Genomic DNA, 111,818 nt, shown 5'->3' with positions numbered 1-111,818 from the left:
CGTCAGTTTTAACCCCCCTGAAACTTCGTTATTGATAAAGCAATAATCAATAATCTTAATTCTGAATGATCAAGAAGACAGCATACTCATAATTTTCAGCTTATTCAACCATGTTCAATTATGGTGTAGCCTCCCTCCAATATTTAAATGCCCTCTTTGTAGTAAGGCTCATTGATGACTATTGTTGGCTATGCGGGCCCAAGTCATCTCTGCTAATTGTCTAACATCATGATCCCATGTCAAGTCTTCTTCTATCTTCTTCTTCTATCAAGTCTTCTATCTCTTAATTCCTCGTGGGTGCCATGCTGTAATTTTTGTGATCCATCTCTTATCCGTCTTTTTCGCCAGGTATCCTGCCCATTGTCACTTGAGGGATTTGATTCATATCTATTATCTGGGTCTTTTGTCGTATCCACTCTTTTATTATTGCCATAGGATATATTGAGCCGAAAGCCTTCTCAAAGTCTATAGCTAGTGGAAGTTCGTATTATTTTGTTCGTCTGATAGTTTCTCTTATCAATCGTGCTGCAGTCGCTTCTAAAGCCTGCTTGTTCTCGTGGCTGCGCAGCATCTAGCGTGTTTTGTATTCTGTAGTTACAAGAAGACATATAAATTGTCAAAAGCTAGCTATATTGTCAAAATATATTAAGCCAGAAAAAAAAGGATGACTTGCAAAAACAAAAGAGATCCCCTCTTCTTCCACTAAAAAAAGTTGTGAGATCTTGAGTTGTGCATGTAAAACCAAGTCAGTTATTTTACTTAGTGTCTTTGGAAGCACCTAATCAACAACTTATAGTGACCAATCAATATTAGACATTTTTTGGCCGACCATACCAGCAGGTATGGTAGGCTATTAAGATCGACAAAAAAAACTGTTTTTAGTTTCACTCAAAATGACCTAAATACAAAATATTTTCATGGTGTCTGTCTGTCTGTCTGTCCGTCTGTAACACGATAACTCAAAAACCGCTAAACCGATTTTAATTAAATTTGGCACAAAAATACTGTGGCACCAGAGAATCTGGCCATTAGTTTTTATACTGGGGGTGGGGGGTTGGTAAGGGGGTATGGGAGGACGTTAAAAATTTTAAAAAATCGTAACTCAAAAATTACAGTAGCTAGCGAAACGCGGTTTTCAATTTAAGATTAGGAATAATATTTGCAACAAAATTTGTGATAACATCAAAATCAGTCAAAGTCGCAGTTTTTGAGATATTCCGTGTTTCCGTAGTCCGTTTTTGAGAAAATCCGTGTGGAGAACTCCAAACTCCCATCGGGCGCGACTCCGGGTGGCGGATAGAGGAAATAACCGCGGACCAAGATTGGAAAAATTCCTTTACTTTGAAACTAAAAGAACTGCCTACCAACTTTTTATTAACATATTTTAGTATGGGCGGCTATACGTGCCTCCCGTCGCCAATTTTTTCTAAGATAATTATGACTAGGCTCTCGCACATCACCATTATTATAAAGAAATAATCTACTATTTCGATTACTAAGTAAATATAAACAGTGCACTTAAAAATAAATAAAGGATTTTAATATTAGTAGATTATGTTGCCGTGCACCTTGACTTCGTAATATATAACACTATACATACTACTATATAATATCTCAATAATATTCCAAGTGTGTATAACTTATACTTGTGAGTTGTTTTTAAAAAGGTACACGACCTACAAAACTTTGATTTTTGTAGATCGCTTTAAATAAAAGACATTTTTTTCTCTGGATTTTATTATAAGCATCTTAAAGCACATACATAAACGTTTACAAAAAGAAACTCTAATATAATATAAAAACAAAACACTTCAAAAATAATATTATCAATATAAAATATATGCCCTGCACCCCGTACTTGAAGTAGACTCTTCACAATAAAAATTAAACATAGGGCTTCTTAAACAAAACATAATAAGTTTAATAGACATCTTTAACACTTAGTAAGGCCACTAATGTAACCTAGAGTAATACATGTTAATTCTAAGTTCAAAATAAATATATTTCTTGAGTATATTTTAGAACATTAACTTTTATCAATCAACGACCTGAGTCAGTTATTATAATGGACATAGAGGCTTAGTAAGAGGAAAGTACAACGAGAACGTATTTGATCTCCGAACCTACATCTCCCTGAAAAGATATAAAAAATATAACTCGCATTAATTTAAACATTAACATTAGTAACTCCCGAGAAATACACTAGAGGGAAAGCGTTTAACTTGGCGCATTCAGGAACGCTTAGTAGTGTTCAGCAGTTGAGATGTTTCCATAGAATTTGTTAGCTACAGCTAACAAAATCTATGGAATTGACAACATCTCAGCTGCTGAACATTACTAAACGTTCCTGAATGCGCCTGTTTCTCTCAAACACTTTGCCTCAAAGTGCAATTTCCGGAGACATTTGTAAAGGCGATATAGTAACATCTCTTTTTTATTGACTAGTGGCAGTTGATAATATGAAGCATATACATATATATCAATAGGACACTTATAAAAAACAGAATTTTTTATGAGTGAAAATTTTGAGACACTGAGTAGGTTTACGGCGTGCTGTTAGACAGAATTTTGTGAAGTTAATCGATAATGGCCAGGAGAACCCGCTTGTAGTCACCCGATGTGTCACCCTGCAAAGGGAAGGATAGATTAGTATACAAGATTTTCTACTAAAGGAATGTATAAGCAACTACTTAACTAAATTTAGAACCAAAAAAATATCTAGACATAAAGCCAAACCGTAATTAAATAAATGAAATCGTCATTAAATTATAATTCTAGTTTATGTTAAGAATTAATTGTGTCCCCTCTATATTTTACACAGACTAAAACTTAGTTCAAAAAAATTTATAAGTTTTACCTGTCCAAATAAAAATGTTACATTTTTTATTGTTTACTCTCTTCATAGTTTCTACTAGGTATTTAATCAAAGCTCAATCTTTGTTACGATTACTCAATTGAAAAAAAAGAGAGAAATTATCGTTCTATTGGCCTCAAAAATGTATTTATTAATGATTATATATTTTTTATTACTATTTAGTTCAATTTTTTAGGAAAAAAGGCGCCAAGTAACCTGATAAATGAAGATCAATGACATTTTATATGGCTAATAAATATATGGCAAGGTTAATATTATTAGGTCACACGGTTCACTACGCCTCTTTTAATATTTTAGTTGAATTTTGTTGAATTAATAATGTTTAATGTTTTTCTGACTGTTGTCTGGTTGTCTGTCTAAATATTTTTTTAAGTAAACTTAATCTATGTACTACATACAATGTACTATGAGTGCAATGAGTATAAGCCCGTCACCAATTTATATTTGTAATTTTTATATAGGTTTGTGTTTATATATATATAAACATATCAGACATATCAATTTAGAATTATTAATAGATCAGTAAAAACTCATAATCCATATACAGGGTATCCCAGAAATAAGTGCAAGTATTTTAAGGGGTGGTAGATCTCGATGAAAGAAACATATTTTCTCTTTATCGTTTTTCAAATAAGTCCAAAATAACAGAGTTACTTTGAAAATTTCCAAAAAAAAAATAATTTTTTGCTAAAATTTTGAGAACCACTGGATCCTTTCTGGATTTTCTTTCTTGTATATTTAATTTAATACCTATGTTGCCATATTATCAAGAAATTATGTTTTTTAACTAAAAACTAAAAAAATTTCCAAAAAATTGTTCAAAACATTTCGAATTTTCAAAATCTTTTTTCGCGAAAAAAACCTTATAGGCGTGTTTCTGGGGTTGAACTATACTACCAGTTAAAATACTTGCACTTATTTCTGGGACACCCTGTATAATTTTATTTTCCAAGTAAGTAGAATGCGTGAAATAGTTTATATACCGGTTGGTGCATTTCTATGATATATCGATCTTTGTCTAATGTGTATTTTCGTTTGCACTAAACGTCATGTTAATGCTTAAAAACAATCATATTATTAAAACGTATACCTTATGAGATCAACTGTAATATAGAAAGTTTAACCCTCGTTTATACAGGGTCCGGCAATAGTGCGTTGGGCATCTGTAGCTCCTAGAATAAAAAACTTGGGGCTTTTCTTTAAGTACAAATCTAAAGTATCTACGACGATGTATCTCAGGAAAATATTTAACTGCTATAGGGTAGCTAAAAAAAGTGTGAGTGTATAGGGATTTTTTTTTAAATGGAACACCCTGTATATTGTTGCATTTTTGGCTTTTTTCCGGATCACTTAACATCATATTTTTTTCGGATCACTATACATTCAGAGATATTAATAAATAAATAAAAAAAATATATTTTTAACCTTCCTCAAAAAAATTATTACAAATACAAGAACTGTCCTGAAATCATAACTATATTAGGTATTTATGGATATATATATTATGGATGGCCTATACTTACTTCGCTATAAGTATCGTAATCTTAAATCATACAGGGTGTTCAAAATTCTATGCTAAACTTTCTAAAATATAAAATAATTTTTCTTTGTTTTTTTTTAAACGGAACACCTTGTATATTATTTTTTTATTACATGGAGAATTATAAAATGAACATTTTTTTGTATTTAAAGTACTTCAAAATTTTTAATGGTTTCGCAGATACACGCAGTATTATTTAATATGGCTGTTTCAACGGTAAAATGCGTCAGAAGAATCATTGGGTGGCTTTGATAAAAATTTACTGTGGAAATTATATATGAAATATAAAACCGCGAATATCTGCGAAACCGTTAAAAATTTTAAAATACTCTAAATACAAAAAATGTTTATTTTTTAATTCTCCAACTATTGAAAAATCATAATACAGGGTGTTCCGCTTAAAAAAAACAAAGAAAAATTATCTTACATTTCAAAAAGTTTGGCGTAGAATGTACAACCTGTATTATTTACGACTACCGTATTTATAGCGAAGTTTTGATTTTAGGACAGGTCCGTGTATTTTTAACAATTGTTTTAAGAAAGGCTGAAAATATACATTTTTTATTTATTAACATCTCTGACACTATAGAAATATATTTACTCATATTTTAGGATTATGTAAAGTGATCTAAAATGAAGCCAAACATGCTATAATATAGAGAGTGTTCCATTTAAAAAAATCATCCCGATTCTCTCACACTTTTTTGAGCCACCCTATAGAAGTTAAAATATTTTATGTTTTCCTGAAATAGAATGCATTATATACTTTAGGTTTGCACTTAAACAAAATTCCCAAGTTTTTTAGTCTAGGAGCTATAGATGCCCGACGCACTATTGCCGGACCCTGTATATTTTTGTGCATAATCAAAGGATAGTATCAACAGATGGTATATGTTTAAAGATAGTTTCAATAAGATCTTAACTATAAAATACTAGCAATCTCGACCTAAAAATACTTTTATCCTACCGTGAAACAAAGCCTAAGTAGTTTAGAAGAGATTCTATATTTTTGCTGCTAAAATGAGTAATAAGATGTAGTAAATTTTATAGAGATTCTGCCATCTAAATAAATAAAATATATATTTATTATAAATTTAGAGATATTAAATATTATTATTGATTTAAAGACATACTTCTTACTAAGAAAAATTATTGAAATTTTAATTTTCCTAGGATAAATAACTTCTTTAAAAAATGCTAACATTATAAAACTTCCCTTTAAATGAAAAATATAAATACCCTGAGGTAAAAAGTCATAGTTTCTTTTACAAACATGTTTTTAATTAATCCGTCTAGAGTCTCTCAATTTATACTGTCACACTATCTAATCTATAATCCGTAGATCTTCAAATATCTCTCTGTATATGAATAATTACAATTTAAGAAGGAATTTCAAAGACGCAAAAATCATGTACAGGGTGGGTCAAATTCGACGCTTTTAAATGGAAACACCCTTTTCTATAGGAGATAGACGAAAACTAATATCGGTGTCTGGAGCTCAATTTTCATCAAAAACATGATGGTGAAAACCGCACATCAATATCTGTTACCGTTTCGGAATTACGGGGTGTTTTTCAAAAATGGGCATTTTTAACAAATCGCTGTAACTTTTTTGCTATGGAAAATTTTGTATTTCTATGAAAACATTTCCAAAGTGTCTTTTTAAGTAGAATTTAATGGTTTAAGTATAATTTTTTTGAAATTAATAATTTAACAGTTATCAACAGAAAAATTGATTTTTTATTTGGGACACCCTCTATATTTTTAATTAACTCAAAAGAATTTAAATTACCTTTCCAAAAATATAGCACACTTGATATTTTGTTATAATCCCCTTCGAAATACAGAATTTTTAAAAGTTCGCCACTTTTAACTAGTAGGCTTTGGACCCCTTAATTGCTGTCCTCCTTTCACGCAGTTGAGCAGCTCTGAACTGTTCAAGAACGCGATACTCTCACTCCATTCAATTGAGTCATAAAGTTCCAGAACTGCTCCGCGCCATATAGAGGCACTAGGCTATCGCGCACAGCTCCTTTCAGATCCGTTCTCGAGTAGCTCCAGGGCGTAAAGCCCGGAACTCGAAGTTCGCGAATGGAGGACAGCAATTGATGATATGCCCTTAATGGAACTGGAAAACATATTTCTCCAGCAAGATGACGCACCGCCTTAGAATGCTGAAGTTATCAGCAAATTTTTGCAGCCAATTTCAAGAATAATTGAATAGCTAACCAAGATACCAGCCGTTGGCCGTCAAGACCGCCTGACTTAGTGCCCATGGATCTAATCCTATGGATATATTTGCGGAAGAATAAAGGTTCCTTATTCTTCCGTATAATCTAGATAAGAATTAGAAATACTTAGCAGTTATAAGAGGGTATCTTTCACCCCCACTGACTTAATGAATTCCACGAGAAATGTTTAAAAACTGCCCCGTCTGTCCATAACAGATATCGGTCGATATGTCGAACACCTGTAGCAAAATCTCATGTCTTGATTTACTATTTATTTTCATTGTTATTAGATATAGTTTAAATGTGTTGATGTTGGTTAAATATGTTTTAAATTGTTATAAAACTCTGATATCTCTCATAGCAAATATTATTTTCGTTTTAATTGATGCTCACAGCTAGAATTTTTTTGCATTACAGCCGGTGCCGTTCAAAGCCTACTTATTTAAAACGGGCGAATTTTTATATACTCTATATCTCGAAGAGGAATGGAGCAAAATATCAAGTGTGTTATATTTTTGGAAAGGTAATTTTAAATTATTTTCAATTAATTAAAAATATACAGGATGTCCCATATAAAAAATCAAATTTTCTGTTGATAATTTTTAAATTATTAATTTTAAAAAAATTATACTTAAACCATTAAATTCTACGTAAAATAGAGCTTTGGAAATGTTTTCATAAAAATACAATATTTTCCATAGCAAAAAAGTTACAGCGATTTGTTAAAAATGCATATTTTTGAAAAACACCCCCGTAACTCCGTAACGGTAACAGATATCGATATGCGGTTTTCACCATCATGTTTTTGACGAAAAATGAGCTCCAGTCACCGATATTAGTTTTTGTCTATCTTCTATAGAAAAGGGTGTTTCCGTTTAAAAGCGTCGAATTTGACCCACCCTGTACATGGCCGGCAAGAGAGAGTCTTGGTTTGGTATTTACATATGGCAATATCACAGCCCGACTCTATTTAACATTAAGTAGAGTCGGGTTGTAGCAATATGTGAGAGAAAGAATTTTACTTCAGGAGCCTGTGAAAATATTTGCTCTTCTCATTTTGTTCAGCACATCTTATTGTACTGAAACTGAACACATTGACTCTACTCTTCGTACAGACGAAAATCGACACCCAAAACCGGTGGATTTGCACATGAATGATATATTTATCATGCACAAGAACACTTATAAAATCTACAAAGCCCAATACTAATAGGTACTTACAAATAAAAGATCCATATTGTAACAGTAAAGAAAACAATATGTAATATATATTCTAATTTTATTAATACTCGATTTAATGAGAAAGTAAGCAATATAAATATGATTATAATACAATATGAATCTATAAGGTGATCGAAAAATTTCATAACTAAGGTAATTTGAACTTTGCCTCTTAACAGTTCGATAAATGTACTAAAGTCTTTATAAATCTAAAATCGCTCAGTTATAAAACTTGTTGATTATACCTATAGGGTATAAATGAATAAGTACAAAAAACTCATAAAGTGATTTAGCTTTAGAAAAATTATAGCAAGTTTTTCGTATATTTTTTTTCGATTTGGCGTTTTCTTACAAAAATATTTGCTGATACAGGGTGAATCAAAGACACAATACATCTCAATCATAAAATTTCACAAACACGTTTAACAGATAAAACAAGTACTACCATAGATTATATTATTAAATAAACTGGAAATTCAAAATGTTGATAGATGCTTAATGTGTTTTTTTTTTCAAATTTACTGTGTAGATCTGAAAGAATTACTAATACTTTTTTTCTTTTTGACCTCACTATACAGGTTGTTAATTTTTTTATTACTCGCAGCAAAAACTTTATGGTTGAAATATGGCAACCTCGGCCCGCTCGTAGGAACCTAATTAAACGACGCGACTGGACGAGTCGGCAGAAAACCCTGTAAGTGCATGCATTCTCAATAGGCAGTGTTGCCATTCTGTTCCCCTATAAGTAACTGTTTAGTTAAATAGCAAAATAAAAACACTAAATCACCACAATACACCAAAACACTTTTACTTTTACATTGGACGCGCGTTTCGCTAACCATGTTAGCATCATCAGCAGATGATTATAAACTAAGTATATATTAGTTTATAATCATCTGCTGATGATGCTAACATGGTTAGCGAAACGCGCGTCCAGTGTAAAAGTAAAAGTGTTTTGGTGTATTGTGGTGATTTAGTGTTTTTATTTTGCTGTGTAACACCAAAGGTTCCAACCCTCAACTGTAACTGTTTAGTTAACAATCTGTATAGAAACTATTCTTTAGTGACATAGAAGTTTGTGAATTACCTACACCCCAATTTTTTAGTCCAAACCTTGATTTAAAAACTGTCCAAAATACATAATATGATTTATATTTCCTCTATATAATAACTTTGTAAACGCCAAATCGACAATTTTTTTATGAAAAACTCTTATTATTTTTTTAAGGTAATCACCTCTCTGTTTTCCACTATTCATATACACCCTGTATAAGTGAGTCGTATGCTATGACGAAATGTTATATACTACACCTGAAAGCATCCCAGCATGATAATCTTAAATATGTATGAATAAGAAAAATAGCAAATTCCCAGTGTCTCTCATTATTAAATACCTTTTTTAACTACTTAATTAGCATGCAACATAGATAATAGTTTAAAAGTTCGACATACCTGGATCCAGCTCTCCAAGGTCTTTCCATACTTGTCTAAGAAAGCCTGTTTGATGTCGGCCAAGTCAATTTCAGATCTGGAAACGATGATTCTGATCAAGGTCTTGTCGTTGGTGCCAAGACCAGCCATGGACTCGTGGAGACGTTCGGCGAAATAACCAACTTTACTTCTTACGCATTTAACTAAAACAAAAATTTTGTTTATAATTCTTAAACCACAAAGTAGATATATATTAAAAACGTAAATAGTAATGTTTCGTTTATTGTTATTTGATACAGGTTTTTGTAGTAAATAAAAATGTCAATACTATATTGTTAAAGAAGTCAGAAATCAGCTAAATCAGTTTATCAGTTAACCTTTTATATATAAGAACCACAGCTTATTTAGTACCAGCTGGCCATCTTCGCTTGTTTTTGAGTATTTTCGTGTCATCTATTGCGCCTATCCTCATAAACATCCGAGCACCAGTATCCATTGTTTATTTAGAGGAATTTTTAATTCAACTCAGAAGCCGGCTTTTTGCATAATACAAGATAAGAGAATATCTAGATAGGTACGCAGATTTCCATGCAAATGATTGTTAGTCGACATGGCTGTGTTAAATAATAGTAATATTCTTTTTATAAACTGACAATTGGCTTCTAAGAAATATGTTAAATAATTGGACTAGCAACTTTCGTTTCAGAGAGATTTTTAATTTTGAAATTTAAAATAAGTATTTTTTCGTCTCCCGCAGCGGATGAAAATTAGAGCCAATCAGATGCATTCTTACGAATCTGTTCATTTTCTCAACTCTGAATATACTCAAAATTAATCAAATAAGTACAAAGGCGGCCAGCTAATTTAAGGTAATCAAAACTAAGAAGGATAGGACAAATTTGTGTGTAGCGTCTTTAGTTTCATAATAAAGTAGCACAGTGATATAAAAACCGCATGTTAATATCCCAAATAATAAACGAGAAAACCCATAAAATACACGAAAACGGTATACCCTGTACATTCTTCGGCTTATTTTGCGAGTAGTGTAGTAGCCCTTTAATAATCTCCGATGTACGTCACCAAACCTGTGACCAAACTACACTCACCGGCACGAAAGAGGGGCACCTCAAATTTTTTTATGTATTTTAAAGTTTTATATATTGTGCGTTCTAGTGAACCAATTTTGATGATTTTTTAAGCAATTTGTAGCTAAATTATTTGAATTTTTAATGTCTCTTTCTAAATTAAAAATGAAAGTTCTGAAAAATGAAATTTATATTGTGGTAAAAATTTGGAACACCCTGTGGAGTACGTTAACAAAGAAAGGAAGAATCATTGTATTATCTAGGTATATCTTGTTTCGATAGTTTGGTTTTTGAGTCATCAAAATAGCTTTATTTTTTTTTTGGAGATATTCGCTTTTGAAAGAGACACTAACATTTTTTCGTATTTTTTACATTAAATCCATGCCTTTGCTTTTGGTCCTAGATTTCCTTTTTTTGGTCCTAGTCTTGGGTCGAGATTTCCGTATGTAAGAAGAGTACAATGCGTTTATAATGTACTGAACAAAGAGAGGACAGCAAACACGTTGCCAAACGTAGGAAATAAACCGAGAAACTGTGCACATCGCTAAGAGACGTGGAAGGGGATATAGCAGATTTGTCGCAGTTGACCGGTCGACCCAATCAATACTTCTGTCAGTACTTAAAGTTCTAGGGAAAGGTGTACGTCATGCTTTCAGCTTCACGATTTAATTACGTCTCGTCGTGATATTATGATATTATGATATTATCTATAGCTTGAATTTTTTTAAGTACAAGCTAGAAACACTTGCATTTTTAGTAAAAATAAGTGGAATTGAGTGGGTGTTCGATAGTGGTCGCGCTATTAGAATTCAAAAATCGATATCTCGAAATCTATTACAAATAATAGATTGTAGTTTTTTCAAGAACTTTGTTAATATTTCTGCTGTATTTTCTTTGTAGAAAGTATGTGAAAATCTTTATCATTAAAAAAATTACACGATTGCTGAAAATTGCTATGCTCTAAAAGTAAATGGATGGATTGTTTACAATTTTTGAATGGAAAAAACAACCTTATCGAATTTTTCTTATGTAAACATATTGTAAAATATCCGATCTTGAAAATAAAAAAAAGTTTCAATATCTAAAGTGGTTCTTGAGTTATGGCCTGTTATGTGTTAAAAAGGTGAGTTTTTAAATTATCGGTATTACTGACGTTTTCTCGTTATAAAAAAAATTACACCTTAACGATATCCTTATAATTCCATTTCAGATGCTCAGAAACATGTCTAATGATTTTATCTAGTTATCTCTTGAAAAAAAGTATTTTAAAAATAAGCGGTTTGCGATCGTGATTTTACTTTACTTGATAGGGAAAGGCGTATCGGCAACGCCGCAACAGCACACCGTCGCGCGTCGCGTCGGACGGACGCATTTCTCTCACTCCGACTTAATAAGATCCCTATGCGATTTACTTCCACACATGTAAATGCCGACCCAAAAGTAACAGTTGCCAGTACGGTATAATACTCGTAATATTCAGATTTCAGAATAACTGAACTGAAAATAATGGCTGTAAATTTAAAGAAGATACTTACTGATGCCGAGCAATCCCTTTTGGATGCTTCCAGAGAATTCCTTCTTGATGACTTGCTCGATATCTTTACCGCTCAACCTCTCGTATTCCGAAAAGGTGGCTCTCAATTGTTGGTAACTTCTGGTGATCAAAATGGAATTAAAGATGGATTCTTCTGTTCCCCATTTGCCTTCGCCGGCTTCGATGAGAGCTTCGGCATCGGCGAGAGCTTGTTGCTCATTTACACCTTGGTTCTCGTCACGGTTAGCCTAAAAGTGTATTAATATTTGTGTTATTTCTTTTTATAAAAGGCACAAAATAAATATAGTCTATCCAGCGAATATGATATTTGTAACCTGTCATTTTAAATTAAGAGTATTTTTTGTTTGTCTGGTTTTTTTTCTACAAGTTTTAGGAAAAACACATAAGTTATTCTACACTCACTGTCACGAAAAAAACGGGCACCTTAAAATTTTGATGTATCTTAAAGTTTAATATATTTTGTTCTAGTGGGCTAATTTTGATAATTTTTTAAGCGATTTGTAGCTAAATTATTTTACTTTTTAGTGTCTCTTTCTAAATTCAAAATGGAAGTTTCCATCTGTCAATTATACGAGGGAAAACAAAATGTTGATATTTTAGTGAAAGTTTAAAACACCCTGTGGAATATATCAACAAAGCAAGCACTTTAAAAATGATTTTATCGTCTAGGTACGTCTTTTCTCGATAGTTTGTTTTTTGATTCGTCTCAATAGCTTCATTTTTATTTGATATATTTGCTTTTTAATAAGACAGTAACGATTTACAGCAATTTTAGCATTTGCTTTTGGGTTATCACCACACTTACAAAATAGTTTTTATTGTTTTCGGAATGTCACTATCGTTGAAAAGTTATATTATGATTGTGTATTAACGTTTACTCTAGTAGAGATGGTTTTAAGTTCTGAAGTATCAGCTATTGCTGCTTTAATTGATCATTGTAGAGATCAACTTAAAACCATCTCTGCTAGAGTAACTTATACCTATATACAGGTTGTTAATTTGTTTATTACTCGCAGCAAGAGCTTTATGGTTGAAATATGGCAACCTCGACCCGCTCGTCGAGAGACGACGGTCGCGACGAACGGGACGAGTCGGCAGCTTAGCTTAGTACTCATTTGGAATGTAGGCAGTGTTGCCATTCTGTTCCCCAATAAGTAACCGTCCAGTAACAATCTGTATATAGCCTAGCAGGCAATAATAATATGATTTTTCAAATACAGTGACATTACATAAATCATAAACACTATTTTATTTTTGACTATGACCAAAAGCAAAGGCATAGTTTTGATTTAAAAAATACGAAAAAATATTAGTGTCTTCTTCAGAAGCAAATATATCCAAAAAAATAAAGCTAATGAGATGAACCAGAAAACAAACTACCGATAAAAGATACACCTAGATGATAAAATTATTTTTAAATTTTTTGCTACGTTAACGTACCTACTCCACAGAGTGTTTTAAATTTTCACCAAAATACTAATATTTTCTTTACCCTCGTATTATTAACAGATGTCTTTTTCATTTTTAATTTAAAAATAGATACTAAAAAGTCAAATAATTGGGCTATAAATTTCTTAAAAATACATCAAAATCGGTACACTACAATACAATATGTAAAACTATAAAATACATGAACATTTTAAGGTGCCCGTTTTTCGTGCCAATGAGTAATTTTTCTATAATAATAGTTTTTATCAGTCAGATAATTCTTGACACGAAAAAGGCTTAAACCGAAAGTATATTTTTTAGATATGTTTTTAAATATAGTAGCAAAATAAATAAGAGTTTTTGAAAACCCATAGCGCATTGTCATTTCTTTCTATTAAAATTTTTCATACGATTGTATAGTTAAATATTGTTAAAATTGAGATTGCAATAAATGCAATTGTAATAACAATTTAAAGTAACAACCTAAAATAAATTGCTTAGAATTGAACAATATTCACAATTTATACAGAGTGAGTCCTAAATAAGTGCACGTATTTTTAGGGGTGGTACATTTCGATCGAGAGCTATTAGATCTCGATAAAAGAAACATATTTTTTCTTTGCCGTTTTTCAAATAAGTCCAAAATAACCGAGTTATTTAACTTTGAAAATTAAAAAAAAGATTATTTTTCCTTAAATTTTGAGAACCAGTGGATATCTTTTCTGGGTTTTCTTTCTTGTAAATTTAATCTACTACACCTATGTTGGCATATTATCAATAATATATATATATTTTTTATGTAAATTGTATGTTTTTTAAACTAAAAACTAAAAAAAATTCCAAAATTATTTTAAAAAAATTCCAAATATTTTTTTTTGCGTGAGAAAAAACCTCATAGACGTGCTTATGGTTCGAAATATACTACCCCTAAAAATATTTGCACTTATTTAAGACTCACCCTGTCTAGTTACATTATTCTTCAAGATTTAAAAAAATAAATAATACAGTACAAATCAATAATCATTTTTAAATATGTAAACTGATACATATGTTAACATTTTCTGGTGATATTATGAGCGACATTTAAAGTTTAACCTGTTTTTATATCAATAATATATGATAATTTAAGTCATCTATGCTAAAGTCTATGCTTTATATAAGTAAATAATGTGAAAACTAGGTACCCAGGACACATTTCATTTTTATATTGGTAATTGATTGAGTAGGTACATTTAATCATACTAACCACCAAATTGACTAACTGTTGAGCTAATTAATGTGAATCATCTCGAATACAAGTATTCCATTGAGTCATACATTCCTGAACGTTAAAAGCCGTTATTATCAAAATTGTCTTTAATATTTTATTTTTGTCCATTTCTTATTGTTTCTATCTATATGTTGTTTCTTAACCTCAATGAAATTTTTATTACATTTTTTTACAATTCATAGGCTTTAAAATATTCATATAAATTAAAATGTACAATTTAAAAACTCGGATATACTCGTATATTAATTTATATTCAGAACACTCGTACTTTAGAAAGTGAAAGTACAACAAACAAATAATAGACACTATATAAATATTAATTATATTTTTACTTTTCTTAAATATTTTGTGTGGTAATAATGTTTAAACGTTTATAGGGCTTGGTACATTCTCCGCCGGTGCTGCCACCATCGGAGTATATCGTAAACAACTAGTATATACAAATACACAGGTTTAAATAGCGAGTATACGAAAAATGTATTATATAATTTTTCTAAACGTGTTAGGAAGTATAATTTGTGAAAATTCTAAAAATAAAAAAAGTATAAACTTTGATATCTTCAGAAGGTCTAACTTGTATTATAATTAATTATTCCAGCTAAAAATTTTTTTTAGATAAGTTCCACTACACTAGCGAGCATAATTTTTATCACCGGTTTTGCTAGTGGGTAATTGGGGCTATTTCGGCTAAAACGAAATTGTTTAAAGGCACATAATTATAATTTTAGAAGATGTTCATAAAACATTTAATCACTATATAGTTGACTAAAAAAAGTATACCATTAATATTGCAAATTATATTTTATTAATAAGCACTTTGTTTAGTCATTTGTTTCGTCGAACTGCTTGAATCCATTTTTGCTTTTGATGAAATCGGTGTGAGAAACTATGAAGGTATAAAATTTTGTTTCGGGAGCGTTTAATATCCGGGAAAGTTGACTTATTGAACGTTATTGCACCCAACATCGCCCTAATTACGCTCTCCTTTAGGCGTTACTATTTTTTCGCCAATTTTATTAACATTTGAAATTGTCACAAAACGACGCCTAGTTGGTTAGGTTAGAATTCTTTTTCACTTATTTTTAACTACCCGAAACAGCGTTACATCACACAGTTTCAATAACTGCACTATCAAAAAACTAAAATACTGAAATATTATGACAAAGCCACGATTTCAATATTATTTAATGCGATCAACAAGAACTGTAATCGGGACGGCGCGAAATACAAAACATGAAAAAAAACAAAAAAAAGAAAATTTTTGATTTCTGCCGTATACAGCGCTGCGGTGAGAATTTTTTGAAATCAACTGAAATGCACCAAACCTATAGAATGTTCAATATTTTCAATTTAAGAATACCTATGACTAGTATTTTATTTTTTGATATTTAAATAATTATAATTTTCTTCTACACTCAGCCAAAATCATATTACTCTTCTCAAGCTAAAATGCATTTTCTTACAAATAGACAACAAGATTTTCTTACCATACACACAAAATCATATATGATTTAACAGTATTTGTACTTGTTAAAGCTTCGTTCAAAACCTCGAAATTAATAAAATAAATTATTTGTTTCAATTAGCGTAGTACTGTGTTCCTCTAATTTCAATGTAAGCATTCAGAACGTCCAAAATTAGTGATAGTAATTTTCAATTAGTAGACAAAGTTAACCAACTTTTGCCACTAAGTTCCTTCAAAATTTGCGAGTTATGTCCTTTTGGACTCTGATTATCATCCGTTAGGAGAAATTGTGATTAGAAAAAAAAAGTTGATTGTTTTATAAGATAATTAGGCTTTCTATATGGTTACATCTGACTACTGCCAGCTGTTGTTAGGATATTCTATTAATTTTAATTGTATTTTGTAGATATTGTGAATGGTCGTAAATTTAAAAAAAAAGTATAAAGTATAATTGAAACCACTTATTTATTAACCACTTTCTGAGTGAGGTTTTAGTTATAATTTATATGACAAAATACAATAACAGAATTAAGAATAAGCTTACCTGAACTAAAGAAACTAGTAATCTCTTAAAATGTCCGGATGTGTCGTCTTTTAAATCTTTCTCCAGTGGTTTTCCATATACTAAAAATAAAGCAAATAACATTTTAGAACAATAGATACAAATAATTATTATAATCTTTATCAGATATATAATGAAGTAATGGCAAATAAGGATATTTACAGAAAAATAATAGTATTAGTAATAGTTGCAAATAAAAACGATACTAATCAATGATAATTGATTACAAAGTTGTTTACAATTTTTGAAGTAGTTTTACGCAGCAAAAGAAGTAGAAAAAAATTTGGTATGTAATATTGCGATTATAAACTTCTAAACATTGTAGTGATTAACCCCCCTCGCATACATTCCACATTCTATATTGAATTTTTACCCGGTAATATTGGACCATTCTGTATGTTCTTAATTTTTGGATCTTTCTCAGTATTTACATGTCATAAATAAATATGTACGTGTATTATATTTTATATAACAATATAAATATATATAGTTTACGATACTGTTAATACAACGAGTAAGCGATGATTCAACGGATAAAAATACATTTTATGATGTAGGTAGACTTTAATTAGTAGGTACATAATAAAAATGAAAAATATTATAAAAGTGATAACTGGTGCCTTGACTGACAAAATTAAACCTATATAAAATTACGGAGAATATATTTAAAAGCTACGAAACTACACCTAAAAACTATGAATGTTTATCTTTATTATGTCCCTATTGCGTGTAGGTAGACTTCTCTCTCATCAATAAATTAAACAAAATGTATCTATCAACCTTGACAATTCATCATAATCATAATATAAATATATGTAAATCTCGGACTAAAATATATTCTCTGCTGTTAAAGTATGTTTACAACATTGTACTACACATGAAAAAATGCTTTATTATGTATTAAAGCAAACGAATACATTTATTAAAAACGATAAATATTAAACATCTTAAAACAAAAGTCACCTAATACAAATTACAAATACAGTAAAAATAAAAACAAATAAATAAGAAATAAAACTAATAATTCAAAAAACACAATAAACTATAGATATCAGAACTTAAGTTATAATATAATATCAATTTTTATTTTAGTTTAGATGTTTATTATAATTAATCCTAGAAAAATATTGAAACTAATTAAATGAGCACAACATTGCAGACAATAATTATCTTTCATCACGTATGCCAATACCAATAAATAACATAAATAATTAAAGACTGGAATGTTAATATATGCATATACATAAATACAATATGGATAAACAATCTTCTAGAAATTTACATTACATTTTATAACTGTCGATAACTGGCCCGCTTGATCACATAATTTTATGAAGATCAAAAAACTCAAATATACACCAGAGGACAGGAGAGGAAAAATTGTCTTTTCCGCTGCGTATTAAAGACCTTTATAACAAAATATTTTCTCTAAGGAAAAGTTAAAATTACTATAGTTCTCAAAAATGTTGCTTAATTTTAAACACGCATCCCAAGCAACACCGTTCAAGAGTATATACGTTTAATAAACGTACTATCCGTATAAATATCGTATATTTTTTTAAAGGTATAAATAAAATACGTATTTCATATTACTTTTTTATATGCAACGTATAATATACGCATATTAAAGGGCTTTATTATCCGTTAATCTTAGTATATACGTTTATTATAGTGAATATTATTATACTGCTTTTTAACGTATATTCGAAACATATATTTTAAGTATATAATATTTCGATTTTGGCACCAAGTCAGTTATATTCGTAATTTTTGAAAAGTTCAGACACAAAGGGCATAATAAGTAATTATCAAACTGATTTTTTGCGATTTTTTGATAAATTTGAACTCCAATATAAAAATATTAAAAAGAACTGAATTTCAAAAACGTATATAACCAGTATCAATAAATTGTATAGAAATGGTATATAGACTACATATACCAAACGTTTATTCGACACTATAAAATCTGGTCACGTGACTAGATCTACCAACCATATCGTTAGACTTTTTGCAGCAGATGGAATCTAAATGGAATATGGCATACGTATATGAAACCTATACTCGACACTACAAAATCTTGTCACATGATCAAATCTACCCAATCACGTTGCGTCTTCTATGAAACATCTAGGTTCAGGGTATTCATAAGCGTGATCAAGGGTAAAGACGCCATTGTGTCCACACATTGTTTGTTTGATATCAATATAAGGTGCGTTATTTAATATAATACTTTTCCTAAAGACATAAATATGGTATATCCAGCTACTCCTTTTACACAATTTATAGTTCAATTGCAGAAGGAAGAGAAAGTACACTTAGGCTCTGTTACTTACGTATTACGCATTGTAGCGTTTTGAGGATTTTTTTTTCGTCATTTTTTTCCTTTGGAAACGTAATTGAGGGTAAGTTTTAAATTTATCAATAATTATAAGCTTTTATTTAACTTTACATGTACGTATTTATGTAAATTTTTATATGCATGAATATGTTCATGTTCAATGACAAGTTTTTGCAGTGCTGAGCATAGGTTTTGTAAACGTATACTGTATACCGTTTACATAACCCTGTTGCAAATTAAAAAAAAACAATTCGCGCAAACGCTTTTTTAAAAAACAGGCCTTTCTTAAACCAAAACTTTTTTTATTACTGTTAGTACATGGATTAAATAAAAACTTGTTGTTAGGAAGTTATTTATTACACCCTATCAGTAATTGTATAATATATCGTTTGTCCTTTCTCCATTTTTTAGAAGCTGTCAAACTTTCTTATTCTGTTAGACAACTGGATTGATTTAAACGATTTTGTATAATAATATACTTCTCGTATAACAGAGAAAAAATGTGAACGTATGTATATATTCTTTATATTTTATGTTTAGTTATATTTATACATTGTCAGTTTTCTTATTAAGAATTATGATATGTTTTGTTTATTTTTATTTCAGTAATGTACGGTATATGTCTCCAATTTTTAAGAAGTTATTAAAGAAGATTTCTAATTAAGTTTTTTATACTTATTCATTAAAAATCCTACCATTAATCATAAAAAATGTATTAGCAAATTAAATTTAGTAATTTAACCACCTATAGCATTATTGTTTTTATTAATAGGAAGAATTTTTGAAGCAGTAAAAACAAACTTTTTAATTTATTTTAGGTTACTGAAAGAGTGCAATATTATGTTATATAAAGGGGTTATAGGGTATAATTTATGATTTATGTCACCATTATGTAGCATTTCTTAAGTAACCTAAGGTTTGTTTATACTGGTTCAAAAACCCTTCATATTAATGAAAAACAATAATGCTAGGTGGTTATATTACTAAATTTCATTTCCTGGATGCGTATAAATGTGTACGTAAAAATAATATTTAATAAACGGTTCTGTTTCGCGTATAAATTTATAAAGAAAAATAACATTTAATACACCTATTTGGTCTACGTGTAATCCTAGTATATCATAAATTGCTAATATACGTTTACCATCTTGTATAATATTGGTATATGTATATACGATTATAAAAGGAATAGAGAAACCTGAAATATATACGCTGAAGTCGCGGACATTTTGCAGTTTATTATAGGTTTCACATTCTTTGTCGTATACCTAGATAAGACGGACGGTATTAGATCAGTTTAAACGTATAATATACCATTGTGTGTTGCTTGGGATGTCTCAAACTCAAAAATAATCTTACGTTTTAAGAGATTGCTATAAAATTGTCAAAATCAAACCAAAGCATCAGAGCATATCAATGTCATCAGGCCACGAAAGGTAAGTTCGTATTAAAAGAAATTGGGTATAGTCTGCCCAACAAGAAAATCTATGACGATGACAGTTGTGTCTTTTCTCAGTACACAATATAAACTCTACTTTTAGACGTAAAGAATCAAAAATATTAAATTTCTCATGATTAATTATTTAAAAATAACGGTACAGATTTTGTAGGCCAAGGAAACGCTAATGCCTCAAGTAAAAAGAACCAGATAGATATTAAAATTCCAAGCATACATAACTCAAACATATCAAGCCGCCTTATACAACTGATAGAGATCTTAAGCCATAATAAATAAACAAATACTTACTTTGTTCGTAGAATTGGGCAATAGTTCTAATACCATAGTTGGACAGAGTGCAGAGGATTTCGATGATTGCTTCTTCATCGGTACCCAATCCAGCGACAGCGTCGTGGAGTTCTTTGGCATAAAATTGGGGTAATGGGGTCATGAGGGCTACAATGACATCTTCGAATTTGCCACCGAGTTCGCTCTTAAGTTCGGAGATTAAGTCTTTTCCGTAAGATGTCTAAAAAATTGTAAAAATTACAATAACAAGCCCAGTAGTAATTAGTTACAATACATTAGGAAAACAACAAGTACAACCTTATTATTCGTCGTAATCAAGAGAAAATTACTGAAAATGTGTTAAAAAAAGTGATGATTACTCTATATCTTAACAAATCAGAAAAGAATGTAAGACAATGATAAATTCACTCAAAAATCCTGTTCTCCATATAAATTGCTATAAGTATAGATGGCTGTTTAAATTATTAAGTTATTTGTTGTTATTTAGACATTATTTAAAAGTTGTCGCAGTCTAATAAATACACTTAAAAATATTCTGATGCATTCGAATCCTTTTGTAAAGCCTAAACAAAAAAAACCGGTTTATTTACATTTCAATGAAATTATGTCATTTGCTTTAACGCAAAAAATATCACGTGCAGTGCTAGAAGGTAAAAAGAAATTAGAAAAAGAGTTTTAAGCACAAAAAGTTACAGGCACAATTATTGATTATACCAGTCCTACATTGCATTGGCATAGTGCATCAATTTATTCTCAAAATTTATTTTATAACGTAGAGCAGTAGTCTTGGTACTTTTTATGGGAACACCATTTATTAAAAAAGAAATTCTGAGATTTCAAAACAAAAAGTTGCAAATAATATCTATATCATTAAAGAGTTGCCCTAAAAGTCCAATAAATCAAGGTTAACACCACGGCTTAATTTGTCGACCCAGACTTTTTCCTAATTACTAACAAAAATGGTGATTATCATTTTTTACATAGAATTAGTTTTTTTTCGAGATATTACGCCTCGAAAATCCCTGATTTTCTCTCCAAGTCTTAACGCTCCGAAGATAGATTTCATAAGCATGATTGATAGGACAAATTGTTTAATAACTAGACTAAAATTTAATAATTCTTGATGATTCAAAGTTCATTTAAAAGGTAACAAATTTTGAGAGCTATCACATTTTAGAACATATTTACTTCTACCTTTACGTTTGAAGGAAATACTTCATTTTTATAAATACGGCCTAGTCATACACAATTTTATAAGTCCCTTCCACAGCCCCTAGCCTAGACCATCAAGGGTTGCTGATATTTCAGACCAAATGGGGAAGGTAGTCCATTATATCCGGGAAAATGGACAGGAACAATATACTTCTGAAAGAGTTGCACGATATTGCAAGTAATTTTGAACTTTTATCATTGATTTCCAACTCATTGATGTTTGTTACTTATGCAATTTTCTTTTGTTTACGACACTTCCCGGAAATTCCAAAAAGCGGAAAAAACCACTCACAAATAGTTGTTTTTTATTAAAATGTGCTTAAACAAATACTTCAAACTTTGAGTTGCTTAAAGAGCTTGCTTCTTTTTCTTTCAACTACAGATCTTTATCTTTTATCTTTATATCAATTTACAATTTTAATTCCTAGAAATCATTCAGTGTTTTGGGAAATTACAAATCGTTTCTATTTCCATAATATCTTTTTTATAAACTGCGGTCAACTGTATAGTGATACGAGTAAAGAATTAAAAAATATATAATGGAAGCCTTTTTATAGTGCTTCGATTGGTACTGAGGTTACGTGGAATACAATTTGAATACCTTTGAAATTAGCTCTAATTTTCAGAAAATTTCTGTGCAAAAATTTCAAAACCTGACTCAAATAGTTATATTTTTTGTGATTACTCTAGGCAACAATAAAATATAACTAGACAATAATAGGTGGGCGATAAAAGGAAACAAGCGCCATGCTTGTAGGCGAATAAGTTAATAAATGTTAAAGTGGGTGGTAGAGTGTTTACTAATCGCGTCTAGAACCTAGACTCTCTTGAGTCTCTTATGTATATTTAAGAATTAATAACAGAATAACCAATAAGATCTCAAGACCAGGTGGCTAAGAAGTAAAGAGTATTTATCAGAATATTTAGTGTTGAATAAACAAATAATATATGGAGCAATATTACTTAATGTTTCCAATTTATAATATATCAAATAATATGTTCTCTAACAATGTATAAATTATGTATTATTGCATTAATTAAAATGTATTAATATTTCGTTCAGATTCAATACAGGGTGAGTCTTAAATAAGTGCAAATATTTTCAAGGATGGTATATTTCGACCCCAGGAACACGTCTATTAGGTTTTTTTGCAAAAAAAAGATGTTGAAAATCGTGCATTTTCTTTTAAATTTCCCTGTATATTTTTCGAAAACATTTTGCAACTGCCTGTTGACCGTTAAAAATTTTTTTCACACGGTATTATAATTTCTTAATCTCTGATATTACCATAGTTACAGCTTTACTCTATGGTTACGACACTAAAAGGGATGCAATTACAGAAAAAAATCCGGTGGCTCTCAAAATTTTTTCAAAAAAAAATCATTTTTTTTTTACATTTTCAAACTTAAATAACTCGGTTATTTTGGACTTATCTCAAAAATGGCAATTTCTTTTATCGAGATCTACCAACCCTGAAAATATTTGCACTTATTTAAGTCTCACCCTGTATAACTACAAAACGTCCGAAAAAGAAAACGTCGCGTCGGTCGGCAGAATTGGCTGGGAAATGAAGATCGCTGTCATAATTTATGTAAAATTATATGGAAAATGTTGTTGATCGTACAGGCCAACTGGACGGTTTTTTCGATTATACGGGCTTTTACCAGTGACGTAAAAAAACTACCCTTACATTTCTGACAATAACATTTTGTTCCAATTAGAATTCTGAAAACATAATTATAATTTTATAACGGAATGCTGCATGGGATGATACATGTAGTAATTATCAATATTGTAAATTCAGTCGTTGCTTAGAATGCAAAACTTATTCATCACTTATGAAACATATTTCTTTATGTTTACCCATTACCCATTACGTACGGAATAGATTCTTATAAGAATGAATAGTGCTATTAGTAGTTAGCAACAGTCATAAAAATAATTTATTCAGAAATGCAAGTTCTAAAAATATGTTTCAAATAAAGATTACTTCCGACCTTGTTTATATTCCCTCAACATTGGTACAAATATTTTGCAAATTTAGTTTAAACGTGGTCTAAACAAAGACCTAAAAATACGGGTTTTAATTTTATTACAAGCAAATGAAATATATGTAACATAAAATGTCTTTATTCCTTATTAATTATAATCATATAGTCGTACTTATATTTTGTTTATTAATTTTATAAAATAAATTATGAATTATTATTTAAATCCTATAAATATTGTTACTAAGATAGTACTGATCTTTTTGGTCCCATAACAGCAATTTCACACTTACGTTGATAATTTACACTATCATTAAGATATATGATGTTTTCTAGTTTATATTACCCAATGTAAACGAATAAATGCAAAAAAATCTGGATGATTCCATTCTTTCCCATAACAGCAATTTCACACTTACATTGATCATTTACACTATCATTAAGATATATGATGTTTTCTAGTTTATATTACCCAATGTAAACGAATAAATGCAAAAAAATCTGGATGATTCCATTCTTAAAAATAAGGAATATAATATTTTTTATTTTTTTATCACCCAACTGATGTTAGAACAAAAAAAATCTAGCTTAAAAGTTCATACTAAATATACTTTTTTTAGCCTGTCTACATTTTAAACTGCACTTGATCTAGTACCTATATGACGTTACACTTTTTGTATGTAGAACATGATTGGGCAAATTGAGATTGAGATGTATATTGCGATTTTGGTTCATCCTGTTCATGTATAAGCAAATGTTATGCAGGAAGACTCCAAATCGAAAAATTTTATATAAAAAACCTTTATATGTCAAAAATCACTTATTCGCAATAACACCATGTATATTTAAAATTATCTTCTATGAAGAAAAAAATAATTAATTTTTTCTATCTACAGCACTTCTTCAGCAGAATCACTGCTGTATGTTATTATGTTATTACTCTTTTTTGAAAATTTAAAAGAAAGTCTTTCAAAAATTTTCATAAAAATATGTAGAACAGCCCCAAAGCGCGAATTAAACAGGATTCAAAGTATTGTAAAAAATAACAATTATTGATAAAATAAAAATTGGAACTTAACCTTCGCAAAGAATAAGGGTCAAGTTTCATTTAGCCGAAATCTGTAAAAAAAGAAATTGTCATTTAGGTACCTCAGGGAGTATATTACTGAAAAAAATTTGCCGCGGATATGCCTCACCATTTTTTGAATGCGGTTTAAAAGTAACGAAATGACATACATGAATAAATAATGTTATTTCGTATTTTAGACGTCTTTGTAACTACTAATACGAAAATGAAATTCCGCGGAAATGCGCTGTTGCCATTGTTTGAATACGGTTTAGAAGTAACGAAATGAGATATATAAAAAATTAATATTATTTTATATTGTAAACTTATTTTTAAGCACCTTTTCAAAAATGAATATCCGCGGAAATGTGTTGTTTCACCACTATGCAGTGATCTTCTTCCCGACCTTTGACACATATCAATGAATAATATCTATTCTTATCAACTTAATATCGCTATGGTCAATAAAAGCGAAAATTAAAAAAAAATTGTCATTAAAGCATAAAAACGACAACTAAACCAAACCAAACCCTAGTAAAGCAACCAAACCAAACCAAACCAACAAAACCCACTACAATCAAACCAACAAAGACCAAACCGAAAGTATGTAAAAAAGTTGAGAATACTATGGAAAACTTCGAAATATTGAAGGTTTTCCATTACACCGCCCTTATGATAAATTTCCGCGGAAATAGTTATATAGAAAAATTATAGCAAATTATAAATCAAACAAAAATATGTAGTTTTTATCTTCCTATCAAATTTCGGCACTTCTAAACGCGGAAAAATCGATGAAAATTATTGTGATAAAAATATATTTTCGAATAAAAATTAGTTCACATCGTTATATTAAATGTTTTTACGTCATTCTATAATAAATAAAAAACTATTAAAGACACCGTAAAGTTTTAAATTTTAGTTAATAATAGAAAATTAAAAATTCGAGTTTTCTCAAAAACAATGAATTTCCGCGGCAAAAATTAAATTATGTACTGCTAGTTTTCTTGTATAGAATCATCCTATAAACCGATATTCTATGTAACTGATTTCGGCTAAACGAAAACTTGAACCAAAAATAATAATGCAATAATGATTCAGCAACCAAAAATCTATACTTTGCCCTATTACTGAACTGTCTTGCTTATTAAACAAATAACAAATTAATAGCAATGCAGACAGGATATTATAAAATGCATTGGACGTGCCTATTATGTATTAGTTTTGTAATATGGTGAAAGAAGATTGCATACCTTAAAAGTTTCAGCGATTTCTAAACGCTGCACAATACCCCTTCTGGCCAAGACATCGATGATGGCTTTCTCATCGGCGCCAAAGCCTTTCATGGCTTTTTTTAAGGTGGCGGCATCGGCAACAGGGTCGAAGGGATCTGCTGGGTAGACAGTTGGGGTACACTAAAAGAAAAAAAACAATAAATTGAAAATCAAATAATATAGTTTGCGTATCTACATTGTTATACAAATCCCTTAAATTTAGGAATGTATTAAGAGTAGAATTTCTGGATCGGTCTAATAAAGAAACATAAATAGATATAGATAAGTAATCGCTAGAACATTAGCGAACTCTAGATATATTTAATATTTGTTTTAAAAATCTAATGAGTTTTTTTATATGTAACCATCACGCTTTGTCTGTGATTCCGTCACTCAAATCATATTTAAGCATGAGCTATCATATCTACATATATAAAATGCTAATGTTTATCTGTGTCGTCGAAAGTTGCTTTTTTTACTAAAAGATACCTAATTGGCTGTTCTAAAAACTGTCGTCGCTGGATTTTTTGTTTTTCAGAATTTTAAAAAAAGAAAAAGTATTTTTTTTTTCCTGATGTCCTGGCAGATGCGCCAGGCTTCAACTAGTTTGAAATAAACTAATAAAGTTGCATAAAAACATAGACGAACGTAGAAACATAGATGAAGGCGTCTATTATATCCCATGATAAGGATGCATGTAAACTCACTCTTTACAGGACCCTTAGCACATTTACAGATGCAAACACAGCAAAAAAAATTATAATAACATGACCAGTTAAGAGTTTTTTCATCTTTTGTAGTCTGATGACAGTGATGACTAATAAATTTGCGTTTAAATAGCTAGTAAAACATCGTTTATTTAATTTTAAACTTATGGCATTTTGCAAATTAAAAATATAAATAAAGAGAATTCTATAGGTTCTTTATTTTCTTAGCAACGTTGGTAACGATATTTTCAGAGGTAGACGTAAAAATGTATTAAAAAAGAAGTTATTTATTTGCAGTTGATAACTTCATGGTATTCATCTTTGTATCTAATAATTAGAATAGTTTTATAATCATTTTTAATGACCTTAACAATTCAGTCAAGTTGATTTTTGTCTTTTTTTGTAGTAAATCCAAACATTTAGTAAAATAAAATGTGTATATTTTGCTTTGTCAACATTAGCCTTTTGTATTTTGACTAATAAATCCAATCGAAATAAGCGAAAAAATGACAAAAATGATAAATAGATACCTAAATATAATCAACCACTACCACTACTGTTGGAAAATGTTCTGAAATATTGTTTCCTTTCCTGTAGCATCTTGAGATCCAAGAAATAAGAATGCAGTTAATTTAATTTTTATGTTGACAGATTTTTTTTCGGAATGGTTCCACTACATTTTTTAAGTCTTTTAAAAAGTTTCAGAAGAAAGTGCTAAACATAATAATTAAACTTGGTTCATGAAGACTTTTAAGAATACTTATATTGAAAGGGAAAAGAAATGCTAACATCCTCTAAAATCGAAAAAAAAGCATGATGTTTATTTCAAGGAATTCCAACTAAATCATTTCCCGATATAACTTATTTATAACTTCGTTGGAATGGAGCCAGATTGTCAAAACATCTCCATTTATTGCCGAAAAATTAATTCATTTCATCATTTTTATATTTTAAAGTTATATTATAAAACATTCCGATATAAATACAGTTTTAAATAAAACCGTAGGAGGATTTTTAATAGAGATAAAACGGACTTTAACACACACAGTTCTTTAGTAATGGCTAAAAATAACTACCTCCATAGCCTGACCAATAATGAATGAGAAAACCAACGTGACCGATATTTATCCCAGAACAGAATTAATTATAAAATACGTAATAGTTCAATAAAAGAACTCACCGTCATAATGAACGAATTAATGGGTTTTGGAGAGTCATTGGCGTGTACTACAGGGACGGGGCGGTTATTGTTTGAGGTGGTATAATATAAAACTAGAGAGCAATAGAATCAAAAAACTAGGAGGAATAGGACTATTAACACTTATTCATAATTCCTTTACAATTACACATTCATTTTGATGCGCTCATGGCTTTTGGCCTGGTAAACGTGTTTGTATAAGGATCAATTTATATTGTAATTGTGGTTCACCCTGTACAATAACGTAGCATTGCAAGGAAACTCGATTTTTGACCTACAGAATTTTTTCGCACTTATTTACTTACACATAGTAATAAGCAATTGTTTATTGTAAGTACAGGTACCGAAATGTTGCAAAAATTAAATCCATGTCTCATTAATCTGAGCTATTAAAGCCATTAGAGCACCTTGTCGAGAAAGGTCACATATTTAATCTATTTTTAAACAACTGTTTAGAGACAAGAAGCATTTTCTTGTTGTTTTAGTTGTTTACGGTTTTAAAATAGTCGATGCCGAAATCTCTGAACAATTCCATGACTAACAGACAACCAACGTTCGAAGGTCACAAAATGATTCAAGACCGAAGAGATCACGTTCTTCTTTCATAATCGTACACAGGATTTAAATAATTCCGAAATAGAATGCAATTAATGTACTAATGTTGTTTTAGCGTCTAGCCTCGACCTTGAGAAAGCCTGAAAATAAGCTCAAGGAACCCAGCTCTAAAAACAATTACGATAGACATAATATTACAAGAATATAGTACCACAACATTGTATATTTACTGGTCTAGACCAAAATATGTATGTATATTAGATATGTGTGCTATTTCGGAAAAATGAATTTATTTATTTTAAAAACACCTGTAGATTTTTCTCTGTTGAAAATATCATTTAACAAACATTAAGCCGTATATATTATGTGTATTAAATAGCCCATATTCTAAATATAACTATGATGCATTAAAAATTATCATGATTAACGAATTAGTCAGACAGCCCTAAATGATATATTAAGGGTAACATCACAGCCTATTCATAACCAGCCTGCCGACTTACGATTATTTCTATGAAAATTTGAACACCTAGATATTCGCTTATACCGTATGATCGAAAAAAAAACGGCGTCCAGTTGGCTGGGAAATGACAATCGATGACATTTCCCATATAAAATGACAGCGATCTTCATTTCATAGCCTCGCTGACGCCGTTTTTTTTCGATCATACGGTATTATGTTATGAACCAAGCCAAGTTCTGTAAAACTCTGGACCAATTTAAGGTTAAGTAAATCCTCTACTTAAGAAGCAGATAGAGGCACAGGCTCTAAAGAACCTAATCCTAAAACAAGAATAAAGTCCGGATTACAACAGTTCTCTTGAGAAGAGATATGGCCTGTCAAGTGTTACTTGAACAAGCTCAACCTGTGTCAAGGAAGTCTTTGCAGCAAACTCCGCAATAAAGATCCTGAATTAGGGCACATAATATGTCACTGCGAGGCTCTAGATAGCAAGCGACTATTTGGAAGAGCCAGGCTAGAACCGGAAGAATTATGCTCCCATCCTTTGAAGGACTTGCACATGGGCTCTAGAATAGAAGATTGGGTGCAGGTATGCAGGTGCAGAAAGGGGACAAACATAATAGGCCTTCCAGGTCTTAAAGTTTCTGGCATTGAGAAAAAAAACGCGTTCTGAACAGCTCTAACACGCAAACACTGAAAAAAGCAAAGATAACTAACTGCCACTGAATAAGTTGTGATACTGTGTAAACAGTAACAAGAGTATTAATCTATAAAATTGTGGAGAAATAGAGTTTCCATTTCCCTACAGTATATTAGGTACATAAAAAGAGCGATAAAAGAATCTAATACTTTTCATAATAAATTATGCTTTATTCGAATGCTATAAAATTGATCAAAAATAATAACTATTGCAGGCATAATGATTACTACCATTTATAAAAGTGAGTATCTATATCTGAAAAAGATGATTATATTTTGGAGTTATTTTTCTTATGTTTTATTGTCCATTTGGTCTTTTTATGTGTGATTTTTTTTGAATTTTGTTGTATAAAATGTATAGAAATATTTCCTTCCATCCTGAGCAGTACGTCTGGTAAAGGCATTTGCTATAAAATATTATTTTACAATAAATTCCTTCAGGGCTCAACCCTGATCTAATATATAGGTTTGGTGCCACAATGTCTCGCCTCCATATCGAACGTCTTAAACATTCCCTGCCTGCCCAACCTACTTGACTATGTCGAATCGATAACAAGATATCCCTGTTTCGTTTATTATTTTTTATTACCATAGAAACGTTTGTAAATATATTTTTTCTGTCTAAAAATTGAATTTATGGTGCTAACAGTTAAGTAACTAAAAAGGGTGTAATTATTAGTATTTTAATAATTAATTAATAAATCACAAAATTTGAGTATTTAATATAATTGATCAAATTTATATCTGTTGCATTTTTTCTTCAGATATAGGCTGATTTATTAATATCTAATGAAATTTCATCAAGAAACACAATGTAGAGGCATTTTCTTATGTATCATAATGTAATAATCCGCAGTTTAGTATAATATTATTACAATAATTTGTCTTTTTAATTATTTTTTTATTTGATCTCTGAACAAAAATATACTATAATTATTTGTTCTGTATTTATATGCAAAAGCCACTATGAGCAATGATGCATCTAGGGTTTGACTCTCTGGAAGAGGTAGTGCAATATTTCGATAAAGTTCCAACCTAACCTAACCAGGTTTAAATAAATTTTTGCTGAAAAGTATTAATTGTGAGAGTGGAAAAAGAACTTGGATTGGTCTGGATTTTGTATCTTGATGACGATTATTAATTTCTTTTGGGACATTTTTATTTTATACTACATTTTATCTGACTTATAAATGTCTTCCTGGAAGGGGTAATTAAAAAACTTTACCCCTCCCGTATCCTCTGAGTTCAATTAAACTAAACATGTAATTACGTCATATACATGTCGTCAGGTAGTCAGTGACACATTTAGTGACGTAATAACGCCAATTTAGTTCAATAAGTACAATGAACAAAAAAACGGCGTCAGCGATGGCTATGAAATGAAGATTACTGTCATTTTTATAAAAAAATATATGGGGAATATCATCGATTATTCTCCAAGTCAACTGGCCACCTTTTTTTCGATCATACGGTACTATCCTTGTATACCTATGTATAACAGAAGGGTACTATCATTTTCAAAGCCTACAAGGTTGGCCGAAAGAAATTTTGTTAAGATGTATTTCTATATTGTATCAAACATTAACCATAAGTGATAAAAAATAAAAACTCCAATATTGGGTACGTCTCAAGAGAATCACCACTGTAACTTTTTTAATTTTTCAGATAAAAAAACGAGATTTAGTATGAGAGTATGACATAAATTAGGATTAATTGACGAATTCAATTGTTTTCGAGTGTCATTTTCTATCGAATAAAGTAAAAAAATACCGAGGGTGCCACGTAAAAATCAAAAGTTCATTTCCGGTGAAACAGGAAGTGACCGAAAACAATTGATTACGTCAATCAATTTTAAATTATGTCGTATACTAACATACCAAATCCCGTTTTTATCTGAAAAAAATTAAAATATTATAGGGGTGAGCCACTTTTGAGATGCACCCGGTATATAAGAATCTCGATAAAAATAATTGTTTATAAAATTAACTGTTTTAAAAGGATTGCAATAAACTGCGGTTACTATCAGGTTGTGATAAATTAGCAAACGCTTGAAGACGTTTTAAATATATACTTAATGTTTTAGATGTACTATATATATACATTATATTCAGAATAAGATTTGCTTTGCTGTCATTAAAAAATTATCATTAACTAGTTGAAGCCTGGCGCATCCGCCACGACATCAGGAAAAAAACTTTTTTTTAATTAAATGAAAAACAAAAAAATCCGGCGACGACAGTTTTTAGAAGAGCCAATTAGATATCTTTTAGTAAAAAAAGCAACTTCTAGAGCAAGTCGTTACTTCAGTAGAGACGACACAGATAAACATTAGCATTTTGTAGATGTTTGAACCATTACCTATTTTAGATTCCTAAAGTACCAAATTCACAAGGCAAAAGATGCTGAAACTAATTACAATTACAGATGTTATCTGTGCTGCAATATTCCATGCAAGCATATCTATTAAAAGTATCTTTTAATATATTTATAGATTATTTCTTTTTTTATTTTGAACACTTTTAAAATTTAGCATACTTTCTACAAAATCTGAATTAAATTTACCTATATCTATTTTTTTAGATAGAAATATTTAGCAGTAAAATATTCCTTTTTACAAATTGATATGAAAACATGAGTTTAATATTTAACAAGTAATTATCCAGAAGTCATGGCAACATCGATATAATTAACTAATTAAAAATTTATTTTTGCTTGTTCTATTATCATCTGCCTTAAAGTTCAACAGGATAACATATTAATATTTTATGTCAATATAAAACACAAAATTTGTCAGTAGCTACCATTTTTTTTTTTTCATTTAAGAATTTCAAAAACTCCTTCTGGAAATCGTATGATAATTTGACGGTAAAAAATATTTATAGAATATTTCTAAATATATCCTCCACTGGAATCAATCTATTGAAATAGTTTCGCTCTTTTTTTAGCCCAATATGTTATTATATTATACGTATACGTGTTTTTTTATTAGTAGTTTAATACAATATTTTAAAAAAACGATTAAAATATACAACGAAAAACTTACCTTGAATGGGTAATATTGTTGGTTACTCATGATGGTTCACTTAGATTCTACAAAAACAACAAAAAATACACTTAAATTAATTCGATAAATTAAAGAATACAGGTACAGATCTAACTTCAGTCAACAAATAATCAGTCTCAACTAAATCTGACTGGTAAATGTTTAAGAATATATTTATGTAGATATTCCATATAAAACAGCATGACATCATCGTTTTAAATAAGCATTACCTTGCATTCGTCAACAACAAACAATTCAAAGAACCAAACAGAATTCCATATTATTCAATGATTAGTGTAGCGTAGAACCGAGTTACTCATATTAGTTAGTTAATTCCGCTATATTTCTTATTTGATAAGAGTAATCATACGTTAAATGGGTCGAAAGACCGGTAAAAGATATTTTTATACTATGATAGAAAGTATGATATTATAAAAGCTGTCGATAAAATAACAGTAACGTTCAGAAAATTAAAATTAATTATTCTTTCACCAAAAATATATAAGGGTAAGATCTAGGTCACTAAAAATAATTCCCTCATTATATAGATTTTCTTAGGACCCGGCATTTAAGTCAATATAACCAGTTTACTACGATAATAAACCGATTTATTTAGCATTAATCGATTATTTGCATTAAATTATCGATAATCTGCTCAGATAGATAATTTAAGTGTAAAAGATAAGAGAAAAATCAGGGATTTTCTTACCTTCTGTTGTAAAAAAAACTAATTGTATGTCACACCCACAGAGGCTACAGAATTTCTGCTCCTGCTATCTGCAGTGCGCGAGCGCTAAAACCTGCTGTCTTGAATTTATCCGCCTCGGTTGCAGTAAAACATGGACATTGGCGTACGAAAATAACTTCTTTTAGAAAGAGCGGTAAAAAAATACAAAGTCTATATACATATCTATGGATATATTCAGTTCTGGTTATCTCATGACATAAATAATTTATTTTCATTGAATTAAATATTATTTTTATATTTTATCTATTTTTATTGGATATAAAAAATTAATACATGTGAACTAGTCCTTTGTGTACCGCCGATGTATGTTACGGTCCATGTACACATAATTATGCTATGAGAAATTTAATTTTAATTGAATGCTTTTCTAGTATTACAAACTTATTTGAAAATAAATAGCAGAAAGATTTTGTTTTTCATTCTATAGACACTATTATTTCTAATAATAGTTTTTAATGCCATCATGAGTAAATTTTCATCATCATCTACATATGTGTGTATATAGAGGATGTCCCATTTTCGTTTATTTTATGGGGTATCTCGTTTATGAGTAGGGATACAAACAAAGATGCGATTTTTACATCAGTTTGCTTCTTCTTTAGGAAACTATAAGTATGCCGCACACCTTTCCGCACACAGATTTGTCGTAGCCCCCTTGGATTCTGTAATACAGGGCGAATTTGAAAATGTTGCATTTTTCGACTCTCTTCCTTACCAAGCAAAAAACCTCACATTACATTTGCAACATTGCAGTCAATTCCCAAACAGTTTGCTTTGTAATGTTGATTTCTAAACGTTGTGTCGTGATTGATGAAACCTTGCTACAGAAACATTGTTTTTGAATGGTGATTGGTGATTAAAACGTTTTTTCTGCAACATTGCAACAAAGATTCAAATGAATGATCCGCGAAGTTAATAATAATTAATAATATAACAAATATACCATAGAATGGAAAAAAACGGCGTCTAGTTGGCTTGGAAATGAATATCGATGACATTCCCCATATAAAATGACAGCGATTTTCTTTTCATAGCCATCGCTGACGTCTTTTTTTTCGATCATACGGTATAAGAAGTTAAGTTAGGTTAACGCACTTGTTTTTTTACGTTTCTGGATGGTTTCTGGTATCACATTATATGCTTTTCGAATGAGATTTTAATGAATCTAAATTAAGTATAATTTTATTATTATGTGTGTTTTAATAATACTTAGCCATGAATAAGTATAACAAATTTTGGAAATTTTGTTTAGTTTAGTTTGCTTTTAAGCTAAATTTTATGTTTTAGGTTAGCTCTTAGCCAACTGAAAATTGAAGTAGATAAAATCAGGATACGAGTATATCAATCTAATGATAAAACCACAAATAATATTCAGTATTAATTATTCTCAATAATATTTTTTTATGATGTTATAATCATTTGAAATTTTTAAAATAAGGACATAAAGGGGCCTCAAAGATTACTGTCACAAGAGGTAACTTTCTCATTGCTCTCTATTTATTTATTACAACTGATTGTTTTTATTTTTACTACTTTAGAAATGATTGGATATAGATTTCAAAACTTTACCGAAGAGGAATTTGAAACCATAAATAAGACAATTCAACATGCGAAGACAAAATATGAAAGATCCAAAGATCAATTAAAATATAAGTTTGCTTTTCCTTCTACATACATTTAATGTTATACTTTCCTTTTGTATTTTTGAATAAGAAATATAAAATACCTAATGTTTATACTGTAGGTACCTATATATTTTGTATTATTTCAGACATTCAACTTTAAGATTTTTTTTAGAAATTCGACTCGGAGGTCAGAGTTGAGTAATTCCTTATTTAATGAGCAGTTGAAAAGATCCTCAGTACTTGACAGTATTTTTGATATTTCTGAAACAAATTTCTGGTGTTTCCCCATTTTTCCCACAGAATCTACATTCGCCGTTGTTTCTCAGCTTCAGCCTACTGAGGTGTTCGTGAGACAGTGTCCTGCTCGGTGTCCTGTTAGAAACCCCGCGACAATCCAAAGATTGTTTTTACTTAAATCAAGAAAAATCTTTGATTTTTCTCGGTCGTAAGTTCTGAGAAACTTTTTCGAGTGTCTTAGACCGTTGGAGGATACCTATTCCAGATTACGGATGGAGTCTTCCAGATTTTTCAGTTCCGCTTTCACTTGGTTCCCGCTTGGAAAACAGAACGATTCTGGTCCAGTTAGTGGAGTGTTCGCTCCTTTTCTAGCTAGATCATTTCATTCTTTGACCAACTTCGAATTGATGGTTACTGAGTTGATCGCGTTTGGTGTTGCTTGACTATCGGATAATATGGATATTTCCTGTTTTCGATAGTTCCTATCTAAGATAAATTGTACGCATCTTGTGATAGCGTAAATTTATGCCTGAAGGATGCTGAGGTAGGTGCCCATTGGTTCGGTATATTTAGTTTTAAATACAAATACTCCTATCCAATAGATCTTTAAAGTCGCAGTGATTAACCCCCCCCCCTCTTACTCATTACTACTCATCCCTGTCCCTGCTTTGGTTTTGGAAGCATCAGTATACCACGTTATGGTATTGTCTTTTACATACTGAGCAAACGTTTCTTCCTTCCAATAATCCTTTTTATTACTCAATACTACAGTGAGGTGTTTCTCAAAGTTATAAATTCTTGGTATGTCATCCACTGGAAGTTGGAGAAGTGGAATTTTCTTTTCGAGGGTCTTCCAAGCCCCTGACCTGAAAATTCTCCCATTACTCTTTCCGTCAATGACCATTCTAATCATTGTCGCATTGGCATAACTACCTTAGATAACTACCAACGACAATATGCAGTGGTGTTAGGTCTAGAATGTCCTCCATTGCTGCTGTTGGACATGTTCTCATGGCACCTGTGATGCAGATACATGCCAGTCTCTGTACTTTGCACAGGTTTTGACTTGATGTACGTTGCTCTAGTTTTGTGTACGAAGCAACTGCCCCATATAGGTAATCATGGGTCTTACTGTCATGGTATACATCCGGCGCAAAACGTTAGCTATTTCCCGCCGATCTTCTGAATATCATGAGAGCCTTTGTGGCTTTGCTGGTAGTGTTCTTGATATGCCTTATATAATATAAATTGTGTTTAAATAAATTAGACTTTTTATCCACACGGAACCGACGAAAAATGTAAAGCCTTGGTTTCATACGAAACAAAATTGTTGTGGTGTGCAATCAAAATATATTAATGTAATTATAGTTCTAAGATACAAAATAAACTACCAAAACTTAATTTTTTTACACACATATATTTTTTATGCACCAAAAAACCCAAACAGGCATATTATAAGAACAATTCCACCACAAATACGTAGAACAATGGAATGAATATCCACAAGAAACAAATTTATGAATTGTCTGGATTAAAACTAAAAAAGAAGAAAAACAATCTAGGAAATGTTCACAAATACGACTTTAGGGTTTTTTATAAATTTTAGGTATTGTTTCTCTTTCTTCAAATCTTCTGGCAACTCATTGTATACAGGGTGATTCTTAATCTATACGCATAAAATTGGGAAATTATTGCTGATGACAAATAATGACTAATAATGAAAAAAATGTTAGTAAAATATTTTTAGATTCTGAAATAATTTGAGTTTTTTTTTACACAAAAATTTATCAACTTTATTAGTAAATGCACATTCAATTTAATGGAATTTACGTTTTTTGTTTTTATTTCAAATAGTTTGTTATCTCCGTAAATAAAAATATTTTACTAACTTTTTTATAACTATTTCATTATTAGTCATTATTTGTCATCAGCAATAATTTCCCAACTTTATGCGTATAGGTTAAGAATCACCCTGTATACAGGGTCGCACTCGGGGTCGCTGTTATGTATGGAAACGGTCGATTATTAGGTAAAATATAGGAGGTACCGCAAAAAGTTAAATACAAAAGTTATAGGATTTTTAAATGTCTATTAGCGAATAATAAATTCATGTATACAGGGTCGGTCATAAAGTCGTGGCACATCATAGTTTTATTTTTTTAAATAGCATATACATTATATTATTGCCATTTTTATATAGATATTATTGCATATTTCAATGCTTCCTTTAATTCTAAGCAAAAATTGAAATACACACAATGTACCTCAAACCAATCGTTTCCGAGTTATTGACTTTTGAAAATATCACTTAAAGAATTTGATCTCGAATTTGATTTAATTAATTTCGATATGTTCAGTTTCATTTAACGATGCCATTCTGCCGAAACTGTGATACTTAATAATATTTGACATTAGTTCTCAAATTAGCATTTATAGATATGTATAAAATGAGATTACATATATCAAGTCTGGAAATTACAAAATTTAAGTTTAACATTTGAATTCTTCAGTTTGTGTATATTGTGTATTACCATTATTTTGATTAAAATTGAAGGAAGAATTGAAATATGCAATAATATACAGGGGGTTTCATTTAAAAAAAATAAAGTTTGATGTGCCACAACTTTATGACCGACCCTGTATACTTAAATTTGCTAGTAGCTAATAGGCATTTAAAAACGCATTACAACAGTAACACAGTTTCGGCAGAATGACATCATTAAATGAAACTGAATATATCGATATTAATTAAATCAAATTGTTTAAAGTGATATGTTCAAAAATCAATAACTCGGAAAAGGTTGGTTTGAGGTACATTGTGTGTATTTCGATTTCTGCTTAGAATTGAAGGAAGAATTGAAATATGCAATAATATACAGAGGGTTCTATTTAAAAAAATGAAACTTTGATGTGCCACGACTTTATGACCGACCCTTATACATAAATTTATTACTCGCCAATAGACATTTAAAACCGCTATAATTTTTGAATTTACCTTTTTGTGGTACCTTTTGTATATTTTACCTAATAATCGACCGTTTCCATACATAAAAGCGACCCTGTATACGAAGCTCGCACTACAGGGGCTGTTAATTGCTTTATTATGGAAATTATTAAAATACATTTTATCCTGAAAAGTTGTTTCATACGAATGAGTATTATCGGTCGAGACAATTGCAAAATTTACCAACCATATAAAGGATAAAGGCATATTAAGGTTTAAAAAATGCCAAGTTACTTGAGTGGTAAAAAACTACTACAGCACAATTAATCTTGAAACTGCAGTATTATATGTATTATTTTGTATTTTGGTCAGTGACTAGTCATTTGGCAATTCTTAATTCATCAAGGGCTGAAAATTTAAAACTTCTATTTTCGCAAGGTTCACTTCTTAGACAAGGAAAGAAGCTCACTTCCATTGTTTTCCAAAGCATCCAGTCTTTCATCCAGTGCAATTTAAGTTGCCTATTTGTACATTTGTTGAAAGAAACACACTTCACCTAAATCATATACAATATACAGGGTCTGACAGTCTGTCGCGCCTATCATATAAAACTTAGGAATTTTGTTTAAGTGCAAATCTAAAGTACATATGTATGTATTAGGATGTATTACAGGAAAATAATTTAACCTCTACAGGTGCATGGTTCAAAATAGTTTGAGTGGATAGGGATAATTTTTTTAGATGAAACACCCTGTATATTACTGCATTTTTAGCTTCCTTTCTGATCACTTTACATATAGTCGTAAGATATTTTTAGATATGTTTTGATAGTTTCAGAGATATTGTTACGTTTTTCGTCGGTTCCGTGTGGATAGAAAGTCACAATTTATTTAAACACTATTTATTTAACCCTAATTAACAAAAACAATAACGATAAAAGACTTATAGAACTATTTACAAACGATTTATAACTAAGAATTTATTTTGAATTTTAGCGCGTCAACTGCACTCGGCTATTTATAACTGCCCTCTCTAGGCCACAGCCGCCGGCTTTTATACCGACAGGTAAAGAACTCTAGAATAGTCCATAGATCGTTAGGTGCATAGAGGTTTCGATTGTTCTCGTATGTACTACTCCATTCCAGTAGAACTCGATACATCTCGAATCTTCGAATGAATCATTACGGTGTCTATAGGCGGGTTCTCACTTGTCAGTTTCGCTGACGCAGTCTGACTGATTCAGTGATACTGAACAAACAATGAACGTCAGAACACATTTTCATGTTAAATGATCAGTACATTCGTACTTTCAGTTAAAGTGAAAACCAGTTCTACTTTTTTTCATTTTGACTGATCATTATCGAATAATGAATAGAAACTGAAGCGTGAGAACTACATTTTCGTGATTTGTGCAGTTTACAAGTTAAGTTAATTAATTCTTTTAATTTAGTTTCACTAGCACCCCGTTTATTTCTTCGCAATATCCAGGACCTGACCACCTACGACGTTTTTTTTTCTTTTCTGATTCACCAGAATATTCTCTAATTCATTTGCTAATTGTAAACAAACTCGAACACCTGGTTTTAATTTTGTTTTAACCATTTTCATGTCTATACGAAATCACCACATTAGAATGTTTGGACCAACTGAATACTGAATGTAGCAAAACATGAAACGTGTGAATACAATCGTTGTTTTTTATTTTTCATTGATAATGAATCAGTCAGACTGCGTCAGCGAAACTGACAAGTGGGAACCCGCCTTATGCGATGTTAAGGTCATCCGAGGGCGGGCCATATTGTGAGCTGTGTTGTTAGCTGTGATTGTTAGGTTAGGTCGAGTCCACACCGGTCCGCAACAATGGTCGCGTTCATCAGGACGTAGCGCTACCGCAGCGATCACTAATTTTCTGCTGAACGCGCCGATTAGTTGTGAGCGCTCTGGGATCAGTCGCCATTTTCTCCATTGATGGATTAAACGTCACATACGCCAAATGTCACAAAATGTTTTGGAAAACGAAAACAAAGCATTTTGTTTATTGTTCTCGGTTGACTAATCCCCTCGATTTGTGCCAAAAATGGGTGAAAACAATTTAATATGCATTACTTATGATTTTGATCTAAAAAGCACGTTCAGCAGGACAACCAATCGATGGAACATCGCTCACTGATCAACTTGCCCTGATGAACGCGACCAATATTAATAAAATATGTATATATTTTTTTCGGCCTCTTTTTAAAGAAATATAAAAAGTACAAGAACTGTCGTGAAATCAAAATTATTTTAGGTATTTACGATGGTCTGTACTTACTTTGCTATAAATATATATAGTAACACATAGTAATCTTAAACCACGCCGTTTTTTTTTTCGATCATACGGTACATCCAAGCTATAAAACAAGTAAAGTAATTCATAGAAAAATAGGTACTAGCGGTACTAGGTACATATTCATTTTTATGAGTAAAACTAAAATATCTACTTTTTTCATTCATCATATCCTCTATATCATGCTCTATATCCACCACTATATCCCACAGAAAACGAATTTAACTGTAAATACATTAATCGGCTCTTTGGCCATGATCCATTGGTTCTTTTGAACTAATTCTTCCATGTCTCATTTTTCAGATGGCGCTAAATTTTGACAGTCCGGCGCGTTCTCTTATGCGTTCTGTGTTCATGCTCTTATTCCTCCGTGGTTCATGCTGTGTTCTGTATTCTGTAGCCTGTAGCGTCACTTTTACTTTCTTTGAAATTTTAGCTGTAGCCGTATGATAGCCGTAGCAGAGGCTGTAGCACAGGGCTGTAGTCTGCTATGAGTCTGCTGTAGTTTTCAAAAGTGATGATTGAGGTAAATAATTATTAATTATTACAAGAAAACATAATTTTATCCGTCGATATGAATAAAAAACAACTTTGTACTTTGTTAAAATGAGTTTTGGTACACTGAAATATTCTTGTAAATTTCCCAACTGTAGAAACAAGTACTTTTTTCCAATAACGGAACCGAATTATAAAAACAAATCGTTCTTTCGATTTCCAGTAAAAAAGGTTTCCGTATGTGACACATGGAAAAAAATTTGCAATATAAATGAAAATACTAATTGTACCAGTTTCTATATATGCCAGGATCACTTTAATCCTAGTGAATATTTTAATTGCAACAGAGTTAGATTAAAAGCAGGGGCTATTCCAAAACACTTTTTTAACGTGAGTTTTGGAAAATTGAAATATTCTTGTAAATTTCCCAGCTGTGCAAACAAGTACTTTTATCCAATAACGGAACCGAATTATAAAAACAAGTCGTTCTTTCGATTTCCAGTAAAAAACGTTCCCATATGTGACAAATGGAAAAAAATTTGCCATATAAATGAAAATACTAATTGTACCAGTTTCTATATATGCCAAGATCACTTTAGTCCTAGTGAATATCGTAATTGTAACAGAGTTAAATTAAGGGCAGACGCTATTCCAAGATACTTTGATATTCAAACCAATCATGATTGTCATAATGCCAGTAAATCAAGCTTAGGAGCTGTTCCACAATATATTATTAACGAGCATGATTATTGTATACCTTGCAGATACTATGTTATTCAAAATGATCATGATTATTGTCAACCCTCAATTGAAATAATTTATTTGTTAAAGGGCAGTTAGTATTTATTAATATTAAGTAGATCTAATATTGTATTATTCAATAAAGTTCATATAGGTAAAAATATTTATATTAAACTCCTTTTTGTCATAATTATTAATGTGAATATGTATATATATTATATGGATATATTTTAAGTAGATTTTGTAATTCAGATAAGTTTGGAATAAAATCAGTTTTTGCATTTCTGAAGTTTTTATTGACCTCTAAAATTTTAAATATTCTGTAATACTTGCTGGAAAACCCTAAACTACAGAAAATTATAATTTAGCCACCGATATAGTTTGTGGTCAATAAAGCTAGTCTTTAGTAATGATGATCTGTTGCAATATTTTTCAAATTATTAATATTAACTATTTACCGAACTAAACTTCGCTCTAAGTATTCATCATGAATGTATATTATCTTTTTTCAGTTATATTAATAATAAACTCAAAAATTATTAATACAGAACATTGTATCGAATAGTCGAATATTAATTTTTATTTTACTTTAAACTTCCCTGTATAGCTTAGAAAACTACAGTACATTAACTATCAGAATGTCTTATTGGGTACTCTACTAAGAACATGCAGTGTTGCCACTTTGTATATGACCTATGTTGTGTACTGTTCATCTGTAAAGTTTCTGAAATTATTGAAAAAAGAAATGGAAAATGTTTGATTGTAATTAAATTGAATCTGTAGAATAATTTTCGTTATACCGTATGATCGAAAAAAAAAACGGCGTCCGGTTGGCTTCGAAATGACGATCGATGACATTTCCCATATAATTTTACATATAAAATGACAGCAATCTTCATTTCATAGCCATCGCTGACGCCGCGATCATACGGTATAATGCTTGTTAGAAATTTAGAAACTACACAATATTTCTTACCATGCGAAAATAGTACAGGTCTATGATCATAGATATCTATAAAACTAAAACTTTTAATTTTCACAAAATGTTTACTGCATTCTGTCTCTGTAGAGATCTTATCTTCATGCTGTATAATTATTTAACGCTTTATTAAATCTATAGAAAAAATAAAACAAAGTAATATCCATTGTGGTTTATTTTATCAAAATAAAATTGGAGTGGAAACTGAAGATAACCCATTTTATTAAATTTGATGATTTTTACGATAACCAATGATTTTATTTTAAATGAACTTTACAAGAAAGAATGAGCTCCTAAAAGTGATAAAATCATACAAATTACCACTTATAAATAAAAAGATAATTAGAATAGAGTGACAATTAAAAAACTTAATCCTCCAGAAAGAAATATTGTCCAGCTCGCTTCTGTTCCACATCCTTGACAGATTCCTGCTTATTAATTCTCGGTCTAAAGTTGTTGGGATCTCTTCTAAATGTGATTCCCAATAATTCCAAAAATCTATTCATTCCAGCGAGCAAAGTTTGCGGTGTATTGGCGGTAGTATCGACAGATGGCACGCCCTCAAATACAATGACGCGATCGGCCAAATAAGTTGCCATAATAAAATCGTGCTCCACTACAAAACCTGTCTTTTTGGCATGTAGAATAAACCTGAAAATTAAATATTAGTCATATGATACAGAACATTTCTTTGCGGTCGAATATTAGTTCTTATTTTACTTTAAAATTTCCTGTGTAGTTTAAAAACTTTTTAGAACTGCAGGTTTTTATCATTATATTTTATTGATTACTGCGTTGGTACATACAGATTGTTAACTGTGTGTTCGCGACACAGCACACCAATGTATTCATATTATGAACAGGCAGCGTTGCCACTTTATACATGCGCTACATTAAGAGCTGTTGTGATACTTTAAGTTTGAAAATGTTTATTAGCAGACCTTGCAGTCGAACATTGTTCTTTTTAGAACCTCTCTTAGTGCAAAGTGTAGATACAAGATACCTTAATGGCCGTAAAAAACTCGTCGCAACTTTATTAGAATATTTTGAACGGGAAAGCGGTAATATTGGCCCTTTATGTCCCTTAAGTGCTGTTAAGAAGGTGAGCTTTAACTGGTTATATATTTACTAGTTTAAGCCTGGCGCATCCGCCACGACATCAGGAAAAAAAAATACTTTTTATTTTTTGTATAATTAAATGAAAAACAAAAAATCCGGCGACGACAGTTTTTAGAAGAGCCAATTAGCTGTCTTTTAGTAAAAAAAGCCAGTTTCTAGAGCAAGTCGTTACTTCAGTAGAGACGATACAGATAAACATTAGCATTTTTTATATATTATGTAGATAATTAATTTATTTTTGTTTCCTAAAATAGTGTGATTAAAAGAAAATATGTAAAAGTGTTTATTTAAGTTCATACCAAATAGTTTATTTGGTATGAACTTGTAGTTTGTTTTGTTTTAATAGTGATGAAATAAGCTAGCCAAGGGTTATGTTTTATTTTCACTAACCTTTTTATTACTTTAGCAGCTACTAAACGTTGTTCAGAATCTAAATAAGCACTGGGTTCGTCAATAAGATATACGTCTGCTGGTTTCCCTAAACATAAAGTCATAGCAACTCTTTGTAATTCACCTCCTGATAAATTCTGAACCTCTTGGTCAATAATATCTTCAATTTTGAGTGGTTTCATTACATCAGCAATAAACTACAAAATATGTTAATTAGGAACCACAAAAAATGTAGATTAATTCTTAGCTCTTACTTGAGGGTGAATATAGGCATCTCGAATTTTTTCATGTAGAAGTTGTCTAACTAAACCTTGAGATTTTGGACTAATTTTCTGCGGTTTATAGCTGATATGAAGTTGGGGCAATGTACCTAGATAAAGTAAGTTTATAATAGAGAAAAATGTTCTTTAGTACGATAATATATACCTGATCCAGTGTCAGGCTCCAAATTTCCAGCTAACATTCTGATAAATGTTGTTTTTCCAGTACCATTTTCTCCCAGTAAAACCAAAATTTCTGAGTCTGAAAATTGACCTTGCTTCACACGCAATTTGAAGTTACCCATAGTTTTAGCCATAGAAGGATATTCATAATGGTTCATCCTTTTAACTTCCTCTTCTGTAGCTGACTCAGCAACTTTAAATACTAAAGACTCATCACGAAATCTAAGATTCTCAGTAGGCACAAACCCATCCAAAAATATATTTATACCTAATTTTTAAACAATGTAAATTTTAATATTGTATTTAACATAATTTTAACTAATTTACCTTCACGAACTGAAAAAGGCATAGTAACCACACCATAGGCACCAGGAACACCATATAAACAGCAAATAAAGTCTGAAAGATAATCAAGAACACTCAAGTCATGCTCCACAACAATAATAAACCTAAAATTTTATCAATAAAAGAAGATAGTTAAAATAAATGAAATATATTACTTGTCAGGATGTAATAAAGATCTTATAGTCTGAGCTGCATTTAAACGTTGTTTTACATCCAAATACGAGGATGGTTCATCAAACATAAAAATATCCCCATTCTGAATGCACACCATTGCAATAGCAAAACGTTGCAACTCTCCTCCAGAAAGAGCACCAATTTCACGTTCTTTAATATGCAGTAAATCTACAAAATAACAGACAATAGGTATTACGTGTAAATATAAAGGCTAATTTAGAAATGTATACCTAACATTTCACATATTTCATCTTGATTGCTTAGTTCATCTTTCTTATTAAGAAGTTGACCTACAGTCCCTTTAACAGCTTTTGGAATCTGATCAACATATTGTGGTTTAATTAAAGCTTTCAGATCATCTTCTAGAATCTTGGTAAAATAATTCTGTAATTCACTACCCCTAAAATGACTTAAAATCTCAGTCCAATCAGGAGGATCCTATAAGCATATAGATATTAAATTAACAATTATAATATTTAATTTTAAATATTTGACTCACCATATATCTACCTAAATTAGGTTTCTGCTTGCCTGCCAGAATTTTTAATGCAGTTGACTTCCCAATACCATTAGTACCAACAAGACCCAAAACTTCCCCTGGACGTGGAATTGGCAATCTATGTAATTTAAAAGAGTTTTTACCATACCGGTGAGTTGTTTCTCTTTGCAGGTTGCTAGGTAAGTTTATAATATTGATAGCTTCAAAAGGACATTTCTAAAAATTAGGCAATCCTATGAAATTTAAAATAATTAAAAATATATATATTTACTACCTTTACGCATATACCACATCCGATACATAGCTCCTCTGAAATAGCAGCAATTTTACTGTTGGGTGATACTTCAATACACAGCTTTCCCATTCGAACAACAGGGCATGATTTTTTACATTCTTGTCTACACCTTTTGGGTTTACACTTATCCGCATTTACAATGGCAATACGGGTAAGTTTGTCTGTCTCTTCAATTTCTCCTCTTCGTCTCGACATATCTCCTAAAGAAATAAAACAATATGTTCACTTTCTAAAAATATAACCTAATTCATGAATAATTATGAACTCAATTATAAGTCTTATCTGTTGACACAGACTCAGGAACATTGTCTAATCAACGAATAAGTATAGCTGTAACATTTATTTTACCTAGTTCCTTTACAAGTAATTGAAGTAATTAATAAAAAATATGGATGCACGGCATAGAGAAATATAAAATAAAAGAGTTGTCATTTCCATAGTCAAAAGTAGGCAACACGTTTAACGAGGATCGATTGTAGCGCACCCTTGAGCCCTAACTAAACTAATGGGAATATGACAGACGTAATCGGTAAAATAGGTATCTGCATTATCTACCACAAAAAAGGCGGGCAGTTTAAATGTGAATATAAAATTTTATGTATTTTTAAAAATATTACGAAATCAAAACTGCAAAAAAAATAATGAAAATTTATTTTTAACAACGGAATATTTGAAAAGTATAAACTATTCCGCGATGGGCCTCAAATATGGCCGACTTAAATTCCGGTTTATCAGTGTCGTCTAATTTTATTTAAAAAATGTAAAACTATGATGTAGGGTAGACGTGGGGTAGACTCAATAATTTGTTGTTTTATTTTACGTTGTGAATAAATGTTGGTAGTTATTAAAATTGTTATAAAAATATATAATTCTAATAAAAATAGATAAGTTATATAAGTATTTATTACCACAAACATCCGATACGCTACCGAAGCAGGTAAGTCAAATTAACGTATCTAAATTCTTTGACATCTAATCTTTGACAAGTAATAAATAAAAGCTAAAATGCAAGAAAAATATATAATTTAGTTAATTTAAGTGAATTTCATAAATGATCGGTTTACTACATGTATGTATATTACATAGTCACTTACTAGCGAAAAGTTGTTCCATTATTTCACTCAATATTTGCCGAGATCTACCGCACGCTACAGAACCAACTATTTTAGAGTCTTTTTCGATAAATCGCGATAGTGTCACTGTTAATTTAAGTGCTGCCACAATTTCCATCTAGATTTACTACCTTTATACAACTATCAGTAGTAGAATAAATAATAAATAACATAAAATAAGCTCCGTAAAGACTGACAAATCCACAAAATTTCAAATCAAATTCAAATGTGTCAAATGAATCGTCAAACAGAACTGTCAAGGATCCCCACCCTAGAGAGCTTTTATGGTGGCTTTTCCGCCCACCATGCATGAATACATCGATAGCATGCTCCTTCCTTAGTCTTCTTATTCAAAGGTATGATCGAAAAAAAATGGCGTCCAGTTGGCTGGGAAATGACGATCGAAACCAAACCAAACCATTTCCCATATAAAATGACAGCGATCTTCATTTCATAGCCATCGTTGACGCCGTTTTTTCTCGATCATACGGTATTATGATGTAAAATAAATTGAAATGATTTTTTTTCCAATAAAATATACCATTTAATTGTAACTGATTTTTACATAATAATTTCTTATAATATTGATGATATTGATCGACACAATGTTTGATACATCAGTATCACTTGTCCTATGGTTTCAATTTTACATAATCTAAATAGATATGTATTTTTAATTCTGGCTGGATGTCTTACAATTCAAAGCAATATTCAAATTTACTTCATATTTGTAAGAAGGTTTATCAGAGTATGTGGGTTTTAATCAGTTTTTATATTATTTTTCTGCAGATTATTATCAAAAAAACCTCTCTCTCGCTTAAGGAGGACTTGAGATGGACCTATTGGGTGGACCCTTGGCGAACCCTATTATGACCCCATTTATGACCCTATCTCCGTACTTTATAATATACCAAATATTAGCTTAAGTCAAGCATCTATTAACAGACCGGAGAGTCTCAGCGGTTTAAACTTTAATAAAAAACCAAACCAAACCCGCTCTATATCTTTGATTTTTAAGGGATTCTGGAACTTTCCTAGATCTGTAATAAGCATGCCTAGAACGAAAAATTAGGTACTTTTTGCATTTGCGCATGCGTTTTTAGAATTTTCAAAATGAAAAAACCCGAAAGAAAAACGATTGCTGACAGCTGACAACCGGGAGGAAGTACTATGGACGTACTAATTTGTAAAAAGTAATACGTATATGCGTACTAACCAGAGATATGGAAGTGGTGTTCAGAGTGTCAAGAGGAGGAGAATTCAGTTAATTAGATTTATGCACAGTTACAGGTATGAAGGCTTTTTCAAACATAGTATCAAGTTCTATAGTCAACATTTTTAGTATTCCTACAACTGTAAAAACAAGGAACATTGGACTGAAAAAATGGCAAGATTTATATAGGAAGAAAGGGTATTATGCCAATAAGAAAATTAAATCTGTAGGCAGAAGTTTCTTATTTAAAAACTGTTATGGGGCATATATTAATTTGTATCTGTGCCACAAATCACTGAGAAAAATCATATAATATTCATAATTGTTAACGAGATGATATTTAAAGAGTGTTAAAAATGAGACTATTAGTCATGAAGCTTACAGTGTTACTTTGTTTCAATATTACACTTTTATTCTTGTAAAATCTATGATGAAGTTCAAAAGCATTTTGCAATGGCCTTAAATTGTGAGTTGTGAGCCAGGATTTATAGTAAAGGTATTTGATGCAATGAAACTTAATCGGTACCTTCCAGTATGTATTTTAGTAAGGGGATTGTCAATCCCATGTTTTTAAATAGATAAAATACAGGCCAAAGTTGACAATATTACAGTTGAGAAGAAACTATTTTATCTTAAAAAAAAATTTCTTAAAATTCTGAGATCATATAATCTAATTTTCTTAATAATAAATTAGGTATATGTACATACAGAATTTTGTTATGGACAAATAAGGATCGACAAGCTTCTTTTGTGCAAAAAATAAATGATTTTTTCTAGTATTACGACAAACCATAATGTGTTTTACAAACTTACCGGTAACAGTTTTTGTTTATAATAAAATATTTAGGAATAATTTGGGTTGTTTATCAATATATTAATGACTTGAATTTTGACAAATCGAATTTGTATCAAAATAATTTTACGAAATATAAAATTGATGTTCTATTACAAGATTGAGTTTTTATTGTCGACAAAAACCAGGATAAATACTAATAATAATACCCTTAATAAAATCAATGATGTTTATGTATTATGAAAATATTTGTTAGAGGACATGTTATGTAACAGTTTTTGAAACATAATTTGAAGGGACGAATAAAAAAAATAAAACAAAAACATATTTTTTCTAGGTTTATATTAAAAATACAAGGTAGATAATCATCAAAAATAATTATGAACCAAATGTTTTTTATGAATATACAACTTGAACAAAAAGTTGTTTAGAACAATTTTTACCAAATTTGCAAAAATTTTAAATTGAAACGCGTAATTCAGTACAAGTAAACATGAAATATTGTAAATACTTATTTAATATCATTTCGAGTGTTTTACGACGAAAAGGTCATCTGTCCGTAGCGTCTTTTGTCAGAATATTCGTATATTTAGTGTATTATATACCAATATTGTACGCAGTTTTGAAACTGATAATTAAATAAATCATATTAATGTTAACTAACCATAATGAATGATAGAATTTCACTAAATTTAAATTGCCCCCCGTATGGTTGAAAACAGCAAATTGTGGACAAAAGACAAAAGAACAGGACGCCGACGTGCATAAAAATGTTCCGTAGCAGAAATTGACAGAAATCATATAGAAATATTCAGATTTTTGTCTAGGACAGTCTAGAAGGCCATGCTTTCTGCCTGGGTAGAACCGCGCCACAACTGTTTCCAATTTTCCGGTTTACTGTCACCCCCCTGAACCTAACCTCCAATCTCCAATTGTTCAATCGTGAAAAATTATGTTTGGTTTGGTTTGGATTAAAACTTTTATTCTGATTTGGTAAGTTTATTTGTGCTAATACTATGCGACATTTTTATGAAAAGTTGTTAATATTTTGAAGACTTGAAACACATGCATTGGGTGACTATAAAAAAGTTTGGAATCCCCGGTAAATAACATAAATACTTGCCAAGTAGGTAGTTATTTAGATTTTAAACAACAATATTTATATTTTATCATACAGATTGCGTGATAATGCCAAAAGAACAATACAGGGAGGCCGATGTGGCCAGGAAAATGTACGTAAATATTTTTCTATTTATTTATTATTGTTATTGTATTTTTATTTTGTTATTAGCTCCCATTTAAGCTTCGGAATTGAAAGTGCCGAGAATATGCAGCAACAATCTCATATTCAAGTAGTAGCAAAAAATCTATACAATCAAGATACGGGAAGGACTCCTGTATCTTATGGTGTTCTTGATAAAAGACTTGTAAGAAAATATAATATTCTCTATTTGTTTTCACTACAATTTTATATTGGAATTATTTTTGCAGGGTACAAACTCTAAAGAATCGCCATGTCAAACATGTGGAAAAAATATAAATGAGTGCGTTGGACATTTCGGATATATGGATCTCGAACTCCCTGTCTTTCATGTGGGATATTTTCGTAGTATCATTGCAGTACTTCAATCGATCTGTAAAAAATGTTCACAGGTGCTGTTAGATGAATCTGATAAAAATGATTATAGACATAGATTATCAAATCCTAATCTAAGTTATATAACAAAAAAAGCTTTAAGAAAAAAGATAAATGAAAAATGTAAGAAAGTTCAAAAATGTCCATACTGTAAATCTAACAATGGTTTTGTCAAGAAAATGACTGCACCTAAAGGAAGTACTACCAATACAGTTTTGAAAATTGTTCACGAAATATACAAGGAAAAAGATAAAGAAAGGCTATTGGAAAAACTCCCTAATGACTTTAATTTGGCTATTGAAAATAATCCAGAAATTCAAACAGCATTAGGAAATAGTGTTTCTGAAATATTAACACCTATTGATGTTGTGAAATTATTTGAAAGAATACCTTCAAGTGATATTCCACTTTTAGCAATGGAACCAGAAAGGTAAACATGAAAATTAGTTGTTTGAAATAATTAAATATTTTCTATATTATTTATTTAATTTCAGAGCTCAACCTAAAGATTTAATATTTACAAGAATGCTTGTACCACCAGTAACCATAAGGCCTTCTGTAGTGTCAGATTTAAAAGCTGGAACGTAAGTGACTTATTAATAGAAATAATAATATTTATTGTTTCAAAAAAAAAACACTTTACAGTAATAATTGTAAAAACATCTGCATTAGCAAAAGCTGTGCACAGATGATCTACATCATTCACATATGGTTCAACAATTCTGAATATTAAATTAAATTTCTATAATATTCATATTCAAATATTATAATTACTAAATCATTTATACTATCGAAAACAGCTTATTAAAAGACTTAAAAAATAATTATTTATATAAAAAATTAATGTAATAGTATAGCCTATTGTTCAAATAAAAGTCAGAAATAAATATAAATATTTACAGAAATGAAGATGATTTAACAATGAAACAATCAGAAATAATATTTATTAATCAAGTCATTCAGAAACATAAATTGTCAGGTGCATCAGTTAATATGTATCAGGAATGTTGGGATTTCCTACAGTTACAAACTGCTCTGTATATTAACAGTGAACTTTCAGGTGTTCCACTAAATATGATGGTAAGTTATTTGTGAATGAATTATAGAAGTACCTATTAGAAAATCTGAAAATTGTAGCCCAAAAAAGCCGGTAGAGGTCTTGTCCAAAGATTAAAAGGTAAACAAGGTCGATTTCGGGGTAACTTGTCTGGTAAAAGAGTGGATTTTTCGTCGAGAACTGTAATTTCTCCCGATCCAAACTTGGAAATTGATCAAGTAGGAGTACCGATGCATATAGCTAAAATTTTGACATTTCCTGAGAGGGTTATACAAGCCAACATTCATTTGATGCGATTATTAGTTATAAATGGCCCTGACGTATGGCCTGGCGCTAATTATGTACAGCAGAAGGGTTCAGCCTTTAAGAAATTTCTCAAATATGGTAACAGAGAAAAATTGGCTCAAGAGCTAAAGGTAATAGAAATCCTTGTATAATTTCAAATTAATTTTTATTTTTTCTTGTGTTTATAGCTAGGTGATACAATAGAACGTCATTTACATAACGATGATGTAGTTCTTTTTAATCGGCAACCAAGTTTGCATAAATTGTCTATTATGGCACACCGAGCAAAAATTCATACTAATAGGACATTAAGATTTAACGAATGTGTTTGTAATCCATATAATGCTGATTTTGATGGAGATGAAATGAATTTGCACTTGCCTCAAACAGAAGAAGCTAAGGCTGAAGCTCTAATTTTAATGGGGGTCAGTTCAAATATTCCATTTAAGTTAGGGTGTTTAATATGTTTTTTTTTAGAATAAAAATAATTTAGTAACGCCGAGGAATGGAGAATTATTAATTGCTGCTACACAGGACTTTTTGACTGGAGCATATTTGCTCTCTAAGAAAGATACATTTTTCGATAAGATTCATGCAATGCAGTTGGCTGCAACTTTGTTAGCTGGAAATGATACCCATATGGATATTGACATGCCTCCTCCATGTATTATAAAGGTAAACATAGTATTTTATTAATATGCGGGTTATTTCTGATATTATATATCGTCGGTGAAACGTGATAAACTGCGAACTCCATTATTCCTAATTTTACAGGAGAGCAAAAAAACGGTACAAAAAATATGTACACATATGGGAAGTATTTTGATGCGTTAATATGATAAAGAGATAAGAATTTTATTGGCTGGGGAACAATAAAACTCAATATTTCGTGTCACGTCATTTTTTTCCGACACAATAGGGAGATAGCAGATATTCGTCTTGCAGAAATAAGAAATAAAAATATACTTCTGGAGATAGCAACCTTTATTGTTTGAAATTTTGAAAGTGGAAATGAATATTACCCAAACAGATTTATAAATAATCAATTAAATTTAAAAAATATGATATTCATAACCATATATTTATAATATCGTCGGTCTAGAAGCAAAACATTCAAGTCCAAAAAGAATAAATTTTTATTGAAAATTTTAACATTTTTTGCATTTTTAAAGAACTGAAGTAGCAGACTTTTGGACTGAATGAATATGAAAATAATTTAAAAATTAAACTTATAATTCTTAGAAGATATGGTAGAATCCTTCCATGCTTATCCTAATTTTTATACAACGGTAGTAGACCGAGCTTTGAAGACAGTGCGTGATTTTATTAAATTTTTATTACTTTTCTCCTTATTTTTTTAATTTTTATAAAAATTATGTATCATTTACGTGAAAATACGTTGAAAAAAATGAAACTGATTAGGTATTATGGAAATTCTTGTACAAGTAAGTAATGTTATTTAAACTATTTATAGCACGCCGATGAATTGCTCGTATATATAGAGAATTTTGTTTTTCGCGTTACCCTTTACGGATACCCCGTATTTACAGAAGGGATCGACGCAGGGTCGAACTGGCAATATTATATAGATAACTATTAGGGGGGGCCCCTTATAGTTCATTAATAATTAAAGAGAATTAAGAATAATTATTATTCTCTTAACAATATTTGCTTTTGCATTGCATTATGGAATTTGCATTGCATTGGCTTACCTTGCATTAGGGTATTTCCTTGATTTCTATACAGGGTGAGTCTTAAATAAGTGCAAATATGTGCAGGGCTGGTAAATCTCGATAAAAGAAACATAATATTTTCTCTTTACAGTTTATTCAAATAAATCCAAAACAATCGAGTTATTTCACTTTTAAAATTTCCAATTTTTTGCTATAATTTTGAGAATCATTTGATTTTTTTTCTTGTAAATTTAATCTACTACCTATGTTACCATATTACAAACAAAGTATGTTTTTAAACTAAAAATTAAAAAAAAATCCCAAATGTTTTTTTTAAATTCCAAATTATCAAAAAAAAAAATCGCGCAAAAAAACTCATAATCGTGTTTCTTGGGTCGAAATATACTACCCTAAAAATATTTGCACTTATTTAAGACTCATCCTGCATATAATAGGGAAAAATTGACCAAAACGTAAGGCGAAAAAATACGCCAAAAAACATACTAACCCCTCCTAACATTGCCACCCAGGCCCCTTTGTCCTAGTGCGACCTTGGATCGACGTACTGTACTAAAAAAACACAACTAAGAATCTGTGTGTTTGCTTTAGCGTGATCGTAACGAAAATTACGTAGATAGCAGCATTTCGGTGGCTATTTCAGATCACTAAGAGTTAGCAGATATTATTGAGTTAAAATAAAAAATTTTTTTTAATGGGAAAAAATATGTTTGCTTTCCCTACTTATAGAGTTTTTTTTTCTCTTTCTAATGGTATAAAAAAACTTATTAACGTAAAAAATGGAGTTAGCAGGTTATCACGTTTCACTGACGATATGTATAATATAAAAGGGTCCTAATAATCTATTGATTAAAAATATTTTCAATATGGCGGCAACAAATTGACAGCAACTTTTTTATTTTAAATAGGTGCCCCCATTTTTTTACATATTTAAATTCTCTGTAAAATTTTATGAATCTTGATATTAAATACTCTATACCTAACATCAATTACGAAAAAACTGCCTGTCAAAAATATGTGTAGAGCCTAGATGTCAAATTTAGTGATTACCACAGCCACTGTGCCATAAAGAGAAGACTTTGGCTATCTATTTCAAAAATTAAATTGTTTAAATGTCATATAATAATGACCGCCATGCCCGCAACTGTCATGGAATTGAGCGATTAAAATATCATAAATCATTTTTTTCAAATGAACACACACTTTTTTTTATTTCACTAGTGAAAAGGTTTTTTCAATTGGTTACTTTTTGACTATACATGTTCCTGTACCTAAAATAAATTGTTTTTAAGTTATTTAAGATTTAGTTTTAAAGCGTATATTTTTCTTGATTTTAACCAGTAGCCTGTGACTTTAAACGTCAAGTAATATAAAACAATAGATCTCTTCATGTCATCATTTCCAACTTCATCAGCCAACTTTTTTTTTCGATCATACGGTATATTATTAATACTGTTAACTGTTAGATATCACTAAAGAGCGGAAATTCCAGGTATATTTTTATAAATACACTTTTTAAACTCTTAAACAGGCAATATTCATAATATAGGAAACTCAAATAATTTGTTTTCTGAGGGTGCAGCCACACTATCCTAAAAACGGCGTATCGGCGTAACGACCTTGAATCGATTTCCTGTAATTCTATTGGCTGAAATTTTTGACAGATGAATTTGACAGATAAAATTTCTGACAGATGAATGTTTCAGCCAATAGAATTACTGGAAATCTGTTCAAGGTCGTTACGCCGTTACGCCGATACGCCGTTTTTAGGATAGTGTGGCTGCACCAATGAGGTTATATACAGGGAGACGCTATGAGCATTTAAAGTGCTTGCGAAAAATGGTAACACTAGGCGTGGCTTAAGCCAGCACCAATATGGCGGCATTAGCAGGGCCGGATTAGAGAAACTTCTTTGAAAAATTTATTTTACACAATATAATGACCTCAACTTTTTTAGATAAAAATTAATTAATCAAAATTAACTACAAAACCTACAATCTTTTCAAAAATATAAATTACAAGATTAATTTTAATGACTATATGCTATGTATATTTAAGGAGGAAACAAAAAAATAATACACATTAAATAAATTAAATTTTATTGCTCACTAAATAACACTGTTTTGTTGCTAGTATGTCTTAAACTAATTGCCTTGTTTTTATTGATGTATCTAACAATAATAACCTTAACATTTTTAAAAAAAATTAGAAAAAAAGCGGAAAATAATTAAACATGATTACTGATTTACCATAATTAACATTTTGATAATCATTAAAATTTAGAAATCTTAGGAAATGATTATTTATTTGAGATATTTTATTGAGATGTTCTGTCAAAACAGTTATCAGAAAAATGTTTCGAGCATAGAACACTACCTGATGTAGCTTGCCAGTTTCTCCTGTTCAGAAACTTCACCTAAGCTTCTCGACGGATGGGATTTTTGAAACCTAAAAATCAGATTTAATATAATATTTATTTGATAAAAATTTTCTAAAGAGAGCAAAATTTATATACTACGTACTAAATTTAAAATGTTCTGATATAAAATTTTATTAAAATAATAAATGTTTATCAATAAATATAAGTCGTTAAGACTTTATCTGCAAAAAATAAATTTACTTTGTTGATTTTATAATATTTATCTAAAAATTAAAGCTATACTATATAAAGTTTGTACATAGTATATGCTAGCAGATGCTAAAAAGGGATGTAAATAAATGTTTAATACAAAATCTTACTGTAAAAATAGAAAAATAAACCGTAGTTAAAACAAAACTTTTAAATTTGGCCTAGCAAAATACTCTTTCCTGTCAAAAAAAGTATATGTAGTAAAAACTTTGAGTAAAAATAACAGATATTGTTAAGAATTGTTTTTACAAGAATAGAAGTCGAGGCATGTTTTAATTACTTAATTGCCTCTAACAAAGTGTTAAATAACTAAACACTTTGTCAATATAGAAACACTTAATATTTAATTAATAAACGCATAACTAGTTAAATGGAAAATACGAAAATAATTTAATCAGGTCCTGTATTATGTTTACACTTACCTGTGAAATGCAATTTCAGTGGATTTCTTCCTCTCTACACGTTGTCGACTGCAACAACTACTTACAGCACACGAAGACATGTTCGGAAAGTCCAAATATTCAAATAAAAACACAAAAATAGTCTTGGAAAATTAAAAAACACTCGCAGCAACGCACTTAACCTCAAAAACTGAACTGTCAGAATTGCCAGTACCAATATGGCGTAACTGGGTACATTTCTCGATAGCTTATGTCACCTCCCCCCCTTATAACCTCATTGGGCTGCACCCTGAGAGATGGAAATAAATTATATGGCTGACACTTAATGTCAAAGGAAGCTAGACAAAATCAAGAAAAATGTTCCTTTTCAAACTAAATCGAAATCTAAATCTATAGAAATATGTATAGATAAAAAGAAACGAATTAAAAATCCTTTTCATAGGTGAAATAAAAAAAGTGTGTTTCCGTTTGAAAAATATGATATATGATAATTTTTTAATCACTCAATTCCATGACAGCTCCCACCATAGCTCCCACTTTTATTATTTTATTATATGAGATTTGAACAATTTAATTTTTGAACTAGATAGTCCACATGTCTTCTCTTTATGTCACAGTGGCTGTGGTAATCACTAAATTTGACTTTTAGGCTATACAAATTTTGGCTGAAATCGTACTAAATCGCATCACATAATATTTATAGAATAGTGAGATGTTATTTATTTACATATTTTACATAAAAAAATCTTCTATGTGAGGTTTTCTATTTGATATTTTAATTCTATTTTTTTCTAATAACATACGTGCAATATCATGGCAAATTTTTTAAATAATTTCAGTTTTTTTAAATATTTCAGATATGTACTTGAACTATATTTGTATAATAAATGGAACGTTATATTTTTTTACGTTGTTACGAAAAATATTCATAACATTTTGTTCTTTCTCTAAGAAAAATATTTTATAAATATTTCAAACAGGAAAAATTTAAACTAAAAAGAATATACAGGGTGCCCCAATATTCCGTGGACATAGAACTACTACATATTTTTGGAATCAAAATAAGTTCATTGGATACAATTTGCCCTCGAATTTACCTCTATACTTTTATATATTTATATAAAAAGTGCTTCGTTTGTCCGCTAGAGATTTTTTCAGATATTTTTAAGAACCGTTATTCCGATTTGAAGGAGATTTTGAGGATGTTTTGCTAGGACTATTTTACGAAAATAATAGTTAGTAAATACTAAAGTATTTACTACATTTTTTATTTCTTGTAAAAAAAACGCCAAACCAAACCAAAAACGCCCCCATGCATACTTTTTGAGGAAAAAAATATTTTTCCAAAGCTGACTTCCAAAAAATGTTTTTGTCACATCAAGTTATGGAGGCGCATAAAATCTATTATGCTGTAATAATCTAATTGGCGAAAAAATGAAATTTTATGTTAGTATCGCAAATTATATTTGACAAAAATATTTGCTTCATATAAAGCTTAATTTTTTTTTACATTAATTAACATTCGGGTTTATTTTTGATTGATGTCCTATAACGGACAAACGAAACACTTTTGTATAAAGGTAAATTATGGGCAATTAACTTATTTTGATCCAAAAATACGTAGTAGTTCTATGTCCACGGAATTTTGGGCAACTGTATAAGAATAATCTGAAAAAAATATATTTTTTAGCCAAGAATATTATGGTCTGGAAAACAAATAATTTCCTTAATATTTAAGCCAAATAAGTCGTCAAATGTATTAGCGAATCTTGAAGCTAAAGGCAAAGCTTATACAAAAAATAGGGAGATGTGTGTTAAAGACTCTTATGTAATCATCAAGAATTCCCAATTAATTGCTGGTACATTGGATAAAGGACATTTGGGTAGTGGAGGAAAAGGAGGAAATATATTTTATGTAATTTTAAGAGATTTTGGACAAAATTTTGCAATCAAATCTATGTGGAGACTTGGTAAACAATAAAATATTTCCTTTTTAGTCCTAGTTATTTAGAATTTGTATTAACATTTTTAGGTAGGATGACTTCAAGTTATTTAATGAATACTGGATTTTCAATTGGTATTGGAGATGTGACTCCAGGTGAAGCTTTAGTTAACAGAAAAAAGAAATTACTGAAAGATGGGTAAATGATCCTAGTTAATTTATTTTTTCAATTATTGTTTAAGAATAATTGGCAGGCTTACAATCTCAGATTAATGGATTATTATTATTATTACTATTACCAAACTATTACTTATTTTTTTCTAAATGTAGATACGAAAAATGTGATGAATACATCAAGCAAATGGCCCAAGGCAAGTTGCAAAGTCAACCTGGTTGCACTCCAGAAGAGACCTTAGAAGCTATAATTTTGAAGGAGCTGTCCGTTATAAGAGAGCATGCTGGTCAGGCTTGTGTAGCTGAGCTCCCACCAACAAATAGTCCTCTAATTATGGCTCTGTCAGGTTCAAAAGGTAAAACCACAGATTATACAGATTATAATCTTTGTTTTTTCTTAATTGTTTTTCGTGGTTCCAATTTTCGGAATCGGGCACTAGTTAGGTGACTAGTTTGCGCACATAGCACGCTCACTTATGACCTCTAAAATTGTGCACAGCGCCTGACCGGCACAGTTATTAGAGAGATATCGGAAAACCGAATAGCGTCATCCAGCATTTACGCGTACCTTATCATGGTTACAATCTAAGGTTACGATATGCGCGAGTCAATTTTTAACGCAACACCCGCTAATAACGTTACCGCCTGACGTAATTTGCGGGTCAATTGCACCAAGCGCTCTTTCTAAATAACCTCTGATAACGTTTAAAAATTGCTTAAATGGGCATGTGCGGGTATTTGACAACCGGAGCCGGCAGGCGAGATCTTTTATTTTAGGTTATGTTTGAATTGTTTTGAATTATTGCTTTAGTATTATTAGGTAATTTGATATTAAAGTAGCTGGGATTAGTTTTAATTAAATAAATATGGCCCAAAATATGGATTCCACCTCTTCCAATACTAAAGAACCTATAAAGAGTCTTAGGTTTACAGCAGATGACGACTTAGCCCTTCTAAGAGAATTTGTTGCTTGTTGCCCTAAACCCACTGGCAGACGTTGAACAATAAAACACTGGAAATAAGCACATTAGCCCTTTAGTTTTAAAATACCTAGTAAACAAAACAATTTCAAAGTTTTAAATTCAAAGTTAGGTTAAGTTTAAATAGCGGACGCGACGCGATCAGAATTCTTTCCGATCCGATAACTATAAATGAAGAGAGTTAATACCACCTCACGTAAAGGAAATAACACCTGGCCTTATTAACGTCCATGCACGCTATTCGGTTTAGCGATATCTCTCTATTACGCTGTTTATTGTTATTTTACGGGAGTTTATTTTTGCGCACAGGAAATTTGACTCGTTTGCACATCGTCATAAAAAACAACTTTCGTACCACGAATTAGGGACAAGATTTTTATCTGTATACTTATAGGATACCTAATCTGTGGTAAAACTCTATGCACACGTAACATTTTACTTTACGTTCTGTCTGTCAGTTAAATTGGAAGGTCGTCCAAAGAATTGACAGCAGTTCTCTAGACAGTCGTCCGTGTGCTTTACAAAAATCTTAGCCAACTTACTAGATTGCCATAGCGATTCACTCCTATACATGTAAACGCCGACCCAAGGTTTCGCTTGCCAGCAGGGTATACCGATTTGGGCATTTAGAGGTGTGGTCTGGATTTTAACGTGTAAGACAGAGAATAATATAAATGACCGGTTGACAGACAGAGAGACAAAATCAAAAGCGGCATACAGTGTTGCCGGTTTTTACGTTTGTAGGAAAATTTGTGTAGAAATAAAAAATATTTTAAAAACTTTCATGTTATACTACTTAAATGAAGATAATATATCTAAGCTAAATATAATCTATTACATCATAAAAAATGGCGTCTAAGGTCATAAATTCTGCTGCAGCCCGTATATGGGCGTTACATGTCCTTATATTCTTTAGTCATTGGCGCTAACTATAAATTCCAGCGGCGGCGGCGTAGCGTGGCGTCAAAACAGGGGGATAGTACGCATACTCTCTACTATCGAATCGTTCATGACGACGCTCCACAATATTTTTTATTTTATGCCCCGAACGAGATGTGTTTATGAAACCGCATCACCCATCGACTAAATCAGCGAACGGGAAAGGTATTCGCGGTCGAAAAGTTCGCTGACTTCGGTTCGTGTTCGACGGCGTCCAATCAAGATGTAACGGACAAGTCGCATTAAATTTACTGAGAATTTTAATTTATTATAGATGTCAGGTGACTTATTTAAATAAAACCGTATTACAATCAGGGTTGGCATGATTTAAATCGTGATTTAAATCAAGTGATTTTTTTAATTTTAATCATGTGATTTAAATCAAAAAATCAACTTTTTTAAAACTTTACAATAAATTGAAAAATAACTGTAAAAGTTATAAAAATGTGTCCTAGAAAACTATAAAAAATATTTCTATAACATACATATCCTATATCTATTCGTTAAATAAAATGTTACGCTTACTATTGTAACGTTTAAATACGTTTAATAAATCGAAAAAAATTGTAAATGTTATAAAACTATATAAAAAATGATTTGTATAACACATATACCTACTACATATCTACTACTATATTTATCAATTAAAATGTTGGACCGATTTTTGAAGTAATTTCGTGTGAATCCATTAGACTTCTAAAGGGCAGGGATTTATTTTGAAATTTATGTACAAGTGACAAAAAATGCTGTTCGAATACATTTCATTCGCAACCTCTAGTGCAGAAAAAGGTTCATTTGATGTTAGACTATATCTGCAAATCGTTGTCAGAAAATATGCTGTTTTATATCTTTTTATTTTACACTTTGACAATAGATAATACTAATTTCATTCTCGACTTAAAACTATTTCCGAACAATAGTGTTTTGTGTAAGGAGTAAAAATTATACTTTTTTTGGCGATTTTGTACGTTTTTACGGACTAGCGTAAACAGGGAGGCACAAAAGTACATTTTTACTTCGAGTAGAATATACTATATATTTTTACAAATTAAACATTACAAATTTAAATAATTTTTTAATCAATTCCAAACGTTGCAAATAATATAAAAAGTAATGCCTTGTAAGTAATCGAGTAACAATTTGTACACTCGTTGAAATTGACGCTTAATATCAGTTTAATAATATATTTTTGTACTTTTGTGCTTAGGTGAAAAAGTGCTTTACTTTTATGCCTAGGCGTTGAAATTACAAAAATTAATACACTTGTGGCATTTCAAAAAAAATCCTTTTGATCTGAAGCGAGCGACTTTTTTTGCAGAATATATTGGTGACCGATGTCTGGGAAAATGACACGCGCCGTAGAATTGTTAATGTTGTTAGTATTGGCAAAGAATATCTTAATACCATAGAAGTCTCGTCTGGCATCAAAATCTGACCTGTCGATGGGGCCTCGCTTTGGCGAGCGAGGCCCCAACTTCGTGGAGCCTCGCTATTTTGCTCGGAATTGAACGAATAGACGCGCGGCGTTGCCTTGTTTTGTGTGTACTTTCTTGAATAGTTTTAAATTATAGTTATAAATTTTATCTATTGCTATAATCAGTCCTTCCGTTCTCCGCACTCCGCAGTTTACATATAATATTATCTTATATAATTCCCGTGTTACAGTTTTGGTTACCGTACTCCTCCGAAACGGCTTAACCGATTTTGATGAAATTTTATATGTATATTCAGTAGGTCTGAGAATAGGTAGTTATATATTTTTATACCCTTAAATGATAAGGGTAGTCCACCCCCATTTTTTTATTTTGTGAAAAAACAATATTTTATTTTTTTTTTATTTGGCATTAAAAAATACAAACAACACTAAATTTTCACCGTTCTACTTTCATCCCCTATTTTTTAATAGGGGTTGTTTTTTTACTTTTTTGTTACCATCTCCGAAACGGCTTAACCGATTTTGATAAAATTTTATATGTATATTCAGTACGTCTAAGAATAAGTTGTTATCTATTTTTATACCCTTAACTGATAAGGGTAGCCGAGAGGGTAACCCACCCTCATTTTTTTTTAGTTTTTGAAAAGAAAAAAATGTTTTTTATTTTTTTATTTGGCATTAAGAAATACAAACAACCCTAAATTTTCACCGTTCTGCTATCATCCCCTATTTTTAATAGGGGTTGTTTTTATTTTTTGTGTTGCCATCTCCGAAACAGCTTAGCCGATTTTGATGAAATTTTATAAGTATATTGAGTAGGTCTGAAAACAGGTTGTTATATATTTTTTATACCCTTAAGTGATAAGGGTAGCCCACCCCCATTTTTTTTATTTAAAAAAAAATATTTTTATTTTTTTATTTGGCATTAAAAAATACAAACAACCCTAAGTTTTCACCGTTCTACCATCATCCCCTATTTCTTAATAGGGGATGTTTTTTTTTAAATTTTTGTTACCATCTCCGAAACGGCTTGATCGATTTTAATGAAATTTTATATGTATATTCAGTAGGTCTGAGAATACGTTGTTATCTGTTTTTATACCCATAAGTGGTAAGGGTAGCCCACCTCCATTTTTTTTTATTTTTTGAAAAAAAAAATATTTTAATTTTTTTTATTCGTCATTAAAAAATACAAACAACCCTAAATTTTCACCGTTCTACCATCATCCCCTATTTTTTAACAGGGGTTGTTTTTTAAGATTTTTTGTTACCATCTCCGAAACGGCTTAACCGATTTTGATAAAATTTTATTTGTATATTCAGTACGTCTAAGAATAGGTTGTTATCTATTCTTATACCTTTAAGTGATAAGGGTAGCCGAGAGGGTAGCCCACCCTCATTTTTTTTTTGGAAAAAAAAATAATTTTTTTTTATTTGGCCTTAAAAATACAAACAACTCTAAATTTTCACCGTTCTACCATCATCCCCCTATTTTCTAATAGGGGTTGTTTTTTGATACCATCTCCGAAACGGCTTGGCCGATTTTGATGACATTTTATTATGTATATTGAGTAGGTCTGAAAATAGTTTGTTGTCTATTTTTTATACCCTTAAGTGGTAAGGGTAGCCCACCCCAATTTTTTTATTTTTTGAAAAAAAAAAATATTTTAATCTTTTTATTTGGCATTAAAAATACAAACAACCCTAAATTTTCACCGTTCTACCATCATCCCCTATTTTTTAACAGGGGTTGTTTTTAAGATTTTTGTTACCATCTCCGAAACGGCTTAACCGATTTTGATAAAATTTTATATGTATATTCAGTACGTCTAAGAATAGGTTGTTATCTATTCTTATACCCTTAAGTGATAAGGGTAGCCGAGAGGGTAGCCCACCCTCATTTTTTTTATTTTTGGAAAAAAAAAAATTTTTTTATTTGGCCTTAAAAAATACAAACAACTCTAAATTTTCGCCGTTTTACCATCATCCCCTATTTTCTAATAGGGGTTGTTTTTTTGATATCATCTCCGAAACGGCTTGGCCGATTTTGATGAAATTTTATAAGTATATTGAGTAGGTCTGAAAATAGGTTGTTATATATTTTTTATACCCTTAAGTGATAAGGGTAGCCCACCCTCATTTTTTTATTTTTGGAAAAAAAATATTTTTTTATTTGGCCTTAAAAAATACAAACAACTCTAAATTTTCACCGTTTTACCATCATCCCCTATTTTCTAATAGGGGTTGTTTTTTTGATACCATCTCCGAAACGGCTTGGCCGATTTTGATGACATTTTATTATGTATATTGTGTAGGTCTGAAAATAGTTTGTTATCTATTTCTTATACCCTTAAGTGGTAAGGGTAGTCCACCCCCATTTTTTTATTTTTTGAAAAAAAAATTATTTTAATTTTTTTTATTTGGCATTAAAAAATACAAACAACCCTAAATTTTCACCGTTCTACCATCATCCCCTATTTTTTAATAGGGGTTGTTTTTATTAAATTTTTTGTTACCATCTCCGATTGACCGATTTTGATAAAATTTTATATGTATGTATATTCAGTACGTCTAAGAATAGGTTGTTATCTATTTTTTATACCCTTATGTGGTAAGGGTAGCCCACCCTCATTTTTTATTTTTTGAAAAGAAAAAATGTTTTTATTTTTTTAGTTGGCATTAATAAATACAAATAACCCTAAATTTTCACCGTTCCACCATCATCCCCTATATTTTAATAGGGGTTGTTTTTTAAGATTTTTTGTTACCATCTCCGAAACGGCTAGACCGATTTTGATAAAATTTTATATGTATATTCAGTAGGTCTGGTTTGGTTTGGTTTGGTCACAACCTATTCCTAGGTTGTTATCTATTTTTTATACCCCTAAGTGATAAGAGTGGCCCAGGGGATGCATGCCTAAAATTCGCTTCTAGGTACTCACTTTCATCATTTAAGGGACCTCTGAACAGAATTTCATACTCCTAGTCCTAGAACCGATTTTACATAAAAAATTATACAAATTTTCACCCCTAGTTTTACCCCCTTAAGGAATGAATTCCAAAAATCACTCTAATTATTCAATTACGCTACATAAGGAACCTCTGTGCAAATTCTCATATTCCTTGAACAGAATTTATTGTTCCAGAACGTTCAACCCCTCATTTCACACCCTTAGAGGGCGAATTTCCAAAAATTGCTTCTTAGTGCTAAATTACGTTACATAAGGGACGTCTGCAAAATTCATACTTCTAAAACCGATTTTAACAAATTTTTTGTACAAATTTTCATCCCCTTATTTTTTAGGGGATGCATGCCTAAAATTCGCTTCTAGGTACTCACTTTCATCATTTAAGGGACCTCTGAACAGAATTTCATACTCCTAGTCCTAGAACGGATTTTAAATAAAAAAATTATACAAATTTTCACCCCTAGTTTTACCCCCTTAAGGAATGAATTCCAAAAATCACTCTAATTATTCAATTACGCTACATAAGGAACCTCTGTGTAAATTCTCATATTCCTTGAACAGAATTTATTGTTCCAGAACGTTCAACACTCATTTCACACCCTTAGAGGGCGAATTTCCAAAAATTGCTTCTTAATGCTAAATTACGTTACATAAGGAACGTCTGCAAAATTCATACTTCTAAAACCGATTTTAACCTTTTGTACAAATTTTCATCCCTTATTTCTAAGGGATGAATGTCAAAAATTAGCTTCTAGGTACTCACTTTCGTCACTTAAGGAAACTCTGTACAAAATTTCATACTCCTAGAACTAACACTTTTTGTACAAAATTTCACCCCCCAGTTTCACTACCCTTAGGCTATACATTTCCAAAAATCGCTTATCAATGTTCAAATGCGCCACATCTGTGCAAAAGTTCATACTCCTAGTAGGTACAGATTTTTTTTTGTATAATTACATCCCTTTATCTAATTACACCCCCTTATGGGTCGAATTTTAAAAAATTACTTAGTAGTGCTCATCTTAGAGAACGAATTAATATTCTCCGTATTTACTCCAGTTTCCTAATACTAGCACAGATAACACATAATCATACTAGTTAATTTTTTATTGGAATAGAAGTAATTTTTATTAGAAGGTACAAAAAAATTAAAAATCTAAAATTTTATTTTCATAGCTACGTTTTTTTTTCTATCGAATATACGAAATATATAATCAATACATATTTCTTTAAATATCGAGAAATAAAATATGTTTGGCAACACCGTACGAAATATCGCCGCGCGTAGTCCTCAAAATTTAAAATATTAGCATTTTCAGGCTTCGATTATGTTCAAAAGCGCCACCGTATGACAAATCACTAAAGCTTCCACACGAGAGTTCTTAAAACTATAATATTCTTTGGTATTGGGCAGAGTTATGAAGATTTAGCCATTTAGGATAGGAATTTAATTGGAATTAAGTCCTAATTATTTGGAAATCCGATTTAAATAATGTTTTCTATTAAAATCAAAAAAATCTGATTTAAATAAAAAAAAATCTGTTTTTTTTATTTTTTTTAAAAAATCATGATTTTTTCCAACCCTGACTATAATACTTTGAAGGGATGCGACGCATCATCCGCATCAATGGAACCCTCTGATAAATTCTCGGCATTGTTTGTTTATTCTCGTTCTTTCTCAGGGTATGTTCTACAAAAATAAATTCTCGGCCGTTTTACAACACTGGTGGTGACATCGTGACATCCCAAAATCGCGCTTGAAATGTATTACCTGTTTAGAAATTATTGGCAGAATTTTTAACGTTTATGTTAGTGCTTTATTTTATGGTATTTACATATTTTGAACCATATTAAAAAAGTACTTTTTAATATTTGACTACTTACTAGCTAACTGGATTCATGTGCATTTCAGGTTCATTCATCAACATTTCCCAAATGATAGCTTGTGTGGGCCAACAAGCGTTAAACGGGAAAAGAGTGCCAAACGGATTTGAAGACAGATCTTTACCGCATTTTTTACACCACTGTAAGTAGCTATAAGCTATAACATAAAGGTTAATGATAATAATGCTCTAATAAGTTTTATAAAATTCTCAACTGTAATAATCATCAAATAATCTCGCATATTTAACTTTTGATTATTTCTTTACAGCTAAAACACCAGAAGCTAAAGGATTTGTTGAAAATAGTTTTTATAGTGGTTTAACTCCTACTGAATTCTTTTTTCACACAATGGGTGGGAGAGAAGGTTTAGTAGATACAGCGGTAAAGACGGCTGAAACTGGCTACATGCAACGGCGATTAGTTAAAGTAATTGATTTATTTATTCATTTTCCATTTAATAATATTAAAATTTAAATACATTTGTTTTTTAAATTGCAGTCTTTAGAAGACTTGGTTGTACATTATGATGGTTCAGTGAGAAATGCTGAAGGTGATATTGTTCAAATGACTTATGGATGTGATGGCTTGGATCCTACTTTTATGGAAGGTAACAGTACTATTTTAGTATTACATATTGCCTTCTGTATTAAAATCTCTTTTTTAGGCAAAGATTGTCCAGTTGATTTTGATAGAGTATTAGCCCATATAAAAGCGAAGTGTCCATATAGAACCGAAATTGCTCTTAATGGTGATCAGGTCAGAAAAGCAACACAAGCGTTTTTGGCTACGGGGGCGCTGGACGAATGCAGTGACGATTTTAAGAAAGAATTGAGGTAAATAAACAGATGAAATTATTTTTATTAAAATGATTGACCAAATTTCACTATTATTTTAGAAAAATGTTTTTATTTTTGTTTGTAAAATTTTGTGATACTGTATATGTAACTCTAATCACCCTGTATATACCAAACAACAGCTTATTTTTGTCCAAGTAATTTTGAACAAATTTACTTAAATACATTGTTATTAAAATGTTTAAAATTATATGCAGTGTATTAAGAACATGTTATATTTTTAGCAAATTTATGGAGAATGTGGCTGAAAGAACTGACAAAGTATTGAAACGTTTTGGTTACACAAAAGTAGTGAAAGAAATTGAGAGATTAACCTGCAGTCAACTAGTTACATTCTTAGAAACATGTGGACTAAAATATACAAGATCTATTATTGAACCAGGAACAGCAGTTGGTGCATTGGCTGCACAAAGTATTGGCGAACCGGGAACTCAAATGACACTGAAAACTTTTCACTTTGCTGGTGTTGCTAGTATGAATATTACCCAAGGAGTACCAAGGTTAGTACTTAATTCAATGTAACCCATACACATTGTTAAAAAATAAATTCCTATAAAAGTTTTTTTCAATTTAGATGTAACTTAAACTTTTCTTTATAAGAACAGGTTTTTTAACATCTCTTTAAAGTTTAAGCTTTGCATTCTCTCTCTCTCTCTCTCTCTTTCTCTCCTTTCAATATTAGTATACTATTCCAAAACTCCCTGTATATTATAATATAGTTTGTATTAAAAATGGTTATTCCCTTAGAATCAAGGAAATCATCAATGCTACAAAAACTATTAGTACGCCAATTATTAATGCAAGTTTAGTAAACAATAAAGATCCATGGTTTGCTAGAGAAGTTAAAGGTAGAATTGAAAGAACTACTTTAGGAGAGGTAATTGATATATACTTTCTGTATTTTATAATAAATATGTGAATTTTTTAGATCTCTACATTTATAGATGATGTATATACAAAACAAGAAGCATTTTTGTTAATCCAGTTAGATTATGAAAGAATCAAATTACTTAAATTAGAAATAAATGCTGAAACTATTAGATATAGGTAAACTGTGACCATTTCTTCTTTAATAGTATTTATATAAATTTATAACATAGCAGTTTTTAGTATCTGTACTACATCAAAATTAAAATTAAAACCAGGAGATGTGCATGTGGAAAGCGATACAATAATTACAGTGCATCCTAATATATCCATAAATTCAAGGAGGCTTAATTTTGCTCTCAATGAACTCAAAGATCAACTACCAAATGTTGTTGTTAAGGTAAATTTAGAGTAATACCTACATGTTCTTAATACACTACAAGTTTTGCTTTGTTTATACAATTTTAGGGATTACCTTCGGTTAATAGAGCTGTAATTGCCAGAGAAGATAGAGGCAATAATACAACATACAGCCTTTGTGTTGAAGGAAATAATTTCAGAGAAGTAATGGCTACTTATGGAGTTGATGGAAATAAAACAGTATCCAATAATATCATCGAAGTATATCATGCACTTGGAATAGAAGCAGCCAGGTAAGATACATATTATATTTTAGTTACTTAAGTATCTTATATTGTAATTTTCAGAGAGGTCATAATGTCTGAAATTAAAATGGTCATGGAAAACCACGGTATGAGTGTTGATTATCGACATATTATGTTATTAGCAGCACAAATGACTCACACTGGTGAAGTATTGGGAATAACTAGACAAGGTTTATCAAAAATGAAACCATCTGTACTTAATTTGGCTTCTGTAAGATGTATTACAATAATCTTGACATTACTTAATATTCTTTTTCATTACAGTTTGAAAAGACTGCTGATCACCTGTTTGATGCAGCCTATTATGGTCAGACAGATAAAATCAGTGGTGTGTCCGAAAATATAATAATGGGAATGCCAATTCCTATCGGAACAGGAATTTTTAAGTTACTCCATAAACCAGAAGATGTTGACCAACATCCAAAAACCAATAATCTTCTATTTGAATCAGCTGTATAGATATTACACTGTTAACTTATTATTTTTTATATTTTAATAAAATGTTATAAATAATAATTTAGTTTTAATTATGTTGATATTTTTGTATAAAATGTGTTACAAAAATTAATGAGATGATATTTTATATCTAATACTAAATTAAGATTCTTTCTTCTGTTGAACTAATTCTCTTAAACTGTTTGTTGCTTCTTTTAATGAATTTTCTAAATAGCCCATCTGGGTTTCTAAAGTTTTAATTTTCTCCTCTGCATGATTTTGTTTCTTTTTCAGATTTTCCTGGACTGTGTCTTTTGGAGTTAAAATAAACATTCTGCCAACTGATTCAAAAGTTTTTGTTACGGGTTCTAGCCCAGCTATTTCTCTAGAATAGTCATTATATAAAAAAGTACATTTGTCACATTAAGGGTGGTTTTCCACCCCTAATGAAATGTAATGGATTAAATAGACAAAAAATACCTCTCAGTTATAACTGAATGTTGTTTTGCTCGTTTTAACGCCTCTATTTGGATTCTCGATATTTGAAGTTTTTGTTCTGTTACAACTTTTTTCTCTTGCAGCTCAGTAAAGGCCTGAAACAAACTTTGTTGCAAAATACAAACATCTTAAAGGAATAAAACTCACCTTTTTTAGTTCTAAATCAACCCCTGACATTTTTAGAAAACGTAATTTTTAGAAACTTAACTAGTATACCCAAAATTGGAAAGAACTGATCAGAGGAACTGATTTAAAAAACAAATGTGATACAGACCGTGAGATTTGAGATTTGACAATTTGGTTATTATCTTTCCTTTTTTATCATATATAAATGTCAGAACAATTAAGTAAAAATGTATATGATCACAGATCCATAGATTCTGACAGATAGTAATTTGATTTTTTAACCTCACTATTCAAATTATCAAAATATCGTGGTTTTCAACCATTATATCTTTATATTTATATTTTAGAATTATTTAGTTGACTTTCTATTCAATTCACATATAACGAATATGGTAAGAATATTCAAGAGCCATGAATACCATGAAGTCGGTCGATCAACCGTCGATTCTTTCTAAGCTTTAGCGATAACATATTTAACAGGTAACATAATTATGAATTTTTTAGAAACCAATTATTCTTCACGGTCATGAACGATCTATAACGCAAATCAAATATAATCGAGAAGGTGATCTGTTATTTTCATCGGCTAAAGATAACAAACCAAATGTATGGTTCTCTTTGAATGGAGAACGTTTGGGAACATTTAATGGCCATCAGGGTGCAGTATGGTGTATCGATGTGGACTGGACAACAACAAAATTTATATCTGGTGCTGGAGATAACACTTGCAAACTTTGGGATTGTGAAACAGGCAAAGAAACTGGAAATATTAAAACCATGTCATCTGTAAGAACATGCATGTTCAGTTATTCTGCAAATATGGCAGTGTACTCAACAGATAAAGCCATGAAGCAACCCTGTGAAATTTTTATTATTGATGTAAGAACTATTGATAGTAGTTTCTCCCAACAACAGCCAATATTGAGAATACCAATAAGTGGGCCTCGTGTATCGTCAATTTTGTGGGATAATTTAGATGAAATGATTATTACTGGCCATGAAAGTGGAGAAATAAATCAATGGGATTTAAAGGTACCTTTAATATGAATGTTTAATAATAATATTCTTATCTATGAATATTTGGTTTTGTAGACTGGTAAAAAAATTAACAGCACAAAAGAACATGATAATCTTATAAATGATATGCAGTTTAATAAGGATGGAACAATGTTCATTACAGCCTCCAAAGACCATACCGCAAAACTTTTTGATACTGAAACACTGGCACTTTTAAAAACTTTTAAAACAGAACGTCCAATTAATTCAGCTGCCATCAGTCCAATTGCAGATCATGTGGCTCTAGGTAGATTATCTATACATTGGAAAATGAAAGGATGTATTTTTTTTTTTCGTTTTTAGGTGGTGGTCAGGAAGCTATGGATGTTACAACGACCAGTACAAGGGCTGGTAAATTTGACTCAAGATTTTTTCATTTAGTATTTGAAGAAGAATTTGCTCGTGTCAAAGGTCATTTTGGCCCAATTAACAGTGTTGCTTTTCATCCTGATGGAAAATCTTATTCTTCAGGTGGTGAGGATGGCTATGTTAGAGTTCACACTTTTGATTCATCATATTTTGAATATAACTTTGATTATTAATAACTCGTAAATAAACCCTAAATTTCCCATATAAGTTTTAAATAAAACTTTTTTTATTTATAAAAATTTGTTTTATTAAATTATTCACTTATAGATAATCTAAATGTTTATCAATTTTTATTGTCCTAACTAAATAAATAACCTTTTTGACAATGATCCACCTTCTGCAGCATCAAGCAATTTCCTTTTTAATGATTGTCTTTCAATATCAGCTACTTTTCTAATATTTTGAGGTAATGGTAATTTAGAACCTATTGTAGGAGCAGGCTTGTTACTAAAGAATGGCATTTTCAAACATTCTCTGCAAGTTTTTCTAGCCATTGGATTTAAAACTAACATACTGGAAATAAGTTCTAATAAGTCATCTCCTGCTGCAGTAAAAATTGATTTTAAAGGAATAGCAGGCAAAGGTTTAAAATCAATAAAATCAGACAGAGTTTTAATTCCTGGCCAATTTTCTTCTGTTGGATTGCCAAAAACATCAAAAATCTTTGTAAGTTGGTCTAGATCTGATTCTCCGGGAAATAAAGGTACTCTTAACAGAAGTTCTGCGAGAATGCAACCGACAGCCCAAATATCAATACAAGTTCCATATTGCTTAGCCCCAAATAATAACTCTGGTGCTCTATACCATCTTGTAACAACCTTAAGTAAATAGTATATTATAATTGGTTAAAAAAAAATTATTTAAATAAAAAGATACCTGATGGGTGTTTACCCTGTTTGGTGAACCAAACATTTTTGCCAAACCAAAATCACCAATTTTTAACACACCTTTATCATTCACTAATAAATTGTTAGGTTTCAAATCACGATGTAATATCCAATTTAAATGCAAATATTCAAGTCCTTTTAATGTTTGGAGAGTATATGACTTTATATTTGCTGTCGTGAGTATAATTGTGTTGTCCTTAATGACTACTTCAAGATCAGTATCCATAAAATCAAATACTAAAGAAACATTAGACATATGGCCAAACACATCTAATAGTCCAATAAGATTTTCATGGTGTAATTCCTGCAATAACTTTATTTCCCTTAAAGCTGTTCTATTAATTCCATCTTGAGCTTCTACTCTGCTTCCTAATTTTATCTTTTTTACTGCTACTATATTTTCAGTCTCAACATCTCTAGCTTTAAATACTGTTGCAAACTGACCTTCTCCTAAAAATGCAATTTTCTCGTACCGTTTTAATTTATTTTCCATTATTTAAATAATTTTTTACATCAAGATTTAAAAATACATCAAATAGTAAGTAATACGAAAGTTAGGTTATGAGAAAAATTTTTAAAACATAAAACCAATCAGAGATATAGAGATTGTCTATATCCCTGAAACCATTATAAGTGTGACAACTGACAAGTATATAAATCCGTTTTCCTCTTTGGTTTTCCTATATCACTCTCAGAGATCACTCTGGTTATCTAATAAAATAATATCATAAATGATATGAATGGAAGGAATGAAATTATTCCAAATTATTCATGAGCTTGAATGAAACTCAGAATACTACATAATTAAAACGTGACAAAATCATAAAAATAATTAATTTTAACTAGTTTATAATATGTTGATTTTTGCAAGAGGTTTTTGCTGCTTTATTATATACTTACACTTTCCTTTTCAAAACGAATTTACTAATATTAAAACATGCTATTTTATTTAAAACATTTATATTTGTTGAATAATTTGCGGTATTTTAAAAATGAAACACAGGATTTGTGTTCAACTATTGTTAGTAGTTCTTTTCACTCAAAAAATATCATGCATTTTTGAAAAAACGAACATTAGTAAAAAAACGTCTTAATTAATTTCAGCCATATTTCACCTAAAAATTTTCACATGACGAATTATTAATAACTATTGATAACTGCTTTAGCTGACACTAATCAATTTGTAAAATAGAAAATCAGAGAATAAATATCAATTTTGAGTGTAAACTTTTCTAGCTAAACAAAAAGTAGAAAAAACACGTTCATTTTAAAATACAAAATGTAGGTACCATCCATAGAGTTAAAAGTACCATCCAAAATAATAGAGAAAATACCACAACGAGTTTTAGTCCACCATGTATTTACCATAGGACACTAAATTTTAGTCTAAATGTGGACATATTTTTTAAAAACTATACTTAGTATAAATTAACATTATGGTATTTTAGACATAGGAATTTTATTGTAAATCGAAAAAAATGTTCCATTTAAAAACTAAAACATTTTGTATAAAAAATAAAAATATATGAGAATCAGTAAAAAATATTAAAGTTTAAATCTCAAACAGAAATTGTAACAGAGCTTTTTCGGGGCATTGAGTCGAGACATCCTCTATAACAAGGATTAAGTAATTTTAAAATTTATTTTCATTAAATTGAAACAAGCAAACTTTCATATATTAACTGATAACGAGTTAATAATCATTAAACTAACGATAAATAATACTTCTCGTTACTTCATTCACGATGCAATGATATGGAAAGTTGTCTTCGAAAAGATATATCTTAAACATGACCCAAATTTTAAAAATTCGTAAATAGACATCAACGAGTCTTAATTAAACCATCGAGGATGTTTAAAATTCCCATCCACAGTTCGTTCCAAATCCAAGCTCGGAAGTTCGGCCATCGCGTCCTCCGGTATTGATCGGTTTCGGCGCGCAAGGGGTGATATTCCCACTACCCTCTCTTGTTCGCGACCAAACAGTGCTCGTCAAACAGCGGTTCGCCACGGTCCGTCACGATGTCCTCCTAACCGTCATGATCTCGTGACTGACGACGACCTCCGCTATGTCGTCCATATCCGCACAGGGTGTCGTGGAACGGGCCTCCGCAGAACTGTCCAAACGCATCAATGGCCTGGGACTACGGGGCAGCAAACACCACTCTTCCAAGGGCAGCGTCATGGAACGGGTCACCAACGTCTTCTGCGGAGGCGGCAGCGCTACCGCGGTCACGGCTCCCGAGAAACCTTCCAGGTTGTTGCCCTCCAGGAACCACCAACAGCTAAAGAACACCCCACAAGCGCCGGTGGTGCCGCAAATACGAAAACCCAAACCGCTTCCGGTGTATTTGACCTGGGATCAGCTGATGACGGACGAGAAGTTCTTGTCCAGGTTCTTCTTGTATTTTAGTCCGAGCGAGCGATGCGTGCTGGTCCAGGTGTGCGTGAGGTGGAGGGACATAATGTACAGGTCGCCTCGGTACTGGACTGCGATGATTCCGGTGTTGCAATGCCGGGAGTTGAGGAGTTTCCAATCAACGGAACGGTCCAGGCTGTATTCTTCGTTATTGAGAAGGGGGTTTCATAGTCTTTGCTTGATGGGAGCAACTAATGAAGACGCTCTGGATCTTATTAGCGCTTTTCCGCTGGCGTCCAAGCACATACATACGTTGAGGCTGCGTTGTTCCAGTATAGGAGATCAGGGTTTAGAATCTTTAATGGATCATTTACAGGTAAGGAATATGTTTATTTAAGGTGTAAAATGTTATTTTAATAAAATTTAATAATTAGAAACGGTGAATCAAATCTTGAAATATTGTGAATTTAGTATCTATATTTAATGGATAATTTATAGGTAAGAAAAATGTTTAGTTAAGATATAGCAGATTTTTAAGAAATAACAAATTTGAGGTTTATTTTGAATTGGACCATTAGCGTAAAGAGAGGGAAATTATCAATACTTCTCTAATGAGATGTGAACTCTTTATCATTAGTTTCTATTATTACTGCTTATTTCTATATAACCACGCCAATACCTAGCTTATACATATTATTTGTCTAATAAACAAAAAAATATCATTAATTGTTCACAGGTATGTATTTTTACGTGGTGTATTTATTCTTTTAAAAATGAAATGAAATATTTTTTTACTAGTAAATATGCACTGATAGATTTTCTTGGTTTAAAGGTCATATAATAAATATTATATATAAATAACAATAAAACATAATAATTTATTAAACACAATAGCAATATGAAGAAACATATAACCTTTACTGACATTTTAAAAATTACCATAATAACAATAGTTTTTTTTGTGATTTATAGATATGTAATTACCAACTTATTAAGTACATTTTTACAGGATTGATAATCGATTGCATGCTAATTAAGCTTAACAAATAATTCAAGAGGTGTTGGCTTTAACCCGGCTACGGACGATGAGCGATAATATAATATATATATTAAAGCTCGGCAGTAAGCTATAATATTATATTATATTATTACTGCAGTGCACTAGAATATATATTTTTTTATTTTTCAATATAGTAGGCTGATTTAGTGAACTCTATTGTGTAGAAAATGGCGATGGCGAAAGACTTTTTATTACTTGATACCATTGATAGCTTATCAGATGAATCAGATGCTGAAAGCGACAATTTATTAGCAATTATGGTTAGTAACCAAAACAAGCACCAAGATTCTGGTTATCTAATCATATCAAATACCGAAAAAAAACGAGGAGAATTTTCACTTTTTAACGAATTAAGTGACGAAAAATTTACAAATTATTTTCGAATGAACAGAACTAAATTTTATGAACTTCATCATCTAATAAAAATGATATCAAATCACGTAAAACACACGCCACGCGCCGATTTGCTTTCTTCACGAGTACCGCAACGCAAGAGGGGGGAAATATACATCCTAAAAATCGCTCGGAAAGCATATTCGTTCATTTATAAAATATATCGCCCGATATCGCCGGGATATAGATATATATTATAGCATCAATGCGCAGCGACCTGCACTTTTTAATGCAAAGCGATTTTTTAAAATATGTGAGCTATAATATATATTATATTATCGCTCATCGTCCGTAGCCGGCTTTATAGGAGATAAAAGTATTCCCAATAGCCAATAAAATATGTACATACAATAAAATAAAATAAATAGAGAAGATCTCAAAAGTTTCAATAATAGTTAAAATAGTAGTATTTTGCAATATTCTATATATTAAAATATCTTATATTAATATAATATACCTAATATATAGATTTTTAGAGTTTAATAATATACTCATTTGGTCATGCATTTTAGTTTGGTTTGGTTTGGATTTTAAAGTTTAATATATTTTGTTCTAGTGAGCCGATTTTGATGATTTTTATGCAATTTGTGCTAAATTATTTGACTTTTTTGTACCTCTTTCTAAAATAAAAATGAAAGTTTCCATCTGTCAATTATACGAGGGAAAACAAAATGTTGATATTTTGGTGAAAGTTTGAAACAACCTGTGGAATATATTAACGTAGCAAGGAATTTAAAAATTATTTTATCATCTAGGCACGTATTTTCTCGATAGTTTGTTTTTTGATTTATCTCAATAGCACTGTTATCTGTGTCAATAGCTATATTTTTGTTGGGGATATGCGCTTTTGAATAGGACAGTAACAACGATTTACAGCAATTTTAGCGTTGATTTTGGATCCTCATCAACACACTTATTAAATAGTGTTTATTGGGTTTATTGTTTTTGGAATGTCACTGTCATTGAAAAATCATATTATTGTTGTTTATTGACGTTTACTCTAGTAGAGATGGTTTTAAATTCTGAAGTATCGGCTGTTGTTGCTTTAATTTATTATGGTAGAGATCAACTTTTGGACTTAAAAATATCTGCTAAATTAACTGACCAACGGACAATAATAATATAATTTTTCAAAAACAGTGACATTACATAAATCATAAACATCTCTGACAACAAAGTTATTTGCTGTCTTCATGAATTCAGTTTACTTTATTGATGCCCCCTATACACATAAAAAACCTAATTAATATAGTAAGAACCCGTTTTTTATTGAGCGGAAAGCATGTATGTTAATGTTAAACAATTTTTTGGCGGATTATATAACTTTGCGACTAAAGTACAGAAATTTGGGAGGTTCGTGTGCTATTTCGACAATACCAGTAATTTGTCTACGTTTGATCTCATCAAACGTACCAATTCCAATGTCGTTTTGTCGTTTTAATGATACACATTAGATAGCTCCTCAAATGAGCGTGCCCTTCAAAAGTTGGAAAAAATTCCCATTTATTGAAAAAGTAAAAGGTATATACTTGCATACGCGAAATAACAGGTCAACATCATAAACAGGTCTTTTATAGGTCTGTGACAAGAACCAAAAACAAAGGCATGGTTTCAATGCAAAAATACGAAAAAATGTTATCTAGCGAATATCTCCAAAAAAATAAAGCTATTGAGATGAATCGAAAAACAAACTATCGCGAAAAGATACAACTAGATGACAAAATTATGTTCAAATTCCTTGCTTTGTTAACGTACTCCACAGGGTGTTTCAAACTTTCACCAAAATAACATTTTGTTTTCTCTTGTATAATTGATAGATGGCAACATTCATTTTTAATTTAGAAAGAGATACTAAAAAGTCAATTAATTTAGCTACAAATTGCTTAAAAAATCATCAAAATCGGTCCAATATAACACAATATGTAAAACAACATTGAAAATGAACAGAACACAATATATAAAACTTTAAAATACATGGAAATTTTAAGGTGCTCGTTTTTCATGCCGGTGCGGTGGGTGTATATCCCATTAAAAATTAATATTATTTTTTTTTGTTTATAATATAATTTTAATCTCAAATATAATTTTACTTCATAGCAAAAAATCACATACTTCTTTCAATAATGCAATTCGTTTATATTGTATTTTAATAATATAATTATTATAGAGCTAGTATATTGACCAAATAACACTAGCCAAAATTACAATATCAATTAAAATATTATATATCTTGGACATTAACAAATTGATAATATAGGTATATAATGAGGTATACTCATTTATTCTTAAAATATTCTTAAAAATAATCTCTATACTGTATTTCTTGATTTATTTGCTTTGCAAAAGCACAACTGTTATACGGAACAAAGTTTATTTTCAAAATTAATTATACTCTAAATGGATTACTCGGAACATATTAATACTGTTTAAATTGAAGTTAAATTAAATTACTGTTACGTAGTTCGTGTTTAAACTTTAACAGCACATTGTTCACAAAATAATATATGAGTACACTAGACATTGTTTAAATTAAAAAGTTAAATGTGCAGTTGCAAAGGTCATATTATTTTCATTTAAAGTAAATATATATTTTTTGTCTTTTAATAATTACTATTTTGCTAATTTTAATAAATAATAAACACGTACAGATTTATTTTCAGCAGTTAACATCAAATATTAGCAACAAAAGTTATATTTTTACATTAAATTGTTGTTTTAATAAAATTTTAATAAACGGAGAATCACATACTGAAATATTGTGAAATTAGTAAACTTAAAGACAAAGTAAAAGCGTATTTGTATATAGAAGTATTTTTAATTTTTTTAGAAGGTCAGATCTAATTTGAAACTTTCTCAGAATTGTTGTTTTGAAATCTAAAAAGATTTAAAAACTTGACCTCTCAATTACTCTTTCAGAAAGGTTAAGGGCATATCCCAGAAAACAGGATTTTGTTTGAAGACAAATTTAATTGTTTTTAGTAGAATTGCACTTGAAAGATATTGTATCCCTATAACAATTTAACTTTTTTTCTAAAACAATTTAATAAATTAGCCAGTAGATAAAATTGTTAAATATAATGTGAATATTTTTTAAGGTTATTTTTAATCAAGCATTTATTTGTATATATTTTTGAAGTTATTAATATTATTGATAGGATACATAAATTACTTGTGTAACCTATAGAATAAACAGAAAATCTTTTATAGGTACTGAATATTTTGTATGATCGAGAAAAGTCGTTTAGTTGGCTTGGAAATGACGACTATTGACATTTACCATAATATATTTTACTTATGAAATCACAGCATTTCCAAGGTAACTCTGACGCCGTTCTTTGTTTAATCATATAATATTATATTAATTTTTTTAACGATAGAAAATCCGTATTATTAGTAGTGATGGGAAAACCAGTTCCACATAAGTCGCGTTACAGTAGCGACCGTTCCAGAAAAATACCGCGACAAAATACCGCTATTTTGTAATCGAGGTTCCGACTTCCACAGTGTCTAATAATACTATAGTTAGTTGCTTGTGAAATTGATTACCTGCCGCTATAATGCTTTTTTTCATTATATTGCGGGAAGTAGCATTATATTTTAATTTTTGAAGAAATATCAAGGAATGACGTATTGTCTTGAACGGCTCATATTTATGTGTATTGCAACATAATATATTTAATGTTAAAATCAAGAACAAAGTCCAAACCACTGTCAAAAAAAATGTTTATTGGTGACCGGTTTCGGCAATTCCAGCCATCATTAAACCTTAAAAATAAATATAAACAATAAAACTTATATAAATGTATAAAAGCAAATAACATTTTTATTTTATTTTATTTGCTTTTACGTTTCATCTTTCTAACAACGCTATTTTATACCGTGCCTAGTAAATACCAAAAATCGCTATTTCGAAAGTAACGTAGCGACGGGAGCACCAACGCCAATAGTAACCGACCAAATCGCGACAGGCGAAAACGGAACCCTATAAGAGCGCTCCAGCGACTGCTGGAACGAAGTACGTCGCCGCCGGGGTCGAGCGTCGATAATCAGTTACAGCTGTTACTTCTGTTCGCGACAGGGAACTAAAACTCTAGGAGCGCGACGGCTGGAGCAAAGTAGGTCGCCGCCGAGGTCGAGCGTCGATGCCCAGTTAAGGTGCGTATTCATTATCCGAACGAACGAACGAACGAACGAACGAACGAACGAACGAATGAAAGTGCGGTATATTTAGACGGGGACCGAACGCATGCGGCCGTTCGTTCGGTCGTGCGCTCGACCATCCGCTTCGAGTCGGTACATCAAAGGCGTTCGCCTGCGTGCGCTTTCAGATTTAAGGTGCGTATTCATTATCCGAACGAACGAACGAACGAATGAAAGTGCGGTATATTTAGACGGGGACCGAACGCATGCGGCCGTTCGTTCGTTCGTGCGCTCGACCATCCGCTTCGAGTCGGTACATCAAAGGCGTTTAGACGTATGGTAAAAGAATACAAGGTATGATCGATAGTGGCTCCAATTTCGTTCAGTTCGCGCATACCACCTGTGACGTCACTAGGAAAATAATGAGTAAAAAAAAATAAAGAAAGTTGACAGGAGATCTGCATTTTTTGGGGTTATGGTTAAGAATTGTTTATTTTTAAGACTTTTTAGTTCGTTTAATTTAATAATTACTAAAACCAGCAGTTCTAAAAATATATTTAAAAATAATAATTATCTATTAACACGGATTTGGACGATACGTAAGAATACTAAATTTATTTCTATATTCGGTATAAAATTGTTTATTAGGTTTTTAGTTTGTGATGTTCATGGTAAATAATTTTCATTTTCATTGCCTCTGAATTCACATGAGGACAGAGTTGAGGATATCTATGGAAAAGTAACCACAAGAGGAATTGTTACATCATTTAAAAAATGTTGGGAAGTTTATTGTTTCCCATCGAGAAGTAGAAAATGCCAATGCAGATGAACGTATTGTAATTGTGATAGAAGTAATTCTAAGGGTGAAGTTTATTATAATTAGTGGAAGTAATACCAAGGGTGAAGTTTATTATAATTAGTGACCTCTGCTTCTTTTTATATGTAGAAGTTTCTGGTTTTGAGAATAAATCGGTTGAACGACACCCAAAATTTAAAGGAAGTATTTGCATACCCAGAATATGCCCATCAAGGATTATATAGCTCAAATTTCCTTTAATGGTAGGCAATTATTCAATGCAAATTAACTTTTTAAGTGACTAAAATATTAAATAGTTTACAATATGGTATATCACTAAAAATATATTACTTTTAGGTACAATTAGGGCCCGATACATTTCAAAAAGTAGAATATTATTTTATATTAAATGAGGTATTGTACTAACAATCAATTTATATTAATAACGGAGATTAAAAATAACAGAATAAATAGTTTTTTTCTTATACTACAAAAATAAACTATAGAATACAACAGTATTTAAAAAAATAAAAAAGTGATGTTACGGCCGAGATTCGAACTCCGGTCTCTCGCTTCCTAGCCCGACTCTTATGCACTGCTCCATAGTAACTTGCTTAGCGATAATTCAATGACGGTATATAAACAAAAAAAAACAGGTTTATAACAATATCTTGACGATTTGAACTGGCGCGCGAATGAAGAAATGCGTGCGGTCTTCTCGTGCGGTTCTATCGTGCGGTCCCCGTCCATACCACTAGCGAACATTCGTTCGTTCGTTCGTTCGTTCGTGCGGATAATGAATACGCACCTTTACAGCAGTTACTTCTGTTCGCGACAGGGAACTAAAACTCTAGGAGCGCGACGGCTGGAGCGAAGTAGGTCGCCGCCGAGGTCGAGCGTCGATGCCCAGTTACAGCAGTTACTTCTGTTCGCGACAGGGAACTACAACTCTAGGAGAGCGACGCGACGGCTGGAGCGAACACATCGAGATCGCGCGGCGCTACGGACTACCAGTTCCAAATACTACTGTTGGCGACCGACGAAATCGCGACGGCTAGAGTTAAACAAGTCGCTATGCGGTTACTACGGTTCGAGCTAACTTCAAGAGCGATTATAAATAATTTATTTGCAAATTATAAATAATTTATAATTTTGTCGTCATTATGATCGTCGTTCTTCAGCAACAGATTCCTGATTCGTTGTGGAGCGCGACACGACGTTATAAAAAATACCGCTTCAAAATCGCGTTACTCAAATACCGACACATCCCTAATTATTAGCGTAATGTATCCAAAATCCGTAAATCTACTGATTAATCAGTAGTTCTGGCAACACTGCCTTCGGCAACCACCCACTTTGTTGGCTAAAAGCAGAACTACGGTACAATATTCCATATCCGCTGTGCTGTATGCGACTATCAGTGCAAAGCGGCGGCGCAGAGCTAAACTAAATCTCGGACAGGTTGACTAGCGGCGACAGTATCGTCAGCTACATCTCGGACAGGCTTTGTGCCACGAAATCGCTCATAAGTTTGCGCATCTTCTTATTTCTTCAATCAACGCTAATATGCTATATTGATAGACAATTGCAATAGCGATTTATGTTAAAGAAATATGTATTTTGTCTTTAAAAATAATATTAATTTTTAGTTGAGCTGGTTCCACACGATGTGTCCACATCGTGTACAAAACACACTTGTGAATTGCAATATTGTCGAAGAATATGCCAAATGATGCGTCCCACGTTGGAAGCATCGTGTAGGACCGACTTTAGTCAATTATCTATGGCTTTGTGTTTGTGTTATTTACCTAACGTTAATTACAAAGAATTGCTAAAATGAACTCTAAAACGAACTACAAAATTATTATACATTATTTAACAAAATCATTTAAATGCCTTATTCAATTAATTTTCTTTAGTGCATAATACACCTTCTCTAATAAAATAATCCCTCTTAAGCAAAGGGTCGTGATCACTAATTTCAACTGCGCTATATCCACACCAGAGCCATACTTAACCCTCCCTTCGTAGTTAAATATGAAACGTTTCAGTGGCACAATTACTGCTTTCAACGATTTGATTGTCTTTTTGCTTTCAATTCCCTTGGCTTTTCTCTATCTAATTGGTCTTTGTAAATTATTGAATAAGATTTTCTGAGCTGCATTAACTCCTTTGAATTTATTTTTATTTGTTAAAATTTAGAAGAAAGTTTATCCATCGAGAGAAGAAACGATTTTGAGAGACTAGATCCAAAATTTATCCTACGACCTAACCTAACAATTAACTTTTAAATTCAAATGACAGATAACAACTGTCACTGTCATATTCAGGATGTCCCATTTTCATATGTTGTTATGGGATTTTTCAATGACTAAAGAATACAAGGACATGTAACGCCCATATACGGGCTGCAACAGAATTTGTGACGTTAGACGCCATTTTTTTTTGGAAGTAACGAATGAGTCATCAGAGACGATTTTTACTAGTTTGTTGTGTGTAGTGAACTTTGTATAAACTTTATTACAATGGTAAATAGTTCAGATTTCAAGTGTAAAATGCGCAAAATGATAAGAAAGAGTCAAGAATTACGTTTCATAGGGAAATAAACAGAAATAAACAGTCTTTTTAGTGTTTATGGTGAACTCCATTTTTTTAGCGTTTTTGAATTTTTTGAGTTAGATAATTATTTTTCTGATATTATATGTACTTGATATGCGCTATACCTCGACTAGTTTTGTATCTTACGTTTTTTCGTAATTAATTAGTATGATACCACCGCATACACCATAGGCGTAGTCAAAACATTAGAAGCAATATTTATAATTAACAAAATTATAAATATTGCTTCAAGCGGCTATGTTAAGAAAAATATGTGCTACACGGCACTGTTTGGAAGAATGGTATCAGTTTGGTGTCGGGTGGTATTTGTCCTTGTATTTTTTAGTCATTGGGATTTCTCCGTATATGAGTAGAAATACAAAGATACGGTTTTCACATCACTGCATTTAATGCACTGTAATTAAATTTTAACGCCATTTTTTAAAGTTATACAGTATTTTATTATCGAGTGAAAGATTGTAATAAGAAACTATGGATGTCATTTTTTATCAATTGTTAGGTATTTCAAAAATACATTTTGTCCCCTAGAAAGACCCTGCTAAAAATATGACAAGCTACGAAGGAAAAGAACAAAAGATAATATTATATTAATACTAAATTGCCTAAGTGTTAAATTGTCTATTACGTGCCTCGGGTTTGTAATTCAATATCAAATCATTCTACCGTACCAAAAATATAAGAAAAATATCTCGTCAAGAAAGAAGAAGGGGCGTTTGAAACAGCAGAAGAGCCTTTTTGATTAGATCTTCATGCCCGTCAGAAACCTAATTAAAGGAAAACTTTTAGACATTTTCTTTTCTCAAAGAAGAAAAAACAATGATTTTTTGTCAGGAAAGCTCCTTAAATTTTTTAATCTCTAATTAACTCATGAATAAACTCATATTTTCTTTTGAATTCTTACAATTTCTTAAACATATCTAAAAATGTATAAATCTTTTTCTGTGATATTTTATTCTCGTTATTAAATAAAACCAAATTTAGCATATCAAAATTTTCATTTTCCGAATTGTTAAGTTGTTTATAGTTTAGCTTTAATTTATATTTGTTTCTGTTTTAACATTTTAGTGTCGTTCATTGAAAAAATTGGGAAGAGACGCAACCTAATGGGCGAATTCGTTACAAGGCTGATTTGATTTCCCCTTACGTCTCAAGTGCTGTACGAGACACCAATCCGCCTTTTGCGGCCATAAACATTTATTTTTTTTAATTCGGTCAGCCAAGGCATATCGAAGACGGTGTAGAACTGAAAGTGATATTATTGCCATATTAAAATGTGTAATATCTGTAATATGTTTGACGAAAATATCTTTGGATAAAATATCCGCGTTTATGTATTGATGAATTATTCGTGTTAAACATAGAATAATCAACAAAAATAAAAATTATTTTATAGGTACTGAATATGTCGTATATCCGAAAAAAGTCGTTTAGTTGGTTTGGCAATGACAATTATTGGCATTTACAATAATATTTTACATATGAGATAACAGCGATCTTCATTTCCAAGCCAACTCTTTTCAACGCCGTTCTTTGTTTAATCATATAATATTATATTAAATTGTTTAATGATAGAAAATTCATATTATTAACATATTGTAGCCAAAATTCGTAAATCTACGAATATATCAGTAGTTCTGACAACACTGCCTCCGGCAACCACTCGGTCGACTAAAAGCAGAACAACGGTACAGTTACAGTATTCTTTATCCGCTGCGCTGTAAACGACAATCAGCGTGCAGCGGCGCAGAGCTAAACTAAATCTCGGAATTCTCGGACAGGCTGACGGTAACGCCAGCTAAATCTCGGACAGGTGCTTTGCCACTAAATCGCCCATCTCTCAGAACTCTCTTCGGAAACGAAGATCTAATGGAATATGCAGAGTGACTCTTAAATAAGTGCAAATATTTCAAGGGGTAGTATATTTCTACCCCAGAAACACGATTATGAGGTTTTTTCGCATTTTTTCTTAATTTGGAATGTGTTGAAAAATTTTTGGATTTTCTTTTAGTTTTTAGTATGGAGTTTTTAGTTAAAAAACATAATTTCTTGACAATAATATGACAACATAGGTAGTGGATTAAATGTACAAGAAAGCAAACCCAGAAAAGATCCTGTGGTTCTCAAAATTTAAGCAAAAAATATATTTTTTTAAATTTACAAAGTGAAATAACTTGGCTATTTTGGACTTATTTGAAAAGCGGTAAAGGAAAAATGTATTTTTTTATTAAGGTCTACCAGTCCTGAATATATGTGGACTTATTTAAAACTCATCCTGTATAGAAATGGGCATCGTAGTCAATTTAGTCCTATTTGATAAAGAGTTATATATCATTACTTATAACTTATAAATAACGTGTAATGGGAAAGACCAGATGGTAGAAGATCGATGATCGATAGGACATTATAGAAAAGGCGGAAATATGCTGTAAAAGACGACATAAAGTGGGACATGAAATGATGGAAAATTGTTATACAGGACCAGTAAGTGTGGAGGGCAATAATAATAAACACTGCAAAGATTTATGAAGACTTGTAGCTCCAATTATGATTATGATTTGATTCCTATATTATAATGTTAATCCATTCTTATAATGTTTTTGTTAAGTAACAAAAGAAAATGCCTTTTATATGCATGCAAATGTTTAATGTTGAAGCTGTGAGTAGTTTTTTATAGAGATGAGCAAAACTTCGATTGTGATTTATAAATTGCCGTGACTGTAACCTGCGATTGCGATTTTAATATTTTTAAATTGGTACACTACGCGCTATGAAGATAATATATAACAAAATATAGTAAATAAAAATAGCTGAAAAAAGTATCCAATTAACAGAGGTTCCTTACCATAATCTATGTCTTCTAGTTAATAAAGAATAAAAATAGTTTTTTATAATTTGAATCTAAAAACTGTGCTTATGAATATTTTTTAATTAAATTCCAATGTTGTTATTAATTCATCTACTCTATCATAGACAAAATAATATAGATATATAACACCTTTATACAAAATAAATTATAAAAAACTCTAAATAATATCTAATAAATTGTAAAAAAAACTCTTAAATATTTGTACATATTTTGTAAGTAAATTTCCTAAAAATTCCTTTCCTTTATATCGAAAAAAATCTGTGGCGCTCTAAGTGGGAAGCTTTAATTTCTTAGGGAAATTCAATCCCTAAGGAAATGATCAATCATCGACGTTCAGAAACAGCAAAAGTTACTTTTCATAGCACACAAAATTTACCATATTAGAAACCTTAGAATATTTCAGAGAAATTGACGAAAGGAAAAATATGAAATGTAGATACGTTAATTTGAAAAGTTACTTTATTAAATTTCCTCAATAAAAATATTATCCCTGAAGAATTTTTTAATTAAAAAAGAATTTCATTTGGTATGTAATATTGAAAACAATTTATTTGATAAAGTTTAGTTTGATAACAGAAACGCAATTCTTTAGAAATCTGTAGGGGAATCGGTGTAGATATAACTTTTCTAGCGAGCCATAATATCAAAATTCACTGGTTGCTGGGGGAAATGACGGCTACAGATCGTAAACTTGAACCATGGTTGTCTATTTCAGCCCGATTATATCCATTATATTTTTTACGTGATATCTTTGGTGATATATTTATGATCCAAAAAAATTTAGTCAAGTTATAAACAGACATATAAACAACGAGAAAGCTATTAAAGTTAAAAAAATTGTGTAATCTATACTAATATATAAAATCCTTAACTGGGGTGACTGACTCACCGATTAATCACGATCCTGTTCAAACCACTCTACATAAGAAGCTCAATTTTGGCATACAGGTTGATTCTAGGGTGTAGAGGTTCGATAAGAAGGAATTTTTCGAAATTCCAGTTCTAAAGGGGGTGAAACCACCTGGTACCTCTCAAATACTACAATATTTTTAATTTAAAAAACAGTAAAGTTTCCGAAAAAACGCTTAAACACGTATATATTTTATTTTGTTTTTTACATATTTTAAGATTTTTAAAAACGTATACAGGGTGTTTTGAAAAATCTGGTTATTGATTAATCACGATCCTGCTTAAAGCGCTTGACGTAAAAAGCTGAGTTTTTGGAAAACGGATTGACTTTAGGGTGTAGAGGTTCGATAAGAAGGGATTTTTCAAAACTCTAATTTTTCGAAACTCTCTTTGAATTCTAAGGGGGTGAAACCACCCCTCAAATATTAGAATATTTTTTTATTTAAAAACCGGTGAGTTTTTCGGAAAAACTCTTAAACACGTATATTTTATTTTGTTGTTTTAAATATTTTAAGATTTTTTAAAAATTTATATAGGGTGTTTCATAAAATATAACCATTGTGTAATCACGACTCTGCTTAAACTGCTTGACGTTTAAAGCTGATTTTTGGCAAACGGATTGACTGTGGGGTGTAGAGGTTCGATAAAGAGGGGTTTCTCGAATCTCAAATTTCCAAGAGGGTGAAAACGCCCCTCAAATATTACAACATTTTTTATTTAAAAAACAGTTAGTCTTTCGGGAAAACGCTTGGACACGCATAATTTATTTTGTTTTTTACATATTTTTAAATTTTTTAAAAATCATACAGGGTGTTCCAAAAAGTTGGGTAGGTAATTGATTAACCACGATTCTGTTTAAACTGCTTGACGTAAAAAGCGTATTTTGATTTTTGGTAAACGGATTTTTCGAAAGTCAAATTCCAACGAGATGAAACTACCCCTCAAATATTACCAAGTTATATAATAATATCGTCATATTGTTTTTTCTCATGCTGACATAAATATGAGAGAATTTTATCCAGAATGCATGTTAATAGAAATTCTTGCTTTGCTTTATAATCACCATTACAAATGATTAATTCGACGCGAACGAAGTCGCGGGTACACGCTAGTTATTTATAAATCGCTTAACTGTCAAAGCATAAGTAGCAATAAAATATTTAATTACTTAAAATCAAAATGTCTTGTGAAATACCTTTAATTTGAATGAATTACTAGCTCTAACTACATTACTACCTGATAATTGAATAAACAAATAATTCAAATAACAAGTGAAAACAAAACAAGCCCACCTCATTTGTTGATAAGCTATCGCATAAATTAAAAAACTAAGTACATATATGGCCCCATATGACGGAAGATATCAAAATTAAAAATGAACCAGACTAATAATTTTAAGGTATAGTTTTAATAAATCAAAATTTTAGATTAATGGCAACGTCGCAGCAAATTAATTTTTGAATGAAAACCGAATTTCATTCACAATTTTATTTCGAAAACATAATGTTTAGTATATTCAAAAGCTGACTGGCCTAAATGCTATTATCGATATATTAGTTTAACGATCAATATGTGATTTTCCTCAGAACTATACTAGACTACCGCTAAATTTTGAGCAAAGAGAATCATTTATTTTGTGTCTCACAGCTTGTCCAGAGCCAATGAATATAAACAACCTCATGCATTTTAATAAAGTGAAAAAAAGTTAATTTCGTGTGCTGATTAAACATTAAACAGCTCTACACTATCCCCGAAATATTTCTGGAAATATTTCGGAAAACATTTCTGGAAATACTTTTACACCTAACTATAAATTAGTTCCCACGTTTCCTGAAATAGTTCGAGACGCCTCGTGATTGGTTGTTTGTTTTTTATTGTTAACAATAAAAAACAGTGTGTGGTGACTTCAGAAAAAATAAGTAAACATGAAGTATGAATAAATATCAATCATTTGTAATGGAGTGTAATACCACTATATTAAACTGATATGAAAAATCAAGAACAGTGCATTTAGAAAACAGTTACCGATGGTAGATTAAATTGGCTATTCTTCTCAGGTTACACAAGAATATTTAGTTTTAATCGTTATCTAACATTATTAATTACAATATAGTAAAAAATATATTTCCAAAACTTAAAATCGTAAAACTGCAGGGCAATGCGCAATGACTAATTATTGCTCTGGCGCGGCGGCCCGCCTTTTATAGGTTATAATCCACAGTGTTAAACTTTTTAAAAAATCGTCTAATTATTTTTAATTTTTGAATGGTTTTATATCAAACCAAGTTATTATTATATATATAAAAGTATCTTTTATTGACATCGGGTCGATCAGTAATTTTCCCAATCAGCTCGATATATTGATGATGTTGCCAGTATTACTTATCAAGCAATACTACTGTTATATTAATCAATTAAGGCCGCGTAAACAAACTTAACATATACAATTTTATATACTAATTCATTATAATAAAATTAAATAATAAACATATTTTAGTTATATTCCTGCAGATTGAGTGAAAAGTTTTGTTGTTAAATAATATCTACTCTACATACCGTATGATCGAATAAAAACGGCGTCAACGATGGCTATGAAATGAAGATCGCTGTCATTTTATATGTAAAATTGTATGGGAAATGTCATCGATCGTCATTTCCAAGCCAACTGGACGCCGTTTTTTTTCGATCATACGGTATTATAAACGCGTGTTCATATATTAATCTTGTGGAATATATATCAACATAAAACGAGATGTAATTATCATCGTAACAACAGCTATTTTAGAAACATCTAGGTTTACTTATTTCACTGAAATTTATGAAAAAAAATCCTTTGCCTCGGGTACAGATACCGCCAAGTTTTGGAAATAGCTTAAAATGAAACAAAATTGAACGAGGCAATAAGAAACGTCAAAAAACATCCCCCCACGCCCTCTTCCCGAGTAGTTTTCAGGCGCTTTTAAGAATCGAAAGTAGGTCGAGGCAAACCAAAGTGGGTCAAGACAACAGGAAATAAACCAAAATGCGACAAAGTTGGGCGACGAAACGCGAGCTTGACCTGCTTCGAAGAATTCTCCGCATAGTGTAGAGGCTGGTTTATTTGCGTAAAAAGTCATCCGCAATCCGAATGAGTTTTTGCGCCGTTTCGTAATAGTGGACGCCATTATATTTATACATCACAACACACCCGAGACTAAAGAGCAATCAAGACAGTGAATTTTCGGGGTGAGCGTGCATTAAAGAATTAGAGAGGTCAAAGGTCATGGCCTGTGTCATTTATATCTGTTACTGTAAATGTCCGAAATGAGGTAAAACCTAGGATAAACGCGCTAAACCTAGGATTTATTTATGAATAAATAACACCCTCCAGATAACCACGCTAACCAACTAGAAATGCGGTAAAACCTAGGATTTACCACATTTCGGACATTTACAGTGACATATCGATTACTTAAAAAAGGACAACAAACATTTATATTATTTATAGCTATGGCACAAGTCTCTATACAGGGTGAGTCTTAAATAATGCAAATATTTTCAAGGCTGGTAGATCTCGACAAAAGAAACATATTTTCTCTTTACCATTTTTCAAATAAATTTAAAATAACCGAGATATTTTACTTTGAAAATTTTCAAAAAAAATATTTTTTTTCCTAAAACTTTGAAAATCACTGGATCTTTTCTGGATTTTGTTTCTTGTAAATTTGATGTACTACCTATGTTGCCAAGCCATATTATCAACAAATTATATTTTCTAACTAAAATTTTTTTTCGAAAAAAACTTTTTTCGAAAATAATTGTGTTTCCATCGTCGAAATATACTACCCCTAAAAATATTTGCACTTATTTAGGACTCACTCTGTATAAATACCTTATTAAACATTAGAAATAGACAGTTTCTCTTAAAAACTTTTTGTATTTGTCGACATCATCAATCCACATGCACTTTGTTTTGATCTTGTTTTGGTCACTTTTAGATCTTACAAATATCGATATGTATTTTTTTCACAAATGTGAAAATAATATCGACTTTCCATTCCATTTTCAAGCAAGGATTTATCTCTCATTTAACATCTACTTTGAAACTGATTATTGCATTACGCCTGCACAGTGGCGGATTCACGGGGTTTATCTTTAGGTTCAGTCATGTAATACGATATTATTAATTTATTATGTCAGAAACGACTCCGGAGTATGTACAGGGTGTCCCACTAAGAATAACTCTCGGTTGTATCTCGGAAAGTATTAGCCGTAGGGGCTGCGGAAAAAAATATTTATGACTAAAGAGGCTATGAGAAATTGCTGGAAATTATTTTCAGGTTTGTAGAACGACCGCTAGGGGGCGCAACTGCAATAAAAAATAAGAAAATTGAGTTTTTACACAATTTTGCCCAGATAAGGTGTACTATAAGTAATAGTTTCTTAATCTTCAGTAAATTTTGAATATTTTTTATTAGAGCCATTTTCCCCTATCTACCAAAATAAAGTGGTGGGGGAAGGTTAGATCTGTTTTTATTTAAACATTAATAACTCTGGACTGGATGATCGGAATCCAACAAGCGAGGGTTCGTTTAAAAGAGCGTTTCTTACTCTATATTATACCATATAAACAATAATAATAAGCTTTTGAACGTAGACGCTAGGGGGCGTTGTCTTACAATTTAACTAACATTGCGCAACAATTTGATAGTCTTAGCAGCGTTTTTTTCTGCTTTTATTATTTGAAGTTGATCTAATAGCAATTTGTCGTTTATATTATTACGTCAAAAGCAACTTTTTTCCAAAGCCTACCATGACTTCACTGAATCATCGTTTCTTGTTCACTGTTATTAATATCTTAATTATTAGATATTAACACATCTGGTATTATGGTATTCTGGTATTTCGTCGATTTTAAAATAAACTAACTGTTTCTATCTTATTTTTTGTTAGAATGGGCATAATCAAGAGGGCTAGTGATACCGTATTGTAAAAATAAGGTAAGACGCGCAATGTTAGTTAAATTGTAAGACAACGCCCCCTAGCGTCTATGTTCAAAAGCTTATTATTATTGTTTATATGGTATACTATAGAGTTAAATAAAAACAGATCTAACCTTCCTCCACCACTTTATTGTGGTAGATAGAGGAAAATGGCTCTAATAAAAAATATTCAAAATTTACTGGAGATTATGAAGCTATTACTTATAGTACACTTTATCTAGGCAAAATTGTGTAAAAACTGCATTTTCTTATTTTTTGTTGCTATTGTTTATTTTGTTGTTATTTTTTGTTGCGCCCTCTAGCGGTCGTTCTACAAACTTGAAAATAATTTCCAGCAATTTTTCATAGCCTCTTTAGTTATAAATACGGCTAATACTTTCCGAGATACAGCCGAGAGCTATTCTTAATGGGACACCCGGTACTTTGAGTAAAGTTTTGTGTCTAGCCTCCCCCCATTTTCCTAATCCTAGATCCGCCCCTGCGTCTGCAGCATTAGACACATGTACTGCCAAATCAGCAAATCAAGTACCTACTAATAATATCCGAGATAAACTTCCTGCGAACTTGCTGCACAATGCCTAGCATCAACGCGTCAGATCGAAATATCAATGAATAATGAGTAATGGACTCTATAATATAATTAAAGATGATCTAGAATCCACATAGTTGCACGTAGTGTAGATAAAAAGTAAATAAATTACTAGAGTTTTCTAAGAGTTCATTTTCGCCTACGATGTAAATCCAAAACCAATGTTTTATCTTGTCACATCGCTATAGAAACACGCATTTCTTTAGAATTCAGTAAAGCAGGTCGGTACATACAACGGGGTAGAGTGGCCATTACGCAAGGATTCGCTGGTTAAGGGTAGGGAAAAAGGGATCATAAATCGTAAACTTTTCCCAAGAATAATCCGCTTCCGTCTGGCAAAATCTATAGCTTTTTGATATTTTACTTGTTCCTTTTTCTTGAAGTGAAAAGGTCAAAACCTAAATATACAGGGTTGTTCACCACATACGACGCGGAGTATTGTAGCTGAACGATTAGATTTTTACAAATTCTAAGTTTTGAGTTCGTTACAGGACTATTAACTTATTTTTGATTTTCTGTGGAACTAATATATTATTATGATACTTTATTAATTGTTTTATGTTTAATGCCTCTGTTTTTTAATATACTTATTCTGTTGGTGTTAGTTTATCTAGATTAAATATTATTTTTAGTAATTTATTTTGTTTTCTTTGTAGCATGTTTAAGTTTTTTTCTGTTGTATTACACCACATATTATTAAATATATTGTTACGTTTTTCGTCGGTTCCGTGTGGATAGAAAGTCACAATTTATTTAAACACAATTTATTTAACACTAATTAACAAACAATAACGATTAAAAGAAAACTTAAAGAACTATTTATAACTTATTTACAATTTATCTAACAGCAATTTATTTTGAATTAGCGCGGCGATTGTAACTGTGCGCGTCGATCGGTTATTTTCTCTCTATCTTCTTCAGGTTTCGGGCATCGGCTTATATATGAGAGAAACATACAATCCAGACTTATCTCGAAAATTCTTAGCGGCGTTCTTCAAACGTCGGTGGGCGTATGAGTCATAGGCGAGTGGCCAGGCCTAAGGCCGAGTTCAAACGGTACGGGTCCGTAACAATATGAAGAAAATAATGCATGATTTGTTGGTTTCTTCATTTTTGATGGTATTATGTTTTTAAGTTTTAGGAATTTGGCAATTATACCGTATGATCGAATAAAAACGGCGTCAGCGATTGCTATGAGATGAAGATCGCTGTCATTTTATTTGTAAATTTATATGGGAAATGTCATCGTTCGTCATTTCCTAGCCAACTGGACGCCGTTTTTATTCGATAATACGGTACTATTTATTATTGTACTAATTATAGGCGTGCCCCATTTTAAATTATTATGAATTTTAATTCCGCTATAATCAACTTCAGATTTTTTATTTTTTGCTCTTTTATAGTTATATTTATGTTAAATCTTATAAATTCTGGTTTAGATTCATTTACCGTGAGTGAAATGTTGAAACACCACATTTTAAATTTCTCCAAATCCTTATTTAGGTTCACATATAAATTGTAATAACTTATCAGAATACACCATACCATAGTTAATGTTGATGCTAAAAGAATTTCGATTTGCATTGCCTTTATTTTAACTTGCGCAAAGTTTCGGCCAGATGTAACGCTGGCCGTTATTCAATGTAAATAGTTTACACTCGATAACGGTCAGTCATACATCTGACTCAAACGTTGTGTAAGTTAAAATAAATGAAGAGAATGGAAGTCCGAGATTCTTTTAGTATCAATACTGAGTCAATATTTACCACGTTAAAAGAATCAGTAGTTAATCTGTTTAATATTTTACTATAAACATTTTGGTCTATATGCTGAAATAATGTCATTTACAATTTTAAACTCCTTCTATACTTGTTTACAAGCCATTTTACCGATTTTGAAAACCAAAATTGAACGTCAAAAGGCGAACAAAGAAAGAAAACAACAAGAAAACTTAACCGCTTCATTGGCAAAAATAAAAGTCATTGCAGTAATGAGCTCCACGTGTTTTCAATTTTAATGCTCAATTGCTTAAAGGACCCCTACAGATTTTAATAAGCATTGTTAGCTTTTATGATGGCCTTTTTGAGATATAAAGAGATCTTTTAGAATAGTTTGATATAGCAAATTATATGAATGAAATATTTAAATGAAAAAAGTGAGTATTTATTTTTTACTTGCAAGGTTCGCTTTTTAATTTTGGATTTTTTGCAATAAAGTATTTAATGTTTTATAATTCTTAGCGTAACACGATTAATTAAAAACCAATGTATTTTTTTAAATAAATATGATAATTATTGTTTACATTTTTATTGATTACAAAAATCCATTTTTAATAATTATTATTTTATTGTTTTGTTACTGACGAGAAGGGATATGCACTTCTCAAAAATGTTGTGTTTTTTTGTTAGTTAAATTTGTTTATAAGTAAACAATTACTGAGAAACTGGCTTTTGTGTAGATTACTCATTGGCGTTCTACAAAAAATAACTTTTTTTATTTTTTAGTTAATCTTTGAGTGGCAAAATACCCAATATATTTAAAAGATAAAATGTAGATATTAATTCTGCAAAAAAGTTAAGTGTAATTAATTTGTTTTTAGAATTTTTGAGTATGTATTTGTTTTATTATATGTAAATAGATATTAAATAAAGTCATAATTGGCAATAATAGTGTGGTTAAATATTGACCAGATTATGTAGTGCAAATTTCTGTATATTGCTCACCTTAATCATAAATTTTAGTTATATTGAATTTTAATTGTTTAATTTCATTTTAAAAATGAAGAAGATTTTTAATTTTTTATCGGGCTATTTATCAGTGTTGCAGACAAAATGTCGATTTTCAGTCCAAACGAACTTTGGCATACATCCAAAAATGCTGTGATAGATGGATATTTCAAGTATATTTGAGTTATACCATCAAAAAAATTCAGCTTGAAAATGTTCACACAATTTATTTTAAAAAGGAGATTAATGTCGAAAAAAGAATTGTTTGAAAATGTATATTTTAATGAACAAATAGATATAGTTAGGTATTTAAATTTTGAAGTACAGCTAATAATAATTTTGGAAATCATCACTCAACTTTGTATTAAAATCGAAAAATAAGTGAATAAATAATTACAACCTTAGTGTCGTATGTGAAATATAAAAGAAAATAAAAATTTAAAGGAGACAAGTCCTTGAGTTTCGTCCAAGATTTTCGAGAGAAATATACGAGAAAAATAAATTGCTTTGGTTCGATAGATAAAAAGAATGCGACAATATGCAGTAGTCGGTATAACAAAAGAAATATGTTCTGTTATATATGTACCACAAATGAGCAAACACAATCATTTTGTGCCTTTAAAAAACAAATAGTTTGTATATTGATTAAAGCTTTATTCGTAACCTAAAAATTAGTGGAATAAATTAGTGGTAACAATTAGCATAGAAGTTTGTTCCCCTAATTTCAACGTAAGTATTCAGAACGTCAAAATTTGTGGTAATAATTTTCATTTAATAAAAAAAGTTAAAAGATTGTTTTAGATTTTAAGCTTCATTCGGAACCACGTAATTACTGGAATAAATTATTGGTTTCAATTAACGTAAAAGTTTGTTCCTCTACTTTCAACTTTCAATATAGGCATTCAGAACGTTAAAATTAGTGGTAGTAATTTTCAATTAGTAGAAAAAAATAACAAACTTTTAACTTTTCCACTAATTATACCACATGATCGAATAAAAACGGCGTCAACGATGGCTATGAAATGAACATCGCTGTCATTTTATATGTAAAATTATATGGGAAATGTCGTCGATCGTCATTTCATAGCCATCGCTGACGCCGTTTTTTTTTCGGTACCTCAAAACATTACTTTTGAGGTTTACTAAAATTATGTACCTACACATTTATCTAAAATTTGTTAATAAATTCACTAATTTTAATTCAAATTTTGATTGATATTTACACAATTTAATCTAATATTTTTAGATAGCTATTGATTACAGAGCAAAATAAAACACTAATAACAATTATGCCATACGCATATCCTCTAAGTTAGTCAACTGTCTCGACAAGCGTGTTTTGATTGCTTTCGATTCGACCATTTTGTTTGTTTCCGTTGATGTTTCTCTCTTTTATTTTTTAAATTTAATACGAATATGATTGCCTGGAATATCTTGAATTTAAAATTGTTGTAACTAAGGCAACGTCGCTTAATATTATCGCATGACGCAAGCTCGCCACGCCGGCGCGGCGCCTTTTAAAGAACCAGTTGGCACGTGGCACTCTTGGCGGACGGTTGGGCTGTCGATGGAGCCATTGTCGATGGAAATACATTAAAAACATAGAAAACTAACAAAATATTTATTTAAAATTGTTGAGTGAAACATGTGTTTTCTTAGGCTAAGAACATAGTGGAGCGGCGAGTAAGCAGCGCGATACCGCGTTGAGCAAGCCTCGAGGTGCTGAAACATAGTAGAGCGACGAGGAATAGCGAGATACTTGTGCAAATTTATTATTTGCTTATTGATAATTTAAAATGTTAACGGTGACTAAAATTCTGGGCAGTAATGTCGCAAACATTTGGTTAGATGAAGTTTTCAAAAACCCGAGAAAGTATGGCAAGTTACTACAATCTTTACGCAATTTTGTTGCCACTTCATCTCATAACTTATAGAAAATGTATCGGTTATGGTGATTACTACCTTTCTGATCCCATAAAATCTCTCTTACAAACACTAAATCTATTAATTTTTGGGAATCCATCGTTTCCTACAGCGCGATATAGTGACGAAAACAAAATTATTTGAATCGATCTCGCCGCTCGAGCAGATCGCTTTACTATGTTCACATGTACTTGCCTTCACAGGTTTGATTTGGACGCGATGTCGCACTGTTGGCTAGCCGCTATCCTCGTCGCTCTACTATGTTCTTAGCCTTAAATTAAAAGCAGTCTGTAAAGTGGAGATAAGAGGCAATAATTCTATACATCTATTCCTTCAGAAAGATATTCAAAGTAGTGCGCGCTATACGAAAATAACGTGTTAGAAATGGGGACTGTTATTTTAGCAGTTATTATAATAGCATGTACAAGTAAAGCAGATGAGCATAAGATTATTTTAAGTAGTATTATTAAAAAAATAGAGAAGTTGTAGCACAAAAAGAATCTTCATCTGGCAATGATAAACAAACAGCAGTATGTCTACAGCACACAAGGACAAACGTCTGTTGGTTTGTGTGCCTACCGCCAATGGACATACAGCATATAGAAAGTCTAAGGCATTTTCACCATTTAATCCAAAAATTGGACAAAATGCATTTTGTAAGTCTGCTCATCAATTATACTGCAGTGGTGACTTAACTTACGAATCTATGATTCGCATTTCTTTGTTAAAAAAAAAACTACGTTTAAAACTATACTTGAAATTTCTTCTTATTTTCAATTGATTTTATTTATTGCGGTACTTCAAGAAGTATTAATATTATATTCCTTATAGGCTTTATATGAACTGGAACTTGCCGGCTGCAACGAGATCACAGAGCAAGGATTGTGGCAGTGTCTCCATCCCCGCATAGTGTCCCTCACGCTTACCGACTGCATCAACGTTGCCGATGAGGCTGTGGGCGCAGTCGCTCAGCTACTACCCGCCTTATACGAATTCCAGTTACAAGCTTACCACGTGACCGATCAAGCGCTAGGATACTTTTCGCCTAAACAGGGTGGATCTTTGGGGGTGTTGCGACTGCACTCCTGCTGGGAAATTACCAATCACGGTGTTGTTAATATCGGTGAGTCATTATCAATTCCATTTTGGTTATTTTTTAAACCTTAAACGTTCTGTATAATCCCTACGCAAAATTTGAGCACATTTAAAGTTTATTTGGTTTATTCTATATCCCTAAAGCTACTCCAATATTTTTATATTTTTTGTGACAACATACAACACATGATTTGTATGTCGTTTTTTACTAATAGGTACTTGTAATTAAAAGTGACATACCTATCTACAGCAAACATTGACTATTACTTTAATTTTGTAATCAATTTTTTACTAGACCTATGTATAAGTATGATTTATTTTGCTGAAGCAGGCTAAAAATTACTATTGAAAATTAGTGACTAAGTATCATTATTAGTTTAGTATAATTAGCTTTGGAAGAAACACTGTTATAAAATATGTACTATTTATTATACAGGAAGAATTTGATTTTTTTAATTTTGTGTTAGATTTAAATATTTAAAATCTTTGCAGTATGTCGTCCCATTGCTGCCAAAAGTCACTAACTAACATTTTTCCGAACAACCAAATTCAATCACTGACTATGTTTTGAAGCGGAGAATCGATTGCAAAAGTCATTAACTACGATTTCTGGCTATTTATGTTTTATTTTAACACCGAATAGTTACTAACTATAACATCTTTATGCAATGCAATTCATCTTTAGACGCATTTTTCTCGGAAGTAATAAAAAGTAAGTTAGTGACTTTTGGCAGCAATGGGACGATATGATAAATTACTTTCTATAAATAATGACAATATGCAATTTTTATAAGAAATCTACTATGCAAAATAATATCGCTCTCTATTTTTATATGTATATGTTACACTGAAAGTCGGAAATTCAGTGATCGTTAACATTCACTAGGAAATGCTAAATATTACGCATAGGACCAGTGAATGTGGTATTTTAAAGAGATTTGTCGACTTTTCCTAGTAATTTCACTATAGTGAAAGTAACATTTACCTAAAACATTCACTATAGTGAAAGTAACATTTACTAAAGGTTTTCAAAGTGACGAGGAAGAATGTTGTTGGAAGTTAGAACAAATAAAACTTTTAAGAATATTGGATCACCTCAAGCTGATCCACATATCTCAAAATTACAATTTACTTCTTTAGTATATTTATTAAAAATTATAGAAAATCACGACATAACCTTTTAAAAATATTAAAAGAGAAAATATAGTAAACTTTTTGAAGTGTACAAAACAATTAAAAAAAACATTCATAAACATAAGATTACTTATTGGTATAAGGTGTTTTTTAATAAAGTTCTTCATCGTGGACAAAATAAAATATGCACGAATTTTCTTCAACGGGAGTTATTCGTTTTTTCAAACCCGCTACTTTAAGCATATCAAAACGTTTAATAAGTTCATAGTCACACACAGGTTCCTTACACTTTCATAACACTTTTTACAACGATGATAAAACAATTATACATAACCACAAAACAACAATGCGAATTTACGCCAGATGTCTGCCAACATTGCCAATGTTTAACCCAATTTAATATTATCCTTATATTGCCTATTATTCAAGTTATCCTTATTTATCCTTATATTTTACAACATGTGGCAACCGCGCAAACTGAATCTTTCAAAACCACTGCTTTTGTCCAGGGAATGCTAGCATTCACTAGTAAAAGTTGATTTTAAAAATAGATGTTGAACTTTTACTGGCGTAATCTTAGCAAATCAGTGAATGTGAGCTTTTACTAGTTAACAATCACTGATTTCCAACTTTTACTGTAACATATAATGTACCATGTTATCATTTTAGTTTGACCCACTTTTAAAAGCTTATAACTTTTTTGTTTGTCGGGTTAAAGCAGTCATTCAAAAAACATGTTGTAGCAGTTTCAGCCAAGTTTTTGCGAGTGTTGTCAAAAATAACAGTAGGTGTCACATGTCAGATTTTTAAAACTAAAAAAAACTTTTAAAATGGGACACCCTGTATATTAGTAGCGCATTAGATAGTCCCCTTTTCTCCGAATTCAAAAATGTATCACACATTAACATTATAAACGTCATATTATGAAAAGCCTGTAGAAAATATTTCGAAAATGCATCGAAAAAGGCGGTCATGTAGAGCAATATAGATTATGAAAATGAATAACCTATAACTGTTTTTAATTCTATAGCTAGTTATTGTTCGTTAATGTGTTGTGCTGCATTGATAAGGCAAACTAACAAACATAATTTGGAAAGAAAACCATTTATAACTATCTTGATTGTTTTATTTACTTAATTGTTTTTACATTCTTTTGTCAATCTTGAATGAAATTAAGAAGAAGAATGCACATGTATGATACATTTTTGAATTCGGAGAAAAGGCGACTATCTAATGCGCTATTAATATATAGGGTGTCCCATTTAAAAAGTTTTTTTTTAGTTATTCAAAAATCTGACATGTGACACTTACTCTCATTTTTGACAACACTCGCAAAAACTTGGCTAAAACTGCTACAATATGTTTTTTGAATGACTGCTTTAACCCGACAAACAAAAAAGTTATAAGCTTTTGAAAGTGGGTCAAACTAAAATGATAACCCGGTACTGTTTACAATAATTCATCAACTTAAAAGCTAAACCAGTAATGTTTTATTTAAAAATCTTCCAAATTACACTAAAAAACCTTTTCTAAGAAGTAATATTTGAATTCATAATTTACGAAGATATGATTAACATTTCATTTTGGAAAGAAAAAATACCTAATTTCCTCAAATTATATTAATTACAATTAAAAGATTCAATCTTAAAATTATGCATACTATAAAATTTCAAATTAAAAGAAACTAATGCATAATCTATAAGTATATAAAATACGTTTCTTTTTATTGGAACATTTTCAAAATCAATAGTTAATATATGGTTAATATACTCGTAAATCAATATGGCACACACACACACAACCTCAAATATAAATAAATTATACTTAAGATGTCCCACCTATTCTGCAGTTTTGTTAAATATATTATTATAGTGAATTTGTAATCAATCAATATAATAAAATAAAAAATACCAAAATGTTAAGAATTAATACACTCGACATAAATATATAAATATGTTCATGGTTTTATGTATGATTGCAGAAATATGACTAAAATAGCTTATTCATGATAATTAAACGCGTAGGTAGTATTTGTATAAAGCCCATCTATAATTTCCATTGTAAATTTTGTTTTGAACCACAAGCGGCTTTTGAATCTTGTCTAGCCCACATCAATATTCTGCTATTATGCTATTAGCACTCTCCTGGATACATCTATTATTAAACGGAAATTAACAACCTGCGGTCGACTAAACCCGTTTCCAACGCTTTACCAAATATCGCTATGAATTGTGCTCTTTTCTGTTTCTATGATGTACAAATTGTTTTCGAATTTGAGCATATTAAATTCATATACGAGCAGTTATTGACTTTAAAATGATCTCGCTAAAGCGGAATACTACTAATTGTACAACCGCAAAATTATAATTTTGTTGAATGTACAGGGTGACCCAGGCTTCTGTGACCAAGCTCTATATTAGGATTTTGGTTTGTGATTTTCATTTTATTTTTTTTTACGTAATGTGGTATTGGTAACCCACATTTCGAGATACAGAGCGATTCAAACATATTTTCAAACTAAAATTGTATATTTTTAAATGAAATAGTACATTTTTTACTACTATACCTAGTGGTTTTTGAAATATAACCGTTTTTAAACTAATTTTACTGCTTATTTAAAGCCCTTTGAAAATTCGAAGAACTTGAAATTTTTTTAGCCGGAAGTACTGTATAATAATATTCTTTCAAATTCAGCCCACCAATCTACAATTAGGTCAATACTAAATGTTGTATTTTTCTCCACTATTTTAAATGAGTCACCCTGTATTTTGTATCATAAATGAACGAAGTTTTGTTTAATATTTTTGTTTCATTGCGTACTTAATAGCTAAAATTTATATTTAATGAGAAAATTGAGTTTTTTTTGAAAATATAAGACAGGCTTTGGCTTCTGCTCTTTTAATAGAAGGCGTTTATTATAAAAAGTGATACACCTATCTACAGCAAAGTTACGAATTAATAAATTTGATGACTGATTTTTTTTTATACCTCAAGTATCCATATTCAATAAATTAAAACGAAGGTTTAATAGTACGGGCAGGGTTGGCAAATATCATGATATTTATATAAATAACATAAATATCATATTATATTATACTTTTTTATTTTTTCAGATAAAAAAAAAACGAGATTTGGTATGTTAGTATATGACATAAATTAGGATTGATTGACGGACTTAATTGTTTTTGGTCATTTCCTGTTTCACCGGAAATGACTACAACTTTTGATTTTTAAATGGCATCCTCGGTATTTTTTTACTTTATTCGATAGAAAATGACATTCTGAATAGAATGACATATCATATGTAAACTTTTGACATTCTCGCATAATTAAAATCGTATTTTAAAATTTAATCTAGAGTGCCATGGCTATATTAAAAACACTAATACTTAATCAAGCAGCCTTGGAAAAATAGATTTGATCGTCTAATGTTTTTAGTGTCTTCTCCTGGCCAGTTAGGAAATGCTCAAATTGTATTTTTAATCATATCTCAATTTTTTCAAAGGGAACGAGGGTGGCTTATTAGCATATTTGGAAAAAGCAATTTTTGACGAATAATTTGATACCACACACTTGGTATTTTGAGTCAAATTTTCTTTACGAACCGCAAGTTATAATTTAAAATAAACCATATGCGAAAATGTCAAAACTTTACATATGATATGTCATTCTATTCAGAGTGTTATTTTCTATGGAATAAAGTAAAAAAATACCGAGGGTGCCATTTAAAAATCAAAAGTTGTAGTAATTTCCGGTGAAACAGGAAGTGACCAAAGACAATTGAATACGTTAATCAATCCTAATTTATGTCATATACTAATATACCAAATCTCGTTTTTTTAGCTGAAAAAATAAAAAAGTTATAGGGGTGAACCAATTTCGAGACGCACCCGGTATAATTATATCTATTTTAACGTTATTCGATACGAGAATCTTGTAACTATAGAGAAGAGCACTGAACTCGACAATATCAATAAAGGTGTCTGGAAAGCTTTAGTACACTAGTAGGTTTATTACAGTTTTATATTTTGCGCTCAGTGAACAATTAAAGGCGGGTTTTCACGTGTCACGGATTTTCAATGCAGTCTGACTCAAAGTCTGACTGATTCAGTAAGACTGAACGAATAATGAACGCAAGAACACGTTTCAGTCAAGCAAAACTAAAGCTTTAAAAGCAAATTATTGATATGACTTAACTGCAAGTACTTTCAAAAGTTAAATTGATTTAAAACGCCTATGTATAAAATCGATGTTTAAATATTCACCTTTTTTTGCTTTTTAACTAAATTATTTTATTATATACGTCAAGCTTTTTTAAGTAATAATTAGCACTAAAAAGTAGAATAATTAATATTGTGTTATGTTGTCAATAGACATACGTATTATATATTTCTTTTTCGATAATGGTATTCTTTGGAAAATAGATATATATTTTTTTGAAGGTTGAACGAGTATTCTTGAGCTTACGGTCCTTAACTTGGGCATCAAACAATTAAAATTGTATGCCTAGTTACATTTTATCACAGTAATATTCTGATTTTTCTTCTGTGTTTAACTTATAAACCAGGTCTGTTTGAGAATAACGGACGCCTTTTTTAAATTAGACTGTCTATATTATTATTTTATTATAAATTATTTATTTATTAATATCTCTGAAACTATCGAAATATATTTACTCATATCTTAGAATTATGTAAAGTGATCTGAAAGGAGGCTGATTAAAAAAAATCATCCCGATCCACTAACTTGCTCAAACATAAAAATCCAAAAACAAGGTATGATCGATACAGGGTTGCCAACACTAAAACAATTAAAAAGGTGCAGAATTAAAGCAGAATAAGATATTTAAATTCGTTAAAGAACTTTATTAATTCATAAACCAAAAACACTAATTTATATAGACTTTGTGATAAAATATTTTTTTAAATGTTAATTTACATTTGTGGTGAGTTCATTTCTTAAAAACTTGCCTTCTCAAGAACTTTATTTTTTCGTTAAAATATCAATTAATAACAATTTCTTTCTCTTTTCAGTTCATTCCTTGCCAAACTTGACAGTCCTAAGTCTCTCGGGCTGCAGTAAAATCACTGACGACGGAGTCGAGCTTATAGCTGAAAATCTGCAAAAACTGCGTTCCTTGGATTTATCCTGGTGTCCTAGAATAACCGATGCTGCCTTGGAGTATATAGCTTGTGACCTTAATCAATTAGAAGAACTAACACTTGATAGGTAAAAATATAATCTAATGCACATGAAGAAAGGTTTTTTGTTGGTAAAGTCGACCAGTGGAATAACCCATGGTATAAAGAAAACAAGGTATGATCGATAGCGGTTCCAATCTCGTTAAGTTTGCGCATACCACCTGTGACGTCATACGCCATACAAAAAAATATCCATATTGTGCAATTGCCACTAATAAAAAAAAGACATAAAATAGTGAAGAATTAGGACATAACCCCAAAAGTTATGTCAAATCATCGAGCTTGACATTTAAAAAATTATTTTCACATTTATTGTGTCATCTGTCTGCGGAACTTGCCGACTAATGGTGCCGTTTATCACCTGTGACGTAGTGACCAACCTGCGCATTATCATACCTTGTATTCTTTGTATCATGGGAATAACCCAAGAACGGTAAACTGTTTCCCAAGAACTTTCCACTTTCCCACTCACCCTATACATTTATCAACTACATCAGCGTTTCTTAACCTTTTTCAGTTCGCGGACCCCTAAAGAATCAAGCACAATTTCAAGGACCGCCCTAATTAAAAAAAAAAACATAGAAATATTAGGACAAATTATTTCAGTACAAGAAAAAATGACATTTTTATAAAAAATCAAACGTTCATAGATAAGACGTAGGACCCCCATACACATACTCGCGGACCCCAGGGGTGCGAGAGAAACCCTGTGAAACACACAAAAATGCGACAACCTGTACAAAGTACCACGAAATTTCTTTTATTTAAGTTGATGTTTTTATGTGTGTTTTTCTGTCCTTGATGCGTTTATTTTTTTTGTTTATTATAGTTGTTTATATAATATTTTATTCTAATCTGTATCTACAATAAATTAATATAGATAATAAAAAAATCGGTAATGAATGAATAATACAAGAAAATTAAAATTTAAAAAATGGGTATTTAAATTGAATTCTGGTTGTCTTGACTTGGAGGGAAATAAAATGGATTTAAGTCATTTTACTAACTTAACTTGCAGATATATTATTGCATATTTTGGTTCTTCCTTCAATTCTTAGCCAAAATCGAGATACACAGAATGTACCTCAAACCAACCGTTCCCGAGTTATTGTCTTTTGAAAATATCACTTAAACGATTCGATTTAATTAATTTCTATGCGTTCGGTTTCATTTGACGATGCAATTCTGCGGAAATTGTGATACTTAATAATATTTGACATGAGTTTTCAAGTTAGCATTTATAAATGTATAAAATGAGATCATATCAAGTCTGGAAATTACAAAATTTTCGTTTAACATTTCAAAATCAAAACTTCATGATTCGGAAATTATTGAATTTAGATATATAATCGTAATACACATAATGTCTTTATGAGCATTAGTATTATTATACATATCAGCGACCGTGTGTTTTATAAATCGCTCCTATATAGAAGCGGCAGATAGTCCACGTGGACTTTTGACGTGTGTATGTCACCGCAAAACACTCCGCCCACTTATTTCATTGACTACTTGCAAATTTGTCGAATTTTTATTTATAGGACGCGTCGACTAATTTTTTTTACGAGAAACATCGATTAAAGGGTAACAGATAATATCGTGTCCCCCCTTAGGGATGCCCCTACATGCTACAATGTGCTACAGAATGGACAGCTGTGCTGTATACAAAAATCATTTTATAAATATAATATACCCAAAAAAGAGATGTTCGTTTCTTTTTTCGCTTTAATACCTTTTTATCAAAAAAAGTAATAACCTTTGACCTTATAACAAACTAAGCGATACACCATTTCTTTTTTTAGGGCATCGAATAATACATTTTTTTGTTATAATTCGTATATATTTTATGTTTCAGGTGTGTTCACGTGACTGACATAGGTATAGGCTATATATCAACTATGTTATCTCTACAATCGTTATACTTACGATGGTGTTCACAAATTAGGGATATCGGACTGCAACATTTATGTGGAATGAGAAATTTACAAATATTGTCTTTAGCAGGTGCGTATGTAGTAAAATAATATTATTAATTGTTTATTACCTATAATATACTAACTGATGGGCACAAATTAAAACAAAAAAATATATATTTCTGGGAAGGTAAGGAAGTTCTGGGAAGGAATAATAATTGAAGTACCTAGTTTAAAGTACATAGTGTGAAAACATTTTTAAACTATTCTAAACGAATTTCCTAATTTGTTTATTACTAGTAATAATTTACTGGTTAAAAATTGTTATTTTCCCTTATATTTCGTATTTTTTCCTGGGAACGATCGCACGCTGCACAAATATAGATACAATAAAGCTTAAAGCATCTTTCTAATAAAAATTCGCCATAACCTCATTGTAATTCAAGTTCTGACGCAATAGATTTCCTGATTTATAAACTGGCATAAAATCAAGTATAAGATAAACAATAAAATATATACTATAAAAATAGAAAGGCGCACACCAAATAAGTCACCAAAATAAATTTTTGTCAACAGTAAAGACAAACAAAACTGACTATTTTATTCTTCAAATTGACTCTTACTCTTCGTCCTACGTGGGCGACAAAAGCGCGCGATTCGGGCGATTCGACCGATACGTGTTTTTTTCAAACAACGTTTTCTTATGAAATCGTCCTACGTAGATAATGCAGGACACTTTTATAAGCATAGATAGCAGAGCTAATTCATAAGTTCCATAAGAAATTATTCATTGTTCATAAGAAGATGTTTTTTGATAACGTCGCGTCGCTCGCATCGCCCGTTTTTGTCGCCCACGTAACGCTTCGTCCTACGTGGGAGACAAAAGCGAACGAGCGACGCGTGTGACAACAGAGGGCAATGATCAATCGCCTCCGCATATTTCAGTCGCGCCAATCTCCTACCTAGGACAGCTTCATGGTACAAACACAGAACACACTAAAGGGTACAAAGAAAACAAGGTATGATCGATAGCGGCTCCAATTTCGTTAAGTTTGCGCATACCACCTGTGACGTCATACGCCATACAAAAAAAATATCCATATTGTCCAATTGCCACTAATAAAAAAAGACCCAAAATAGGGAAGAATTAGGACATAACCCCAAAAGTTATGTTTTGACATCGAGCTTGACATTTGAAAAATTATTTTTACATTTTGACACAATCAAATTTTACAGATGACACAATCTGTTTGACAATTTGAAATTGGCGCGCAGAGCTTGCCGACCAATGGTGCCGTTTATCACCTGTGACGTAGTGACCAACCTGCGCAATATCATACCTTGTATTCTTTGTATCATGGGACAGCTTTGGTAAGAAAACGTTGTTTGATAAATACGCGTCGTTCGCACCACCTGAATCGCGCGCTTTTGTCTCCCACGTAGGACGAACCGTTAACGACCCTTTCGTAAAATTCATCCTACGTGGGAGACAAAAGCGCGCGATTCGAGCGTCGCCTATTTATCAAACAACGTTTTCTTACGAAGCTGTCCTAGGTAGGATATGCGCGCGACTGAAGCGGCATCGGATGCGATTGAAATATGTCGCGCGAGTCGCGCTCATCGCCCTCTGTTGTCGCACGCGTCGCCCGCTCGCTTTTGTCTTCCACGTAGGACAAAGCGTTACGTGGGCGACAAAAACGGGCGACGCAACGTTATCAAAAAACATCTTCTTATGAACAATGAATAATTTTTTATGGAACTTACGAATTAGCTCTGTTATCTATGCTTATGAAAGTGTCCTGCATTACCTACTTAGGACGATTTCATAAAAAACGTTGTTTGAAAAAACACGTATCGGTCGAATCGCCCGAATTGCGCGCTTTTGTCGCCCACGTAAGACGAAGCGAAAAGTCAGTTTTGTTTGTCTTTAGTAGGACGAAGCGTTAGACCCGTATTTAGTCGCGTCTCGAACTGAATCTCCGAAAAGACCGACAAAAATAACAGGCTTACTAGGCGCGTGTATACGGGCGACGAAACGTACGTCTGTTATTTTTGTCGGTCTTTTGCATTTCGTGACTGGGGTCGCGGTTTGAGACTCGACTATAAATACGGGCCTTAGTTTTTTTTTTAAATCAATACGATATACTGGATTAATATTTTTTCAGGGTGTCCACTTCTAACTTCTAACGGTTTATCGAGTTTAATACAGCTTCGACACATGAAAGAGCTAGAACTTACCAATTGCCCTGGCGCTTCAAGAGAACTCTTCGACTATTTAAAAGAACATCTTCCGCGTTGCCTCGTAATAGAATAAAATATATATTAATAATGTACTTTTACCTACTCCATTTTTTGATTTATAGAAATCAAAAAGCAATTTTATATATTTATATATTATTTAATAGAGTGCTCAAGAAGTATCTACCCCATTGGAAACTGAAAATTAGTCATTAATAACAAAAATATGTTGTGCTATATTTTAGTTGTTTAGAAGTGTAACTTTTGCATTAAAAACATATTCTTAAGACTGAGAACAGCACCTTAATGTGATTTCTCTTGTCAAAGGTTGTAAAATATCCATATTCTTGTGTGATTAGTGTAAAACTTTGAATTCTATAGAGAAAAAATAGGACTAGGAAAGTAGAACCACAGTATAGGCATCTATACCCGTGGCAAGCATACCTATACTGATCAAACATCTGTAATTTTTTTCACTAAATATTCATATACTACTTTCTCAGCTTATTCAATAACAAGCTGTAAATCTCTGATCTCCGCATATATTTCTGAAAACTCAATATATAAAATAAATTACTATTGTTTACATATATTAGACAGAGACATGAATATCTGTAGATAGAAAAAGGTAGAATGGTATATATAAAATGGACTTCAAAGTAAGCCATTCATCAGCTGGCACCTAGCTGATGCCTAGCTGGCCCTTGAAAAAGTTGAAAAACTTTATTCCAGAATCTTTGTCCAACGAGAAAAAATACGATAGTGGCAATTGTCTGTCATTTTTTAAATATCGTCTGTTGGAATCGACTCTTTCTCGTTGAAGCGACTCTAAAAATAAGTCAACAATACCTAATATATAGGTAATAACTACGGTAATAACCATATACTAACAAAACAACAGCCAAAAAACGTACAAATAAATTCTCAAAGAAAAGTTCTGGGTGTCATCTTTTGGTGGCGTGAAAAATCACATGTGATGTTTTTCTTTTCTAGAACTATCAGCTACATTTTTCATATGGGCGCAATATTTTACTTTTTCAGTTTTGAACCGAGTATTTTAAATAGCTTCGTATAATACCTATTTTCATTGTACTCTTCTTAAACAGGAAAATTGGGATCCAAAGCCGATCGTTGCCAAACGTGTATACAATTACCTAGTTCTTTGCTACATTTTCTGAATAAAATAGTAAATGAATATTTGGTTACTAAAATTTGTTATAATTACGAATCTCAGATTGCAAACAGCTTAAATTAAATTACATGGGGCTTTACTTTAACATTTATAGATTCTTGTTCAGTGTAAAAGAAATACAATTTCTACAGAAAATCAAAACAAATATAATAATTTTTACAGGTGAAATAGGTACTCATATGTTATGATTTTCTGCAATGCTGTTTAACATCTTTTTCTCCAAATCTATTGTAGCTATATCAAAAAATCCGGAATTAAGTTATATTCCGGATTTTTTAATAATGACATAATGACATGTAAGAATACAAAATGATGTTGAATGTAAATTATAAATATTTTCAACCCAGAAGTAAATGTCCTCAAAGATTTAAATATATGACATCATATGCTCATTGATTGTGCAATTTTCAGAATTTTGTCCACTAATTGTTATTCTTAATATTTATACTGTGCAATAATGAGTTTAAAATTCAAT

General features: G+C 30.9%; 7 protein-coding genes and 1 long non-coding RNA gene across 12 annotated transcripts; 4 read left to right on the top strand and 4 right to left on the bottom strand.

Moving 5' to 3' along the window:
- Nucleotides 1–1,719: 1,719 nt before the first annotated feature.
- Nucleotides 1,720–33,784, bottom strand: LOC115883636 (annexin B9). 3 transcript variants are annotated; one of them, XM_030902010.1, is made up of 8 exons: nucleotides 33,661–33,784; nucleotides 32,952–32,998; nucleotides 26,266–26,427; nucleotides 20,749–20,968; nucleotides 16,646–16,725; nucleotides 11,919–12,165; nucleotides 9,320–9,501; nucleotides 1,720–2,133 (listed from the first exon to the last, which is right to left on the bottom strand). In XM_030902010.1, the coding sequence occupies exons 2-8, from the start codon at nucleotides 32,979–32,981 to the stop codon at nucleotides 2,080–2,082; spliced, it is 975 nt and encodes a 324-aa protein (XP_030757870.1). In that variant the 5' UTR covers nucleotides 32,982–32,998; nucleotides 33,661–33,784; the 3' UTR covers nucleotides 1,720–2,079. The 3 variants fall into 3 exon arrangements, with proteins under 3 accessions (XP_030757870.1, XP_030757890.1, XP_030757879.1); XM_030902030.1 differs by having other exon boundaries at nucleotides 1,720–2,627; nucleotides 33,661–33,783; XM_030902019.1 differs by lacking the exon at nucleotides 33,661–33,784 and adding an exon at nucleotides 33,182–33,199.
- A 936-nt stretch (nucleotides 33,785–34,720) lies between these two features.
- Nucleotides 34,721–35,450, top strand: LOC115883648. The gene is made up of 3 exons (XR_004050421.1): nucleotides 34,721–34,922; nucleotides 34,987–35,173; nucleotides 35,238–35,450. It is a non-coding gene; the product is annotated as an uncharacterized LOC115883648 (long non-coding RNA).
- A 7,832-nt stretch (nucleotides 35,451–43,282) lies between these two features.
- LOC115883630 (ATP-binding cassette sub-family E member 1) lies at nucleotides 43,283–46,719 on the bottom strand. The gene is made up of 10 exons (XM_030901998.1): nucleotides 46,660–46,719; nucleotides 46,291–46,511; nucleotides 46,017–46,232; nucleotides 45,748–45,955; nucleotides 45,499–45,685; nucleotides 45,326–45,447; nucleotides 44,982–45,266; nucleotides 44,810–44,925; nucleotides 44,556–44,752; nucleotides 43,283–43,697 (listed from the first exon to the last, which is right to left on the bottom strand). The coding sequence occupies exons 2-10, from the start codon at nucleotides 46,504–46,506 to the stop codon at nucleotides 43,415–43,417; spliced, it is 1,830 nt and encodes a 609-aa protein (XP_030757858.1). The 5' UTR covers nucleotides 46,507–46,511; nucleotides 46,660–46,719; the 3' UTR covers nucleotides 43,283–43,414.
- A 3,580-nt stretch (nucleotides 46,720–50,299) lies between these two features.
- LOC115883602 (DNA-directed RNA polymerase III subunit RPC1) lies at nucleotides 50,300–70,331 on the top strand. 3 transcript variants are annotated; one of them, XM_030901961.1, is made up of 24 exons: nucleotides 50,300–50,422; nucleotides 50,484–50,531; nucleotides 50,607–50,661; nucleotides 50,721–50,856; nucleotides 50,921–51,495; nucleotides 51,560–51,649; nucleotides 51,968–52,145; nucleotides 52,203–52,538; nucleotides 52,596–52,832; nucleotides 52,885–53,082; nucleotides 58,819–59,098; nucleotides 59,161–59,269; nucleotides 59,401–59,600; nucleotides 67,480–67,593; nucleotides 67,720–67,877; nucleotides 67,950–68,058; nucleotides 68,116–68,284; nucleotides 68,530–68,805; nucleotides 69,053–69,182; nucleotides 69,234–69,352; nucleotides 69,416–69,572; nucleotides 69,641–69,825; nucleotides 69,880–70,048; nucleotides 70,102–70,331. In XM_030901961.1, exons 2-24 carry the CDS (start codon nucleotides 50,495–50,497, stop codon nucleotides 70,294–70,296), a joined length of 4,212 nt encoding a protein of 1,403 aa, XP_030757821.1. In that variant the 5' UTR covers nucleotides 50,300–50,422; nucleotides 50,484–50,494; the 3' UTR covers nucleotides 70,297–70,331. The 3 variants fall into 3 exon arrangements, with proteins under 3 accessions (XP_030757821.1, XP_030757827.1, XP_030757832.1); XM_030901967.1 differs by having other exon boundaries at nucleotides 50,322–50,422; nucleotides 50,484–50,555; XM_030901972.1 differs by lacking the exon at nucleotides 50,484–50,531 and having other exon boundaries at nucleotides 50,328–50,422.
- A 16-nt stretch (nucleotides 70,332–70,347) lies between these two features.
- On the bottom strand, nucleotides 70,348–71,071 carry LOC115883623 (prefoldin subunit 1). The gene is made up of 3 exons (XM_030901984.1): nucleotides 70,918–71,071; nucleotides 70,753–70,865; nucleotides 70,348–70,657 (listed from the first exon to the last, which is right to left on the bottom strand). The coding sequence occupies exons 1-3, from the start codon at nucleotides 70,945–70,947 to the stop codon at nucleotides 70,435–70,437; spliced, it is 366 nt and encodes a 121-aa protein (XP_030757844.1). The 5' UTR covers nucleotides 70,948–71,071; the 3' UTR covers nucleotides 70,348–70,434.
- A 75-nt stretch (nucleotides 71,072–71,146) lies between these two features.
- On the top strand, nucleotides 71,147–72,553 carry LOC115883596 (eukaryotic translation initiation factor 3 subunit I). The gene is made up of 4 exons (XM_030901954.1): nucleotides 71,147–71,288; nucleotides 71,401–71,928; nucleotides 71,989–72,199; nucleotides 72,256–72,553. Exons 1-4 carry the CDS (start codon nucleotides 71,286–71,288, stop codon nucleotides 72,492–72,494), a joined length of 981 nt encoding a protein of 326 aa, XP_030757814.1. The 5' UTR covers nucleotides 71,147–71,285; the 3' UTR covers nucleotides 72,495–72,553.
- A 41-nt stretch (nucleotides 72,554–72,594) lies between these two features.
- On the bottom strand, nucleotides 72,595–73,781 carry LOC115883587 (cyclin-dependent kinase 7). The gene is made up of 2 exons (XM_030901946.1): nucleotides 73,198–73,781; nucleotides 72,595–73,139 (listed from the first exon to the last, which is right to left on the bottom strand). Exons 1-2 carry the CDS (start codon nucleotides 73,699–73,701, stop codon nucleotides 72,624–72,626), a joined length of 1,020 nt encoding a protein of 339 aa, XP_030757806.1. The 5' UTR covers nucleotides 73,702–73,781; the 3' UTR covers nucleotides 72,595–72,623.
- Nucleotides 73,782–75,212: 1,431 nt separating this feature from the next.
- LOC115883549 (F-box/LRR-repeat protein 16) lies at nucleotides 75,213–111,080 on the top strand. The gene is made up of 5 exons (XM_030901918.1): nucleotides 75,213–75,943; nucleotides 99,402–99,693; nucleotides 105,833–106,028; nucleotides 107,856–108,004; nucleotides 110,079–111,080. Exons 1-5 carry the CDS (start codon nucleotides 75,278–75,280, stop codon nucleotides 110,225–110,227), a joined length of 1,452 nt encoding a protein of 483 aa, XP_030757778.1. The 5' UTR covers nucleotides 75,213–75,277; the 3' UTR covers nucleotides 110,228–111,080.
- The last annotated feature ends 738 nt before the right edge of the window (nucleotides 111,081–111,818 follow it).

The sequence above is a fragment of the Sitophilus oryzae genome, unplaced genomic scaffold (genome assembly GCF_002938485.1).
Source record: "Sitophilus oryzae breed Bouriz unplaced genomic scaffold, Soryzae_2.0 scaffold_111_pilon_pilon, whole genome shotgun sequence".
Taxonomy (NCBI): domain Eukaryota; kingdom Metazoa; phylum Arthropoda; class Insecta; order Coleoptera; family Curculionidae; genus Sitophilus; species Sitophilus oryzae.
The sequence above is the reverse complement of the archived record's forward strand: the minus strand, read 5'-3'. Positions and strand labels throughout refer to the sequence as shown.

Bases quoted from the DNA above. Each gene is read 5' to 3' on its own strand.
- LOC115883636 (XM_030902010.1), bottom strand. From the start codon at position 32,981: ATGAGTAACCAACAATATTACCCATTCAAG. The intron at 26,428-32,951 runs GTAAGTTTTTCG...TTTTTCTTTTAG, and splicing joins AACAATATTACCCATTCAAG to TGTACCCCAACTGTCTACCC. The intron at 2,134-9,319 runs GTATGTCGAACT...ATATCTTTTCAG, and splicing joins CCTTGGAGAGCTGGATCCAG to GGAGATGTAGGTTCGGAGAT.
- LOC115883630 (XM_030901998.1), bottom strand. From the start codon at position 46,506: ATGTCGAGACGAAGAGGAGAAATTGAAGAGACAGACAAACTTACCCGT. The intron at 46,233-46,290 runs GTAGTAAATATA...CCTAATTTTTAG, and splicing joins GATGTGGTATATGCGTAAAG to AAATGTCCTTTTGAAGCTAT. The intron at 45,686-45,747 runs GTATACATTTCT...GTTATTTTGTAG, and splicing joins TGAAATATGTGAAATGTTAG to ATTTACTGCATATTAAAGAA.
- LOC115883602 (XM_030901961.1), top strand. From the start codon at position 50,495: ATGCATTGGGTGACTATAAAAAAGTTTGGAATCCCCG. The intron at 59,099-59,160 runs GTAAACAATAAA...TAACATTTTTAG, and splicing joins CAAATCTATGTGGAGACTTG to GTAGGATGACTTCAAGTTAT. The intron at 69,183-69,233 runs GTAATTGATATA...TGAATTTTTTAG, and splicing joins AAAGAACTACTTTAGGAGAG to ATCTCTACATTTATAGATGA.
- LOC115883623 (XM_030901984.1), bottom strand. From the start codon at position 70,947: ATGTCAGGGGTTGATTTAGAACTAAAAAAG. The intron at 70,866-70,917 runs GTGAGTTTTATT...AGTTTGTTTCAG, and splicing joins TTGATTTAGAACTAAAAAAG to GCCTTTACTGAGCTGCAAGA. The intron at 70,658-70,752 runs GTATTTTTTGTC...TGACTATTCTAG, and splicing joins CATTCAGTTATAACTGAGAG to AGAAATAGCTGGGCTAGAAC.
- LOC115883596 (XM_030901954.1), top strand. The intron at 71,929-71,988 runs GTACCTTTAATA...TTGGTTTTGTAG, and splicing joins TAAATCAATGGGATTTAAAG to ACTGGTAAAAAAATTAACAG. The intron at 72,200-72,255 runs GTAGATTATCTA...TTTCGTTTTTAG, and splicing joins TGCAGATCATGTGGCTCTAG to GTGGTGGTCAGGAAGCTATG.
- LOC115883587 (XM_030901946.1), bottom strand. From the start codon at position 73,701: ATGGAAAATAAATTAAAACGGTACGAGAAAATTGCATTTTTAGGAGAA. The intron at 73,140-73,197 runs GTATCTTTTTAT...TATTTACTTAAG, and splicing joins ACAGGGTAAACACCCATCAG to GTTGTTACAAGATGGTATAG.
- LOC115883549 (XM_030901918.1), top strand. From the start codon at position 75,278: ATGTCGTCCATATCCGCACAGGGTGTCGTGGAACGGGCCTCCGCAGAA. The intron at 75,944-99,401 runs GTAAGGAATATG...TATTCCTTATAG, and splicing joins CTTTAATGGATCATTTACAG to GCTTTATATGAACTGGAACT. The intron at 106,029-107,855 runs GTAAAAATATAA...TTTATGTTTCAG, and splicing joins GAAGAACTAACACTTGATAG to GTGTGTTCACGTGACTGACA.